The 144179-nt window shown below is 43.8% G+C and overlaps 1 protein-coding gene across 1 annotated transcript; it reads left to right on the top strand.

Annotated features, from left to right (window-relative positions):
- Positions 1-70074: 70074 nt before the first annotated feature.
- LOC126416556 (poly [ADP-ribose] polymerase tankyrase-1-like) lies at positions 70075-140809 on the top strand. The gene is made up of 4 exons (XM_050084300.1): positions 70075-70138; positions 101186-101762; positions 121144-121236; positions 140237-140809. The coding sequence occupies exons 2-4, from the start codon at positions 101197-101199 to the stop codon at positions 140715-140717; spliced, it is 1140 nt and encodes a 379-aa protein (XP_049940257.1). The 5' UTR covers positions 70075-70138; positions 101186-101196; the 3' UTR covers positions 140718-140809.
- The last annotated feature ends 3370 nt before the right edge of the window (positions 140810-144179 follow it).

Below are 144179 nucleotides of genomic sequence, written 5' to 3'. Positions count from 1 at the left end.
TTTTCTTTTTTCTTGGGGGGGGGGGGAGGGAGGGGGGGGGGAGAGGGTATGTATGTATGTTGTTGTGTCGTCTTACATTGTCAGGTTGCTAGGTTATTTTACAAACTGATTATCACTATGTTCTACATCTAATTTGTTCGCTGATACTTGCAACTCACTGGACGTTGACATGTACCTCTTGCTGCATCAAATGTCTGATATTAGATGTATGTATCAAATCTGAGTTGTGCTCCTGTTCCTGCTATAATTTCAGCTTAAGTGTTCTGTATCGTCCTTGATTGTGTGTTTATCTGTGATGCATGAGACATGAATGTACAGTGTGTAACGGTTATGTTTTGTGGTCAAAAGACTTTTTTGAAAATTTTAGTGGTGTTGTGGAATAAGGTTTCAAGGGACCAAAAAGGCACACCTTAAATGCTGTAGGCTTAGTTGTGTATCAGGGCAGGGAGGGAAGGGGGCAAACGGCCCTTGCAACAAACAAGAAGCCTGTCATTGATGGAAAGATAGTGAGGGAGATTAAAAAATCATGATTATGAAGTAATTATGAAGCACTTGTAGCGAGAAAATCAGTATCGACAAAGACGTGGGTGTGCAGAGATTAAAATAAAACTGCAAATACAGAATGCAGCTATGGGGATCCAGCCCACTATCATCAGTCATCATCTACCAACATCACAAAATGTCAGCTCAGGTTGGGAGGTTCCAGCCAGCAAAATGACAGAAATCAGCTCATGGCATACAGACAGTGCAGAGAAGAGTCCCATCCATGAAGCTGTAAGGCATCTGCTGCAACGTAACTTTCTGCCACTGGGGAACACCACTTAACCCCTCAAGTGTGTGCGATGGCATATGCCATCCACTGCTGACTGTTCGTCCAACGTGTGCGACATCATATGCCGTCCGCGCTTTTTGTATTCATTTATCCTCTCCGCCAATGCAGTTTGAATGATGGTTACTAGATGGCAGTGCCATACATTCCTTATTTTCATGTTGATGGAGTTTGGTAGTTAGCATTTATCATTCACGTGGGTTACGAATGTTTTTGTGTATGTGTGTATGACAATTCTCCGTAGCTCATGCGCAATGGCTGGGCTGACAGAAGATGAAGTTCTGCATCTTTTTTTATGGAGATTGATATTGAGGAACCACGTAACATTAATACTGATGATCTGGGCATTTCTAACATCCTCTCTGTTCTGTATTGCAAGCCACACAGATTTTCACCTTAATTTCTTCTGTGTTACTGTGTCATGACCAGCAATTACAATTTCTCCACATTTTATTCATCCTGGAGTTGACCCCATCTAGTACAGGGTCCGTTGTACTAAAGAGCTTCGAAATTTACTGTATTTAACTTTGCAGTCTGATGAGCTTCCTGTCACCCCGGCCGTCACTTACCCAGCAGAGGGAAGTTTTCTCTGCCACCTCTGTGAACAGTGTAAACTTTGATCTGCATGTGTTTTCACTGTTTGTGTATCATGTTTTGTGCAGTGGAAATCATGAACTAGCACAGCATTAGCCAAAACAAACGTACTAAACTGCCTAACAACCTCACTCAGGCATACTGGTGTGACAGCCATCGCTGGTAATCTGCACACAGAATTAATGCTCACCTCTCTGTCTGAAAAGCTATCGCGCAGCATGTTATACTATGCAAGCAGACAATTGTTTTCTGCACATATGCGATTATAACTTTTCCCAGCCAATACAATGGCTCCCTGCAGACTCTCACAGCAGACGTCAGACCCCTTGCATTATTCACTGCTGACTGTTCTGAGTTGTCAGCAGTGACTGCTGGGAATTAATGCATACTCACCCATTGCAAAGAGTTATCCTGAACTTTGAGACAAAAATAGACCACTGTACCTGCTCAAAGTCTGTAAAACATATTTTATGTTTTATATTGATTTCTACAATTATAATAAATTTTATAACCTGCCACTGATTATCGATATGCCTTTCTTTACCAGAATTATGCCCATGTCTGTTCACTTAACACAGGTTGTCATATGTCACTAGACAATTTATTTCAAACTTTTATGAAATAACAAAGTGAAAAACCATAATTAACTCCACAAAGTTACGATCCCCTCTATAAAACAAGTAATGTTATCAATCATGAAAACACACACACACACACACACACACACTTCTGGAGTCCCTTGAAAATGATAAGGACCTGAGACACTGTATGAATGACTAATAATTATCATTATGAGACTGCTACTGTTATGCATTGCTTTCATATTCTAAAAATTTTATCATTCTCCATCAGAAGATGGTTCACTTATGTCAAGGCAAAAAGAAACAAACTTTCTTCTATGAGAAGTGTTGAGTAAGTAATACAGTATTCAGTTCAAAGTGGTTCAAATGGCTCTGAGCACTGAGGTCATCAGTCCCATAGAACTTAGAACTATTTAAACCTAACTAATCTAAGGACATCACACACATCCATGCCCAAGGCAGGATTCGAACCTGCAACCATAGTGGTCGTGCAGTTCCAGACTGAAGTGCCTAGAACTGCTCGGCCACAATGGCCAGTGGTTTTATTTGGTATTCAAATACACCATATTATACCCTGCTCTTTTCACAACATAATCCTATTTTTCAATGTAATCTCCATTCAATGTGGTAGCATTAAGCCACCTTACAGGTGTGGTGGGGGGGGGGGGGGGGGGGGAGCTTATACCCACTCCTGATGGCGTCAGGGATTTTCACCTGCCTCGAGATGACTGGGTGTTTGTGTTGTCATCATTTCAGCATCATCCATGAAAGTGGCAAGATTGGACTGAGCAAAAGTTGGGAATTTGTATGGGTGCTGATAACCACACAGTTGAGTGCCCCACAAACCACTCATCATCATCATCTATGCCCACGCAATTGCACTATGCTGGTCAATGCCAAACCAAAGGCCAAACAGATGAAAGTTAGAATGTGTAAGATTTGCACTGAATGGTGAATGAGAAAAAATGGTCCAATGAAGTTCTGTCAGAACCTCTCGAGTGTGCAGACTAGTGTGAGACCTTGAGTTGTCATTGAGAAGGAGAAGTTCATTTGCATTTTTGTGGCAATGAACACGCTGCAGGAGTCACAGCTATGTGAGACTGGCTAGCATGAAGGAGATCAGACAGATTTGCATGACCATACTGAAATGATGAAAGATGTCTCATCCAATGGCTCACCGTGCTTTCGTTCAGTCAGGTCTCCGTAGACACTCTGCAAGCACCTACTAATATCTGCGATGCTCTTTTTTTCTGCCTAAAGAAACTCAATAACAGCTCTCTGCTTTGAATTCATCTATTTTAGAGACGCCATTTTGAAGTGCCGCCACCTGGCTAACTTCATGAAAGTGTATGGCCTGAGGTGGGAATATTCTGCAATGTTCCCCAACAAACTCCAGGTTTTTCCAACAGAGGCAGGCAGGGGAAGAAAATGTATTGCATTACTTATTAAATGCACCTCTTATCTTGAATGCAAACTGGTACCACCTTTAAAGGCCAATAATTTTTTGCCTTGTTATCTCACATGTGCCACTGACGATACGTGATCAGAAGCAATATACATGTAATGCAGGAATCAACTGCCTCACTGGATGTCTCAGTCACAAATTACATTCCAAATGAACAAACTCTGCATATTAATCACTCATTGCTGCTAGATATCTGCCCTAGACTACTGACAGTTTTTTTATACTGATGTCTTTCAGCTTCACCAACATCGGATTTTGGACTGACAGATGAAAGGGGCTGAATCCAAAAGAGACGTAATCCCATGATTACTGGACACGGAGAAATAAAACTGCAGCAAAATTTTTACACAATGACTGTGAACTTGTCACACACAGCAGGATGGTGGTAACTGTGACCTGTATTATGGCCCTGCAGTGTGTTCTTTTGCAAATTACAGAGACTTCACCCACAGTCTTAACAGAATCTAAAGTAGAGAGAGGGATTATCGACTGTCAGAGCAATACAGTAATACTGCGTGACTACTGGCATCTGACCTTGCAGCACCCACTGGGCATGATGTATTAAGGCAAATGTGTACACAAAGCTTGAACACAGTGACCTTTACTGTGGGATACCTTCTGTATGTGTACCTCTGACATCTTCACGGAGGAGAAGATCTAGAGTGGAGTCGTCAACATGCCTCCTGGATGTTGAATAGTGGGCCTTTGTTTTTTTCACAAATGAGTCCCAAATTGGCCTGCAGAGTGATTCTCAACAGATTCGCATCTGGAGGGAATGTGGAATACTATTTTGGGAGCCAAACATTGTGGAAAAAGACCGATATTGAGGAGGATCCCTAATGAAGTGGGTAAGGATTCATTGACACTAACATCTCATTGTGAAATTGTACCAGTGAATCGGGAAGGTTTAACTGATTGGTTGGTTGGATTGGAGAAGGGACCAAACTACACAGTCATCAGTCCCTCCAACCTTGGAATAACTAAAACCAATAAAACCACACACTATAAGAGGGAAATACAATGGCCACAGAATTACATATTATTGACAGACGAGGGAGGAAGAAGGCAGAAGAAGAGAGGAAGGAAAGAAATTGACTAATGACAGAGGCACGAAGGAAGAAGCACGGGTAGACAAGATAGACACTCAAGATAAAACAGACCTCAAAGAAAGGAGTGGGAAGGCAGAGGGCAGGGGTGAACCACCTAGCCCGGTTGAAGCCAGTCCAATCAGGGTGAAGGTGGGAGCAAAACGGCCTGCCATCCCCTCCACCCACCAATAAAGTTGAAGGACCTACCCTTAAATAAAGTGATAAAAACTCCAGCACGAAAAAAGTGTAAAACTAGATCAACCTCTGAGGCATTGTCAGCTAACGCCATGGGTAGTTAGTCAGGATAGCTAAAAGTCCATTGCAGGGTGGCTAAGTCGGGACAGTCCAGTAAAAGGTGAACCACAGTCATCATCGCACCACATAGTTTTAGAATCGTTTATCACCCTGAGCTTGTTTGGCGAAGAAAGAGTGTGCCATTCTGAATTCAAAAGTCTCAATACCTGATGACATAATGCCGAGCAAAGGTCTTCATACACTACATACACTACAACTGACAGAGGACCATTTCCAAATATTTTCAGCTTAGTGTACTTATTCGAAACTGGCATTTAAGGACAAATAGCCCTTTGGTAACCTATTTTCAGCAGAAACGATGAGCTCATGTTGTATAAATTGTGCAAAGAAATTAAATGAGAAATTAACTTTTCATTATGATGTGACTGTTTACCTCCCTGATGTCTTGGAGCAAATAAATCACATTGACACCATTCTTCCTCCCCGCACTATAACCAATGTTAGTACTAGAAAGAGTATGCACGCTACAGACTCGCTCACCATTCTGTAGTCTGTCATCAGCGAGTTTGGATTAAGTTATTCACACCAGAAAAGCAGTTGGAGATTTAAAGAGCTGATCTTTTAATTTGTCTGCTAGAATGGCTATTGCAGAAGTGTTGCTGCTGCTTGTGCTCCTGGCTGCTGACAGCAAACCATTGGGTACTTCGCTGGCCTCAATGCAGACCTTGCTCACTTAACATTTTTTTTCCCATTTCTAATTCCAATCATCAATCACCACTCCCCGTTATTCACTCCTCCTCTCACTGTGTGGCTAACACTGAAGTAAGCCACCAGAGAATGTCTTACATCTGTGACAAATTATTGTCTGCGAAGTATTAGTTCCTACATTGTTGATGTGCTCTGCAAGAAACATCAGTGCCTGGCAGAGATAGCTTTGTGCCACTGTTATGTCTCATTTCATTCATTTGAATGGAGAGGATGTCTGTTCAGCTTGGCCTCCCCCCCCCCCCCTTTCCCCCCACTGCCCCTCCCCCCTCCACCACCCCGCGCCATTCAGCAATCAGCGATACCTTGTTCTCACGGTATTGAGAGAAATGACAAAGTCAGTAGACACATTGCACAACCTCAGTCATACACTAGTTCCATAAATACAGCAAAAAGGATTTTCCAAGATCGTCGTATTTATTCCAGAAATGCTCTTTCACTTTCATCGCTCATTGCGACACACACTGATGTGTGCTGTACCAATCTGTTAACGCCCCTGAACTCCTTCACTGCCTGCTGTAAAGTGCAGCTTATGACACTTCTAGATTTAAGTTATTTTTCATATTTTTATTGACGTTTTCTTTCTTACGCATAATATATTGCTTTTAATAAAGAAGCAATGCGCCTAAGGTAATACAGTACCAGAGCAAAGGCCCAAAATGAAGTCAACCAGACACACAGTGCAAAATACATCATAAGATGCTGAAATTGTTTCCTTTGTAAAAGTATAAATGTGACAAAACAATGTACAATCATTCACTTTTCCCTTAGTGATTCCTACTGAAATTCCTGATCTTATTGGTCGTCGATGATTGACGTTAAGTGCATTCAAGTTGAACATGTAATTTCAAAGAGAAGTATTACTTACAGTCTTGTGCCTCAGTTACATATCCTGAGTATTATTCCATTTCCAAATAGACAGTAAAAGTAGCCTTCACCACAGTAATTACTGAAGCTATCACCGCAGAAACTTTTAGTCAGCTTCATGGGAATCTGCATCTTTTACAAATAACATTAAGAAGTCATAGTTTTTCTACAGGTGACAGCAATTACTCATTCCATAATTTCAAAGGAATCCCTCAAGCCAAAGTCACTCGAATTTTGGCTTGGAGTGGACCTGTTAGGCACAAAAGACAATAACTTTCATAATGCTAGTAAGAAAAGCATTTAATAGTATTCAGACTTGAGAAATATTTTTACACTTCTTCTTAAAATATACAGAGATCATTACTTACACATAAAATAGTTTTGTGCCTCACACAGGAAACTGATGTAACTAAATGAAACAGTTACGGTTTGCCACCACGTAAAATACTTATGAAGTAATACTAGTACCAAAGATTATTTTTCTTTCATTTAGTTACAAGCTGATACCCACATCGAATAAAGTAGGAGTACTCTGCAACAGGTCACACTTCTGTGGCGTCCACTGCCGATACACCGCACTTCCCCAGAACCCTTCCAACATACACGGGTCCTCCACTCACCTCGCGTATTGGTAGTTTCACAGCAGTTCCTATACTGCACACAAGTATTTTTCAACTTGAGTGGCTCGAGACATTTGCCCCAAATGTAATAATCACCTTTCTCTTACCTGTACTTGTTGTATAGACAGACTTTTAAAAAAGGAGATGCCAGTTAGCAAAACAAACAATACCACTAAGAAAATACACTTGATCCTGCCACAGTGACTTTCATCCCAAAGCACACAGGGCAGTACACTTCTTGCCCGATTTCACAAGAGTCAAATTCCGATAACTAAAACTTCCTGTCATCTTGTCCCTTTATTGAGAGTGTTATCGAGAGGTCCAATAAAAGTCAACAGACTGATGTTTTTAGATAAATCCTGGTCATCTCGGCAGAAGAGTTCAAAAGACTCATACAAATTTGTCACCCATTCATATAAAAAAAAGGTGCAATTCTTTTTACATTATGTTAGAGGTAACAAAAGTTGTTTAATATCATCCATGTACACTGAAGGAAAAAATTGCAACACCAAGAAGGAGTTGTGTGACCAACGAAAGTTGATAGGCATGTTTCTATATTTGGAAGATGATGTCTTCAAATATCACGCCAGTGGCACAAGAGCAGCATTAGTAGTGCCAGTATGAGGATTCAAATCAGGTTTGTTTTAAATACACACTGCAATGGTTGTGAGTGTTAGTTATCTTTGACATTGGATGTGGTCAGTTATGTTAGTCAAGTATGCTTTTAAGGATAGAAAGACGCCATTATCATCTTACTGAGTTCGAACGAGTCAGTGTAACAGGGCTACGAGATGCTGGAGGTTCCTTCTGTGATACTGCAAAGACTTGGCAGGAATGTAGCCACTGTGTACGATTGCTGGCAACGATGGTCATGAGAAACTACTGTCGGAAGAAGACCGGGCTCCAGACGGCCACATGGTGTTACCAAGATGGAAGACTACTGTGTTCAGTGTGTGGCTCCAGCGCATCATACTGCATCTGCATCAGCAATCTGAGCAGCAGTTGGCACCAAGATGACACAGGGAACTATTAAAAATCTGTTACTTCAAGGACAGTTCTAAGCCAGTCACCTTTTAACATGCATTCCATTGACCCCAAACCACACCATTTGCGATTTCAGTGGTGTCAAGTGAGAGCTCATTGGAGGGCAGGGTGGAGGTCTTAAGTTTTCCAATGAAAGATTGTTCTGCCTCAGTGTCAGTCACCTACACTAACCTATTCCCGAAATGTGATTACTAAACATTATTTTTGGGTGCTGCAACTTTCAGAGAACCTCTAGTGTTACTTATCATTGCCTACAGCAAATTGTAGCTTACAAGGAGGTGCTCTGTGATTGTACCATGTTGTTCTTAATTCCCTACTGTCATGTTAACTAGACAGCTGGTAGTACTTTGCAATTCAGGAGTGATTCCTCCCACTGATTTCACATTTTTTTTTTTACAATCACCCTACACAGTGCTCTAAGGTCCCTGTGTGTCAGTACATGAGGTCTGTCCGGTCTCTGTGTACCTATAGTTGTTCCTTTGTGCTTCCACTTCACTGTAACATTACCAGCAGTCAACTTTGGCAACTTTGGAAGGCCCCTGGTGGATTTGGCACTTGGATGGTTGCCAGTGACTGCCCCATGTTTGAGGCGAGCGAGCCACTGTACTGCTACTGCTTCTGTACTGACGTCACAATACTCACTGTCTCCTCCTACAGTAGCAGGTGCAGCTCTCCTGGAATAGCTGTCAGTTCCACATTACATAAGGGTGTGCAAATACTTTTTATAGTAAAGTGTACTACCAACATTGAATCTGAAGACACCGACCAGTTGATGTGTCAAATGACTGCCATTCAAAAACTCTCATTTTATTTCTTGCAGTGTCTCAGCTTTCTGAACTTCATGTAAACTGTAATGACATGCCATCAGTTTACTTGACGCCATTCCTTTTTATTTTCTGATTGTCTCTACCATTAAAGAAGAGAGCAATTTGATCAATCTAATTTTTTTTTAAATACAGAGTGAGGAAGATAACTGACTTAATGCTTCTGTGGATGCAGTTATTATTCTTGTCTTATTCTCATGATTCCTCTGTGAGCAATATGCTGGGGATTGTAACATATTCCTAGTCACCATTTAAAGCCAATTGTCGAAATTTTGTTACACTTTCTCAGGATAGTTTACATCTTTCTTCAAGAGTCTTACACTTCAGTTTCTTAAGTATTTGTGTGACACTTTCCCATGGATTAAACAAACCTGTGAGCATTCGTGCTCCCCTTCTCTGTATACTTTTAATATCCCCGTCAGTCCTATTTATCCTAAACTAACCACAACCTCGTGATGTATAATGTATCCAAGAAAACTGCCATCAAAAATCTGTGGTAGAACTAAAACTATGATTGACTTTGTTCACAGGGATTAATGCTAATCTAAACAAGCAAACTCAAGACAGTAAAAGATCAGTTTCAGCACTTAAAGCAAGTTGTAATTTCTCATTATCGCTGGTTACATAAAACTATCCTCTCCCTTGCTACAATGGTTGATGCATTACAAACCGATGTTGGCACTTGGTTGCAGATTATAGTTGATACAGGCAGATTCCAGACAGAAAAAATGAGAGATAGGAAAATAAGAGCAAAAAAGTCAGAACGATAATGGCATGGCAAAGAATTAGAAAAAATTACATTTAAACCACTTAATTGAATAAAAATTATGAACTCTTGATTAAATTTAGAAATAAAATATTTTACAATATTTGATGAGATTCGAACCTACGACCTTGAGCAAGTTTGTTTAATGAGCTAACCATTGCGCTGAAGGACAATAATAAATATGCTTCTTATATTCTTAATTGTGACCACCCAGTCACAATGATGACCTGCATCCTTCAAAAATTCTGTTTCACGCAGTGTCCTGAGAAGCTTATTTAATGTAACCCGAGCTCTGTCATTATTACAACCACGTATGTGATGCTGAATCGCCTCTTCACTACCATTTGTGTGTGTGTGTGTGTGTGTGTGTGTGTGTGTGAGAGAGAGAGAGAGAGAGAGAGAGAGAGAGAGAGAGAGAGAGAGAGAGAGAGAGATAAAATAGAACTGCCAGACCCATGATTTTGGATCCTAACATCACAAAAGAACTCCAGACAAGGAACTGAAGGTGAACAGACCAATCGTTGTGGCAGTTTGGCAATGGCGAAAGGTTCGGGCATGACACTGAGTGCCCTGATTGTAGGAAACCAGCTACAACACATGCAGTGTGTATGACGTGTAAACTGTCAAATAATTGAAGTGTCAACTGTCAAGTAATTTCAATTGGACTACAGACCATGATACTACTGGCTATTCCCCATCAGAACCAATGTCAGGAGAACCAGTAGCAGTACCTGATAGAATTGCGGCAAAACTACTGTCTCCTCCGGCCGAAGATTTCGAAGTCAAAGTGACCACTACCTCGTGTAGAAACTGTAGTCAGAAGCTGCTAAGAAAGGAATGACACTGTTGTGTCTAGACAAGACAGCCTAGACACAATTAGAGGAAGCCGAAAGGCACGCGCTTAAACTCACGCAGGCTGGCGTGAGGTCTGAAACAGGATACGTAATGAATGCTATAAAGGAAAGTACGTAGCTTCTGGAATACTTAACTTTAATCCACAATTGGTGAACGTTGGTCTTGTTGATACAGTATTATCATCTCAATATAACTTGGTGATGGTGCCTTGCTAGGTCGTAGCAATTGACTTAGCTGAAGGCTATGCTAACTATCGTCTCGGCAAATGAGAGCGTATTTGTCAGTGTGGCGTCACTAGCAAAGTTGGCTGTACAACTGGGGCGAGTGCCAGGACGTCTCTCTAGACCTGCCGTGTGGTGGCGCTCGGTCTGCGATCACTGACAGTGGCGACACGCGGATCCGACGTATACTACCGGACCGCGGCCGATTTAAAAGACTACCACCTAGCAAGTGTGGTGTCTGGCGGTGACACCACAGACACAACCACACTGCCAAGATGCCAACAATTAAGGAGGGAAACGTTCTGGTTCCCAACCATCTGTGATCAGACTTAGTAGAAAAGAAAATATCGAAGTTGTTGAATGACATTCCACTGAAAGTGAGGAAAGTATTAGGTGGTCAGGGATACACCATAGTAGCCACTGAAACTGGAGAAAAAAATATTAAAATATTGCTAACATTAAATACTATTCATTAAGTTGTTCCCTGGTTCTAGGTGTTTTTTAAATACTCTCTGCGTTTTATTAAGATTCAGAGGGAATGTATCTGCTCTGTGGTTCACGGAAATGTAACATTTTTCGTGATGGGAAATCTGTGTGTGCCATGTATAGTCTATGGTTAATGAGTATATTATTAATGTGTAACCTGTGTCATATTATTTAGTTCCATGTGTACACTGCCTGGGATCTGGTAATGTCAGTCTGGAAACTGCTATGAGAATAGGTAGAGTGTATGGTTACCGAAGAACTGAGGCCGGAATTGGGAGGAAGATGAAAGGTGATAGTAAGGGCTTGTGTTCGTGCATGGGGGGGGTCTCTAATGAGAGTGGAGACCTTTGAAAATGTCCCTCTCATGGCAGGGCTTGAATTGTGCACCAGAAGCCGCTCCACCAGCGGGTAGGTGCCCAAGGCATTTCACACAAACAAACAAAAAAGAGACACACACGCACATGCATGCATGCAGAAAGGAGACATGTTATGCTAAACAAAATTAATTTGCTATGAATAGAGATTTTTTTTATCAATGTGTACAGTAAATGACAAGTGATCACAAGAAGGATGAGACCGGGATCATTTTTAAAAATTTAGGAGGGAACTCAAGACTTAGTGGGACATTTTAACAGAGTATGCAACACAAAATTCAGCTAAGGAAGAGTCGGGAGTTGCTGCTGGTTTCCCGTCACCTAGTCATTCAGCAACTTCCGACATTCGGTGCAGGAACCATACAGAGTAGATTTCAAAGTAGCCTACTCCAGCAACATCGTATGTATAGCATCTGCGCTACTAAACTGGTAGTGGAGAAATGGGACTGCACCGGAAATGCTGAAAACAAAGCAACTGAATGCTGCAATGACATTGTCGAGCAACTATTTACTGGAAATTGCGAGGAAAGGAAAGGAAGCACAAAAAGTTTGCATTCACATATGACAACAAAGGCGTTAAGGATTCAGCAGAGCAAGTGCTCCAACTCGAGAGCTGCTATGCCAGTAGATGGGTATGGAATCCATGCAAGAGACTGCTATTTAGATTACTTCTGTACATGCACTGTCGTCTAACACCCCAATCAAGCTGTGCTTTGACCTGAAGGCCTGATGATCTCCACTTATAGCACAGCGAAGGAGGTTGTCAATAGTCAGAAAAGTCAGAGTGAGGGTCCCTTTCAGTTTCGTCAACTTACGGATTTAACCGCAGTGGCACGCCAACAACGGGGCAGGACTGACAACAGCTGTTTGCATAGCTGAGTTGCTCAGGGTCATGGACAGTACGCTTGTACACTGGAAGCTGTTCCAGCAAAGTCAGGTGTTGTGAGGCAGCGTTGTTAATGACGAAGCTTGTGGGGCAGGACTGATAGGTAACTGAGTGATCTTAACAGCCTATGAGGCTCCGTGCCATCAGGTTTAGCATAACAGAAGGTCATTCTCCATTTCAAGTACCATGTTTGCAATTCTTTTAATGGTCCTTTGGGATTTGACAGTCGTTATAGGAACTGATTGTAGGATAATAAGATTCTTTATATAAGCCATTACCTGTGGAAAATTCCTCATATGATGGAGTCTTGTCCCTGACCTGTCCTTCTGTTATCTGTAATTTCCATGCCATTTTCTTTTGAGGTAGTCGTGTAGATACATTTTCTTGATCTGTTATGTAATATACTGGGCTTTCTGTTTGTCATTTTTTCGTTATCTTTCTTTCTTCACTTTAACATTTTCACAGTTAGGAATTTGTTTTAATATGATTATGGTTGTCATTACTGCAGCTATTTTTTTGGTCATAATTTGAGATAGAGTCCATATCAACGCCTATCTACCTCCTCAGTACCCTCACTGGAGCTGTTGTAAGTACTGGTATTGTGCAGCATATCCACAAAGCATGTGGAAGCACGCCAGCAGCCACTCCAGCCCTCTGACAAAGTGCCAAAATAAAATTTAATTAATATACTATATTAATTAATATTTAATTTTTCTGGAGTGCATCCAGCCATACTGTGTGGTTAAATGATGGCATCCTCTTGGATAAAATATTCCAGCAGTAAAACAGTCCTCCATTTGGATCACTGCGAGGGGAGTAATCAACATATCACCAGCAGAAACAAAACTGACATTCTACAGATCTGAGTACGGCATGTTAGATCCGCTACTTGGGCAGCTAGGAAATAGATAGGTTACAGTTAGATATAGTGGGAATTTGTGAAGTTCTGTGACAGGAGGAACAGGACTTAACAGGTCAGTGAGTACAGTGTTAAAAGTACAAAATCAAACAGGGGTAATGGAGGAGTAGGTTTAATAAAGAAAACGAGAATTCAGTTATACTACTATGAACAAAATAGTGAACGCATTGTGATAGAAAGGGCAGACATGAAGCCCACACCCATCATGGAAGTAAAAGTTCATACGCCAACTAGTTCTGTGGACAACGAGATTGAAGAAATGTGTGAGGCAAAAAATTATTCAGATTGTTAAAGGAGATGAAAATTTAATTGTGATGGGAGATTGGAATTTGAGAGTAGCAAAAAGAGAAGGAAAACAGTAGGTGAATACGGACTGGGGGAAGTAATGAAAGAGGAAGCCACCTGGTAAAATTTTGCATAGGGCATAATTTAGTCATCGCTGTAACTTGGTTTAGAAATTGCGAAAGAAGGATGTACATGTGGAAGAAATCTGGAGGCACCGGAAGGTTTCAGACATATTTGAAATGATAAGACAGATTTCAGAACCAGATTTTAAATTGTACAATGTTTCCAGAGGCAGATGTGGACTCTGACACCAATATTTATTGGTTTTGAACTGTGGATTAAAACTGAAGAAACTGCAAAAAGGTAGAATATAAAGGAGATGGGTCCTTGGTAAGTTGAAAGAACCAGAGGTTGTTGAGAGTTTCACATGGAGTATCAGGCAATGACTGACAACAGGGGGGAGGATTGCATTAGAAGACAAATGAGTAGCTTTCAGAGATGAAATAGTCAAGGCAGTAGAGGATCAAATATGTAAAAAGACAAGGCCCAGTAGAAATCCTTTGGTATCACAGGAGACACTGCATTTCACTGATGAAAGGAGAAAATTTAAAATGTAAATAAAAATTTAGGAAGTAAATTAAGCAGGTGAAAGGGAAAACGAACGTCTAAAAATGAGATTGACATCAAGTGCAAAATAGCTAAGCAGCTATGACAAAGGTCAAAAACTGCTTACAGGAGGGGCCTTTTGTGGAAAGAGAAGCACCTGTATGAATATCAAGAGCTCAGATGAAAACCAGTCCTATGCAAAAATGGGAAAGCTGAAAGATGGAAGGGATATACAGAGGCTCTATATGAGGGAGATGTACTTGGGCAATAGAATAGAAATGGGAGAGGGCACAGATGAAAAAGAGATGGGAGATAGGGTACTGTGAGATGAATTTGACAGAGCACTGTAAGGAAGTCTAAACAAGGCCCCAGGAGTTGATGACATTCTGTCAAACTGTTGATAGCCTTGGGAGAGTCATCCTTGACAAAACTCTTCCATTTGGTGTGCAAGATGTATGAGATAAGCGAAATGCCCCCAGACTTCAAAACGAATATAATAAATTCAATTCAAAAGAAAACACGGGCTGACAGGTGTGAGTATTTCTGAACTATCAGTTTAATAAGTCACGGTTGCAAAATACTAACACAAAATTCTTTACAGAAGATTGGAAAAGCTGCTAGAAGCCAACCTTAGGAAAGATCATTTTGGATTCCAAAGAAATGTAAGGTAACACAAGGTAATACAAGTACTAACTCTGACTTCTCCCAGGGGATAGGAACAGTAAGCGTATGTTTTAAAGCATTTGTAAATGTAGAGAAATGCTTTTGACGATCCTGACTGGAATACTCATATTTACAACATGAACAGATAGCAGACAGCAGTCCTAAGAACTGAGAGGTATGAAAGGGAACGGGTGGTTTAGAAGGGAGTGAGGCAGGGCTGTAGCCTATCCCTGACATTCAATCTTTACATTGAGTGAGCAGTAACGAACCAAAGGAAAAATTTGGAGTAAGAATTGAAGTCCAGAGCAAAGAAATAAAAACTCTGCCAAAACCACAATACTATTTTAATTCAAAGGAGTTTGTTGAGAGTCTCTTGAGAGGAGTATATAAAATGAACATCAACAGAAGCAAAACAATGATAATGGAATGTACTCTAATTAAATGAGGTGATACTGAGGGAATTACATAATGAAACTGGACACAGAGTAGATGATATTTACTATTTGGGCTGTAAAACAAATGATGGCTAAAGTACAGGTCATATAATAAAATGGTTGGTTGGTTTAAAAGAGGTGGGGGGGGGGGGGGGGGTACCAAACTGTGAGGTAATTGTTCCCTTGTTCCCAGTAAAATAATTACACAAGGGAAAGAAGAAAAGAAAGGAGACATTTAGCATGATAACAGGAGAAAGGAAGAACCAGAAGAATGACAACCAACACTACTATGGACAAAACAGGAAAAGAAAACCCGAGAGGAACAAGAAACAGGCAGTTGCGGTAAAAACAAGAGAGCAGATGACTGTGGCTGGCCGACCAAGAGAATAAAAAGGAAAAGCCAGCCACTCTGTGACACATTAAAACATCTACCATAAAAGCATTAGAGTGGAGAACACAAAAAGACAAAGGACATGCACTAAAACATATATAGAATGATAAAACCCACCAACATGTATAAAACGTAAAACTAAATTATCCGATGAGGCAGCATCGGCTAAAATTAATGGCAATGAGTCCGGTGACTGAAGAGTCCATCACAGGGCAGCGAAAGAAGGACAGCTCACCAAGACATGGGCCACCATCAGCTGGGCGCCACACTGACACTGAGGTGGGTCATCATGGCGCAGGAGGTAGCCATGTGTCACCTAAGCATGGCCAATGTGGAGCCGGCAGAGAACCATAAGGTCCCTGTGAGAGGCCCACAAGGAGGACTGCCACACATTCGTAGTCTCCTAAATGGCAGGCAGTTTGTTTGCGTACTGAGATTAAACATTTCATCTCCCAAAGCCGCAAAACTTTGCGGCATAGTACTGAATGCAGGTCAGTTGCAGAGAAGCTTATCTCCATAAGCGGTTTCTGTGTAGCCTGTTTGGCCAGCCTGTTGGCAAGTTTGTTGCCTGGGATTCTGACGTGACCTGGGGTCCAGACAAACACCACTGGACTGTTCCAGCGCATAGATGGACTCCTGGACACTTGCTACCAAAGGATGGTGAGTGTAGCACTGGCCGATAGCTTGTAGGCTGCTCAAGGAGCCAGTACACACAAGAAACAACTCCCCAGGGCATGAACGGATGTGCTCAAGAGAAAGAGATATAGCCACCAGCTCGGCAGTGAAAACACTGCCGCCATTGGGCAAGGAATGCTGTTCAATATGTCCTCCATGGACATATGCGAAGCTGACATGATCATCAGCCATTGAGCCATCTGTGTAAACCACTTCGTGGCATCGGTACGTGTCAAGAATCGAGAGGAAGTGGCAGCGGAGAGCTGCGGGGTTAACTGAGTCCTTAGGGCCATGTGAAAGGTCCAGGCAATGCTGCTGCCTAGGTGTACACCATGGAGGTGTACGTGAATGTACCTCAAGTATAGGTGGTAAATGCAAGGACTCCAGTTTGGAAAGAAAGGATCGGACACGAACTGCAATTGGAAGCCCTGACATGGGCCACCGATACAGGAGATGAATCACCATGGGTGGGAAAATGAGACGGTGATTCAGAGGTACAGGAGAATTACGAATGTGTGCAATGTAACTGGTCAGCAGTTGTGCACGCCTAACCTGCAATGGAGGGACTCCGACCTCCACAAGGACGCTGCTCATCAAAGTCTTCCTAAAAGCTCCTGTTCCTAGGCGAATGCCACAGTGGTGCACTGGGTCGAGTAAACCCAACGCTGAGGCACCGCTGAGCCATAAACCAGACTCCCATAGTAAAGGTGGTATTAAGTGTGGGCTCTGTAGAGCTGCAGCAGATTACAGCGATCTGCACCCCAGTTGGTGTTGCTCAGGCAGCTGAGGGCATTGAGGTGCTGCCATCACTTCTGCTTAAGCTGATGAAGGTGAGGTTGCCAAGTCAATTGGGTGCAGAAAACCAGTCCTAAGAATCGATATGTCTCCACTACAGTGAGTCAATCATCATTAAGGCAAAGTTTTCGTTCTGGAGGAACGGTATGATGCCGACAGAAGTGCATAACACACGACTTTGTGGCCGAAAACAGAAACTGTGGGCTAGAGCCCATGACTGCGCCCTGTGGATGGCTCCCTGTAGGTGTTGCTCAGAAACATCAGTAATGGTGGAGTAGCACGAAATGCAGAAGTCGCTGCTTACAGAGAAGGCGAGACGGACAGCCCTACAGCTGCTGCTAGACTGTTAATAGACTCTAAAAATAAATATACTCTCAATACAGAGCCCTGTGGACCCAATTCTCCTGGATATGAGGGGATCTATGGGAGGAAACAACTTGGACACTGAAAGTACGAAGCGACAGGAAACTTTGGATAAAAATTGGGTGTGGGCATCAGAGAACCCACTCGTATAATGTGGCAATGATATGATGTCGCCAGGTCGTGTCATATGCTTTTCATAAATAAAAAATATGGCAACTGGGTGTTGGGGTCTGGAAAAGGCTGTTCGGATGGCAGACTCGAGGGGGACAAGATTATCAGTGGTAGAGTGACCCTGGTGGAAGTCGTCCTGACATGGAGCCAGTAGGCCACGTGACTCAAGAACTCAACTCAACCGCCAACACACCACATGTTCAATCAGCTTACAAGAAATGTTGGTAAGGCTGATGGGCCGATAGCTATCCACATAAAGTAGATTTTTACTGGGTTTGAGCATCAGAATGATGGCGCTATCCCGGCATTGCGATGGAAAGACGCCATCGCACCAGATCCAGTTGAAGATGACGAGAAGATGTCGCTTGTAGTCAGACGAGAGATGTTTAATCATCTGACTGTGGATCCAATCTGGCCCAGGAGCCTTGTTGGGGCAATGTGCAAGGGCACTGAGGAGCTCCCACTTTGTAAATGGTGTGTTATAGGATTCACTGTGTTGTGTAGTGAACAAGAGGACGTTCCCTTCAGCCACCGTTTGAGAGTGGAAAAGGGCGGGGGTGGGGATAATTCTCCGATGCAGAGGCTTGAGCATAGCACTCAGCAAAGTGCTCGGCAATCACGTTTGCGTCAGTAGATAACACGCCATCTATGATAACACCAGGAAGACCTGTTGGAGTCTGGTACCCAAAAACACGTTTCATCTTTGCCCAGTCTTGGGAAGCTGACATATGGCACACAATGGTTGAGATGTATGTCTCCCAACACTCCTTCCGTCATTTGATAAGTTAGCGAATGTGGGCATGGAGCTGGTTAAAGGCTATGAGCTGCTCCAGGGAAGTTTGCTGCTTATACCGCTGTAGAGCTCGCCAACGCTCCTTAATTGCTTCAGCGACTTCTGGCGACCACCAAAGGATTGCCTTTCCCTGGGGTCCCCTAAAGAGCAAGGGATAGTGTTTTCTACCACAGGTACGATTGTTGTAGTCACCTGCTCAACCATGACATCAATGTTGCTGTGTGTGGAACATTCAACGGTGACAGCAGGTGAAAATTTCCCGGTCCACCTTGTTTAAAGCCCATTTGGGCAGGCGTCCATGGGCCTGACGGCAGGGCAGTGACACGTCACAGGGCAGTGACAGGTCGCTACAGCACAGGTTATGTGTATCCAGTGGAGAGATGGGAGAAGTCCTGGGCTGCAAATTGATAAATCAATGGCCGAGTAACTACCTCGAGCCACACTGAAATGTGTGGGAGTCCCAGTATTTAAGAGACAGAGGTTGAACTGAGACAGTAAAGTTTCGGCATCTTCCTCTGCCAGTCAGCATGGTGCCACCCCACAAGTGGTTATGGGTGTCAAAATTCCCAAAAGTAGGAAAGGTGTAGGGACTTTATCAATCAATGCAGTTAATACATTCAGTGATACTACACCATCTGGAGGAAGATACACATTGCAGACAGTTATTTCCTGCACCATCCTTATTCTGACAGTCACAGCTTCAAGAGGGGTTTGAAAGTGCACAGTTTCACTACAGACCGCATTTAGGACATAACACAAACTCCACCTGACACTTGATTGTAGTCGCTATGGTTCCTGTAGTATCACTTATAGCCATGGAGGGCAGGGGTCGGCATTGCTGGGAACCAGGTTTCCTGGAGGGCAATGCAGAAGGCAGGTGTAAAGCTTAGCAGTTGCCATAGCTCAGCCAGATGGTGGACAAAACCACCACAATTCCACTAGAGGATGCCATCGTGAGACTGGGAAGGCATGGACCATTCAATGAGGCAGTTTACACCTCTGGCTCACCTGCTGCCACCGACATGTTGCCTGACAGTCTATATCCTTTGTGTTTGAGGGTCCAGCGAGATCTAGGTCCTCAGCAGACGCCAGAATCTCCACCTCATCTGCAGATTCAGATCTTGTAGGTAGCAGTGGTGTGGGTGCCCGTGCAATTCCCTTGGTCTTGGGGATGTTTTTGGATTTCTCTCACTGATCCTTGGGTTTCCCTGGCTGGGAGGACTTCACCGACTCAGCCTCCAGGACTGAGGATGAACGTGAAGCCCTATGACCAGCTGATTTTGGGCTCTTAGGCCACTGGCGGGTGTCATCTTTCCCACTAGCAGAAACCTGGGAAGCGAGTGACCCAAGGGACCCCTCCCTAGCGCGAGGAGCTGAAGAAGACTTACACTTCACCGGCGCAGAAGTTGGGACTGATTATCCTCGATGGTTGGAAGTGGGGGGGATGTTGCTCCCGAAGTAGGTGCTGCAGGAGCAACAGGGAGGGAAATGCCCCCCAAAATCAAGGGGGTAGGTGTAGTCCTCCAGCTCTGAGAGGTGACTACAGTTGGCGGAGCTGATGGGGCTAGAACTGTTGTAGAGGTGGCATAAGAATGTCATATGTACAGGATGTATGCGTTCAGATTTCCTCTTAGCCTCAGTGTAGATCAGTCCAGGGTCATGTACTCAGTGATTTTCCTTTCTTTCTGGAGAATCCTGCAGTCAGATTAGCAAGGCGAATGGTGCTCTCCACAGTTGACACAGATGGGAGGCGAGCCACATAAGAGTATTGGGATGTGACGGGCATCCACAATCTCAACATGTGACGCTCGAAGTACAGCGGGAAAACATATGGCCGAACTTCCAGCATTTAATGCACCACATTGGGGGAGGGATATAGGGAATTTCATCACACCGGTAGACCATCACCTTGACCTTCTGGGGCAATGTATCACCCTCAAAGGCCAAGATGAAGGCACCGGTGGCAACCTAATTATCCCTCGGACCCCAGTGGACACGCCAAACAAAATGTACACCTCGCTGCTCTAAATTAGCGTGCAGCTCATCGTCAGACTGCAAAAGAAGGTCCCTGTGAAATATGATACCCTGGACCATATTTAAGCTTTTATGGGGTGTGGCGGTTACGGAAACATCCCAGCTAGTCACAAGCAAGTAATGGCCATGACTGGGCAGAGGATGCTGTATTGATCAGGACTGACCCAGATCTCATTCTGCACAAGCCCTCCACCTCCCCGAACTTGTCCTCTAAATGCTCAACAAAAAGTAGGCTTCATCATAATGTAAGATCCCCCATCAGCTCTTCAAAATACAAGGTAGTGGGGTGAATAAAAGCCGCTGCCATCTGTAGCCTGACGTTCCTGTTCCTCCCATCGTGTGGCCAGGGAGGGGAATGATTTGGGGTTGCACTTCTGTGCATCGAATTGAGTCCGTGAACGCTTAGAAACTGCTGGTGTTTGACCACCACCAATGGATGATGTACTACGCTTCATCATGTGTAATCTGCCCTGATGCCATCCACTCAGACCAGAGTCCCCCTCCCCCCCCCCGACGGGGTGCCACCCAGCCACAGCAAAGGCCACCTGGCAGGATGGCCATTGCTGGGAGTTCCTATGTCCCAGGGTGACTAGCATCTACTCCTTGGCATATGTGAGGAGTTAACGGCGTAGGCATCAGCATAACGACCCCTGTGTGGTCAGGTGGCTAAGACCAACAGCGTACATGGCGGCCCACCACAACGGACTGGCTACTGTGCTGGATATCAGGTGCAACTACGCAAACAAGTCCATTATCGTCGTCAGTGCAGAAAACGATACTGCACAGTTGATGTAAAAATACGCACCAAGGAGGGTGACCTCTGCCAACAGTTGGAGAATGAGCAGAAGTGTAGATCCACGTCGAAGGATGCAAGAGGTCTCAGCGCATGATGGACACGATGCACCATGGAAGGCACATTTCCCCAATTGGCTTGCTCTTTGGAAAAATTTTGAAGAATGGAGGTCAAACCCTACAGGGAACCATCATATAAAGGCCGAAACGTGCGAGACTTCTTTTAGCTGCCTCTTACAACAGGCAGGAATACCTCAGGCTCATTGTAACCCCCATACCCGCAGAGGATGCCCCTCCTCTAAGTTTTTCTGTATCCGTCACTGGATGTAGTAGAACAAAGCCAACGGGGCAAAAACGTGGACAGAACAGCACGGTCTGATTGTCTGGGATGTGGAGACTCCTGTGCCAGTGCGCAGTGGCCCGTGCTCACGTATCAAAGGCATGTGTGACTGACTGCACTGATACCTATTTGTGCAATGGCTGCATGCATCTTGTGCGCACAAAGTTATGCAGAAGTGAATGCACGTACATTTGCCCATACTGAATAACTGTGAACCTTCGAAATCCTACATGCGTAAAATATGCACCACAGCAAGAATTATTGTTCTCATTTCTTTGGCTCTGTTGACACCCATACTGTCACCAGTCAACCTAACCCAGACCTCGCACTGTGGAACAGATCACTACGACAACACATCCTATTTTATAAAAAATAATATAGCAGCCATGTAAACATCGCTGTGTGCTGCTGTATCCATGATGTCACACAGCACATGATTAGGCCACAGGTCAATGTCGACGCCTGATATCAGTAGGTTCGACCTACTTCAGTTTGGATAGCTGCCTGCAATGAAAATTTGGTTATTTGCAAAACCTAAAGAATGGTGATGCTTTAAGGAAAGTAAAATACGCACCGGCAATCTGACAACACCTTTAACTGATCAATTTGTAATCTATTTATGACCAAATGGGCTACAAACGCGACTGTGAAACTTTTGCAAATCGCTTTTTTTCCTCAACAGAGGCATGGAGTTACCGGGTGGTTGTCATTAAAATGCAGCCTCTCACGGAGATCCAGTGTGGACTGTAATTATTGTATGACAGCGAAACTTGGTAGATATGCTAATGTATTAAAGCGAAACCGAATTACACTGGGAAAAAAATTAGCTCCAATTTGGTTACTAGGTGCGAATCTGTCGCTGTGCATCTCTGCGATGTCTCCGGTGCTCGTATTGAAAAAAAATTGGGCAAGTGGCGGTTGATAATGAGGTCAACATTTTGCCTCTCACTTGTTTGACGCTTCCTGTTCACATTCCGTTCCCAATACATTACATATCGAAACACTTCTATACATCTTTCTTGAAATCACTGTGCCAAATTTTCACTTCGTGACCAAAACTGGAAATAATTTTTCTCCAGTGTAAATCGGTTCCTCATTGAGGCATTAGTATGTCTCCCACGTTTCACTGTCATACGATAATTACAGCCCACACTGAGCCTCTGTGAATGGCTGAACTTCGATTATATGCACCCACGTTACTCTTCCATGCAGGATACCCTCAACCACGCGTCGGGGCAATATCTTGCCACCGTTTCCACGTGAGTCACATTTACTGCGAGACCAAGTATCGGAGACACCATACAGAGAAATTTTATGCAACTATCACAAATTTTTCTGGTGAACAGGCAACTTCAGAATTAAAACCACCCGGAATCATTTTATATACGAGATGTGTTTAGAAAGAAACTGAACTTTTGCTGTATTAGCTTCAGTGCTTATTGTACAACATTTTATGCACTTCCCCCTTCAGAATAGTCTTCTCCTACTGGCAGTACACCGTCCCCATAGTTTCTTCCAGTTTTGGAAAACCTCCTGGAACACATTTTGTGGGATGGCGCGCAGGTTTCTCATCGCATTGTCCTGTATCTCCCCCATGGTTTGGAAACCACGTCCTTTCAACGTGTTTTTCAGTTTTCAAAATAGGAAAAGTCTGCTGCGGCTAGGTCCGGACAATCCAGTGGATGGGGAACAAGGTGTATGTTCTGTTTTGCTTGATAGCTGCAGAGAAGGAGTGACCCGTGAGCTGCTGAATTGTCATGATGCAACATCCAACTCTGTTTTTCCTACAATTCAGGCATTTTCCTGTGCACAGCATCCCTCATGCGCAGTACGATTCCCTGGTACACTCCCTTGTTTACCTACCGACCATGTGGCACAAATTCATGACGGACAATGGCTTTGTACGCAAAAAACACGACCGTCAACACCTTGATCTTTGACCAACTCCTGTTTTTTTTTTTTTTTTTTTTTGTGACCCTTTGCTCACCCACTGCGATGACTGCATCTTCATTTCAGAATCATAGCTATACAGCCACGTCTCATAGCGGTTGCAAGCAGTTCCTCGCACATTTCTACACGGGTGTTTCCTATCTGTCAACAAACGCGGTACAAATTTGCACTGACACGACGCATCTCAAGTTTCTCACTCAAAATTTCATGGCATGATCCTATGCTGATGTCCACCTCCTCAGTATCCTCCCGAACAGTTAAACGACAGTTTCTACGAATCAAAGCATGAACGCTATCCATATGGCCATCATCTGTTGAAGTGGAAGGACGTCCAGACTTGGAACCGTCACAGACCGACATTCTGTCCTGTTGAAAACGTGTAAACCACTCTTAGCACTGCGTGCGACTCACAGTCCTCTCCGTATGCTTTGCTAAGCATCTGAAATGTCTGTGAAAGTTTTACCAAGTTTGTAGCAGAATCACACACATACCTCAGCAGCCGAAGCGCGCCCTTTTCCGGTTGAGGCGCTATTTCGAAAGTTCGGCTTCTTTTCGAACACGCCTCGTGCTCCTGCTACGTGAGTGATCTCACTCTTTTATTATCGGCGATCTATGTCTCTCACAGCGTGGATTCGACACATTCGTGATTAAATGGCTGCCTTTTTATGAAACTGTTTTGGCTGCAGCTACTGTTCATCTGTCAACGTCACATTTCTCTACTCTTAAGCACAACTAATCTCGCTGAACGTGAGACGTTTTGAAAAACTCTTTAATGTGGTGAATCAATTGTGTTGAATGTTTTGTGAGGGGGCGAGTATAAAAACGAAAACCACCCCACACTGTTCAATGTCTCGAAAGTGAAAGCCTTGTAGAGCACCAGTTTTGGATTAATCATCATTCACAAAATTCGTCTAAATTTTATCAAATCATCCTGTCCCTCATGTGTTTACCTGTCTGTGAAGTTAAAATTCCGAATTTTACAGTTTGCACTCTCACTTGCGTATTACGACGATGTGCAGTTTAACTGATACACGAGATTTCTAATCCCTTCCGAACGGATCAGTTTCAGTGCTCTTTGTCATGCGAAAGTATCGGTAAATGTGATGTCAGTGACTGCCCATGTTTCCAAAACAGTAACCTACCATCAATAAGGGTTAAGTCATGTAACAGTACGGGGCTAAACTCAAAATTTCATGGCATGATCGTATGCTGATGTCCACCTCCTCAGTATCCTCCCGAACAGTTAAACGACAGTTTCTACGAATCAAAGCATGAACGCTATCCATATGGCCAAGTTTGTAGCAGAATCACACACATACCTCAGCAGCCGAAGCGCGCCCTTTTCCGGTTGAAGCGCTATTTCGAAAGTTCGGCTTCTTTTCGAACACACCTCGTGCTCCTGCTACATGAGTGATCTCACTCCTTTATTATCGGCGATAAAATTTGCTATAGGTTTGTGTGAAACATAATTAGCAAACACCTCCACAAATATTTAAATTCGGACGTGATTCAGTCCTTTGATGGAAACTAATAAATCTACCGCGCTTGTCGCACTTGTTGCACTGGAAATGACAATTTAAATCTAAATTCTACCATCGTTATAGGCGGCACATAAAAATTTACACTGCACTTTATCATTTATATCGGTAATATTCCCTCTTTCGTATCAAAAGATACGACTAATGCGCAAGCACGATTACTAAAGCTTTTCTGCACATGCCGCACGAAATTCGACGCGTCTCAGATCTCTGAACCGCTGCTTTGTCAACAAACCATGCTCTCTTCTCACGCAAATGTTAACACGAGAGACCACTTCAGCATCGCAAAGTACTAAAACAAGTGTGGTGTCGGATTGCTTCACTTTCAACAACAAATCTCAAAAGGCGACGTGATGACACAGAAGGATAAAAAAGGCCGTACTTCATAAAGGACGAACATTACGATAAATTCATGAATTCGCCCACTACTTACCGAATCTTCATCTCTAACCAAGATATTGCGGAACACAACAGATCGCTCTTTCACCACAACCTTAATTCCCGAAAATTGTAAAACATTGAAATAAAACTCAATTGCTCTGTTTCATCGCCAGAAGAATGTTGGCATGTTGCTTCGCGAGTGGATTACAAGATGCGGAACGCCCATGCACAAAACATATTCCGACACCTGATTACTTATGAGTTAAACTGTGTAATATTTAACGTTAAGCATGTAAGCGAGAAAAGTTTAGGAACGGTTTAAAATTATTCTTAGCCTATTTTCGGAGTTGCCAACTGCTCTCATTATGAAACACTGGATAAATATTATCTCTGTTAACTTGCGCTCCGCTTTAAGTAAAAGCAAGTTTTCGCGCGTCTGAATGTTTGTCACGTCAGATCTCCTGACATGTGTGCCGTACAATGATATAATTTCGGCGATACTTCCAACGGTGTATGTGGATACTGTCTGCGAACTGTTATGGATAGCGTCATACTAATGGAGTAATAAATAATAAATTAAAACATCATGACTGATGGAATGAAGTTGACTGCATGAACAGCGAAAATTTGGAGCACGTGTGTGTGTGTGTGTGTGTGTGTGTGTGTGTGTGTGTGTGTGTGTGCGTGTGTGTGTGTGTGTGTGTGTGTGTGCGTGTGTGTCGGGGCGGGGTGGGGGGTAAAAAGTACCTAGACTGTGAAATGATGTGCAGAGTTTATTGCAAGTCGCTAACTGCTCTCATTTTCAAATACTGTAAGAATAATGCCCGGGTATTTCACCACAGTGAGTTATGTTCCCTCGAGACACACTAAGTTTCCAACATTTATTCTTGTCTTACTGTGTGAAACCCTTAATATAAGATTATACCTCATAAAAAGTAGCTGATGACTGCGTTTTAAATGTTCAAATTCGGTCGAATTACGCGAAATATTGAAAATTAAATTTTTGTGAGCCCTGCGAGCCGTTAGAGAAGCAAACCTGCAATCGGTCTTTGCGGGCTGGCGGTTGAGTAATACAGATAACCACGGCTGTTAGAATCAGAGGCAGAAGACGCCATGTCGCAATAAAACTCACCTGGTTTAATGTGCTGAATTTGATGGTTTTTCTAGTACCTCCCGCCGCGGAAGTCGAACACGGGGCAGAACAAATGGACGTGGTCAGCCCATAGAGGGCTCCGTGTCCACGGCAGCTATTCCGCGCAGCAGCTCTCGCGCAGCGAGGGCGCCACCACTACGCCACATGCAAACAGCGGCCAATAGCCGCTCCCTCCGGTTTCGTATATAGGGACCCGCTGTGCCCTAGTCCAACATCTCTGGCGGTACCTCGCAATGAGTAGCGCCCTTCGATTCGTGCCTGTCACTAATCGAAGTGTTAGGGTTGCAGGTGCCAGCTAGCAGCAGCGGTCCAGCCAGCAGCAGCAGCGGTCCAGCCAGTCAGCAGCAGCGGTCCAGCCAGCAGCAGCAGCGGTCCAGCCAGCAGCAGCAGCGGTCCAGCCAGCAGCAGCAGCAGTCCAGCCAGGCAGCAGCAGCGGTCCAGCCAGCAGCAGCAGCAGCAGCGGCCCCGGCCCCATCCGCGGCAGCAGCAGCTGCGGCGTTCCTGCCAGCTGTCGCCAGCGCCAGCAGCGTGGGACTCTGGTCCTCGTCTTCGTCCGTCTTTGTCCGTCCCAGGTTTTTTCCTCTCTTTTTTGTCCTGTACTGTTTTAGTTCATCCCTGTCGTCAAGTCAGCCCCCACAACCACTGCCACTACTACCACCACTGCCACAGTGTATACTTCGCTCTCCGCCGCCACCACCATTACATGGTGTTCCCAGTCGCCCCCCCCCCCCCCTCTTTCCATCCCTCCTCTTGTAACTCTCCCTTCACCCTCACTCTTTGTCGCCCCCTCCCAAGCTTCTTCCTCCTGCTCCTCTACCTCTGATCCTTTCCCCCCACTCCCACAGCCTGTCACTGCAGCTCCAGCTAGGGTGGTGGCTTGGCGGACCATTGCCCATGCACAGCTCTCCCCATCGCCTTCGCCATCACCATCATCGCCGTCGCCGTCATCTTCACCATCGCCGTCTCCGGCGCCGACTACTGCGTCCACGCTGGGACCTGCCACTTCCTGCCACCTCCCTGTAGCTCCCGTCCCTCATCTCACCACTCACCCTTCCGCTGCCCTTAAACGCCCCAGTGGCACCACCACCTCCTCCGCTCCCAAAAAGGCCCCGCCCCATCCTCCTCCCCCCCCCCCCCCCCAGGATGCCATGGATGTCTCCCCACCTGGCCCTGCTCCCTCCGCCCCCTCCTCCTCCTCCCCTCCCTCTTCCTACAAATACCTCCTCTCTCATCCCGATCCTTCCCTCCTCGAGGCCCGGAGCCTCTCACTCTTTCTCCGCCAATACTATCCTGGAGCCCCCATCTCCCTCCTCACTCCCAGAAGAGACTCAGTTCTCATCTCCTCCCCCAGTCCCACCCTCCATACTGACATCTTCTCCCGCATCCCCGTTTTGGCCCTAATGCCTCCCTCACCCCTGCTCCTTCCCCGTCCCCTACCCACCAACCCCAACCCCCACATCGCCCGCCGACCCTCACCACCATGATCACTCAGCTTAGTCCGACGATCACGGAGGAGGAGGTGTTGGCGGAGTTCAAGGCGCATCCTTCACTGGAGGTGCGGGCGGTCTGCCACATCTTTAACTCCGCCGGCCCCACCCGCCTTATGCGGGTTTTCTCAGAGGACGCCCGCTCCACTGACTGCCTTTGAAGGAGGGTGTCCTCCTCTTCCACCAGAGATACAAGGTCGACCCCTCCCGTTCCCCTCCTCAATCCCTCCGCTGCCAGAGGTGTCTGCACTACAACGCGCACACAACAGCTGAGTGCCGTGAGGCCCCCACCTGCCTGCATTGTAAGCAAGCACACTTTCTCTGGCAGTACCCTAACCTTCAGTCTCCTCCATCCTGTAATACCTGCAATCTCCCGCATCCCATCTACTCCCAAAAATGTAAGGCCCTACCCCATCCAACCACTCCTGAACTCACTGTCCCGGTCCACCCTCTGGACGCCCCCACCCCTCCTGGCAATTCCCTTTGTCCCCCTCCCACCGCTGAGGACATCATCAGGTTCCTCACCATTGTACTGCAAAATGTCCACCCTTTCCAGCGCCCTCACACCCTCCAACAGATATCCCTCGCCGCCCGTTCCGTCTTTCACCTAAAAATGTATGCCACGTACTCCCACAATCAGCCCCATTTCACCTTCTCCCGTCTCGACACCCTCATCTAAGTCCCTGTCATGGCGCGACAGCACCGTATCCTGTTCAACAACATCCGTTCCCTTCCCACCAACAAGAACCTCTCCATGTACATTCTTGCCACCCACCGTGTGGATGCCTTCCTCCTCAATGAAAACTTTCTTCAGCCCCACCACACCCTCCACACTTCGCCCTGCCTCCTTCACTGTCCGATAATCCCTTCCCGATAGCGCGTGGTGGAGTTGCCATTGGTCACCACCGCCCAATCCCAGTTCAGCTCCAACCTCTCCTTCCCGACCCCACCGAACACCTGATCCTTAGTCTCTTCCTTCCTGGCCTTACTATCCCCTGCGCCACCATCCATGTCCACCCTAACTCCCCTATTCCTTTTGACTTCCTCTCCCACATTGACCGTACCTTCTCCTCCTACGTGATCGCCGCCGGCCTCAACATCCATAGTCGCTCCGTCACCCACTTACAGCGGTGGCATCGGTTCCTCTCCTCCCTCCAAGGTGACCTCATCCCCATTCACCAGCACACCAGGTACACAGCAGGTACTACACCCAACGCTATTCAATCATCAGCAGATCTGTTACCAGTGAACGTCGAAAATATAGTTATGAAGATTTATTCGTAGTTTTGTACAGTGAATGCAGAAGTACGGTCATCAGTACAATCAATTCCAAACATATAATTCGATTCAGGTGAAACAAAGTTTGGAATGGGCAGACTGACCAACAGTTTGAGATGCAGGCATCATCTATGATGGCTGTGTCCTGAGGAGATGGGACGACATGATGGGCAGTTGTCTGCAGAGTAACAGTGCGCGGAAGTGTTGGGAGAACGTGATGCACAGAAGACACCAGAGGAAGACGGCCTGTTCACCGTGCAGCGCCTTCTCTGTCTGCTAGTGACGTACGCACCTGGGGGGCGATCATTCCCATCGATTAATAAATAAGCAGCTTAAAGCTGAAACGCTGTATGCAACGCTTACTTTAGAACTTAAAGTGAGAAGCTGTGAAAAACATAGTGAAATTCTGAACCACAACCAAGAAGTAATAAAACGTCACTGATAGGGGAAATATATATATCTAAAACAAATTACTACTACAGTAACGTACATTTCTTGCCTACTTTCAGCGCAGCCGACATCCTCAATCGCTTATCCTCAATCCTCACCGACAACAATGTCCCGCATTTACTTTCCATAAACTTGGGTGCGTTAGCAACACAGGAATTGCGGCAGACAAGAAGTGTAAACCGAGAAGTGTCTTCTTCTCTAGAAAATGTAAGGAACGAATCGGTACCGGACGCAGCAGCAGTTTCATCAAGAACCAACACTGACGCCAGGGTCGTGGCGCGACGCGGCGCTGGTCAGCGCGAAGTTTTGCGATCGCGCAGACTGGGACGCGACGGGATAGGGACGCGACTCGCGCCTGCGCCAGATCGCTCGGCGTTGCAGTTTCGGCACAGTTGCTCGCGCCGCAACGTCACGCCACTATGGGATGGCCGAGAGGCGGAGAGCGGGAGAGTATTCCTGCCATAATGTGCCCAGCTCGGCATGGCGCATGTGGCCAGCGGTAGTATTCGACATCCGAAGATATGGCATTACTGTATACTGAATTTTAGTGTCAACGAGTAGTGTTCCGTGTTTCGCCATTTAAGCGCTCTGTCTTTTTTCGTTAGTGCATTATATTTTTCTGCCATTTCCACCTGTATAGTTTTTTTCTTTTGTAAAGAACAAGGCACATTTCAATAACTGGTGAGCCATTAGCCACTGGGATTACATCTTCCAGCCGGCCGGGGTGGCCGAGCGGTTCTAGGCACTACAGTCTGGAAACGGGCGACCGCCACGGTCGCAGGTTCTAATCCTGCCTCGGGCATGGATGTTTGTGATGCCCTTAGGTTAGTTAGGTTTAAGTAGTTCTAGGGGACTGATGACCTCAGACGTTGAGTCCCATACTGCTCAGAGCCATTTGAACCATTTTTGAACCATTATATTGTGCGACGCATCAATTGTTTGCATTTTTCAGTAACAACTATTTTATTCGCGAATCACACATTGTCAGTTTGGCAAGCCTTTGGTAAGTAACCATGGTCTTGCATGCGCGTGTCACTTCACATCAAGGGTACCCTCATCATTATTTTAATATCACTTAGACGAAGAAGAGGAATAAAACCTTTTGGTAAGCTTCCATTCCACTCGTTCAGTGTTGAAATTACGATGGGTTACACGGGGATTTCAACCAAAATTGCAGCGGAATTCAAATGGCTCTGAGCACTATGGGACTTAACATCTGTGGTCATCAGTCCCCTAGAACTTAGAACTACTTAAACCTAACTAACCTAAGGACATCACACACACACCCATGCCCGAGGCAGGATTCGAACCTGCGACCGTAGCAGTCGCGCGGTTCCGGACTGAGCGCCTAGAACCGCTAGACCACCGCGGCCGGCTGCAGCGGAATTGGTGATTTATTTTTGCATGAGTTGTGAACTTTCTCTCATTCGAAGAAGCATCATCATTTACGAGAAACGTCTACGTTTGTCTTGTTGACAGGTTTAATAGAGCTTCTTTTGCCAAAATATCGTATAATTTGCACAAACGCATCTTGCAGCAGCTATTTAGACAGAATTCTGAAACATTGTGTCTCATTAAACACGCAATTGACGACCAGAGGGATCAAGAGCTTACGGAAAACCTCACTGTGTTGGTTTGCAGTAACACAAGAAGAAATTTCATGTTTATTTTCATTCTAGGAAATTCTCGTTTCTCTAGATGTCGAAGACTCTTAAAAAATTAGTGTCACTGGAACGAAAAAAATTGGGAAGTACAGCTTCTGATATATCGCAATAGATAAAGTTCTGTGTGTTTAGGGATTGACAAAATACTCTCCTCCACGTGTGCTATCGTTCGCCAAAATCTCGTTTGGATGTCTGGAGCGGTTTAAGAGATACGAGGGATGTTGTGAATAGTTCATTCTCGCGGGCTTGCGATCGGGAGTGAGCGCGCGCTGCCAAGTCTAAAGAAAAATTCAACATGTTAGCTAAATTTCATACACAGCAACATGTGATGTAATACACACCAAACGTAAAATCAAAGCGACCCCTATTTTTGTTTGCAAACATTTTGGAATTTCCGGTAGTGTCTTCTAACATTCTGCGTGGTTTCTGTTTGTTCTAAGTCGTGTCTCCCTACCACTTTCGCGCAACGACGCTCTGAGCGTGTTTTTTTTTAGGGAATTGACTAGTTTGAACCTGGGACCTGTTGCTGGTAAGGAGACGCCAGACCACACATGACATGTAGAGTTCAGAAGAGTTCAGTGAGACTAGCGGTGATATAACCAAATACTTAATGATTTCAGCGTCAGCTCCACTGCACTCCCTGTAAAACAATCTTAATACTAACTAAATTTAGTGGAAGGGGCTCACGGCTTTCCTATTTTTAATTAGCTGGTAAAATAACGTCAAAAAAGCAGTTAAGTTTACCATTGGAAATTTTATTCTACTCACAAGACATTGTTTATAAATTGCATTATTGATAAAAGGAAATGTTTTAATACAGGATGATAAAAACCAACTGCGTTCAACAAAAATGTGAACGAATATTCCCTGAATGGGTTTCCAAGTTCTACAATGGATCGAAGAATGACCTATGCCATATCACATCTATAATCTAGGTTTAAATTAAGTTTCACAAAAGAGAAAGCTATCAAAATGGTCTACAGTGACCCTCAATTATCTTTAATTACTTATCTAACTTGTCGTAAATTACAGTGGCTGATGTGGCTTCTCAATAATTATATAACAGAAAAATCATCGCGTTTCAGATTTTAACTTACGTAGCAAATGTGAATACCATGAGCTTTAATTGACGATCGGCACTAGTATTACGCAAAACGGGGATGTAACAGATGCGACTGCTGCAGTTTTGAGTGAAGCCTTATGCGCTCAAAAATGCGGCATCACGTGCGTTCATTACCTTTTCGGTGTTCGTCAGGGGGCGACGGTTGGCGCAGCTCCATACAGCTCGCCATCTCGGAAGCAACTTTCTCTTAACTTCTCCTTACTACAATTTACCGAAGTTGGTTAAAAAAAAAAACTATCTGGCTGTGTTTTCATCTTACCAATCAGGGTCTCAATGTTAACCTTAAGCTCCACCTACAAAAATTCTGTCTATCCAATGAGAAACGTTATACTTTTCGTGGTGGGGCAATGTTTTTTAAGTTTGCAACGTAACAGAGACGCGAAAAAGTCTCACGCTAAAACTTGCAGCTGGTGTGGCCCTTTTAGTGTTATCGTAAGATCTATACTGTTCTTCTGGAGGGCTCTATCTTTTAACATGGGCTGGGGGGTGTTCCTGGTGGTTAGCTGGCGACGTGGGTGTCCGTCCCTTATCGTAGAGCCTTCTAGCTTAACACCGTTCTGCTCTCGGCTTCTGTTCTCGTTTCTCCCCTTGGAACTGCGTCTGTCTCACGGTGGGAAGGTATGACATGCGTTTAGGCATACTTGTGTTAGTCTGTGGTGTTCCATTTGCTCACTCGTTACTCGTATTACTTTGGTTAATTTAATGTCACGATTTATTCGGAGCTATGTGACATACTACTGGATTTGCTTCTCATGTCAGGGTTTTCATGGAAGGTGTTGGATTTGCCTGACACCTTACAGTCTTACTTAAATGTGTGTATCACAGTACGTATGACCATTGGCGAGATGATGGGTGCTTCACTAGGGAGCTGACAGATAACGCTACAAGTAACACAACGATCAACTATTTTTTATCGAATAGTTTCTTTAAAATCGTTTGAGAAAAACAACAGGATGCGCGCTTCGATTCTGTCAGCGCAGTGCGTAGCCAATGGGACTGTTGATATTTTTAAAATGTGTCACCTCACACGTGCTGTGCGCATCTCGGTTTGCGCTTAGCCTGAAATGGAGAAACCAGAAGTTGTGCGATTACAAAATGCACTTAGAAGAGCCAATGTCGGAAGCAGTCCACTGCACAAACGTATCGCAAATGGTAACCATAAGAAAGCCCCCATCAGATCTCTGAATATTGATAAAGCGGTAAGAAACGGAAAATCATAGTAGACATTAGGTAAAATTCTAACCGCGAAATACAGAAATGCGCTTTGATAACTTATTTCTTCTGGACAGCGTACTTTTAACAAAATAAGTCGCCCAAAGGACGTGGACTTTGTTTGAAGCCCGAATTCTTGCCACTTCTCTTCGACGACATATTTTCGGAATTTAGTAAAGGGTCTCCAACGTCAGTACAAATTTAATATGCATTCCGTGGAAGCAATTAGGACCAATTTTTGGGTAGAAGGTAAAAATGAACGATTCGGTGTTCCGAATATCGACAAAGCTCGAGGCCGAAGAAAAATTACAATGCAGTAACACATATCTTAGAGTGAACGGTTTCGTTAATTTGTAAAAAAATACAGTCGAGATTAGTAATAACAAACTTAAAAATCTTTTTTGTTCCTCTGCTCCATTACAAACGTCTCGTAACGTGTTCGAGTGGTAACGTTAAGTCCTGGTTACGTCTCTCACGATGTTGACTGACTGGCTTATCCAGGTATAGGAAGCCGGAACAACAATTACTCCATTCACTTCAGACGGCGGTCAGCAAGATGAAAGGGTTTGGAAATGTCTACGGGTTTCGAGGATAAAAAAATAACGTCACTTGTTCCAGACCGAACGCCGTTGATGAAATCAAAGGAAAATGACTTTTCCAACGCCATTCATTTAACAAACTGCGGAAGAAATAATTTTTGTTATGAAACTGACGTACTTTTTAACGATGGGATGGACTACTGCAATATTCATCGACTAGGCTATCTATAGGATAATTCCAAAGAATTCGCTGGATTGAGAATTTGCCACAAATTAATTCCTGACTTTCGTGGATCAGACGTCGGTTCAACAGATGAGATTAGGTCTGCAGTTGATCACTAGCTCAGCAGCCAACAGCACAAAGTTCTTGAGGGAAACAAAAGCTGTGGGATTCGAAAGTAGTGATTTAACGCAATGATGGACGTGCGGTGTGAACAACTTAAGGAACCTATTTAACTGTTCATTTTCTCATAATGCTTTGTATAAAAACACAAACTCAGCAAAAGATAGTGAAGTGTCTCAGGGTCGGTCTTTAGTCAGAAAGGGCGGGCAGCCAGCCTAAAAAAAAAAAAAAAAAAAAAAAAATGTTCAAATGTGTGTGAAATCAGTCCCTGAGCTTACACACTACTTAAACTAAATTATCCTAAGGACAAACACACACACCCATGCCCGAGGGAGGATTCGCACCTCCGCCATTCTAACAGGCGAGGTAAAGCGGCTGCTCGTTTACATTGTGTCCAATTAGTAAATGCTTTTTCAAAACACCAACACGATGAGATGTCTTGAAAACGTGTGCTGTTGGTAAAATTTGTTGTAATAAAATGACGTGAAGCGTAATATTGGTGGTTAAAGATGTACTTTAATTGGAGACGTTTGTTTGGGAAACAAGTGGTCCAAAAGAACTAGCTCGTAAATGGTCTTTTATACACTTCATATATGGCTACATTTTATACATGGCTGAGACTAAGTTACCTTTGAATTGTGTTGCAAATGTGTCAGTGATTTCTATGCTTTTTATTTTGTATGGTAATTTGCTTTGCGTGATGATCAACGTGTGAATATGTATATGCATTTGCAAGTGTCACGCTTAATTTGTAAATTATTGACAATGGAAACTCACACCTGACTGTGTGTGTGTGTGTGTGTGTGTGTGTGTGTGTGTGTGTGTGAGAGAGAGAGAGAGAGAACTAGAATATGTACACAACATAGAATATTACAGAACATACTTATATTACTTAATAAGAAATTCGGATAATCTTTTTACCAACGTAAATACGAAAATTTTTTTTTTATGTGGCAGGACGCGACTCACACCTCCGTAGCTACCCTCTGCTCCGTTTAACTCAACGCTTATAACCGCTACATCACAATGCACTGCTGCAAGCTTAACCTTCGTACCATAGATTAAACGTAATGAAATGTTTAACAGCCGATACATTCTTATATGACGTTTAATTATAACAAATCTGAACAAAAATGATGTCTTTTTACAAATCTTCGATGTGCAGTTCCCCAGAAATGGCATTTTAGTAATATGCAATTTATGACACAAAATCCCGTATGGTATCTCGAAGTAGCCCGCATCGGACGCTAACAAGTCTAATAGCACTTCCTGTGGTCTTCGACAGCCGGCTCAGCCGCTTCTGACGTCAAAACGACGTCACGTTTGCACAAAGTCTGATGAACTGTTATAGGTTACCCCTGTGTTAACAGGGCGATGAAAACTATTATGCCCCACACCCAACAGTTAAACATTACTACTGAGCTGGAACGTGTCGCACAAATGAAAACACTTAACACTTAACTACCGGCCACTCTACGACAAGTGTGAATTTCGCTATTTTCTGCTCCCACGCACAGAAAATACTTCCGCCCCTCATTTCAACATACAGTGAGTGCTTCGTCAAGTAATGTACATCTGCAGCTCATAAGCCGCCCCGACACTCTGCCGCCCTAGGCGCCTGTCTTGTCTGCCTAGGAATAAATATGCCTCTGGTGCGTGCCGGAGAGTACTCGGCCCACCAAGGCCATTCTATGCTCCGCCGCCGCTTCAGCCTCGCTCCCGCACCCACACTACTGTTACGCCACAGTGCCAACAGTGCGTCAGCCGTTCGGGGAAGTCCCAGCGTCCGGCGAACCTGGGCTAGCTGTGGTAGACGCAGTTCTCTCCACTTCTGCCGCTGATAAAGCGCTGTTTCGCAATGACAACACACTGTATTTGCTCACAGCTTCCAGGCAAAGTGCTCACTGCTGCGTCCATCAAAGGAACTTCTGGCGGATCAGAGGCTGCAACGTGAACCCTCGATTTTTACCATCCGAGCTGTCTGTGCAAGAGTCAGAAACGCATCCTGACGTGCAATGATATAACGTGTGCTTCACAAATGTAAAGTGTCTGGAAGGTTTACAGTGGCATAAATTACACTGCAGGGTTCAAAATTCATTGTAATTTACGATGAAGTAATGTAGACTCATCAATATGGAAGATACTCAAGCGTCACACCAGATATGCTTATGACGAAATGAAAGAGTCACATTTTACGTTCAAACTACTTTTTCCGAAAAAAACTGGTAGGTGCGCGATAAATTTAGACACATACCAGTAGTAAATACGTTATTTCCGCGCCGCAGGTTCATCTTAAAGGCAGGCGGTTTTATACAGGGTGAGTCGGGGGGAAAGGCACATGCTTTGAGCGGTGATGGTATCAGTGATTCTGAAAAAAAAAAAAAAAAAAAAAAATCATATCGACATACGCTCTACTCTGAACGGTTTCCAGGATAGAACACGTTTAGGGTACGCCGTTACTTATTTCCTGTATTATTCAGTACATCGTCATTGTTTACAACGTGCACCAGCAGTGTAGAGGAATTCGAGACGAACGATTTAATATGGGACATTTATGGTCTGCGAAGTCGGGAAACTATCTGAAACTGGCGTTCGAGAACTACCTAAGCTACAGCGTATGCGCGTCGCGCGAGAATGTCAATACTACCTCACGCTCTTCGCGCAAACTACACTGAAGAGCCAAAGAAACTAATACACCTGCCTAATAATGTGTAGGACGCCCACGGCCACTCAGAACTGCCGCAACACGACGTGGAATGGACTCGACTAATGTCTCAAGTAGTGTTGGGGGGAACTTACACCATGAATCCTGAAGGACTGCCCATAAATCCGTAAGAGTACAAGGGGGTGGAGATCTCTTCTGAACAGCACGTTGCAAGGCATCCTAGATACGCTCAATAATGTTCATGTCTTGCAGTTTGGCGGCCAGCGAAGGTGTTTAAACTCAGAAGTGTGTTCCTGGAGCGACTCTGTAGCAATTCTGGATGTGTGCGCTGTCGCATTGTCGTGCTGGAATTTTCCAAGTCCATTGGAATGCACAATGAACATCAATGAATGCAGGTAGTCAGACAGGGTGCTTACGTACATGTCACCTGTCAGAGTCGTATCTAGGCGTATCAGGAGTCCCATATCACTTCAACTGCTCACTCCCCACACGATTACAGAGTCTAGTCTCTATTAGCTTGAACAGTCTCCTGCTGGCATGCAGGGTTCATGGATTCATGGATTCATGAGGTTGTCTCCATAACCGTAGACATCCATCCACTCGATACAATCTGAAACGAGACTCATCCGACAAGGCAACATGTTTCCAGTCATCAACAGTCCAATGTCGGTGTTGACGAAACCAGGCGAGGCGGAAAGCTTTGTGTCGTGCAGTCATCAAGGCTACACGCGTGGTCCTTCGGCTCCAAAAGTCCATATTGATGATGTTTCGTAGAATGGTTCGCACGCTGACAGTTGTTGATGGCTCAGCGCTGAAATCTGCAGCAATTTGCAGAAAGGTTGCACTTGTGTCACGTTGAACCACTCTGTTCAGTCGTCTCTGGTCCCGTTCTTGTAGGATCTTTTTCCGTCGGCAGCGATGTCGGAGATTTGATGTTTTACCGGATTCCTGATATTCACGGTACACTCGTGCAATGGTCGTACGGGAAAACCCCATTTCATCGTTACCTCGGAGATGCTGCGTCCGATCGCTCGTGCACCGACTGTAACACCACGTTCAAAAGTCACTTAAATCTTGATAACCTGCCATTGTAGCAGCAGTAACGGATCTAACAACTACGCCAGACACTTGTCTTATACAGGCGTTGCTGACCGCAGCGCCATATTTTGCCTATTTACATATCTCTGTATTTGAATACGCATGCCTATACCAGTTTCTTTGGCGCTTCAGTGTGTTAGACCAAGAGAAAAACGAATAGGAACTTTCTTGTAGAAAATTTGATGTAGTTTTTAGTTTTTTGCTGCGACAGGTTTCGGCTAGAGGGCATGATTTCTACTTATTCAAGAAAAAGCCATTGTGGAGGTGCTCATAATGTTCTGGCTGATCAGTGTATAGTGGTTTATCTTAGGTAATATCTTGGCTTTACAATGTGGCAAGTTTCTGCATTACAAGTACATCTGAGTCAAAGTGGACGACCTCTTGCATTTTTCAGGGTTGTTTGCTTTAAAGTTCACAGAGATGCTGATGCATTGCGACCGTGTAACGCAGTTAGTTGCTGTGAACTGCCGGTACAGAACACTGGAACTTTGCAGCAGCGTGTGTGTACCACGTGTCCACCAATTTACTCCCAGCTGCTCTCAAAACTTTTAAATTCTGCGTCGGCTCGCTTGTGGTACGACCAGAACGGCAGTTTCGTACCATGCTGAGATGTGCAGATCGGTTGATTTTTGTACCACCTGTTATTGATGGTCTTATTTTATTGTAACACAAAGTTTTAATCTTTGCCAGTAAGCTGTTGTGATTGGTTAATAGACAACAGACCGGGTAGTCAACATGTTTAGTTGCACCACTCTGAACGTTTCGTGCCGTATTTTGCGGATTTCGTATAAAAACTTAGGCGCAACGAAATATCCATCAAAAAGTCACACTTCTGCGTACCATTCCTGTAAACAAATTGCCGCAAAATGCGGTGAGGTTATATAAAAGCGTTATCCTCGAAAGTATCAGTTACTGGAGGTAAGCATCCAAGTTTAATTTCTGCAGCTGCAAACTGGCTGCAGTGCGTCTGAGACTGTCGATTGCCACAAAAGACATCGACCTGATGTCACGTGAAACACTTGTTGACACGTCGGCGAGTTATTTGGTATCGAGAATAGGTATTGCAAGTACAGGGTGCGGCTCTTAAATCCGGACAAACTTCAGTCTGCATTTCCCGACATTCGTACTTCTGCCAGAGGTTGCGATTGGTGTGCCTTACAACCACAGGCATCAAGTAAACAGTCAGAACCTCAAAATAGCCGAGATGTTACGGACAAGTGTGGAGTACAACGGAAGAGCCGCTATTATCGAAAGTCTTCGCCCACTGAAATAGTTCGATTCTTTGGTTACCGTAGGTCAACTGTTTACGATAGTATGACCAAGTATAATGGCTCGGAGAAGTCTGGGGTTCACGCCTTATGTGGTATCCAGTGATGGTGATATCATGGAGCCGTATTTATTTGAAAAGGCCCCCGGCAGACAACACGTCTTTCAGCAGGACGGTGCACCGGCTGATACGAGCCATCTAGCGCAAAACTGGCTCTCGGATAACGTTGACATGTTCCGGACAAAGGAGTTCTGGGGAAAACATGACGGACGATTCAGCATGTTATATAGGAGCTGTATCTCCCGCAGTGACGACAAGCTTGACAAGCAAGCTTGCGCAAGCATGTTTGATCAAGCACGCACAAAATCCTCGCGTCTCTACACGGTTGAAGGACGCTTGTACAAGCATCAGTTCGGATCAGAAAATGTCGAACTCACACAACGATGCGGGGGCTTTGGCAGCCTTTTGGCTCATGTTAAGAAAAAAACAAAAGAGAAAACGTGATACGTGGAGAAAAGAGTGGTTAAATAAACGGAAACATTATTCCCGTATTAACTATTCACGGTAGACACGCTGCGGAAGCTGTCTCACAGTCCTGTAGCTTTGCTTCTCTCCTCCATGAGATATTGCATTGTTTGAATCTATCTGCATTGTAGCACAGCCTTCGTGCATAATGTAATACAACAGGACCGAATAAAAGTCAAATGAAATCACTGACAAATGCTTGCACAAGCCTCCCACAGTAATTGCACTAACCATTAATTTTTATGCTAGTTATTTTTTACAATCTGTAATACGTGACTGTTATTTGTGGTGTGCACAAGCCTCCCACAGTAATTGCACTAACCATTAATTTTTATGCTAGATATTTTTTACAGTTTGTAATACGTGACTGTTATCTGTGCTGTGAGTGGCTGATGGAGAACGACCAGTCCCATTACTGCTTCTATAGTACGGAAGCTCTTGTAATGTAATTTGAGGATTTTTTAATAACATCCATGTCCAAAGAAGAAAATCTATCAAAAACTTCCACTTTTCTGTACGACTTCTTGAGACACAGTGGTGCAAAATGTGATGGCGGTATATAAAAACGTTACTTCTCTAAGCATTAGTTGCTGACAATAAGCTGGGCTGACATCACAGTAGTAGATTTCTTCACTCTTAAGCGAAATATTTAGTTTGAAGAAAAAAGAAAGGAAAACCTGAAAATTCTCTAATACAAAACTGTATGAAACTACAGAAACAGAGCAAATTCGTCACTTAACGGCTGAACTGTGTTGTTACGGTCTTAAGTCTGAAGGCTGGTTTCTTACAGCTCTTCATGCTACTCCATCTTGTGGGAGCCTCTTCATCTCAGAATAACTACTGCAACCTACATCTTTCTGAATCTGTTTACAATATTCATCATTTGGTCTCCCTCTACGATTTTTACCACCCACGTTTCCCTCCAGAACTAAACTGGTGATTGCTTGATGCTTCAAAGTGTGTCCTAACAACCGGTCCCTTCTTTTGATCAAGTTGTGCCGCAAATTCCTTGTCTCCCCAGTTTTATCCAGTGCCTCCTCGTTAGTTACGTCATCGACCCAACTAAACTTAAGCATTCTTCTGTAGCACCACATGTTGAAAGCTTCTATTCTCTTTTTATCTAAACTGTTTATCACCCGTGTTTCACCTCCGTGTATGGCTACATGCCAGATAAATACACTATGTGATCGAAAGTATCCGGACACCTGGCTGGAAATGACTTACAAGTCCGTGGCACCCTCCATCGGTAATGCTGGAATTCAATATGGTGTTGGCCCACCCTTAGCTTTGATGACAGCTTCACTCTCGCACTCGCAGGCATACGTGCAGTCAGGTGCTGGAAGTTTTCTTGGGGAATGGCAGCCCATTTTCACGGAGTGCTGCACTCTGGAGAGGTATCGATGCCGGTCGGTGAGGCCTGGCACGAAGTCGGCGATCCAAAACATCCCAAAGGTGTTCTATAGGATTCAGGTCAGGACCCTGTGCAGGCCAGTCCATTATCGGGATGTTATTGTCCTGTAACCACTGCGCCACAGACCGTGCATTATGAACAGGTGCTCGGTCGTGTTGAAAGACGCAATCGTCATCCCCGAATTGCTCTTCAACAGTGGGAATCAAGAAGGTGCTTAAAACATCAAATTAAGCCTGTGCTGTCATACTGTCACGCAAAACAACAAGGGGTACAAGCCCCCACCATGAAAAACACGACCATACCATAACACCACCGCCTCCGAATATTACTGTTAGCACTACACACGCTGGCAAGTGACGTTCATTAGCCATACCCACACCCTGCCATCGGATCGCCACGTTGTGTAACGTGATTCAACTGTCGTCGGTCTCTGTCAGTCAACAGACGAGGTCGGCCCGTACGCTTTTGTGCTGTACGTGTGCCTTCACGTTGCCACTTCACTATCACATCGGAAACAGTGGACCCAAGGATGTTCAGGAGTGTTGCATACAGGCTTATGACACTCAATCACCTGACCACGTTCGAAGTCCGTGAGTTCCTCGGAGCGCCCCATTCTGCTCTCTCACGATGTCTAATGACTACTGAGGTCGATGATATGGAGTACCTCACAGTAGGTGGCACCACAATGCATCTAATATGAATAACGTATGTTTTGGGGGTGTCCGGATACTTTTGATCACATGGTGTATCTTCGGAAAAGACATTCTAGCACTTAAACCTATATTCGACTCTAATAAATTTCTCTCCTGCAGAAATGCTTTCCTTGCCATTGCCAGTCTACGTTTTATATCCACTCCACATCGGCGATCATCATTTATTTTGCAGCCCGGATAGCAAACTGCATTTTCTATTTTAAGTGTCTCATTTTCTAATCTAATTCCCTTAGCATCACCTGATTTAATTCGACTATGTTCAATTATACTTGTTTTGCTTTTGTCGATCTTCATCTTACATCTTCCTCTCAAGACACTGTCCATTCTGTTCAGCTGCTCTTCCAAGTCCTTTGCTGTCCGTGACGGAATTACAATGTCATCGGAAAACCTCAAAGTTTGTATATCTTCTCCCTGAATTTTAATTCCTACTCGAAAGTTTTCTTTGGTTTCCCTTCCTTCTTGTTCAGTGTACACACTGAATAACATCGGCGATATGCTACAAACCTATTTCGCTCCCTCCTTAGCCACTGCTTCCCTTTCATGCCCCCTGATTCTCATCACTGCCGTCTGTTTTCTCTACACAAAAGCGTTTCGCTCCCTGTATTTACCCCAGCTATCTTCATAATTTCGAAGACAGTATTCCAGTCAACATTGTCTAAGTCCACAAATGTTATAAATGTAGGTTTGTCTTTCCTTAACGTTTCTTCTACGAACAGTCGTAGGGTTAGTATTGCCTCGCGTTTTCCTACATTTCTTCAGAATTCAAACTGATCTTCTCCGAGGTCTGCTTCTACCAATTTTTCCATTCTTCTGTAAAGAATTCGTGTTAGTATTTTGCTTAAACTGAATGTTCGCTGATTTGCTTTCTTTGGCATTGGAATTACTGCATTCTTCTTGAAAGCTGAGAGTATTTCACCTGTGTCATACATCTTGCACTCCAGATGGAAGAATTTTTGTCATGGCTGGCTCTCCAAAGGCTGTCACTAGTTCTGATGGACTACCGTCTACTCTCGGGGCCTTTAGATTTAGATCTTTCAGAGCTTTGTCAAATTCTTCTCGCAGTATAATAAGGCATATTTCATCTTCATCTAAGTCCATTTCCCTTTCTATAATCTTGCTTTCAAGTTTATCTGCCTTGTATAGACCCTCTATATACTCCTTCTACCTTTCAGGTTTCCCTTCTTTGCTTATGACTCTTGATATTCATACAGCTGCTGCTCTTTTCCCCAAAGGCCTCTTTAATTGTCCTGTAGGCGATATCAATCTGTCCCCTAGTGAAATGCTTTTAAATCCTTACATTTTTCCCCTAGCCATTACTGCTTAGCAATGTGGCACTTCCTGTCAATGTCATTTGTAAACGTTTGTATTCCCTTTCGCCTGCTTCAATTCCGGCAGTTTTAAATTTTCTCCTTTCATCAGTCAAATCCAGTATCTCTTGCGTTATTCAAAGATTCTTACTACGCCTTGTCTTTTTCTTACTTGATCCTCTGCTGCCTTCACTATTTCATCTCTCAAAGCTACACATTCTTCTTCTATTATACTCCTTTCCGCTGTTCTTGTGAGTCGTTCCATAATGCTCCCTCTGAAACCCTCTACAACCTCCGGATCTTTCAGTTTATCCAGATCCCATCTTATTAAATTCCTGCCTTTTTGAAGTTTCTTCAGTTTTAATCTGCAGTTCATAACCAATAAATTGTGGGCGGAGTCCACATCTGCCCCTGGAGATGTCTTACTGTTTAAAACCTCGTTCCTAAATCTCTGCCTTACCATTATACACTGAAGCACCAAAGAAACTGGTGTAGACGTGCGTATTCAAGTACAGAGATACGTAAACACACAGAATACGGCGCAGCGTTGGACAACGCCTACGTAAGACAAGTGTCTGGCGCAGTTGTTAGATCGGTTACTGCTGCTACAATGGCAGGATATCAAGATTTAAGTGAGTTAGAATTTGGTGCTATAGTAGGCGCACGAGCGATGGGACACAACATCTTCAAGGAAGTAGGGATTTCCCATACCACCATTTCATGACTGTATCGTGAATATCAGGAATCCGGCAAAACATCAGATCTCCAACATCGCTGCTGCCGGAAAAAGATCCTGCGAGAACGGGACCAACGACGACTGAAGAGAGTCGTTCAACGTGACAGAAGTGCAATTCTTCCACAAACTGCTGCAGATTTCAGTACTGACCCATCAACAACTATCAGCATGCGAACCATTTTACGAAACATCATCGATATGGACTTTTGGAGCCGAAGGCCAACGCGTGTACCTTCGATGACTGCACGATACAAAGCTTTACGCCTCGCCTGGGCTCGTCAACACCGACGTTGGACTGTTGATGACTGGAGACATGTTGCCTTGTCGGACGAGACACGTTTCAAATTGTATCGAGCGGATGGACGTGTACGGGTATGGAGCAACTCACGGACCCTGCGTGTCAGTAGGGGCTGTTGAAGCACGGTTGGAGGCTCTGTAATGGTGTGGGTCTTGTGCAGTTGGAGAGATATGGGACACCTGATATGTCTAGATACGACTCATGACAGGTGACGCTTACGTAAGCATCTTGTCTAATCACCAGCATCCATTAATGTCCAATGGGCATTCCGACGGACTTTAGCAATTTCAGAAGAACCATGCGACACCCTACATGTCCAGAATTGCTACAGAGAGGCTCCAGGAACACTCTTCTGAGTTTAAACACTTCCGCTGGCCATCAGACTCCCCAGACATGAACATTATTGAGCATATCTGGGATGCCTTGCAACGTGCTGTTCAGAAGAGATCGGCACCCCCTCGTACTCTTACGGATTTATGGAAAGCCCTGGAGGATTCATGGTGTCAGTTCCCTCCAGCACTACTTCAGACATTAGTCGAGTCCATGCCACGCCATGTTGCGGCACTTCTGTGTGCTCCCCGGGGCTCTACACGATGTTAGGCAGGCGTCCCAGTTTGTTTGGCTTTTCAGTGTATATTCAATCTGAAACCCTCCGGTGCCTACAGCTCTCTTTCGAGTATGCAACCTTCTTTTATGTTTCTCAAACCAAGTGCTAGCGATGATTAAATTATGTTCTGTGCAAAATTGTACCAGGTGGCTTCCTCTTTCATTCCTTTCCCCCAGTCCATATTCATATACTGGTTTGCTTTGTCTTCCTTTTCCCACTATTGAATTCCAGTTCTCCATTACAATTAAATTTTCGTCTCCCTTAACTATCTGAATAATATCATTTATCTTATCGTACATATCTGCAATCTCCTCATCATCTGCGGAGGTAGTTGGCATGTAAACTTGTAATGGTATGGTAGGTATGGGCTTCTTGTCTATCATGCCTACGATAAAGCGTTCACTATGCTGTTCGTAGTAGCTTACCCGCATTCCTATTTTCTTATTCATTATTAAACGTGCTCCTGCATAATCTCTATTTGATTTTGTATTTATAACCCTGTATTCACCTGACGAGAAGTCCTATTCCTCCTGCCACTGGACTTCACTAATTCCCACTAAATCTATTTTCAGTCTATCCATTTCCCTATTTAAATGTTCTAACTTGCCTGTTACATTAATGGATCTAACATTCCACACTTGGCGCAGTGGTTAGCACACTGGACTCGCATTCGGGAGGACGACGGTTCAATCCCGTCTCCAGCCATCCTGATTTAGGTTTTCCGTGATTTCTCTAAATCGTTTCAGGCAAATGCTGGGGTGGTTCCTTTGAAAGGGCACGGCCGATTTCCTTCCCAATCCTTCCCTAACCCGAGCTTGCGCTCCGTCTCTAATGACCTCGTTGTCGACGGGACGTTAAACACTAACCACCAGCACCAGCATTCCACACTCTGATACGTAGAATGCCAGTTTTCTTTCCCCTGATGACGACATCCTCTTGAGTAGTCCCTGCTAGGAGATCCGAATGGGGAACTATATCACCACTGGAATATTTTACCCGAGAGGACGCTATCATCCATGAACTATACAGTAGAGATGCATATACGTTTGTAGATTCCCCTTCCTTTCAGCCATTCGCAGTACCAGCACAGCAAGGCCGTTTTGGTTAATGTTACAAGGCCAGATCAGTCAATCATCCAGACTGTTGCCTCTGCGATTACTGAAAATCCCCCTGCCCCTCTTCAGGAACCACACTTTTGCCTGCCTCCTCAACAAATACTTCTACGTTGTGGTTGCCGTGCGGTATGGCTACCTGTATCGCTAAGACACACAGGCCTCCACACGAACGGAAAGGTCCATGAAAACCAACACTGGTACACACATTACATTTTTCGAGACCTATGAAGTGTTCTCTGCATATGCTGAGATGAAATTTTTTGGACGTTGGCAGAATTAGCTATCAAAATTCACATTAAATTGTCAATTGAGAAAACTATAAGAAACATCGTGAACAAAATTAGAACACTGTTTGTAATATTGCTGAGTGTCTTTCCGATATGAAATAACACAAAATGCTTGTCTTACACACCAGCATTGCATCTATTATACATTTTTGTTGTTTTCTCCTTGAAGCATTCACTTCTCTTCTGTGTTTTGCTTCGCACAATAAAGTGCATCTAGCTGTACATCTGTACCCCCGCGTCCTACCATAAGTTTGCTTCCTTGTGATCCTCTGCGTTTCGGTGTTGATACTGATTTATTTGAAAGGTACATCATCATTATGATGGTTTGGGTTAGCAATCTGGTACATGCACCATGTGTTTGCCATGCATATGTCAATCAAATGGGTGAAGAATGGCCACCACTTCTTTGATCTTATCTTCGCCCTAGAAGGTGATATCTGCTTGTCCAGTTGATCAACGACACTTATAAGGGCGTTGTATTCTTCAGTAGGATGTGGTATTGCAATAGATATTTCGTTTTTCTTTGTCCATGAGTATCTTTTAGCAGAGCTCAAGAGATAACAGAGCTGTAATTTGTGGCTACGCATACTAGTTTATTGATCCTCCATTTCACTACGACAATTTCGTTTTCTTTGTCAAACATGCAGCCACAGATTCCTCATCCCTGTTGATTACCAATTCTGAAGCACCTGCTACATCTTGTACTACACGTTCGTCGTTCAGTGCATCTCTTTAGCGTCTCCTTCATCTGATATTTCATCTGCACTGAGTTAAATAATCACCAGTTCTACGTTATCAGGTCATCTTCACTCACTTCATAGCTCTTTAGTTCTGCTAGAACCCCTTCAACTGTAAGTCCACATGGCAAGCTTATTATCCTATTGGAGTCGCAAAATGTGAAAGGGATAATTTCACTCTACCACCCAACCCTGGAGAAAATCTCATACAATGTATATAAAGCAGATATCGACATCGTAAATAGTAATTTTTGAGTATAAGACGTTGATACAGAAATAAGGCACATCAACAAAGTAGTAACAATGTAACGTTGCATTTCCCATTACTGGGACACAGAAAATAAATTGATATTGCTGTTACTTAAGTAGGTTTAAAATGCACTGAATGTTACATGGCCATCCGCAAGGTCATAACAACATACCGACACAACTAAATCAGAATTCATTGCTGTACAGAAACTACCAGAAGGTATGCATTGCAGCTAAGTGCGTAGACAAAAAATGGGCAAATTGATTCCTTTCCTGAAACAAGCCAGTTAGGCAAAAATTATTTCTTTTCAGTTTGCAGGTATTATAGCAGTCATTTCAACATTTAGATACAACAATCAAAGCCAACAGTTTCGTTGCTTATGTAGAAACGAAATTTTTGCGTTCCAAAGAAAGGGCAATGGTAAATAGTGGGTTAACGAAGTATAGATCTGGGTGACAAAGAAATGCTGATTCAACCCAAAATGAGCTTAAGGAGTGCAATGCGAGAAGCATTCGACGAATATCGCCAACCGATGTGACTAAAAATTCAAAGACTTCTTAGTGTTACCCAAAGATTCGATCGTGGAACGCAAGAAGAATGAAGAGTGTTCAGCAGAGAAAGGCATTTGGACCGGATGAGGTTGCTGTAAAATACTACGGAGATTCACCAACGGAATTTGCTCCGCTGACAGCAGGAGTTTACCGTAGGTAGCTGGACCAACGCAGATCACCAGGGAGATGGAAAAAACGTGGGGGGGATTCACATTTTCAAGACGGCACCCCACTGTCCCGCAGTCGCGTTCGGCGAGCAGAATGCGGGCTCGGCGGGACTGCTGTGCAGCCACGAGTCGGCAGCAGGTGTGGCTGGCTGGCTCTGCCCGAAGTTCTGGATGGTACGGAATCGACAGATATCAGGGTCAGTCGAGGAGCGCCCTAATGGAACCTTTGTAGGGCCGTGAGTCATCACTTCCGCGTTATACAGGTCACCGAGCTTATTTTGAAGTCGCCACAATAGAAAACTGTGATGCTGGTACCTACGACGTCGAAAAGAGTATGTGCGATTAATAGAGTAGTTTCTCTAAGGACAAACGAAGATTAAACGTGTGATACGAGAAAATAAAAAATGGAATAATTTCACCAATAAAAATATTTCAGAGCGCGACTAACCTCTAGTTGGACGTTCTTTTCGATGGTTTTACTTTGGGATACCAGGAAGCCCTTTCGAATGCCACCGCGGCGTAAGCTATTAGAATAGAGACTCACCAATACGACCAGGTGCAGTGGGAGACCTGTAAAAATATCGCGGTGGCTGTCCCTGGAACAGAAATGCAATTAGCGAAATCCGAGCTGCGAAGTTTATTGCTATCGAGTGAAATGCTCTCGCATTTGTCTGTCTGTTCCAGGATTTACGCCTAGTTCACTCCGCATGCCGAATGCAAGTAATTATAATGCCTATGAAATTAGTGTATAAAATTCGCAGTACTTTTGAACGGGACGTGTCTGTACTGGGGCCGTAACGATATTCTACGTCTGCAGAACGCTTATTGGTAATCCTGACGCCGTTACAAAGTCACGTGACTTTGGAGGCGGTGTTACGTTGCACACAAAAATTGTGTTCAGAATATACGAATGCTCGCTTCACGGATCTTTCCTCTTTCTGAGTAGACAGGATGCTCTAGAAGACAGTGGAATAACTGGATACTTATTAACTACACTACTGATTATACCGAAAGTCTTTAGCGTACTTCTTAGTCAGACATTCAGTCGTACTCACGATACATTCTCTAGTAAGGTACCAGGACACTATTGTTTGTATATACTGTTGTAATTCTGTTGAAAAAGGTGGTACGAATTTGAGACTAGCTCTAATAGTGTGGAATGTCTAAGACAACGACTGCATAGATACAGCAGCAAAAACATTACCAAAAAAAAAAACATTTTTTAGTAGTGAGACGGACTGAATTTCATATTTATACACCGATGTATACGTTTCGTCTTTTTTTAATGAAAAAGTGCAAAGCACGACCGTTGCTTAATAATGTTTAATGCACCGGCCAATAGAAACTATATATCATTTCGTTCCAAGCAAGGTGAAACACAAAGGCCCAATGGCACATTACTATCAGAACGAAGAAATCAGATACCAAGTCCGCTGTCCACCATCCAATCATAGGACAGATAGTTGACAAAGACCAGCAAAAAATAAGTGATCTCGAAAAGTAACATAGCATACCGTGAGAGACACCGCAAAACAACTGTGTGCGCTATCTCTGCACACGGATATGTGCTTTTCTCTCTGTCTCTGTCTCTTTTACACGCACACACACACACACACACGCACACACACACACACACACACACACATACACACAAATGCGGACATTCAAACACGTGCGATGTTTATGGAACTGATCAGTGTCGTCGCTCATAAACGTGTCGTGGCAGTTGGTTGTTCAGAACGCCGTGTATTAGTACGTTTAAGTGCAGGAAAAACTGGTAGCGAAGTTTTCGTCTCTTTGGAATGGTACATTTCGATTACATTTTCCGCGATTCAGTTTCTGATGGCGCTACGTATTTGTTAATCTGACCATCCCAGACCTCGCTACCACAGCGCACACGTTTGCTGGGAACAAACTTATTTTCCTTAATAGCTGATGCAGCAGTTTCTTGATTAGCGAGACTACATCACGCTGTATGTTTTTCTGAGGCGGAAGGCAGTTGGTACCGCTGTCCTTTGAGCCGTTGGCGGTACTGACGGTGTGGCAATCTCCAGACGCTTGCGCGCTGCATCGCATTTCCTGCGAGAGAGTTGCGTGCGTAGTGAGGAGGTGAACCGACAATTCCTGCTGCTGCTGCCTGCTGCGCGGATACTTTTTTTTTTGACACGCCCACATCGTTAGTAAGGTAAGGACGACTTCTTTTAATTCGTGCGCAAGTTTTCAATTTATTTTACTGCATAGCGATGGTTGTTTCACTTTCTCAGTTATTTCACCATCGAGCCTAATGTAGATAAAGATTTTCGGTTATTATGCCCTCAAACTGTTCGCGAATTTCGCATTAAAAATTAGCAAACCTATCGCTATTCCTGTAAATTCTGCCGCTTCACAGATTGTATGCACAGCTATGAAAAGTACTGCACGGCTGCGAATAAGATGCCGTAAGCGGCACATCATTTTCGTAAAACGTACGGAACGACGTAGTTATAGTACTGTACACGTAAATATGTGGTACAGAAAAAGCCTCTCATCCTTGTTACTCAGGAATAACGCTGCAAGATAAAGGAACAAAATATATATTCTGCAGTAGAACGAAACGTTTTCCTTCTATTTTCAGTAGGCGTGATGTTAAGACAGAACTTGAATACCTGCTGAACGGAATAATTCGTTCGTCAAAACTTACCACAGTCTCTTATACCTATCACACGGGATTGCACAGAATGAAACGCTTTTCTGACAAATCGTGAACGCACCATTGCGTCAGTTCGGCATATTTTAGCAGCACTCAACTTTACGAGATCCACCAGCTCCATAAAGATTCAGTCCAACACGGCGTGAGCTCAACTTGTTCCTCCTGATACTGTAAGGAGGAGGCCCCTCTTTCCCACTCGGCACTGTGGGCACGTGGCCAGGGCCCTGTGTTCGATAGGGACCCCCTACTTCCTGTCAGATCACCAAACGATACCGCCCCGGTAGCTGAGTGGTCAGCCTGACAGACTGTCAATCCTAAGGGCCCGGGTTCGATTCCCGGCTGGGTCGGAAATTTTCTCCGCTCAGGGACAGGGTGTTGTGTTGTTCTAAGCATCATCATTTCATCCCCATCGACGCGCAGGTCGCCGAAGTGGCGTCAAATCGAAAGACCTGCACCAGGCGAACGGTCTACCCGACGGGAGGCCCTAGCCACACGACATTTCCATTTACCAAACGATAACCGATATTTACTACCGAAAAAAACTTTACTTCGAAAAAATCAAACGATAATGACTGACTACAAACCTACTTGCTTATTGGCTTTGCGCAGTGCACAGTTCTGCACAGAACGAATAGCGACGTAAAATTAAACATGACTGATCGACTTAAAATAAACCGACTCCACGATCAGGAATTCCCCTGTGTCTGTGTGCGGTGGTGTGACGTTTGTTTTGTTTGTAGTTGTTACTGACTGTGCCCCGAGGTATTCTTTGATTAAATCGTCGTTTGCCTGTTTTGTTTTGTGATAGCGACTGTTTTCGGTGTAAAAATGAATACTGAATTGTAATATAAAATGTCGGAACGGTCATATTCTAGTGGATCTGCAAGAAGGAAAAAAAGCTGTACATAAGAAGGAAGTAACTGAAAAGTTACCAAAATTAACAGCGTATTTTACTATTACTAGTAGAGCAACTTTTGTAAGTAGCAGTCAAATAAATCGTCCACATGATGAGTCCTGTCGATTACAAATTGCGGGAATTTCTGGATGTTCATGTTCTACACTAATTTCAGAATTCTACCAATTTAGGAAAAGGGACTGAATCAGAAAGCTATCGTCCCTATGACAAAAGTGCAACAACTTTCGTGACTTCACAGTGTTAGTTGAACAACAATTTTCGAACCCAGAAGAAATATCACTCGACCCTGCTGATAATTTTCATGAAAATTTTACAGAAACAAATCGAGAAATTTTGATTTGTAAGGGACCTGTATATTTTCAAAATAACGATTCTGACTTTTGCGGGACATCCAGAATTTACAAAGATGGTAATAAATCAGTAACTAGGTATTTAAACAAGGCATTATTTATTCGCAAATTACAGAACAATGGAAGCGACGAAAGAAAATTGTTGTTGTGCTTGCCTTCCAAAACTCTGTATTTTGTTTTTCATGCTGCTTATTTAACCCTTCTGATGTAAATCTGTGCTCTCCGAGATGTAATGATTGGAGGCAAATTACTCACATAATTTTAACACACGAAAATAGCGCACCACATAGGCAATCTACGGTGACTTATCTGGCACAATGTAAAGCGTAGAATAGATATAGACTTATTATCTCAACATCAAAATAAGTGGATTACTGGGGAAATGTACTTAAACGTATTGTAGCAGTTGTAAAATTTTTGGCAACGAGAGGGCTTCTATTTCGCTGTGGCAATGAAATCCTTGGATCTCCCAAGAATGGAAGTTATTTGGGATGTGTGGAATTATCGAGTGAATTCGATCCATTTCTTGCAGATTGCTTACAAAGATTTGAGAATCCCGGAAAAAAATGCCGGCCAGAGTCGCCGAGCGGTTCTAGGCGCTACAGTCTGGAACTGCGCGACCGCTACGGTCGCAGGTTCGAATCCTGCCTCGGGCATGGATGTGTGTGGTGTCCTTAGGTTAGTTAGGTTTAAGTAGTTCCAGGTTCTAGGGCACTGATGACCTCAGAAGTTAAGTCCCATAGTGCTCAGAACCATTTGAGCCATTTGAACCAGAAAAAATTACACTTCTTATTTATCAGCGAATATCTGTTCAAATGTTCATCCGTGTGTGAAATCTTGTGGGACTTAACTGCTAAGGTCATCAGTCCCTAAGCTTACACACTACTTAACCTAAATTATCCTAAGGACAAACAGACACACCCATGCCCGAGGGAGGACTCAAACCTCCGCCCGGACCAGTCGCACAGTCCATGACTGTAGTGCCTAAGACCGCTCGGCTAATCCCGCGCGGCTCGAATATCTGTAATGAGTTTATTGACATAATGGGAAAACAGGTCTCAAAATTATAAATAAAGTTAAATTAGCAAAATAATTTTCCATTGGCGTTTACAGTAGGCCAGTTCTGTCTAATATTGACCAGCTAACTTTTATAATTCGATACGTGAAAGACAGTGTTACTGTTGAAAAGTTCCTGAAATTTGTACCTATTAAAGACCATAAATCTGAGTATTTACCAGAAATCATCTTGAATTTTTTAGAGAATCGCGATATTCCCTTAAAAACTGCAGAGGACTAAGCTACGACAAAGCTTTAAATACATTATGTGATCAAAAGTATCCGGACACCTGGCTGAAAATGACTTACAAGTTGTTGGCTCCGTCCATCGGTAATGCTGGAATTCAGTATGGTGTCGCCCCACCCTTAGCCTTGATGGCAGCTTTCACTCTCGCAGGCATACGGTCAAGCAGTTGCTGGAAGGTTTCTAGGGGAATGGCAGCCCATTCTTCAAGGAATGCTGAGCTGAGGAGAGGTATCGATGCCAGTAGGTGAGGCCTGGCACGAAGTCGGCGTTCCAAAACATCCCATAGGTGTTCTGCAAAAATTCAGGTCAGGACTCTGTGCAGGCCAGTCCATTAGAGGGGAAGTTATTGTCGTGTAACCACTCCGTCAAAGGCCGTGCACTATGAACAGGTGCTCGATCGTGTTGAAAGATGCAAGTGCCATCCCTGAATTGCTCTTCAACAGTGGGAAGCAAGAAGGTGCTTAAAACATCCATGTAGGCTTGTTGTGTTAGTGCCACGCTAAACAAGAAGGGGTGCAAGCCCTCTCCATGAAAAACACGAGCCGGCCGGTGTGGCTGAGCGGTTCTAGGCGCTTCAGTCCGGAACCGCGGTGCTGCTACGGTCGCAGGTTCGAATCCTGCCTCGGGCATGGATGTGTGATGTCCTTAGGTTAGTTAGGTTTAAGTAGTTATAAGTCTAGGGGACTGACGACCTCAGATGTTACGTCCGATAGTGCTTAGAGCCATTTGAACCATTTTTTGAAAAACACGACCACACCATAACATCACCACCTCCGAATTTTACTGTTGGCTCAGATGGTTCAAATGGCTCTAAGCACTATGGGACTTAACATCTGAGGTCATCAGTCCCCTAGACTTAGAACTATGTGAACATAACTAAGCTAACGGCATCACACACATCCATAACCGAGGCAGGATTCGAACCTGCGACCGTAGCAGCCGCGTGGTTCCGGACTAAAGCGCCTAGAACCGCTCAGCCACACCGGCCGGCTACTGTTGGCACTAGACAAGCTGGCACGGGGCATTCGCCTCACCCACACACTGCCATAGGACCACTTTGTGTACCGTGATTCATCACTCCACACAAAGTTTTTCCACTGTTTAATCGTCCCATGTTTCCTCACACCAAGCGAGGCGTCGTTTGGTATTTTACCGGCCTGATGTGTGGTTTATGAGCAGACGCCCGACCATGAAATGCAAGTTTTCTCGCCTCCCGCCTAACTGTCATAGTACTTGCAGTGGATCCTGATGCAGTTTGGAATTCCTGTGTGGTGGTCTGAATAAATGTCTGCCTACTTCTCATTGCGACCCACTTCAACTGTCGGCGGTCTCTGTCAGTCAACAGACGAGGTCGGCCTTTGCGCTTTTGTGCTGTATGTTTCCCTTCACGTTTCCAATTCACTATCAAATAGAAAACCTTGGACCTAGGGATGTTTAGAAGTGTGGAAATCTCGCGTACAGACGTATGCCACAAGTGACACTAGTAACCTGACTACGTTCGAAGTCCGTGAGTCCCGCGGAGCGCCCTATTCTGCCCTATTATGTCTAATGACTACTGAGGTCGCCGATATGGATTACATGGCAGTAGGTGGCAGCACAGTGCACCTAATATGAAAAACATATGTTTTTGGGGGTGTCCGGATACTTTTGATGACGTAGTGTATGTCAGGGAACTATACTGGTTTACAAGCAAGACTCAAGGAGAAATGTGAATTTGTCACCTTTGTACCACGTGCAGGACATTCGATAAATCAGTACGAAAAGAAGGGGGATACGGAAGTACTAACAAGGGAACTTCCCCATCGCACCCCCCTCAGATTTAGTTATAAGTTGGCACAGTGGATAGGCCTTGAAAAACTGAACACAGATCAATCGAGAAAACAGGAAGAAGTTGTGTGGAACTATCAAAAAAATAAGCAAAATATACAAACATGAGTAGTCCATGTGCAAGATAGGCCACATCAAGGACAAAGTAGACTCAGGTGCGCCGTGGTCCCGTGGTTAGCATGAGCAGCTCCGGGAGGAGAGGTCCTTGGTTCAAGTCTTCCCTCAAGTGAAAAGTTTAATTTTTTATCTTCAAACAATTATTATCTGTCCGTCCGTCCGTCCGATGCGAGGTAACTGCGCCGTAGTATGGGGACGGTACACCAAACAAACATCGAAACTCACGACGTCAGTGGACTACAGCGCACGGAAGAGAGAGTATTCCTGCTAACGTGGCTCCCTGGCTGGCTGTTGACTGTTCGCTACTTTGGACGAGACTGCATTAAATACGTAAGATGTATTCCGTGGGGTTTTGCGGTGCGGTCGCAAAACAGATACACTAAACTTATTACAGTGAACAGAAACGTCAATGAACGAACGGACAGATCATAACTTTGCGAAAATAAAGATAGTAAACTTTTCACTCGAGGGAAGACTTGAACCAAGGACCTCTCGTCCCGGAGCTGCTCATGCTAACCACGGGACCACGGCGCACCTGAGTCTACTTTGTCCTTGATGTGGCCTATGTTGCACATGGACTACTAATGTTTGTATATTTTGCTTATTTTTTTTTTTTATAGTTCCACACAACTTCTTCCTGTTTTCTCGATTGAGCTATGTTCAATTTTTCAAGGCCTATCCACTGTGCCAACTTATAACTAAATCTGAGGGGGGTGCGATGGGGAGGTTCCCTTGTAAGGAGTGACGAGATACGATCGTAGTTCTCTAAGGCTAGAGGTACAGCAATAAGGAATAGCTAGGTACGCAGTACAGTTGAAGAGGAATAGACATCTCTAAAAAGGGCAATCACAGAAACTGGGAAGAAGAAACATAGGAACAAAGAGAGTAACTGCGAAGAAACCATGGGTAACAGAAGAAATACTTTTGATCGACGGAAGAATAAAGTAGAAAAATATTAAGGGGAAATTCAGGAATACAGAAATACAAGCTGCTGAGGAATGAAATAAATAGGAAGTACAGGGAGCTAAGACGAAATGGCTGCATGAAAAATGTGAAGTCGAAATAGAAATGATTGTCGAACGGGCTGTTACAGCATATAGGAAAATCAAAACAACCTTCGGCGAAATTAATAGCAAGGTTGCTAACATTAAGAGTGCATCAGGAATTCCACTGTTAAATGCAGAGAAGAGAGCAGGAACGTTGAAAGCGTACACCGAAGGCCTCTATGAGGGGGAACATTTGTCTGATGTGATAGAAGAAGAAAAAGTAATCGACTTAGAAGAGATAAAAATACCGTATTAGAGTCAGAATTTGAGTAAGCTTTGGAGGACTTAAGATCAAATAAGGCAGAGGGGATAGATAACATTCCATAAGAATTTCTGAGATCACTGGGACAAGTGGCAACAAAATGACTATTCTCGTTGGTGTGTAGAATATTTGAGTCTGGCGACATACCATCTAACTTTCGGAAAAAAATCATCCACACAATTCCGAAGACTCCAAGAACTAACAAGTGCGAGAATTATGGCACAGTCATCTTAACAGCTCATGCATCCAAGTTGCTCACAAGAATAATATGCATGAGAATGGAAAAGATATGTTAGATGACAATCAGTTTGGCTTCAGGAAGGGTAAAGACACAAGAGAGGCAATTCTAACGTTGCGGTTGATAATGGAAGCAAGACTACAGAAAAATCAAGACACGTTCCTAGTATTTGTCGACAAGTAAAAAATGTTCGACAATGTAAAATCGCGCAAGATGTTCGAAATTCAGAGCAAATTGGGGTAAGCTATAAGGAAGGACGGGTAATATACAATATGTACAAGAATCAAGAGGGAATAATAAGAGTGGACGACTAAGAACAAAGCGCTCGGATTAAAAAGGTGTAAGACAGGGATATAGGCTTTCGCCCCTACTGTTCAATCTGTACATCAAAGAAGCAATGATAAATAAAAGAAAGATTCAAGAGCGGAGTCAAAATTAAAGGTGAAAGATATCAAAGATAAGGCATGCTGATGAGATTGCTATCGTGAGTGATAATGAAGAAGAATTACTTGATCTGCAAAATGGAATGAACAGTCTAATGCGTACGGAATATTTTGAGAGTAAATCGAAGAAAGACTAAAGTAATGAGAAGTAGCATAAATGAAAACAGCGAGTAAATTAACATCAGGATTGATGGTCACGAAGTAGGTGAAGTTAAGGAATTCTACTACCTAGGCAACAAAATAACCAATGACGGACGGAGCAAGGAGTACATCAAAAGCAGACAAGCACTGGCAAAAAGAGCATTCCTGGCCAAGAGAAATTTACTAGTATCAAACAATCAAACAAAGCCCATAATTTGAGAAAGAAGTTTCTGAGAATGTACGTTTGGAGCACAGCATATTATGGTAGTGAAAGTGGACTGTGGGGAAACCGGAACAAAAGAGAATCTGACCATTTGAGATGTTGTGCTACAGACGAATGTTGAAAATTTGGTGGACTAATAAGGTAAGGAATGAAGAGGCTCTGCGCAGGATCGGAGAGGAAAGGAATATGTGGAAAATACTGACAAGGAGAAGGGACAGGATGATAGGACATCTGTACAGATATCCGGGAAATGGCTTCGTTGGTAGCAGAGGGGGCTGTGGAGGATAAAAACGGTAGAGGAAGACAGAGATTGGAATACACCCAGAAAGGGCATAGGTTGCAAGAGCTACTCTGAGATGAAGAGGTTGGCACAGAAGAGAATTCGTGGCGAGCCGCGAGAAACCAGTCAGGAGACTGATGACTAAAAAATAAGTAAATGAATAAATAAATAAATAAACGGGAGACACCAGCGCTTTTTCTCGAGTCTCTCGGGACTTTGCCAGAGATTCGCAAGGTGAGAAAGGGGCCAATGCCGAACTGTGGTTCCATCCCGACCTGGCGACTTAACTTGTTTCTCAACGCTTCAAGTTCGTTCTCAACGCCAGGTACTTCTGTGTCCTCCGTAGGGGAAAGCGTGCGATGTGCAACGACGGTATGTCTGTACCAATCTCCCGCCTGAACTATTTTTTTAAACGCAATATTTAAAACTCCTTTCGCTGTCTTCTGTTGCCGTGCCAAGCTTGGTCGACGAGTGAAGGAATAGAAGTGGTAGACGCGCTTAGCAATGTTAACGTGGCAGCATAATTCTCTGGGTTTCTCCGCAGGGTCTTTCACTAACGTATGACGGATAAAGTTGTATGCTTCGCGCATCGATGATTTTATAGACACAGAAATTTCTACTCACTTTTCGCTGCTGACATTTACTGCGTTCTTTTTTGAACCGGAAGTGCAACAGTCTCTGCTTCCTTGGCATTTTTCGAAGTTTGTAAATTTGTGGGTCATTACCGTCTTTAACCCAGTACCTCGGGAATTTTCTCCAGAGCGATTTAAAATCAGTTTAAACTTTGCTGATAATTCCTCTACGTCCATCAAATTGGAGCTTTATGATACCCATTCATTGTATAACACGGTAACAACTGCTCGTGTGATCTTTACGACAAAAGAACTCTGCTAGCCTTCGTGCTAGATTTATTAACAGTAGTAGCCATCATCGCTATGATATCATGATCACTGATCCCTGTCTCTACGCTGTTACTGTCGATAAGGTCAAGCCTGTTTGTATCTGAGAGATCTAAAGTAATTGCACTGCGTGCCAGTTGTCGAACTACTTAGTCAGGACAGTTTTCCGAAAACCTATTCAGGCCTACTTCACAACACTGTCTCTGGGGCATCTGCAGTGAAACCATAGAAGTTCCAGACTATACTATGTAGGTTAAAGTCTCTACCGACTAATATCGTATTACCGAAGTATTTCCGCGCCACTGACCGTACTCTTTCTGTAAACGGTTCTATAGTTGTTACGACGGAACTAGGTGCCCGGTAAAAACTTCAGCTGCTTGATACGCACTTCCAGATAACCTCGTAGTCAGACTCAAATTCAACCTCGATAGACACAATGTTCTTGCCGACTGCAGTGAATACTCCCCTGCTATGGCGCCCATCCAGTCTTTTCGATAAACGTTACATGACTCGTCAAATATTTCGACCAGATTTCGTGAGTGGAGACTGCATCACAAGCACTAGGCAAGGCTGAGGGAGTCAGGACACAGGTAGGTATGGCCCGACCGTACGAAATACTCCCCTCTCCCAGGTGGACAAGACCGTGAACACCCCGACTACACCTGGGGAACTGTCTGCAACAATCTACTTCATCAGCAATGATGTGCGGTCTTTGGCCAGTTTTGCCGTATATTGTAGCCACATTGCTGCAGTATTGACGGCAACATTATTTCGGCGACACACTGCCGTAGAATATGCTGCCACAGTAACTCCGAGAAATAACGAGAAGTGAGTCAGTTCATTATTGAGCTACGATATGGGACTGTAAGATGCGAAAGAATTTTTAAAAAAGAATTGCCGAGTGGTTTCCTCAGGAGATTTTATAGCGCAGATCACATGCGAATCGAAGAACGGCGGTTTTTTATTTACGCAAAAACTGAACGATTTACTGAAAAACTTCCGCCGCGGCAACACCCCGCCTGGAGTGGCCCCAGGCTGAGTGAGTGTGTGCGTAGCGTGTGCGGCGTCATTCAGAGCCGTGATTCAGCCACTCCCCAGGTCGACATTTATTAACGTGCTGCTCTGTCAGGCGAAGCAGCGGGCCGTGTTATAGCGGTGTTCGTGCAACAGTATAGCGGTAGCAGTTACTTCTGTAAAATATCTCGAGGTATGCGTGCGGAACGATTTGAAGTGGAATGATCATATAAAATTAATTGTTGGTAAGGCGGGTGCCAGGTTGAGATTAATTGGGAGAGTCCTTAGAAAGTGTAGTCCATCAACAAAGGAGGTGTCAACCTATACTTGAGTATTGCTCATCAGTGTGGGATCCGTACCAGGTCGGGTTGACAGAGTAGATAGAGGAGGTCAAAAGAAGAGCGGCGCGTTTCGTCACAGGGTTATTTGGTAAGCGTGATAGCGTTACGGAGATGTTTAGCAGACTCAAGTGGCAGACTCTGCAAGAGAGGCGCTCTGCATCGCGGTGTAACTTGCTCGCCAGGTTTCGAGAGGGTGCGGTTCTGGACGAGGTATCGAATATATTGCTTCTCCCTAGTTATACCTCCGGAGGAGATCTCGAATGTAAAATTAGAGAGATTAGAGCGCGCACGGAGGCTTTCGGACAGTCGTTCTTCCCGCGAACCATACGCGACTGGAACAGAAAAGGGAGGTAATGACAGTGGCACGTAAAGTGCCCTCCGCCACACACTGTTGGGTGGCTTGCGGAGTATAAATGTAGATGCAGATGCTCATGGCAAGGAGGTCGGCAGTTCCGCGAGAGTCAGCATAGCGCCGCAGCTGGAGAGACGTGCTCGATGAAATTTTTTGGAAATCTGTGGTAAGGTCTTATTGGACCAAACTGCAGAGGTCATCGGTCCCTAAGCTTACACACTACTTAATCTAACTCAAACTAACTTACGCTATGGACAACACACACACCCATGCCCCGGGGAGGACTCGAATCTCCGACGTGGGGAGCCGCACGGACCGTGACACGACTCCCAAGACCGCGCGGCTACACCGCGCGGCCGTGCTCGATGAGCTTGTGGTGGGAGCTGAGAGGTGGGACGGGGGGGGGGGGGGGGGGGCAAGGAGGCGTGGAAGGGTACTATAAGGATGACAGTGAAGCGACTGCTCCCGCTGCGACAGCAAGTTGCGTCAGCTCTATATAAAGCTGCTACAGACGATAGTGCGCATGCGCAGGGTTTGGATCGGACGGCAAACGTACGGTACAGACTTTATCACTAATTATTAATTCTGCATCTACGTTTTTAAATGTATCTTGTCCTTCAACATAAAAACTGAAACGAAGTAACAGAAAATGTGCTGATTATATATTTCGCTAGTGTTCACATGTACCACACAGTGGAAGGATAAGGAACTTCACCAAATATCAACGCTTGGAATATATTGTCGCAGTTGATCCAGTGTCCCAACACAACAGTAAACTGTACGTAGGCACAAGCTATTTTAAAGCATTATTTATTTGAAAATTTATCTCGGTACGAATTTGCACATCTAATAGAATACTCAGTTCGTAAACCTGTATTAAATAGACAATTACAAAATGTTGAATGAGCCGGAAATGCAGATTTTCTTGTAGAAGGGTCGTAGGTCTTGTCGCTTAGGCCGCGTTCACAAAGGCACCGACAGTGGTGGTCAGACACCGTCTCCAGAGGTCGCCCGATAATATCGGCCGACAGCATGGTCATAGTGCGTCCGATCTCACTAGCCTGCGTGGTATCAGGTAACTGAAAAATAATGTGTGGTACTACCTCAACCTCTTACTCTGACTCCAAATCTGTTTTCAGTGTTTTCCTATCACGTACAGTTTCACCGCTATTTGACTTCAAAGATATATTGCAGTTTCAATAGGTTATGCGCATTGTTGGAGAGAAAATTCTCACAAGGAGAGGTCGCCAATCGGGACACACCGATTTCGCCCAAATTGCATGTGTGGAAGGAGGTGGGTCTCCACATCACGTGCCTTAAATATTTCTCCTGAGTGGGCCTTAGGAAAGGGGAAAATTCTCTCCAAAGTTTTTCTGATGGCCGTATGCACCTTATTCACCATTACCTTCGTCGTGAACGGCGTAGCGTAATGGTAAAGCGCATTGTTTACAAAACAGACGACATGGCGCCAATCCCAGGTACCTACTGATTTTTATCATGTTTATTTTACTTCGTTTCTTCCGATTGTTCAACTATTTACCGTAGAAATTAAACACATTCAAGCAGTATATTTATTTAACTAGGCGAAAGTGTTAGTGCAAATAAAGTTTCCAAAGATTCTTGTGATTACGTGCGCCACTTTTTATTCCCTATCACAGTAGAAGGTTTGCAATTCTTATGGTGACATCTATCATAGAAACATGTGAAACATATATATGTTTCACCCCAGGCACATTTTATGAAAGCATTGTTTGAACAGTTACATTTTGCCGAAACATGCGTCATTGGAAAGGACATTTCACTCAAGTTTTGAAACGACAGTTTGTCCGCTATCAATTTGGATGTAAACCAAGCGTACTGGATCATAGGGGGTGAACACAGGAGAACTGAATTGATGATGCACGATCGAATGTATTTTAATTGCATCTTCTCTTGATGATATTTCTCACTGTTGTCGGAGCAATTTAGGGGCACTTTGTAGTCTTTTAATTAGAATTTTGATTTGGCGATAGAAATATACATCACACGGTTGAACCAGCGGTGTTCATTTTGGTGGAATGACCTTCATGGTACACATTGCCTCGCCTAGCTTTTTCGTAAGTGTCTCATCATACAATGTCGAATCTGTTTGGCCGCTCCAAGAATCCACCAACAGAAGAAATCTATTGTCTGCGACGTATGGCTTCAATGTTGTTTCCAAGAATGTTGCATAAAGCTCTTTAACAGTTAGTTTCCCTGACATGGAACAAGTAACATTTTCGTACTCGTCTTCTAATTTTTTGACGGTGCCGGCAATCCGAGGACCGAAATTATTCGCAGGCTGTTGCAAACATAAAAACACAAGGGTAAAAGTTTCCCTGGAGTGGTTAAACGGTACTGTGCTGTGTAAGAGTGGGTGGTCTTCGATAGATTGAATTTCTTCACCATAACAGTCTTTGCACCTTTGACATCCAGAGACCTATTGTACGTTGACTCATACTGGCATCTGGTCTGGTCGGTGTTAATTATATAGTCGATGTTGAAATGTGGCATTAAATGTCTCATCTGCATACGAAACTTCTCTGCTGCTGCCACTGTTTCGTCCGAAGTTGCAACATCAGTTTTGCTGACGAATTTCGTTATTTTTCGCTGCCTTATCGAATATTTTTTCTTGAAGGATTTTGCCCAAATATTAGAAGCACGGAAGTGAAAACTCTCCGAAAAATACAGGAATGCAGCGGTCATTTCCCACTTCTGTAGGTTTCTAGTCGCCACCTGTTCATAGCAGCGTCGTGCATCTTGAAATTTTTCCCATGTTTCCGAGTCAATTAAGGACAACTTTTCAAGTCTAGTGCCACCTTGGTGCACTTCTTTTCTCCAAATTTTAAGATAATTCCTTTTCTTCAGGATTGGGAATCTAGACTGCAATGATGCAAATTTCCATTTCGGATGAGCGTCAGAAAATTCCAGGACCTTCTTCTTGTGAGCCATTGTTGCTGATGTACGTGAGGAACTCATGGAGAAATTTTCAGGAGTATAATCCTTATCTGTACTTGAAGAAGTCACCTGTGACAGATAAAAAGAGACTACATATTATAAACGTGTGCGTGTGTGTGTGTGTGAGAGAGAGAGAGAAAGAGAAAGAGAGAGAGAAAATAAGATGTCCCATGTACCTCTTCATAAATATTTTGTTCATCAGGCTCTGTGAATAGCATCAGATCTTCGTAGCGCTCTATGAAATGCGTATTCATAACGTCGACAATAGCCTCTGCAATTGCTTCACCTATGGATATTACTGTAGGATTGAAGGAAACAGGAGGATTGTCAGTGATCATCCCTTTTTCATCATAAATTGAAAAAGCTTTGGAAAGAGCACTGGTGAAGTTTGCTTTGAAATCTTCATCAAACGTTTGGACATTATCAGTTACTTTTTGTTGGGTTGCCATGTTTGATTTTGGCGCGACGATACTCACGGCTCCACGAATCGTTGCGAGCTGACAATAGAAGCACAGTCTAATACATACAGTCGCGACACTCACTGGTGAGAAATCCATTACCGTCTGATAGCCGACGCAACGCTTTGCGATTCCAGTGGTCAGCATGGGTAACGTCTGTTAGCGTCATATACATAATAAGAATAATACTTTTTTTTCTAACCTTTTTGTATGTCATTTACGATATGATTATTTTATGTTTGATTCGAAAGCTTCAATGTGTTTAAATTCTACTGTAAATAGTTGAACAATCTGAAGAAACAAAGTAAAATAACAATGAGAAAAACAGAAAAAAATAGGAAGCTCCGGGTATTGATCTCAGGTCGCTTGTTTCGTAAGCAATGCACTTTACCATTACGCTTTTTTTTCCACTGCACTTTTTTTTTTACATGGGAACCACTTTATTTTGCCAGGAATGAGGTTTTTTTTATTAAGGAAGGTAGGAGAAACAGAAACCTTTATTATTCACAAAATAAACATAGTACGTCCTGACACATGATAACTGTCCTGGAAGGAACCTCGCTGCCGTCTTACCATGCAGAATGAAATAACAACAAAATTAAAGTGGGGCCACCTCCGGCACCCTAAAGAAAAGTATTCATAGATATGAAAACAAAATTTGAAGTACATCCATTTGCTAACTGTGTAAGCGTTAGTTTTCCTAGGTCACATACTCGCATAGTGTCCTTAGCTGATCACTTTACTTGGTCGGTTTCACAACGACAGCACCGCTTCTAATAATTGCGCACCCGGCACACTCCAAGCATATGGCGGGTCCGCAAAAACCGTGACTAGGAAATTGGCATACCAATCCTTGTACTTGTGTAGCCGTAATAGTTTTGTGTGTCCATCTTGCAAGTATTGCCAGCAATCCAGGACGTTCAGTACGTTCTGACGTGTGTCTCTATAGATGTAATGGACCGTCATACCTGTGATCCACGCCACTGCGTTTGTCTTATGACGCCGAAAATACGTTTCCGCTGGAAAAAATACTATGTCAGGAGAGACTGCTGTATAGATAGTGCGCCGCATGAACGCTATTATCTTTCGTGCGAGAGTCCAGCCAGCCAATGCCTCTCCGCAGACCAGCCGATGGTCGTCCGTATCCAGCACGCCGCATTGCTGACACAAGGGTGAATCCGCCAAATGTATTGCGTATTTTTTATCATTCGTAGGGTATTTTCGGTTCACGACGATGTACCATGTTGATCTGACTGATGTAGGTAGGTGGGGGTGGTGGACCGCGCGCCACACCACGTGCCAATTAACAGCTAGATGTTTCCGTTCCACCCTATTCCGGGCGATCTGTCGAAGAAGCAGATGGTACACGTCCTTCGATGTCGACTGTCGGGTCGTCGGTAAACGCTCTCGAACGTAACTGTGTTCCACGATGAACGTGCGCACATACGTTAAAGGTGGCGATATATGGCCGACACTGACTGGAGGAAGATGCGATGTTGGTACGAGTTCTTCGATGATCGTCCCCGTAAGGCAGTGATTCCTGTTGCGCCACCGTTTGTGCATAGTATTAATATACATGGCACGCGCCTTCTCGTGCACGTTCACTAAACCCACGCCCACCCTCTCGCGCTGGGAGGGTAAGCGTGTTGTACTGTACCTTAAAGAGTTGTCCCAGGCACACATAGTACCCAAAAGCCGCCTGAATCCTCATAGCCATCGCGCGCGTCAAGGGGAGAAGGTGTGTCAGGTGGCACATCATGGGCGCGAGATAAATGTTGACGAGTAACACTCGCTGCAGCATATCCATTGACCGTAGGGCGTTTAGTCGTACTGCCGTGCGGACTCTGAGCAGAAGGCTTCGGTAGTTGTCCGCAGCCGTTCCCGCTGTCTCCTTATGAAAGGTGATACCCAAACAGCGGAGGGTTTGCACCGCAGGTAAGGGTCCTTCCGTTCCTGGTTTTAGTCCACGCCCCACATGCATGAATTGTGATTTTCGGTAGTTGACCACACTTCCAGCTGCTATCCCATACGTCTGTAGCCAATCCAGTGCTGTTTGAGTCTCCCCCTCATTCCGCACGAGGAACACAATGTCATCCGCGTATGCTCTGCATTTGAATGATAAATGCCGTAGGGAGATCCCGGTAAGACGGCGGCGAAGGCCTGCGAGGCACGGTTGTAAGGCGATCGCATAAAGGAGGATCGACAAGGGGCAACCCTGTCTCACTGATCTTAAGATCTTAAAATACTCTGTTCTCCCTCCGTTGACCACCATCGCTGATCTGGCACCAGGCAACAGCCGCATCACAGCAGTGGTCAATAAAGGCGAGACACCCATCCTGTTCATCACCGCCGTGAGGTACACATGATCCACGCGATCAAAAGCATGATCGAAATCTACTGCAACCATCGCACCCCGCAGGCGGCATGCAGCCGCGAGGGCGACGTGGTCACGATAGTCTCCCAAGGTGGTGTGGATATTACTGATGCCGCCAAGACAAGTCTGATCGGCATGTATTCGATTCTCCAGCGACTTTTTGATACGACTGCCCAGGATGCGCATGAAGATCTTGTAGTCACTATTAAGGAGGGTCAAGGGGCGATAATCACAAGGCCGTTTGCCACCACGGGGCTTTGGTATCGGTATCATGAGCCCTTCCGTGAATTGAATGTGAACCGGTACTTCTTGCCGCAGAAGCTTGCGAGGTGCCGGGGCTAGCAGTGTATTGAACACTAAATTCTTCTAGAATCTACATATGTAAATGATACTCTAAGCCCCCCCTATTCTAACTCCAACTTTTGCTGTTGCACAAGGATTAAAAAAAAAAAATACACGAACTGACTCTAATCAACCCTGCCAGTGGAGTAGAAGAGAGTTTGGCACCTGCAATAATTTAATTAGATAAATAAGTTAAATAAACGAAGGTTTCATTAACATAGTGAGGAATGATAGGGTTGCTCTACCGATTAACAGAATGAAAGTTCTGTCCAAAATAACAATATGATTTATTAAGACTAAACACAAAATAATAAACAAAAACTCATGAAACATCTACAATACATCAAATTGGCTCAAAATGGATACTCAAACAAACGCTGTGAATTTGAAGTTGTCCCTAAACTAGATTGTGAGGATTATGACGAAGTGGTATGTGGAGCCAATTTCTTGCAACTCAAATCTTAAGAGAAAACACATAGCCAACCCAACATTAATTGCTGCTACCCAAGACAGAACAAGGTTAGAAAAAGACGAACACGCGCGCTCTGCTGAGCTCTGATTATCACCTAGGAAAGTCCCTGTCTGCCAGTGCTGCAGGCATACCTTACCAATCTGTCTTCTTAACTGCAAGAACACGATTTGGCGTACCGGAGGCGATGGCTGGTTGCTTCGACGTCCTTGACCGAAAGGCGAGAGCCGACTACCTAGAGCACCCGTACAGGCTGAAGACACAACATTCCCACCCCCACGACAGTGGCCGTGGTTAAACGTTCCAATCAGCAACTCGAAAACCGGCGGAAAATTCCACTCTATTGCCGGAGCACTACCATTCCACCAATGGAGATTCTTGGCGCCAATTTCTGCGCTGATTTTGCTACGTCACGTAGCTATGCCCTGAGCAAGCCAATCACAGTTACTATTTTGCAGAAAGCGCGGGAATTTTCCCGCCACTACTGCCTTGGTACACAAGTCATTCCCACGCCTCGCTGGTAGCCCGCCAGAAATTGTTTTCACTAAGTTTCTGTGAAGTAACGGAACCTCTACCCCAGCCGCTACTTCAGACCCCTCCGGGCGTGTCTTTTGACAATGTCGGCGTCTGCAAAGCATTCACTCGACTTCCTCACACCCGTCGGCTTAACCCTTTCCAGATCAGGAGCGCCCGCCTGTCACCGGACCACCCGGGTGACGAGAGACGCTGCGTGGGAAGTCCGCGTGTGAAGGAATAGCGACTTTTCACTGCATGCAATTAGAGAGGAAAATCGTAAGATAGAAATATGAGAGGGGGCTCATGCCACCTCTCATAGCCCCTACGCCATTTTAGATTGTAATTGGTGAGCAGTTGGCTCACTTAGGAGCAAGGTAGTGAGTCAATCGCCCAAGAACAATCTCGCAAACTGGCTGCACATGCCGCACTCTATAAAGAAAATCACTGCAACTGAAAAATGCAGCTCATAGAGGGAGGATTATTTATGATGTAGCCAACTTCACCTTCTTAATATGGAACACTAACACTCACATCACACATCCACACCTAGGGAGCCCCTTCCAAACACCGATTCACACATTCACTCTCTAAATATGGCCCGGGCATGTGAGCCAAATATGGAGCAATTTATTCTTTACAATTAGAGTTGGAGTGCTCCGTATTTAAATGCCCAAGATGTTACAACAATTTTAATCATTAAACTAACCTGAACTCACTCACACATGATACTATTTAAGTTAACAATCCCTTTGTGAGCTTTCAGAATCTAATTACAACCTCCGATTCATTCTGTCTCCCTGCAGCAAGAATAACCTTTATAAAATGTTCCCTGAAGTGATGGTCCATTCACAATGACAGTGGTGGTATCTGCTTCAGTTTATGGGGACTTCAGACACACTGTTTGCATACACACAACAATAAATACAAAATAAAAAAAAACATGGTGTGGAGAACAATACAGTAATTTGTAATAAGAATTACAGTGTAAAACACAAACACATACAAGGTATAACATACATTACAAAAACAACACTATAGAAAGAAATTTAAGAAAAAAAAACAAGGTTCATGGGGCATCAAGTTGTGCATGCATATTGCACAAAGTTCATGACTGTGGTGAGAATGAGGCACTAAATCACATTGTTATAAATATTCAAAGCACTTCACAAATTCCACAGTACTGACTTCACAATGGGGCTAAACATTGGGTGTTGTTGCTATGTTGTTGCAACGGCAATAGGGTGTGCTGGAGCATCTGCAGTACTCTGTTGAGATTGCACCAAGACCCACGCATATGATCACGGCAGTACGGTAGGAAGACACAGTGATAGGCTCTCCTCAGGTCGATTAATTGTCTCTGAGGTCTACTTGTTGGGATACATCACTAGTCTAGGTCTCTTCTGTCTCTGGACAGTACTTTACGCTTCCCAATATTGCAGTTCGGCGAGGGATGATGGCACGTGGAGTGACTCCACAAGTGTGTGAGGTCATCCATACAGGATCGAACTAGGAGCGACGATTGCTAAAACTGCTCTCTAATAGAGAGGAGAAGTTAGAAATGAGACCATACATTTGTTAGTGTGGCACGATACTGCTTTGTGCATGCAGATAGGCCAATGCTAGTGAGTTGTAAAAACCCAAACAGGTGAGTATATAGCGTCCCTTTCTGTCCTGAGGCACATGAGGCGCAGGTTCTGACACGATATGTGATCTTCTTCGTGTAGTCACGACAACGTGGTCTGCCACAGGGAATCCCTCCAAACGGCTGCCGCGTCCGGAGAGCTAGCAGGCTGTCGCGTGTGGGTCGCGTGTCAGTGTCAACGGCCAGCCTCACTTTCGCTTGTGGCCCGGCGAGGATCCCGCCTAATCCCTCAGGTATACGGCCCGGTGACTGTCAGCTTGCAGGACTGGACGCTCGCCTTCTTGCAGGTAGCCGAAGACCTCTTGTTTTTGCGCTGGCTGGCCTCTGCATTGCCACGATACCCGTCATCTGCACAGTTCTGACAAAAATCTTATGCCTAACTTTTTCCCATGACCTTCTATGTTATAATAAATTTACATAATGACACATTGATGGTCTGTCATTTCAGACACTCTTATTTTACTTTTATAGTTATTAATCTATGGCTATCATTATAACAAAATCTTGGTGTATCAAATTTAGACATGGAAATAATTTATCTTGATATTTGTGTAGAGACCGGTCTCACTTCTGTACACGGTGTGTGATGCTACACTGGATGAACAGCTAAATGTGCGGGCCCACACTAATATTACTATTAATTATATTGATCGACAGTAGACATGCTCAAGAATTAACTACCATTTGCCAACGATCTACATTCCATGTCTTTTGAATAAATTATGTTATTATGCAGGTCGAAGTTTTACTGAGCTTATAAAGAACAAGCAACTATTCTACGTTCGCTCGCCGGTCGTCCCTCCATCTTGGGTCTGTGATTTGATGACCTGAAAAATAAATCCCAACAGGCGCGCGCCAAACACTTATGGTAGAAAACCCCCACAATATACTAATCTAGTTATTGTTAAATCCTACAGTTTAACTTATCCTAGTATATCGTACCTTTTTTTTTTTTTTACCTTATACAATACTCTTACATAATTCCTGTTACGTTGAGATGTCTCGCTGCTCGCCGCTATTGACGACAGTGATGTGCGCCGTACGACATGACCTCCGAGTTTTCATTACGCCTCACTGAAACTCCAGAGACTGGTTTAGCCATGGCTATACACGACAATAAATTTATAGTTGCAACTTCCTTTTCTATGTGATGCGGTTTTCGCGATCAAAGCACACCTTTCCAGAGGCAATGTAATATGACCAAGCCAGGACTGGTTCCTGTTGAGGATTCAGTCGCCCAACACACGCCAGCTACACAGTATGTCACGAATATCCAAGTATAAGTCCCTGGTTAATCATCTGTGACAGTCACGAGCAGCACGCTAAATCCCCAACCAGCACATTGGCATGGTAGGCTTTATGCCCGCATTTCTCTCGTCTAGGGCACCATTGGAGTCAAACGCTCACAGGTTCACCCCGACTTGCAAGACAACGATGCTGGCGCAGCTCTGCAAAAAACTATACTGCCCACATTCATCCTCGAAATCACGCAATATACCACAATCTTGCAGTGCACTGACGCGTGCCTGCAAGCATTGGTATGAACGTCTCACGAACTGGTTGTGGCCGCTATGGAGCGTATCACGACTTCTCAGAACGCTTCTAAGAGCACGTTCTTGTATGCGCCCGTTTGTGCGACATCTCGTCACTCATCTTTATCCCTTAACATGGACACCAGATAGGAAAGGACAAAAACATTGCTCATGGAAAGGTAGTGCCTCTTATCGCAACGACAGAGGAGATCCCGAACATAGACAAAAAAAAGTTAACAGCAGTAAATACTTATGGGAGAAAACGCAGCGTGTTAATACTTTAACAATCTTAATCTATTAATGCAACGATTATTGTTCCCCGAAGAAAGGTTCATATATTTGCCTATTCTACTATGTATACCACTTAAACTACTATTATTCCACGAACTTCTTTGTGTGAGAGATGTGGTGGAGTCCTATGGACTAGCGCCAATCCCTTGTCAGACTCCCCCTCCTCTGACGTGCATTAGGATTTGCAGGTCTAATTTCAATCCCCTGGTTCTCCTGTTGTCCTTGGTTTCGCTCTCTCCAATTACGGTCGCTTTGCCATTCGTTATTCCTCCTCTCCCAGATTCCTTGTCTAGCATGACCCTGTTCCCTGACGTTCTGGTTTCCGTGTCTCTGGTTTCCATAACCTTGAATAGCGTAACCTTGATTTCCGTACCCCTGGTTTCCAAACTGACGAACGCGATTATGCGATCTGTTGTCGTCTGCCCTTGCTGGCCCGTGGTATTTGTTATTTTGCGCCTTCTTCCTGTCCTTTGCGTCTTGTTTATCGAAGACTACTTCGAGTTCGCGCAATAGACTCTTGAATGCTTCTATGTCAGATCCACACTTGCCGACAAGTGTCTGTTGATACTTAACAGGCAATTTGGAAAAACAAAATTTGATGATTTCTCCCTTGCTATATGGACTATCTAAAAATTGATTCTTCTTGAGTAAATCATCAAAAAATTTGGTTGCGCTCCTTTGCTCGGACACTTCCAGTTCGGGACAAAATATTATTTCCTCTTTAATCCTGTCTTGCGTTTCCTTTGACCAGTAGATCTGCAGGAACGCATCAACAAATTCCTGATAAATGTGGCACGTCGCTGCCACACCTCGCATCTTTTCCGCGGCTTGGCCTTCGATGTGTCCACACATGAATTCTAATTTTACCAGGGTTGGCCATGATGCCGGTAATGAATTTGTAAACTGCATCACCCTACTCTTGGGATGCATCGACCCTCCATTATCTCTGAACTTTTGGAATTTTAGTATCGACAGGAAGTGATTGTGATCAAAATTCTGTCCGATCCTCGCACTGGTGCTGTCACTCGTTTCCGATACTTGCACGTCTGCTGAGTGTCCTGATCTATCTTGCTGATAACTGTGATGTGCTACATCTGTATCACAGTGGAAGTGGCACTTCGAATTCACTCTCCTAAGTGGGCTACAATTATTGGAGCTATTACTTGGTGTTTCTGCGTGTGCCTTGTTAGTTCTGCACTCTGCCACTGGGCTAGAGCACGGCGGGCTTTTCCTCGGAGACACAATTCTGTGTACTCCATCATTGGTATCCGAACGCGCAGTGCTCATGTGCCCGTTTCGCTCTAGTTTTGCTATCCGACTCTCTACTTCTTTCATTCGTTTCGTGATGTTCGTAACCGCAATATTACCTTGAGTTTTTAAGAACGCTAGGGATTTTGTGTGGGCTTGTGTCGCACGTCGCAAGCGACCTGCAAGTTGAGAAGTTACTTTTGCCATTTTCATTGCCCCTGTTGCTGCCGTTTTGGTTAGGCCTGATACTTTTTGTGCTACCATTGACGTTTGTTTTGCTTCTCCATATTCTTTCTTTATTGTAGTAATTCCCCACGAATTTTCCCTATATGCGAAATTATTTCCTCTGTGTCCTGCTTACGTTGTTTCTCATCTTCTTCCTTCTCCTTCTTACGTTGTTTCTCATCTTCTTCCTTCTCCTTCTTACGCTGTTCGTCAGCTTCTTCCTTCTCCTTCTTACGCTGTTTCTCATCTTCTTCCTTCTCCTTCTTGCGGTGTTTCTGATCTTCTTCCTTCTCCTTCTTACGCTGTTTCTCATCTTCTTCCTTCTCCTTCTTGCGTTGTTTCTCATCTTCTTCCTTCTCCTTCTTACGCTGTTCGTCAGCTTCTTCTTTCATTGACCGTAGGAAGCTCAGTATTGGGTTAATGTCATCACTTTGGTCCTCGTCACACATGGGTGATGTAACTCTGGACACCTGGGCGCTAGAGCTCTGACGTGACCGAGCTGGCCCCTGTCTGCTCTCGTTTGTTTGATTATAAACTTCTGCTGCCGTCTCGACCTGTGTGCCTGTCTCTGTTCCATCCTCTGCTTCACTATCATAATCACGGTCCCGACGTTGCTCTAAGATCGCGCCCAAATCACCTTCCTCATCAATGACCCTGTCGTCCTGTGCTGCTAAAAATGTGCCCATCTCATCTCCGAACCTATCCTCGTCAGTAACCTGCCTCTTATCCATTATGCTATCCTCTTTTGTTTTAGTTTCGCTCGATAATATTCGTGCCTTACTTCTCGTGATCATTCATGAAAAAAACAAATTTATCTAAAATTCACAATAAAAATCATCTACTCCCAATATTTTTCCACATAGACATAAAATTTCAACAACGCCGTTCCAACGCTGTAAATACAAGCACGATTTGTTGTGGTACAGAAACTGCACACAAACCCGACAAAATGTGATGAGGTACGGACACCACATCAAAGAAACACAAAAAAACAATGAACACACAAAAAATATATACACTGAAAACAAAAACTGTAATCATGCGAAGCAAATAAAACTAAACACAGAACTACCAGAAAAAAAATCTTGGGTATTAATCAATAAAAAAAATTAAGCAAAAAAAATTCTGAATGTCCCTACTACTAATAATACTTGCTTATCAGCGATTCACAGGAAAGATCCGAGGCTAAGGGTCGCCATTTTATGCGAGGTGCCGGGGCTAGCAGTGTATTGAACACTAAATTCTTCTAGAATCTACATATGTAAATGATACTCTAAGCCCCCCCTATTCTAACTCCAACTTTTGCTGTTGCACAAGGATTAAAAAAAAAAAAAAAATACACGAACTGACTCTAATCAACCCTGCCAGTGGAGTAGAAGAGAGTTTGGCACCTGCAATAATTTAATTTGATAAATAAGTTAAATAAACGAAGGTTTCATTAACATAGTGAGGAATGATAGGGTTGCTCTACCGATTAACAGAATGAAAGCTCAGTCCAAAATAACAATATGATTTATTAAGACTAAACACAAAATAATAAACAAAAACACATGAAACATTTACAATACATCAAATTGGCTCAAACTGGATACTCAAACAAACGCTGTGAATGTGAAGTTGTCCCTAAACTAGATTGTGAGAATTATGACAAAGTGGTATGTGGAGCCAATTTCTTGCAACTCAAATCTTAAGAGAAAACACATAGCCAACCCAACATTAATTGCTGCTACCTAAGACAGAACAAAGTTAGAAAATGACGAACAGGCGCGCTCTGCTGAGCTCTGATTATCACCTAGGAAAATCCCTGTTTGCCGGTGCTGCGGACATACCTTACCAATCTGTCTTCTTAACTGCAAGAACACGATTTGGCGTACCAGAGGCGATGGCTGGTTGCTTCGACATCCTTGACCGAAAGGCGAGAGCCGACTACCTAGAGCACCCGTACAGGCCGAACACACAACATTCCCACCCCCACGACAGTGGCCGTGGTTAAACGTTCCAATCAGCAACTCGAAAACCGGCGGAAAATTCCACTCTATTGCCGGAGCACTACCATTCCACCAATGGAGATTCTTGGCGCCAATTTCTGCGCTGATTTTGCTACGTCACGGAGCTATTCTCTGAGCAAGCCAATCACAGTTACTATTTTGCAGAAAGCGCGGGAATTTTCCCTCCACAACTGCCTGGGTACACAAGTCATTCCCACGCCTCACTGGTAGCCCGCCAGAAAGTGTTTTCGCTAAGTTTCTGCGAAGTAACGGAACCTCTAGCCCAGCCGCTACTTCAGACTCCTCCGGGCATGTCTTTTGACAATGTCGGCGTCTGCAAAGCATTCACTCGACTTCCTCACACCCGTCGGCTTAACCCTTTCCAGATCAGGAGTGCCCGCCTGTCACCGGACCACCCGGGTGATGAGAGACGCTGCGTGGGAAGTCCGCGTGTGTAGGAATAGCGACTTTTCACTGCATGCAATTAGAGAGGAAAATCGTAAGATAGAAATATGAGAGGGGGCTCATGCCACCTCTCAAGCTCATTAAACATGCATAGCCACATCGGTGTCATAATGGTCACAAAGGCACGGTAAAATTCCAACGGGAATCCGTCTGGACCTGGGGACTTGTTGCAGGCACCGCGTGTAATCGCTTCCTCCAGCTCTTCACACGTAATTTCAGATAACCCGTCCGCTTCCCTGTTCACACACTTCGTCGTGAACCACGAACAGGGCGCTAAAGAGGGTATATACTGTCATTGGAAAAACTTTCGACAGCATTTTCTCCTTTCCTAAGGCCCACTCAGGCGAAATATTTAAGGCACGTGATGTGGAGACCCACCTCCTTCTACACACGCAGTTTGGGCGAAATCGGCGTGTCCCGATTGGCGTCCTCCCCTTGTCAGTACTGCCCTGAATACCTTTAGGATGTTACACCTGTTGCTGCTAGTTGTTGTTGTTGTGTTACCCTGAAAGTGTTGCTTGTCTCACAGGCTTGGATTACCAGTGCTATATTGTGATTATTCTGTTTATTTCAGACAATACTAATAAAACACTTCGCCTAGTGTTGATAGTTACTACTATGTCAACACGCAAGTGTGAAGAATCTAAATTTTTTCTGTTACATTTTGAGAATTACACAGTGGCTAAACAGATCTTGTGTGAAAGGCTTATCATGTTTATTTTAAAATGAAAGTTTGCACCTGTAACTAAAAGTACCCAGCACGAACCCTTGTTGAACAAAGAAAAGTCTTGCTTCCACCTCTACAAATAAAACTGGGCTTGATGAAGTAATTTGTAAAGGCTCTACCACAGGATGGATCCTGCATCAAGTACCTTTCCAAGGAATTTCCCTTCACCATACGACACAGGTTGAAAGCTGGAATTTTTTTTTAGCCTCATATAAAGATATTGACGAAGAATGAAGATTCTCAGAAGACAAGGAAGAAAAGAGAAAAAGATGCATGACCGTCTTCGGATCAGTTGCTGAGAACTTTGTACGGTATAACAAAGATCCGTATTACACGTCCATTATCGAAGAAAGTTGTAAAATTTCAAGAAGATGGGTTTTTAAGTGAGTGTGAAACTCCGCTTTCTATACTCACAAATATCGACTACTTTCCGGAAATTTGGGACGTTCTATTGAAGAGCAGGGTGAACGTTTTCACAGAGATATTAAGAGGAGGTACCAGCGGCACTTGATAACAGCTGTGTTGGCCGACTACTTTCGGTTGTTGGGGAGGGACAGTCATCATATATAAGGATCTGCAAGGAAGTCAAACAAGAGAAAGTTTAAGAATTTATGGAACACTGCTGACTTCTTGTGTTTATACAAGGTAGTCAAGAAACAAATTAGGGGAGTTCATCTTAACATCTGAGGTCATCAGTCCCCTTAGACTTAGAACTATTTAAACGTAGCTAACCTAAGGACATCACACACATCCATGTCCGGGGCAGGATTCGAACCTGCAACCGCAGCAGCAGCGCGGTTCCGGACTAAAGCGCCTAGAACCGCTCGGCCACAGCGGCCGGCATTAGGGGAGTTCTGAGGAGTATTTTTGAAATGTATTTAATTCATTGAAACGTGTTTTCATGAAAGGTCAGATTCTGTGAAATGGTGTTAGAATATATTTGTGGGCTCAGAAGTCAAAATCGTCAAAATATTACTTCTTATTTTGTGTAAAAACCTGAAGTGATAGACAAACACGGTAGTTATTTCTAGAATCAACGTAAAAAATTGATTCAAGAACACCTACTTTTAACAAATTATCTGACAAAAGGTTTTCAAATGCAGATCAGTTGTCTCCTCCGTCAGTTTTTGGCAGGGTCAAGAGGTTAGGTTAGGTTAGAATGTATTCTATTAATGAAGCAGGTTAGATTTTAACCTACTAGTATGGTTGGATACGACTCCTCTGTGTGTGGATACGAGTGCTGCATATAGGGCTTCTGCTATTACAGAGACGCTGAATGCATGCGAATGAGCTTTCCTGTCTCGCTAAGAACGTGGCGAGTATTATACACTGTGTCCTCAGTTACCAGAATAACTAGACAAGTTTTACCAATATATGGCATGACAGAAGAAACGTTCCGTTACATACTTGAGATAATTTGTGGTGACCTTGAAAAGTGAGTTATAGACACCCAATGTGCTCAAGGACATTTGCAAACCACTACATATTAACAGTATCACTACCCTCCTCGCATAAAACACCGGTAGGCAGTAATAATAATTTGTAGATCCAGTACAGTAGCTATAAGCATATGAAATACGTCACCCTCATCACGTGAACAAATTAATTTTTGTGATTGTAATACATGCCTAAAATTTCCAGTAAAGTGTTTGCCTATTTGAGGTTTCGAATAAAGCTGCCATTTCAGTCCGTAGATTCCGGACGATATCCCGATTATGATATTTTCATCCTCAGGATGCCTTAAACTCATTCTTTCTTGGGCTAAACTTAACGAGTTTCTCACACACTGCATTTCGTGTGCGAGAACGTCAGTCGATTTGACCGAAGAAAACAAACTGATTTGAATTTCACCGATTATCGTCCGAAGTCAGTACGCTCGGGAGATAGCAACGGCTATAGTATGATCGCGCACGTAGTGGCGTACTGATTTGAAAAGATCGGCCGTCTCCGACCGGTGTCGGTTGTCGGCGGAATGCACCGGCTTTGGCTGACTGGCGCAGTTCGGTAGCTCGGCCTTTGCTGGTCACGTGACGGTCAACGGATGAAGTACGCAGCGCGGCCTGTCATGTACGAGGGCCTCGGAGTGGGAGGCTGTGGCGTCACAGGCTGTGCCTCGTGACGTCACTGATTTCGCAACGACTGCTGTGCTGCTACGTTTTCCTTCCCGATAGGCCGAGCGCCTATGTTCGCTCGGTTGCCACGACTTACCCTCCCCCCCCCTCCCCCCCCCCCCCCCCCGCACTCGCTCTGTTGCTGACAGAACTGCACTCGTTGCAACCGGCTGTTGTGACCGAGCAGTTCTAGGCGCTTCAGTCCGGAACGGCGTGGCTGCTACGGCCGCAGGTTCGAATCCTGCCTCGGGCATGGATGTGTGTGATGTCCTTAGGTTAGTTAGGTTTAAGTAGTTCTAAGTTCTAGGCGACTGATGACCTCAGAAGTCGCATAGTGCTCAGAGGCATTTGAACCATTTTGAATTTGAATGGCGTCACCGACTACCACTGGCCAATGTCTGACGCCATTTCTGCCCGTAGCATTGCCAAGAGGCTCTCGGAAAATGGCATTCGGTCGTGGTTGGTTCATATCCGTTCGTGTCCCACTGGCTGTGTCAGTCTTTCGGTCAACCACCAAACGAAGGTTTGCGTCCTTGACTGCCTCGGCGGCTGCCCGGTCAGCGCGGCAAATTCCCGATCGAAAGACCCAGGGTTCGATCCCAGGCCAGGTCGGAGACTTTCTATGCGCAGAGTTTGGGAATTGTGTTGTCTTTTCGTTTTTATTGCCGTAATTGAGATTTCCCTGTTGAAATGGCTGTCTGCGCTCGTACCGAAAGTCAATAATAATAAAATAAAAGTTTGTGTCCTTTCCACTTTACGCTAGCAGTAGTCAAGTGTTCTTTTGTTGTGTCCACAGCTCGTGGTCTAGTGGCTACCACTGCTACCTCTGAGGTTGGGGATTTTCTATGCCCGGGAACTGGGTGTTTGTGTTGTCCTTATCATTTGATCATCATCCTCATCATTCGTGACTGTGGCTACATTGGACTGTGCATAAAAAATCGGACTGTGAAACAACTGGGACTTTGTACGGGCGTCGATGACTGCGCAGTTGAGCGCCCCGCAAACCAAACATCATCACCGTCTTCTTTTGTTGTTGACATAAGTTGAGTGAGCAATGGAGTGGTTCGAACAGAATATAATGCTGATCGCAGAATAATGTAGATATAGCTTCTCGGGTCCACCAGATATTAGGCACAAATGCCGAAGAAAAAGGCTATGATTGGTAGAAAACTACGAAGCGCTCGTAGGTCCTACCGGAAATGTGAGAAAGACAGCAAATTCAGTAGATACTTGCATCAGGCCGGAACGGAACAAATAAGCATAAGCTTTGCAGTTATTTTTAGTCAAAACGAAAAGCAGAATAATTTCTTTACAAGTAAGCAAGTGCGTATCCGTATCTTTTTTGCTGATTAATATTAAAAATGTACGAAAAACATGATCATCGTCGCTGCTAACATTCGTGGCAGCTGTAATTACATACCTCACGAATCACTGTTCTGTCCGAGAATTTTGATGACTAATAAAAATGGTTTTTATGGGATCTCGCAGTCTGGCGTCTTACAAAGTGTACAGCAGGTGTTATCAAGCGGCTTATGCGACACGTCGTATGTACACCAGGTGTAGAAGTATGAAACCGGAATTACCCTATAGATGGTGCTAGCCGTCAGTGTAGGGCCCGCGAGACCGCTTCTGCAGCGCTATCTGCTTCCTGCAACGGCTGACGACGAAAGTCAAGACAGAGTAACCCAAGTTCCAAACATCGGTATCTGTTGAAAACCGGTAAAGATGTCGAGTTTTGTGCCTATTAACTACGATTTGCTGACAGCACTGGTTTTCTGTTACCATTTGAAGAAAACTGCTGCAGAATCGCATCGAATGCTTTTCGAAGCTTTCGGCGAACATACTCAACACAGTATTTCGAGTGGTTCAAACAATTTAAAAACGCTGATTTTGACGTGAGAAACGACGAGTGCGGGAAACCTCCGAAATAGTTCGAAGACAACGAATTGCAGGCCTTATCGGATGACTATGATACTCAAATTCAACAGCAACTCGCGGAACAATTGAATGAGACGCAGAAAGCCGTTTGTCTTCGGTTGAAAGCTATAGGGAAAGGTGCAGAAAGTGGGAAAATGGGTTTCGCATGAACTGAATGAAAGACAGCAAGCAAGTCGAAAGACCACTTGTGAAATGCTGCTCCGGAGATACAAAAGAAAGCCGTTTCTTCACCGAGTAGTGAGAAGTGATGAAAAGTGGATATATTTTGAGAATCCTAAGCGTCGTAAATCATGGATGAATCCAGGCAAACCACAAACATTCACTGGAATACCAAATCGCTTTGGAAAGAACACAGTGCTCTGTGTTTGATGGCATCAGAAGGGTGTCATCTATTATAAGCTGCTAAAATCAACTGAAACCGTTAACACTGATCGCTACCAACAGCAAATGATCGATTTAAATCGAGCATTACGTGAAAAGCGACCGGAATATGGAAAAAGGCAACACAGTCACATTGCTTCATGACAACGCCCCATCATACACAGCAAAACTGGTCACGGAAACGATCGAGACGTTCGGTGAGGAAATATTACGGAATGCCGCTTATTGTCCAGGCTTGGCTCCGTCCGATTATCGTCTATTTGCATCACTGGGACACGATTTCGCTGAACAACGCTTCAATTCGTATGAAAATGTACGAAAATGCCTCGCTGACTGTTTTGCTTCAAAAAACGAACTTTTTTGTCGTGGAATTCATAGCCTACCGGAGAGGTGGGAGAAATGTACAAACAGGAATGGAGATTATTTTGAATAAAATATTGTTTATCAGTTTCAAACACAGACGTGTAGTTTTTGCAACCAAATTCCGGATTTATTCTTCTACACCTGGTATTTTACGTTTCATTATCTTTTTTTTATTGAGATTCCTTTCCTTATACTTACTTAATAAAAAGCAGGAAATGCTTTGCACACGGCACTGCAGACACCGGAAAGCAAATAACAGCTACTGAATTGACAAACAGTCTCTAACGTACGCGTAACCGGTCCTAATAACCAGAGTGTCAATGCTAGCCTTTCTTCATTTTATGGTGTTCGTCTTTAATTAGTATTCTGTTTCTAAATTTCCCCCTCCATTGCAATTCGAAGCTAGGGAAAAGTGTCAACCTATATACGTGCAAAGTTTTGAACTGATGCTAACTAAAGCAGGAGTTGCAGTTCAGTGTCGATTGCAGCACCACCTCCAGGCGTTCCATGTTTACGTAACAAATGAGACACCTAAATTTTCCTTTGCTACCCACTGTGCTTACTTCGTCAAAAACAGTGCACTCGTCACGCAAAATAATCCTCTCTTCAATTTCAAACGTTTTGCGTCGTGCCTCTAACGATACAGCGTGAGGCAACTACGACACGCTACCACAAATGAAGGGCTTATTTCAATAGTGGTACAAGTCCATTTTTGTTCATTTTAAGATACAAACTCCTAAAGTTAAATGACCGCTGAAAAATCTGCAGTTTAGATACCAGAAATATTCAAGCATATGGCTTCTTGCTAGAGATGAACCTTTCTTTCTGTTTGTTTGGATCATTAATGTCAGAAGCACTATAATCAGAAAAGTGGAGGTAATGGACTTGTACCACTATTGAAATAAGGCCTTCAAATGTGTCCAGAATGATTAAATAGATAGAGCTGCGGTTTCTGCCAACCTATAACGGACGTTACGGCGAATTTCTCGACGTTCGCGAGTAATTGCCATCGTTTACAGTCGCCGAATTGCGACACCGACTTTGTTTTTATTTCCGCATTAGAAAGGAGCTTCTAAGGGAACTTTGACGACATAACATGGAATGTATGGGACTTGATCAAACAGTATCAAGATAACGTCGCGTTAAGTGTTTGCTTAAATTCGGTGCATTAGGACAGACGTTTGAGGAACCTCTTCTCCCGAAGGCGGGGACGGTGGTTTGCGGCCCTGTTGTCTTGATACTATGAGATGAAGTGCCATACATGTTATGTTGTTCAAGATCTCTCAGAAGTTTCTTTCAAATGCCAGGGAAGAAAAAAGTCGGCGTCGTAATTCGGCGACTATAAACGATAAAATTTAGTTGCGAACGTCGGGAAATTCGCTACTATTGTTCGCTATAGCTTGGCGAAAAGTACACCTCGATATGTTTAATCGTTCTGGGTATGCCTGAGCGGCCTATCTTAGATGCCTCTTTTAACCTGTATAGTGTTGTATTCCTCCTGCCAATTGTCAGCACCAAAAAGCAATAACTTAGCGTTCATAAGCAGTACTCGATATCCCGTGTTCTCTTCCGTACCGTCTACGGTAAGCGCTTGTTCACAGGTACAAGCGAATGGTAATGAACATTGGCGAATTGTCTGCGAGAGCGCGTTCGGTTGTGTTCACTTGCATTCGCTCTTGTGAGAAGGGGGCTTCAGATGTTTCGTCACCTTGCAAGGGTTCGCTAGATGGCTGAATTAGAGCAGCTGCATGTATACTACTGAGTACAGGCCTTGAATTGTATATTTGCAGTTTTACCCTCCCATGTCGGAACGTGAGTAATTCTTACGTCGCTAAGTTAGGCGCAGTTTCACAGTAAACAGTAGCTTTCACAACCAGACCAAGCAACGTTTAATGGATGGTCAGACGTGTAAGAGACAGTAGTGGCAGCCAGTCTACTTGGTAGAGGACCGCTCCGAAAACTTGTCCGTCACCAAAGTCTTGACTGCGGTAAGAGCTCTGCTGTTTGGCAATTCTTACAGCGTGAGTAAATACACACCGGATGATTGGATAAGTGGTCTCGTCTACTGACCCGTCAATGCCGTATCATATTTTGTCCAAATTTCGTCTGCGCGTTTTCTAAACAATCAAAGGAGGATGTACTAATTTCTAGCCCGCAAATTTTAATTGCGTTGTGAGGAGGAAACACTTACCTGAAGAGTGACAAAAAGTAGCGCCGACATCTACAAAAATTGTGACGAAGTTTAAAGTTATATGAATGCGCGGTGTCTGCCTAGTAAGCAGGAGATGCCGGGTTCTAATCCCGGTCCGGTGTACTTTTCCGCTCGTCGCCTCTGATTCCACGTAATGTTGCGCAGCAGCTGACGGCAGTACCCCCTTCGTTTTACATTTCAAGTTAAAAGTGCTCTACTTCAGTGAATATTTGTGGTAAAATTCTAAAACTTGGCTAGATGCTGGGCTATTTACATTGTGCACAACCTGTAAGTCTGATGTCATTTGATTTACCTCTTCTGTCCCTAACGGACTCATCATTAAATTTTACGCGACAAAATTTCCTCCACGTGTTAAGATTACATCACTCTCCTTTTTTGACATTTTTGTCTGATGGCCTGTTTATAAAACACGCTACTTTTATCAAGTTTCGGTTTTTGAAGTATACATGGGGCTTCAGGTAGCCGAAAAAATCTGCTGCAGAAAAAGTGACTTGTTTACAATATATCAAATTTCCAGAACTGTTTTTTTCCTCCATGCCGATCACCATTCCAGATCATCGCGTTCGAAGCAGTAATAAATGCACTCGCGATTTCACTACGGCCTCAATTAAAAATCATAAATGCCTATTGTCCAGTAATTTTTCAACATTTTTGAATCATCTTACACAACAAAAAACTAATAGGCTATTAGAATTTGACATCAGATTTTAACGTTGCATGCGACGTTCCAAATCGTTGTTTTTAAAATATGATGGATTCAGAAAGTTTTAGTTTTAGTTATGTGATGTACCGTAGATCATTTTCCCGTTTATTTTATCGATATGATGTGGAACAAGTCAGATTAAAAGATATATATACACAAGTGAATAGTGCTAATATTAATAGTGTGTTGCCGAAACGTACTTCTACTAGTATCGTGCTTTTGATTTCTGTTTTGTCATCAGTAATTCCAGCTACAGACAGAAAAATTTGGAGGCTTTTGTCCTGAATAAAAGGTCCAGTTATTGACCCGTCCTGAGCTGAGGTTCAGGAGTGACCCAACAAGTCGACTGCATCAAGATGCCATTTTTCTGACAAATTCTGAATCTGTGCATGGATCATGATATAATGCATTTCTTAACGAGGATTATCAAAAACGAAAAAAGTCGGAGACTGCTAGTGAATCATAGATGATCTTAGAACATGAAACTCCAAATTAGTGCTTTGGTTGTGAAATATTGGTGGATGACTCTAGTCCTCGATGACTTTAGTCCTTCTGGTGAGAGAAAACTCGTGCAAATTAGACATTCTACAGAAAAAAGATCCTTTTTCTGGCGGTGATTAATACAAAAATGGTTCAGGCGTCCTGTTTGAGATGAAAGTCAGTTACTGTTGCAGTAAATTTGTTTTCAACCAGCTTAATCCATCTCAAAAACTGTAAAGCGAAACCTGCACGCTATGTAACCGAGCTGCCAGACACCGAGGCCACACACAGCAGGAGAGCTTCCTCCAGCACCCGCCTGGCGAGACGAGACTGCCACGGCTGGAGGTGCCTCGCTGGCTGACTGGAAACCCTGTGGACCGCCTGAGGAGACATCAAAGAAAGGGGGGGGGGGGGGGGGGGGGTCAGCCGCGCCGCCCTGGCCCACTGGAGAGCGACTCCACTGCGCCCTCCAGCTCCAGTGGGGTACGTACGAAACCCCACGTCTGCAGCTGAAAAAAACCAGGTCAAGGATGGCGAACGAGCAGTGCACACTACGCAGCAACCGACAGCTTAACGATTTTCCCCAACTCTACCGATGTAGCTAGTTGTTTGTAAACATACTCCCGTAAGCTGCCGACAATGATGCGTCCTAGCTATCCTAGAGCCATCAACTACTTCCGGTGTTTGAAATTTTACTCGTTAGAGGTCATATCTCTACCCTCGACAGGGACGACTCGTTCATTGCAACTATTTTACATTTTTAATAATTCCAAATAATTACTTTTAAACTGTTATTTCAAAAACATACAGTTCTAATTCTGAAACATGTCAGAATATAATTATTTAAGCTAAAACATGGTAAGAATTTTTCGGATTCTACATTTTTATAATTATGATTCGCCCACTTTTCTCATTACGCCATTGGGCGCAAAACTTTTTAAAAATCCACTTGACTTCTATCTTTCTTTTATCAGTGTACGTTAGTTCCCTACACCATAACGTAACCTGTATATTATTTCTACATTTTAATGGTACACATATACGTATTGTCTCTCATCTCCAGCAGTAAGAAAATAAAAACATGTATATGGCGATGACATTAAGTATTAACGTTTAGTAGTTTTAGGATACACTTGATAATTACCAAGTACAAAAGCCAAAATTTTTCGTGAAGCAACTGGAGCGGCTTTCCATTAACATTAACTGTACAGCTGTGCATTGCCAGACCCCACTGTAAGTGAAACTGAAGCGGCGGGCCAGACGCCAGGGAAACCAACCCTGAGGCCGGTTGCACACACGGCGGATTTTTCCGCAGCGGTCAATTGACCGTCGCCGCCGTTCCCGCAGTGGTGCACAGCAGTAAGTCAGAGCTTGTACATTAAGCGGAAGAGAAAACGAGCGGTAAATCTGCCGTCGGCGGTAGCTGTGTGACCGCCGGCTGCCTCTAGCGCCGACGGTAATTGTACCGCCACGCCCAAAATAGTGGCGCACTTGACCAAATGCACGCTTACACACGTAGCGGTTTTTCTACCGTCGACAACTGTGTTGTTCAGTGTGAATAGAATCGAATCGTGGTGTTCACAGTTGTTAACTGGTTTCTTCTTTCAGACATGAGTAATCTAGACACAGATAACGAAATTTTAATTTCATTAATTCAAGAAAGGCCTGTTCTGTGGGACAAAACCCTCGACATACACAAAGTCCGAGATGCTACCAGAAACGCTTGGCATGAAGTTTGCAAGGGAATTCGTAGCGACTTTGATGTGTTGGACGAAAGGGAGAGGAATGATTTCGCTAAGTACATGCTTTTTCAGATATATGAACTAGAAGAAGCTCGATTTATAGAGTCTAGAAGTGATAGCGCCCACTCTTTGCAGTGGAACAGGATCTTCACTTCACGTTGCAGGCGTTTCCTGACTTAATTATTATTATTTTTTTTTTATTATCGTGACAACCATAGTGGGCTATTATTAACAAATGTTTTATTTTATAAAAACGAACATTATTGAAAAATAGTAACAATATCACATTTTTAAAAAGTATTATTATTTTTGCAACTTACTTGTAGTAATACAATAACGAAAAATAAGTCGTGTACTGGAATACTTGTGTTAAATGTGAAGGCGGCCTATTCCACAGTTATCTGTTCTCTGTGAGTGTTGAAGGAGATTTTGAAAGTAGTTCTTCAGTAAATTCGAATTCGTCCACTACAATGGACATCAATTTCTAATACTATATTGTATACTAATGTGTGTTTATTTATTTAAAGGTTTGGTAATGTAGGTATTTTATATCTTTCTTCGCAATTTTATCAATAAATACCGTTACTTTAAAACTAGCTTGAAAATGATTATCCCAAACTTACCTCAGTGCTATTGCCAGCATTTCTACAGACTGAATACAATTCCTCATTTTGGTATTTTTCCGCTGAATAGTATCTTTCAACCGCCCCTGGAGCCTGTCAAAGGCAGACACCGACATTCTGAAATAATTGAAGAATTTCGTGTCATCCTGCCTCAACTCTTCAAACAACGTGTAGAAAGCTCCAGCCCCCCTTCTTCTTTCATTAATTGGATGAACCCAAATTACACTATTATTTCTTCTCCTTTTCATTCGTCGACGTAATAACAATAAACTTATAATTCGCACTCTGTTCATTTCAGACGACACCGTGTGCTTAAAAGCAACAACTACTTCAAATAAAGTTGTAAACTTGTGTGAACTGGTTTGATCATGAACGAGCACTGCCAGTAAAAAACTGCCTGACTCGTTTAGATGCCCAAACGCACCGCAAAGCGAATAGCCTGCAACACAGTAAGCTGCTGACGACGGAGGTTTTACCGCCGTAAGTGTAAACGCTAGAGTTCTGCGAGCAGCGACGTTCAACTGACCGCGGCGGAAAAAAATCCGCCGTGTGCGCAACCGGCCTGAGCCGTTCGGAAGTGTATCCAACGGAAGCGAACACTGCTCCTACTGCTGTTCATTTACTTGCTCTTAAGCTAAAGTAGCTAAACGTCGTGTTAGACAATGCGGACCAAAGACATGGTAACGATATTACGAAGCGGGCTGAAAAGTAATGCCCCCGAATTTTTTATTCTGTTCTTAATGCTGGTTGAGGTATTACATCACGCATATCATTCGGACGACTTTTCTGCTTCGCCGACGCTAGCTGCAACCCGCTGCTGCTTGAACGCTCCGAATTGTGGCGTGCAACGAGGCGGTGTGTAACGTAACTATGTCGGTAACGTAACTATGTCGGTGCGTGAGAAACACCGTGCTGCAATCGAGATTCGAATTCGGAGAGTTCGTCCACACGCGGAGCATCCTGTCCTTCATCATGACAATGCCGGACCGCACACGATCATTGCGGCATCTGCGGCAATCAGACGCCTCGGGTTCTCTGTCCTCGGTCATCCTCCGTACAGTCCCGACTTGGCACCAACCGATTTCCATCTGTTTCTAGAAGATGAGGAACAAAATGGTTTAAATGACTCCAAGCACTATGGGAATTAACATCTGAGGTCATCAGTCCGCTAGACTTTAGAACTACTTACACCTAAGGACATCACACACATCCATGCCCGAGGCAGGATTCGAAGCTGCGACCGTAGCAACAGCGCGGTTCCGGACTGAAGCGCCAAGAACCGCTCGGCCACTCCGGCCAGTAAGATGAAGAACACCTTCTGGGACTTCAGTTTAGTACTAATGAAGCAGTGCAACCTGAGGTGAGCTTGTGGCTCCGTCTAGAAAGCTATTCTACAGTGACAAAAAAAATGGCTCTGAGCACTATGGGACTTAACATCTATGGTCATCAGTCCCCTAGAACTTAGAACTACTTAAACCTAACTAACCTAAGGACATCACACAACACCCAGCCATCACGAGGCAGAGAAAATCCCTGACGCTGCCGGGAATCTAACCCGGGAACCCGGGCGCGGGAAGCGAGAACGCTACCGCACGACCACGAGCTGCGGGCTCTACAGTGACAGTTTCAAGAAACTGGTCTCTTATTGCGAGAAATTTGTTCGTCGTCAGTATGGGTTTGTTGAGAAACAAATATGTAGTCATGAAGAATAAAAATGTAGAATGTTCATAGAGTTGTTTTATTGACAAAGCTTTAAGGGATTTCACATAAAAAAATCGGAGGTATTACTTTTCAGCACACCCTCGGGTTCCGTTACTGTTTCCTTGCGCAGTATTCGGCCGGAATGTTACCATCTCGTAATGAATCGACAGCTCTGCAGTGGATCATACGACGTAACGGCTCCCACCAAGTACACTACTGGCCATTAAAATTGCTACAGCAAGAAGAAATGCAGATGATAAACGGGTATTCATTGGACAAATATATTATACTAGAACTGACATGTGATTACATTTTCACACAATTTGCGTGCAAAGATCCCCAGAAATCAGTACCCAGAACAACCCCCACTGGCCGTAATAACGGCCTTGATACGCCCGGGCATTGAGTCAAACAGAGCTTGGATGGCGTGTACAGGTACAGCTGCCCATGCAGCTTCAACACGATGCCACAGTTCATCAAGAGTACTGACTGGCGTATTGTGACGAGCCAGTTGCTCGGCCACCATTGACCAGACGTTTTCAATTGGTGAGAGATCTGGAGAATGTGCTGACCAGGACAGCAGTCGAATATTTTCTGTCTCCATAAAGGTCCTGGTGAAATGGAGGGTTTCGCAGGGATAGAATGAAGGGTAGAGCCACGGGTCGTAACACATCTGAAATGTAACGTCCACTGTTCAAAGTGCCGTCAATGCGAACAAGAGGTGACCGAGACTTGTAACCAATGGCACGCCATACCATCACGCCGGGTGATACGCCAGTATGGCGATGACGAATACACGCTTCCAATGTGCGTTCACCGCGATGTCGCCAAACACAGATGCGACCATCATGAGGCTGTAAACAGAACCTGGATTCATCCGAAAAAATTACGTTTTGCCATTCGTGCACCCAGATTCGTCGTTGTGTACACTATCGCAGGCGCTCCTGTCTATGATGCAACGTCAAGGGTAACCGCAGCCATGGTCTCCGAGCTGATAGTCCATGCTGCTGCAAACGTCGTCGAACTCTTCGTGCAGATAGTTATTGTCTTGCAAAAGTCCTCATCTGTTGACTCAGGGATCGAGACGTGGCTGCACTATCAGTTACAGCCATGCGGATAAGATGCCTGTCATCTCGACTGCTAGTGATACGAGACCGTTGGGATTCAGCACGGCGTTCCGTATTACCCTCCTGAACCCACCGATTCCATATTCTGCTAACAGTCATTGGATCTCGACCAACGAGAGCAGCAATGTCGCGATACGATGAACCGCAATCGCGATAGGCACAATCCGACCTTTATCGAAGTCGGAAACGTGATGGTACACATTTCTCCTCCTTACACGAGGCATCACAACAACGTGTCACCAGGCAACGCCGGTCAACTGCTGTTTGTGTATGAGAAATCGGTTGGAAACTTTCCTGATGTGAGCACGTTGTAGGTGTCGCCATGGGCGCCAGCCTTGTGTGAATGCTCTGAAAAGCTAATCATTTGCATATCACTGCATCTTCTTCCTGTCGGTTAAATTTCGCGTCTGTAGCACGTCATCTTCGTGGTGTAGCAATTTTAATAGCTAGTAGTGTAGAATGTTCATAGAGTTTGTTTTATTGACAAAGCTTTAAGGGATTTCACATAAAAAATCGGAGGTATTACTTTTCGGCACACCCTCGGGTTCCGTTACTGTTTCCTTGCGCAGTATTCGGCCGGAATGTTACCATCTCGTAATGAATCGACAGCTCTGCAGTGGATCACACGGCGTAACGGCTCCCACCAAGTAAATAAATGTGTGGCGTTCCGAGACTGCTGTGTTGTCAGCAGGAAACAGGCGTCCGGACGTGACGCAGTGCGGCCTTCCTGACAGGACTTGTTGTTCTGTTTGGCAGCGAGACTGGAAAGGGGGAGGGAGCGAGGCAGGGAGTGGGCAGCGAGGCTGACGCAATGGCGAACGGATGTAGGGTGCCAGGATTTGGGCACTTACACGATAGCTTGCCAAAATTAGTATTAATAATGAAGGGACTGGCAAGGGCATCAGGTCATGACTTTATTTACGGCACTCTCGAGTAGTAAGAGTATTCCCCGCATGTCTGCATGATTAAGTTACTAACTTAAACCGCTGGTGAAAAGTGTCAAAGTTGAGAATTGTAGACTATGAAGTCTGCAGCTGGCCGTAGCTCGCCGGGCCGCCGTGGGCGGCAGGTAGCGGTCACCGGAAACGCGGGACAATACGGCGCTTTTGTGGGTAGTCCGGCCTCCGGAGCCACCTCCGCTGGGCAGCACGTGGCGAAGACGGGAATATCGTTTGCCTAGAGGCGGTATGACCGACGCGACCATTGGGTAGAATCTCAAAAATGGCGTTGGAGGGATTTCGGCGATGTTAGGGCGATCGACATTGGCCGAAAGTGAGTATTCTTCCGCCGCGTTTTCGTGCGCGTCGAAGACGGGAGAGTTTTGGTGAGAGGGGTCTTCGCCTTGAGCCATCGAGTGGTAAGGACTTGGAGACGGCGTCTTGGCCATCGTCTTCGAAGGGAGCGGACTTCGACTTGGACGTCGGCTAGGTAGAACGCATCCCGCGAGATCTGAGACGCGAATTTTTCCTCTGTGCAGAATAGTGCAGAGAGGGATTTTTCTCGTATTCGAGTTACGGGTTTTGTCAAAAGAAAGTTGGCATCTGATTTCTAACTTGCATTATTCGTGCTGTCCTGTGGGGTGGAAATTTGAGAAGCAACTTTCAATTGAGATTACCTCAGACTGGGAGTGCTGTGATTCGGAGACGGCAGAGCCATCCGAATCCTCGGTATCTTCACCGTAGGGCCAGTTAGAGTGATTGCCTTCACTATAGGTGTAGGATTTCGCATTTTTTTAGGTCTACACGACGAGGAACAGTGTGGGAGATAAGCGGTCTGTATCGCACCATTGCACCAACGCGTGTTCCATGCAGAGTTCTGCGCTTAGAGCTCTTTGTGTGCTCGGAAGCGAGATTTTGACCAGCGCTTAACCACGTCCAACAACTTATATAGTATTCTTGATCTTGTAGTTATCCTTGCGAGGTGCCGAGTATTCATCAACGTAGCTACCAGTAATTGGGGTGCGTAATTGCAAATTAGTGAATGTGCCATTCTCAGGAGTGTGTGGGTGGTCAAAGAAAATTCGGATTTTTGTAATTTCTGTCAATTGTGGGAATGTCAAAATTAAATGCCAGTATTACTATCGAATTTTCGATGTCACTGTAGCTAGCATTTAACCTGCCCCAGCAAGCTTTACATGTACCCTAGTCACTGCACTGCTTGCCCATACGGGAAGGAAAGAAGGTTTGCGATCTTCTGTGTCAGCGACGGACAGATAAGCTTACAGGGAACACTGCCTCTCGCTAGTGCGGCCGCACGAGCAGCTGCCGGCAAACCTATGTCGCGTCCTCACAGTCGGAGCATTCTCGTATAGGTGCTCCGAATACGTGCAGCTCCAGTGACGACGATTTTGCTCTTTTTCTTCGGTTGCGCCGTTGTGAAGGAAAAAAAGAGAGGAAGAGGAAACCTGACGTTTGCTGTGTGGCCTGGGTAATACTTGCTGATTCCATAATTGAGGTGCGGCACCTGACCCACGGCGCCGGTTTTCAATGACTTTCGCCCGAGAGCCTCTCCGCTCCATGGTGGAGCCGTAATAAAAGATGTATATATAAAAAGTAAAAAAAAAGCCGTCACTGCAGCTAGAATCTTCCTTCAGACGTCTGGGTGACCTCTGTAATAAAAATTACCAAAGTGTGAGAACAATAACGAACAAAACTAGGTAAGAAGTCAGCAACGCACGGCTGTGAAGTGTCGCTCGACTTCTACGTAAGCCGGTTCGAATACAGGTGGTGGATGAATTTTTCATTCCCAGAATTTGGCCGGCATGGGCAGCAGAGATGATGGCCTGAAGTAACCGACCACCAGTAGGTGTGCCAGTGTCCTGCACTGCCCAGCACGTCTCTCCGCAGTCTCTTGTGAAGTGACTGTATATGGCGCTGTTGGTGGCGAGACACGCTGGATGGTGAATTTAATCTCGGTGGCGCCGTCGGTGCTGTTCCAGAGAAGAAGGCTGTGCGGTTTGACGTGGGCTTTGCGACAGTGACTTCTGCGACTCGTAACGTCAGCGCAGCGTATGCGACCGCAAATATTTTACCCATGGCCTTTCCTGCCGTCAGAGGAAGCCGCAGCAGTGGAGGAGGCTCCGCCGACCGTTTCGTGATAACACATTTCATCTAGGCTTAGGACTGCGTATGTATTCAGTACAGGGCCACCTTTAAATGTTTTCTACTTTTATCCTTTGTTCTGCAATATTTTTGCTGCAAATGATTAAACTTCTTGCCATTCGTTATAAGTTTTAATTTCTTACTCAATTTTTTTGTAACAAAGCCAGACTTTTAAACACCTTCTTGAACCTCTCGGGCAACCTTTGGCTCGCATAAGAGCAACACGTCATGGCATGGAAGCAATGCGCCTTTGGTAGGTCGTGGGTGTAGTTGGCACCACATCTGCACACACAAGTCAGCTGATTCCTGTAAATTCCAGGGAAGGGAGGGATGAGCTATGACGCCATGTTCAGTCACATCCCGGACATGTTCGACCGGGTCCAGATGTGGCGAGACGCCTACGACCGTTTGCATGAGCAAATATCACTACAAAATTTCTGATTAGTGGTTGACTTTAAGTTGAAAGTTTGAATAACTTAACTGGAATGGTAACGGAAATAAGACGTTGCTGTGAAATAAAGAACTTTATATAACAACAACATTTTATTTAATTATGAAAATAACTGCTTGATCACTCACTATACTTAATGGTACGGTTATATGAAGTGCTGGCCCGTCATCAGTCATACCCTAAAAAAAAAACAAAAAAAACAGCAATTTTATGCAACCTGACTATATGTCCTTACTAAGATGATTATAGCAGCCATCACGCAGAGCGACTATACTCACCAGAGTCTCAGCAGGGAATGCCTAACCGCCTTCCATCGCCCGGGCTCCACACGCGGTGGCCGGAAGGGCTCAGAGAGTCTGCACCGCGGCCATTTGCCGATCTAACGGGGCCTGCTAGCGCGCGGGGAACTAACGTGTCTCTGGTCCAGTGCAGTCGCACTCTACTTGATACAATGGTTGGCTGAACTGCATCTCCACATTCAGAGAACCCACAGCAGACAGCCCACGCATACGTCAGCAGACGACCCGCATTTACATTTGCAGACTATACTAAGAGTGATAATATAACATAATTCTCACATGGACCCGTTACAATTTCAGTGGTAGTTGCCGATGTCGTGGTGTTAACATTGGCACATGCACGGGTCATAGGGTGCGGAGGCCCATCACTAGGAGTGTTCGGTGCACTGTGTGTTGAGACACACGCTTGTACTCTGCCCAGCCTTAAAGTCTGATGGAAGTTCCACCAAAGATGGCCGCCTGTCCTGCTATACCAGTCTGCCCAGCCTACGACATCCGACACTTGCAATGAAGGGTGGCCGTCCAACCCGAAAACGTGTTCACGTGGTTTCATCTCGGCTTCGCCACGTCTTGAAGACACTCACGACAGATCTCCTCGAACATCCGAGAAGTTATGCAGTTTCCGAAATGCTCGTGCGTAGCTTCTGGGACATCACAATCTGGCGTCGGTCAAACTCAGCTAGTTCGGGCGCCTTTCCCCACACACACGGACAGCAATCTCACCAACATTACATGCAGCTGCGCCGTAGGTGTGTCTGACTAGCAGTCATTCCTCGCCAGATGACGCTGCTGTCGCCTGGATGAGTTTATATCGATAGTAGGACGGTGTCCAAAATGTCCTGGCTGATCACTGTGTATTGGTATTACGGCTTTTAAACTTTTGTCCATGTCTCCGTACATTTCTTTCTTATTTGTATGGACAGGCGAATGGAACCATATTTTTAATTTCAAATATATCGTTTACCTTCCTTCAGCCTATTTATCAGAAAGTATATGGTTGTATGTTTCTCATTTAAAGACGTGCTTAGTTTCGTACGGCAGCCTTCGACAGCATCCGTGGTCCTGTTCCGGTGCTTAAAAATATTTCAATCTTCAATTCCTGCACTAAGACTTCCCCTCTATTGTTTGACAATATAGTCTGAGAACTCCGTGACCTTTTTCCACTGGTCATTTCCTCTATTATTAGCGTGCACGCATCAACAACACTGTTTGGTGGGAGATGTGGCACTGCAGCACATATGCTGCAAAACAGTCACACTCCTTCTCTAATCTGTTCTCCTCTGTTAACCCGGGTTCATGTATTTTCATCCGTAGACATTTGCTGAAGTGAAAATTACAATTGGAATGCGATGTTTCAGGGAACACTACGAAAACAACTTTAATTGTAGCCATTTCAAAATGTGTCACTCCAACCTTCCGTGACCACCCAGGCCTGTTGTATTTTCATTCCAGAGAAGAGAGTTTTGTATGTATTTTGACTTTTGTCTGGGAGCAAAGCAAATAAATCAGGAAATAGTGTCGTCTGTTCTTCTCAGCTTCCGATGTTAATGCGTGTGGCGCACAGTTCAAAACAGTTTAGTAAGTTCAAAAAACTGTTCAAATGGCTCTAAGCACTTGGGACTTAACATCTGAGGTCATCAGTCACCTAGACTTAGAACTACTTAAACCTAACTAACCTAAGGACATCACACACATCCATGCCCGAGGCAGGATTCGAACCTGCGACTGTAGCAGCCGCGCGGTTCCGGACTGAAGCGCCTAGAACCGCTCGGCCACATCGGTTGGCAGTTTAATAAGTCACGGCTGCAAGATACTGACACTAATTCCTTACAGAAAAATGGAAAAACTGGGAGAAACTAACCTGAGAGATGATCAGTTTAGATTCCGGATAAATGTAGGAACACGCGACGCAGTACTGATTCTACGACTTTTCTTAGAAGATGGGTTAAGTGAAGGCAAACGCATGCCTACCGCCATTTTAGACTTAGAGAAACCTTCTGACGATGTTGACTGGTAAACCCTTTTTGAAATTATGAAGGTAGCAAGAGTAAAATACATGGAGCGAAAGACTGTTTACAACTTGTACGGATACAAGACGGCAGTTTTAAGAGTCAAGGGCTATAAAAGAGAAGCGGCTTGAAACCCGAGAATGTTTTATCAACGGATATCGCCGCGAAAGCACGCATTAGTCCATAACAAAACATTAAAACTGCGTTATTTGTTTATATTAGTAATCTGGAAATTGACAGTTTTTATGGAAATGTCCTTGTCGATTGGTTAAAATTATAAGATTCTATCTGATATAATGTAATATTCAATGGCTGCACATTGCCCTGTTCATTTTTGTGATGTGTAAGGCAGTTTTACAGTAAAAGACTTATTATATAGATGTGATCACTTCAGATACATAACTTTCAATTAATGTCGCGACAGTGTAGCTGAAAGGCTAGTCAACTTTATAATATCTGCTTTCCTCCATCCTCAAGTATTTCACAAATTGTCTAATGATTATTATATTGTTTTATGCGTGATGGGCATAAATGTGAAAAAATAACAGAAAAAGTTGGTGCAGTGGACAGAGTTTTCGGGTAGCATGCAGGAGGTCGAGGGTGTATTTTTTTATTTGCTAATTTTATTCTGACATTTCATACTGTAATATATACCGTTTCTTAGTTCACATGTAGCGTAAATTTGCAACATTTTGTAACACTGAACATAACAAATACTTGATTCGACAAATAAGAAATAGAGAGTTGAAACAAATAACCTGTCATAGGACAGAATAACTGTATAAACAATATTAATTTCGAGATGCTGAAGATGATAGCACAGTACAATAACACAACATCTACTTGTCATTTATACTACATGTAATATGAGCGCTCAGATGTCTCACATTAGCAACCAGTGACAATAATAATGCCCATATTAATGAATGCTTGACCTTCACAATAGAATACGTTGTCAGAACAAAAAATGCTCAAAGCGACCTGCCTGCACGTCCAAACACTGAGCAACCCACGGAATCACACAGCTCTGGACCCTTCGCAGCAAAGGTGCGACCACAGTAACAAAAGCAGCATGAACACGCACTACCACTTCTTCCACATTCGTCGGCTAAGTAGAGTACGCGTGTTCCTTCAGCGGCCCCACAGGAAGAAATCCAGCGGATTTAGGTCAGGTGAACGCAGTGGCCATAGAACTGAACCTCCACGTCTGAACGATTTACCTGGAAATGTTGTGTCCAAATACTGTCGCTCATTAATTCCAGAATGTGGAGGTGCACCATCACGTTGGAACCATATCCTCTGGCCAACATGTAGTGGAACATCTTCCAGCGCATCAGGCACGTAGTTTGAGAGGATTGCGTGATACCTTCATGAACTCAACCGGCCAGGCAACATGCAGGGACCTGTTGCCCAATATTCCTGCCCAGACGTTGATACCAAAGTGAACTTGATATCCACAGTCGCGGGTGATATGCGGGTTAACCTCACACCAATCGTGGGCATTGTGCGTATTGAAAACACCCTCACGAATGAATGCTGCTTTATCCGACAATATTACACTGTTCACGAAGTCATCGTTGTCTTCCTGTTGTTGTTGGAACCATTCACTGAATTGCATCCGCTGATGGCGATCTGCAGGATACAGATTTTGCATGAAAGCATGATGACAGGTGTGCAGCTCATGCCCGTGCAGCAAGTTAACTACCATGCGTTGCGAGACACGCAGCTGCCTTGTTACAATAAGTGTACTTCGCTGAGGTTCTTGGTGTATGACCTCCAGAACAGCTTCCTCAGTAGCTGGAACATGGAGACTCCGTGGACGACCTCTGTCACGAGATGGTGGAAGGAGAGAACCTGACTCCTGAAGGCGCATCTCCGGACGACGAAAAACATTTTTATCTGGATGGCGTCGACGAGGATACCTAGCAGCATATTCATGAGCGGCAACACCAGACCGGTTATCAGATGCACCAAGGACCAGAATCATATCCACATATTCATCGTTTGTGTATGTCATACTGCCACACTGGTTTAGAGTTTTGCAGTGAGAAAATTCGGTACGTGTACGCATGTACATTGGAGTCTGTCACGGGCGTGTTACTCCAGTCGCAACTAGTCCCTGTCTGGTGGACAGCGCGTACAGTATAAATATGCCGTCAGTCCTGCATGATGTTCCACGTAACGCGCATTACCCCTCTGACAGATATTGTTCTGCATGATTCATCCCGACACCGCTAATTGTGAAATGTTCAGTTCCGAATTACAATGTTTTCCTAACGGTAATAGACGTGATGTTTCCACAATACCATCGATAGAATAATAATAATAACAATAATAATGCATTGAGATACGTACTGAACAGCATGCGGTTGCGGGACTCAATACTGAAAGGCATAATTAGTGGGATAACACATACAAATAGTAGCGGAGTTTGGACATTATTCGCAGAGCACGTTGCTAGTCAAAAATGATCAAATGTGTGTGAAAGCTTATGGGACTTAACTGCTAATGTCATCAATCCCTGAGCTTACACACTAGTTAACCTAAATTATCCTAAGGACAAATACACATACCAATGCCCGAGGGAGGACTCGAACCTCAGCCGCGACCAGCCGCACAGTCCATGACTGCAGCGCCTCAGACCGCTCGGCTCGTTGCTAGTCCTACTGGTAGTGTAAGGCCCTAACGGAATGTAATGGACCTGAACGAGGCAAGAATAATAGTTTGTAGTAATCTATGGGACCATTAGAGGAGGGTACAAACAAAATAGGTTTCGCATATAGTAGATGAATTGGTGCGAATAATTTCACGCCCACTACGTGGAAAGGGCTTCTTTCAAAGCTGAAAAATCTTCCATTTCTACGATTGTAGTATGTAAGTGCAAATGTTTTATAGAGGACCCGCTGCAACGCTGTTGACGATTAAGATGTCAGATACCGTACCACCTGGACAACATTTACCAAATAAAAAACACATTCCCCAACTGAGGAGCGAACCCTGAACGTCCTGCATGCTAACCGAAAACTGTATCCACTGCACCAAATGTGCGTCACGGTTAATAGGTGCTGACAGAGGTGGTTACCATACATGTACTTACAGTGTTGCCACATTACCACTCTTTAATGTCCTTTTTCTTCCAGATGTACTCGCCGGACGAAATTTTGTGAGAGACATTTTTTTATCGCTGGCATGTGAGGAATCGCGCTGCGAAGCCCGAGTGAGCAACTTTCGCTTCACCCTGTATAATATAGATTGTTGGTACAGTAATTACCACAGCTCCAACAGTATGTATTCACGATGTGGGAACCACATGTCAAATAATGAAAACAGTTAAATTTCTTCCCGTATTTCGTCTCGTTCGTGCAAAAGAAACTTCGGGCACACTATACGATATGGGTATGGATTAACTATAATATCTTTCAGCCTAGCAGCGCGCAACATAACATTCACAGCACATCAACGCATAAAAACTACAGGAGGGAGTAGGGTGGGGGGTGCGCGTGCTTGGTGTTCCGACTAATTGCATTAACTTACACTGTAGGAAAACGGAGCAAACCAGGGCTCCCTGAGGGGTTGCACGCAACTGCACGACGGCGAGTACCGAAATTGTGTTGCACGCTACTATGATGGGCCAACATATTTGATATTGTCCTCGTAAAGAAAGTGAAGTGGATTGGCTCCACAAATAAAATTGAATGTTGAGTTTAAAATGTGAAGTACTTGGATGAATTTGGCTTTAGTTGCCATTATTTCATTCTAAAGGACTGAAACAAATTACTTGAACAAGCACAGCCGAAGTAACACAATGGCAGGAACACACGGAATCCGTTACAACTCACAAAGATAACTCACCGAAAATTATCAAATTATTACGTAAGACGTGGCTGAGGGACATCAAAGTCATTATATGAAACTACAGGATGTTAAACAACACCTGAATTACTCTCGATTTATTTGCTACATGAACTGCTACTACACAGATGGTCAGACTCACTTGGCAAAATACTCTGACCCGTTTCTTTTTACTTTAGCATACATTTAACAAGATTAAACATCCACGGAAGTTTGAATTTCTGCTCGTTTATCCCCACTCCCAGAAATGGCTCGAACATGTGCTCATGGCCCCGTTACAAAGAAACTTGCATAAGATTCAACTTTATCCCTAAAAAACTACAGTTAAAATGCAGTAGTCTCAAACGTTCTCTCAAATGAACAACTTTCACAAAATAGATTGCAGAGGTGATGGCCAACACTCAGTCTCAATGGTCACAAGGTGAGTTTTGCCTATTACTCTGTATCATCAAAATTATGACACGTCCCTGTCCACATCGGATGTAAACGACACATTGCAGATATTTTCGCGCATGATGGAACTGATAACTTATTTTCCGCCTTAGCAGCAAGAGCTCCACAAGAGCGCCTCGTTGCTCAAAGTACTTGGAGGGGAACGTCTGCTGTCAGCTGTAGCCGCCTGACATCCTCTGCAGTCAATTATGCCTGTGTTTTACTAAGCTGTCAGGCAAACTCTTTGCTTAACTTTCTCCACAGGTTATACTTTGGCAAACCCACTACCCATCAGCAATTTTGCTTAGTCCCTCAACTTTCCATATCCCACCACATCCAAATTTCATGCAGTCAGACACAAATGGAAGGGAATAGACACAAAATGTGAAGTGTGACAATTACAATAAATCAAAGATGGGTTCATTCTCATGTGCAAAGGCCATATTTCATGAGTATTAAATAGAGAAAAATTCTATTACGCCACACAGTACCACAGCAATCAGTCTAGTGACACTCAGAGATCATTGGCACACAAAGCAGCATTCTCTCAGTACTGCTTCATAATGCCAATGAATACTGTCCACTTATCAGTATTATCTCCAGTGGTGTGGTAACGTAAGATTACATCGAAAACGGTAGCACGTATTTTAGATGAATTGATGGCATATTCTCTATTACTGGCTCAACATATCGCCCTACGCATGGTTGGACACTGTCATGTTGGCATATGCCAGGCGAGTTGAGAAGCAGTTGGAGTCCGTCTCTGACAGTTTCCCTGAAGTAAAACTTCCCAGTGAGACACCCCAGACTTTAGTAACAGGCAAGGAATTCACTGGCTGAACCGGTTCCTGCATAGCAACATACAGGACTAGCTGTTAAGAGCAGATTAATTCAGATTCAAGTCAAAAAATACAGTTGGGGAATACCCATAGGGGGAATACCCATAGAGACTAGGAGGGTAAAACGTTTAGGGAAGCACCGCTATACGTCCTTGTTACCTTGTTACCGATTTGTGCTAGATTTGTGTTTTGAAAGACCTCATGAAGAAACTGCACTGCAGCTAGGAATTAGACAAATGAAGTCTCCACCGCTTCCGTGGACATGTGCAGTATAATGGGTGTTGAGGAGATACTGCTATTGGGTTGTTGAAGATTTGCAGCTATTGACCTCCAGCACCAGTTTGACAAAGTAACGATATCATAGTGTTGTATTTGACTTGTAATGGACAATTTGTAACAACTGTTGCCCCTCACCACAGGTCTCTCTATGCCTCACACAAGTACTGAAGATGCTATCTAGGGGCAAAGGATTGCTCAGTGGCGTTATCTTTCAGAGTCATCCGCAATGGCAGCAGTTGAAGAGGTTCAGGAGACCGCAGCCGTGAGCGTGGGCGCCCTTCTTGACGCGGGGGAAGGCGCATTCGTGACGCTGGTGGCGGGCGAGACGCGGCTGGCGGCGCACCGGGCGGTCCTGGCCGCCAGGAGCCCCGTGTTCCAGGCAATGTTCCAACACGACACGCTGGAGGCCAGCAGCGGCCACGTCGTCGTCACAGACGTGGAGGCCCCGGTGATGAGGGAGCTGCTGGGCTACATGTACAGCCTCCAGGCCCCCCAGCTGCCCGACATGGCGCTTAAGCTGCTAACTGCCGCCGACAAGTATGGCGTGTCCGGGTTGAAGGCTGCCTGCGAGCAGCAAGTGATCACTCAGCTGGCCGTGGAGAACGCGGCGGCCACGGCGGTGTTTGCGGTGAGGCATTCCTGCACAAGCCTGACGGCGGCCACAGTCGCCTTCATAAGGGCCCACAACTTCCAGGTAATGGCCACGCAGGGATGGGCAGATGCGATGCGCAGCCAGCCTGAAGACTTAATCGTAGTGAGTCGGCTGCTTGCTAACCCACCTGCAGACACCAGGTAAGCACGAGACGGGGCGCTCATCTGTGTTTCCTAACACGACCGGTGTGTCTGTGCTGTGAGATGCACCTTTGTCGATGGCTTGAAAAGTAACATGCTGCTAGTTCACAAAGCTTTCATTGCCTTCTCATGACAGATTCAGTCGATCTCTAAATTGACCTGTGCTTATTACCAGACAAGTTAACTAGCAGAACTCATGGAACAGCCAAGTTTTTTGTAGCTTTACAAGTTGTTTTGACTTGAAACTTTCCATACTTATTTGCAGCAATTAGTTCTGTTATACTGCATGTGGACGACATATTGTTCCTTACATTTGGCATCAAGCTTCTGAAAAAATTAAACTGTGATACTCTACACCCAGGCGGCATTCTTGCTTTGGGAACAAAGATGTGATGCTCAGCATAGAAGCAGTGACCCTATACCTGACAGGCGGACCTCTGCACACGTCAGCAGCTTAGTAGCTGACAGTCCCAGCTTTCAAAAACAACCAATGACGTGACGACACATATGGCCGACTTGCAGTACTGAAAATATGTACACTGAAAGATATTAAAACTCAGCATCTCACAAGAATAAGCTGCCCAAGAAGGAGTGGGCACGTATCCGTCAGCGTATTCGAGAGCAGGCCATAGAAGTGGGGAAATGGAGCTCCGAGGAAAATTTTGTTGTGAAACTGGCTTCAAATTAATTATACAAATTGATCAATTAATTATCACACCCCCTAATGACGTCATGGGTTTTCCCTAGCTGGCACCTGGTTTCCTTCCCTCCACTCTCCTACCACCATCCTCTGCCCCCTACCCTTGGAAATAGCGGGAAATTGAAATTTTGGCGAGAAATTAGAACTTATTGGCAGGAACATCAAATTTTGTATGTTCACCTTGAGGTTTGGAGACCAACTGACCTAGTTCACAACACAAACAACATCCCCCCCCCCCCATCTGAAAATGAGCGATAAAAATGACTCCGTCAGTGCTAGGCTGTTATATCGGACAGACGAAAGTCTTTATTTTGTATGCAGTACAGTATATTGCTTATTTAAACAATCTGAGCTGCCACTGATCAAGCACTAGCGAGTTGCTCCAGCCAGTCTAGCCAATAACCCTGTACTGGAAGGGTGGGAGGTATTAATAGGACAGCAACCTATCACTGAAATAAACAGGAGTAGTCTCCTGTCGATCTATAAATGAATCACTGCTGGATGTGGAGAATTTATTTTCGCTTTTAGCCTAGCACTAGACAGTTCCTCCAGCCAATCTAGCCAACAGCCCTGTATGGCTAGGATCGGTTTTGATGATAATAATAGGATAGCAAGCTATCACTGAAGTGAAAGGGAGTAGCCTCCTGCCAATCTACAATGACCCACTATCCCAATGTGCCTGTAACATTCTACCGCTGAATACAAGACTCCTGTAGCAACATCATTTGGAATTAAACACACTTATACCTATTTATAAGTAGCGTCCTAGCCAACAGAAACATGAGAAATATACCTCACAATAATTTTTACGAATATAGTGCTCATTATTTTACCTGAACACGCTGTCTCAAGAGAAAAAAAAATTCACCAATCACCTCTAGTCCAGCGCCATCTACTGAAGAGCCGCCCAGCAGGGGAACTGCTACCCATTAAAGTCCAAGCTAATCCACAACTTCCTGTTGTCCAACATCCTCATGATCACTCTTGCTGCCAGTCGCCCTGATCTGAGAGTCAAGCACCAGTGGCTTGGATGTACAGCAGTTCAAACCATTTCAATGACGACATAGACTCCTCAGGTTAAAAACTCTCAGACAGGGATGTTGTTGACATACACCTCGAGTTTCTCCTTATTTGTTGTGAAAACCTTGTACAACACTATGGCAAATGCTATATTTACTCGTAAGTATTCCTCATCAGGTGGAAAAATCTGTTCTTATCTGTTATGTCATGCATCACAGGACTAGAATATTTAACTCATTTCTGGCTCATGACGGAGTGTTAAAATCACAGGATGCCTTCTCAGTTTCGAACCCTTGTAGAGTAACCGAATGCTTTGCCAGATACGAACTCTCTGAACAGCACAGAGAAGTCGTAAATATCAGGTTTACACCACGCATCACTTTATAAACTTAGAAATACATCTGATTTTTTTAAGATGGTCATCTCTTTCTGTGTAGCTGAGAGACTGAAATTTCGTTAAAAAATTTGGCCGCAACGGAAAAACTCCTGATTACCGCTCCAACTCTCAGATGATATCTGTGGTACTCTCACTCCCGATTCCACACGCATGGTGGCACGTCATTCATATCAAATTCATAGGCTAATTAATTAAACTGATCACGTGAGACCATTTACATGGTGAGTAATTTTTTCCTGCAGTCAGATTATACTCTCCTGGTAACCGTTAGAGGCGCTTCCGTGTTATCTCTGAAGTGGGTGGTAATGGTCGTCAAATAGCTGAAGATATCCTATGCGAATGGCTTTTTTTTCTCTTCATTGTGTTGTCATGCTGGTGGAAGAAAGTCACTTATAATTCTGGTATATTGCTTCCGAAATAATCCTGCCGTGGGGGCACTAGCATGTTTCACTCACTTCTCCATCTCAAAAAATGGTTCAAATGGCTCTGAGCACTATGGGACTTAACATCTGTGGTCATCAGTCCCCTAGAACTTAGAACTACTTAAACCTAACTAACCTAAGGACATCACACACATCCATGCCCGAGGCAGGATTCGAACCTGCGACCGTAGCGGTCACACGGTTCCAGACTGAAGCGCCTAGAACCGCACGGCCACACCGTCCGGCTTCTCCATCTCCATCCTTGCAACGCCTCCACCTCCAGACTGCATGGGAATAGCTGCCCCTGCTGAACCGTGTTGCAAACTTCAGCAGGCCGGAGTGGCCGAGCGGTTCTAGGCGCTACAGTATGGAACCGCGCGACCGCTACGGTCGCAGGTGCGAATCCTGCCTCGGGCATGGATGTGTGTGATGTCCTTAGATTAGTTAGGTTTAAGTAGTTCTAAGTTCTAGGGGACTGATGACCTCAGATGTTAAGTCCCATAGTGCTCAGAGCCATTTGAAACTTTTTTTTTTTTTTTTTTGCAACCCTCACCCCTCCATCAGGGCTGTACTGCTCCTGGCTGACATCCCACACCTCGCCGTGCCAGAGAGCTGTTAGTGATTCCAGAGTCCCTAAACTTGCCCTGTCTATCTCAGAATTTCCACATGATTTAAATATTGCTGGGATAAACACCAGGATGTTGAACAATATGCTTCTCCTCATCCCTCCTGCAAACCGAAATGTTCATACCTGTCAACTGACCGCCACATTCCAAATGTGTGTGCGTCTGCAGACCTAGGTTTCCCTCATTATATGGCCCTGTAGAAGTGTTCATTTTTGCTAGCGTCAAATTAGTGGGCGGATGATTCGAGAAATGTTAATCCCCAGAGGTAAGACAATGTGTTTTTGGAGAAACACTATTAAGAACCGACATTTGAAACTGACAGTCGCCAACATACATTTTGCATATGACCCATGAGGATAAGATACGAGAAACCATCGCACATGGGGAAGCATATAGGTAATCTTTTTCACTCGCTCTATTTGCGAGCGGAATAGGAAAGAGAATGACTAGTAGTGGTACAGGATAACCCTCCACCATACACCATACGATGGCTTGCGAAGTAACCACATACAGTGAGGCGGCAAAGAAACTGGTGTGGGCATGCATATTCAAATACAGAGATACGTAAACTGGCAGAATACGGCGCTGAGGTCGGCAACGCATATATAAAGACTGCCGCAGTTGTTAGATCGGTTATTGCTGCTACAATAGCAGGCTATGAAGAGTTAAGTGAGTTTGAACCTGGCGTTAAAGTCGACGCACGAGCGATGGGACACAGCATCCACGAGATAGCAATGAAGTAGGGATTTTGCCATACGACCACTTCACGAGTGTACCATGAATATCAGGAATCTGGTAAAACATAAAATCTCTGACATCGCTGTGGCCGGGAAAAGAGCCTACAAAATGGCGCCAACGACGACTGAAGAGAATCGTTCAACGTGGCAAAAGTGCAACCTTGCTACAAATTGCTGCAGATTTCAATGATGGGCCATCAACAAGTGTCAGCGTGCAAACCATTCAACGAAACATCACCGACATGGGCATTTGGAGCCAAAGGCACACTCGTGTACCCTTGATGACTCCACGACACCGACAGTGGACTGATCATGACTACAAACATGTTGCCTTGTCCCACGGGTCTCGTTTCAAATTGTATCGAGTGGATGGACGTGTATGGGTATGAAGATAACAACATGAATCCATGGGCCCTGCATGTCAACAGGGGACTGTTGAATCTGGCAGAGGCTCTGTAATGGTGTGGTGTGTATGCAGTTGGAGTGATATGGGTCCCCTGAAACGTCTAGATGTGACAACAACAGGTGACACGTACGTAAGCATCCTGTCTGATCACCTGCGTCCAGTCATGTCCATTGAGCATTGCGACGGACTTGGGCAATTCCAGCAGGATAATTGGGCACCCCACACGTCCATAGTAGGTCCAGGAACACTCTTCTGAGTTTAAAGACTTACGATGGCTACCAAAATCCCCAGACATGAACATTATTGAGCGTATCTGGGATGCCTTGAAACGTGGTGTTCAGAAGAGATATCTACCCCCTCTTACGGATTTATGGACAGCCCTGCGGGATTCATGGTGTCAATTCCCTCCAGCACTAATTCAGACATTTAGTCGAGTGCATGCCACTTCGTATTGCGGCACTTCTGCATGTTCGCAGGGAGCGCTACACGATAGTAGGCAGGTGTACCAGTTTCTTTGGCTCTTCAGTGTAGATGTAAATGTAAATTTAGTTTACCTGTTAAGATTTCGAACCATCCATGTATAGGGACACAAAAATCACGGAAGGGTGTTGACTCTTACTTATCGAGAAAACGAAAGACGGAAGTTCTGCTGCTGATTGTCTCACACTGCAGCCACCTCCCAAGACTTGTGTGAGAGGTTGTAACAGGTTTGTCCACAATCCTTAGAGGAAACGGTATAGAGCTCACATCTAAACTCCCCTTTCATCAGAGTATCGCTTATCTGCCGTATTATCAGGAATCTTAGATGTAGAGCATTTGAATCCACCTCATTTTGACGAGTAAGAGATGTCTCATGCCAAGTTACAGACCCATGCAAATTCCCTCGAAATCCCAGCACGTTCCAACAGCACTATTCTATCAGTTAGAAGGCTGACAGGTAGAGAGCTTTCATAACGAGAAAAATAGCACATTAACGTACAGGAGGAAATTCACAACCATGCAGAGTATATATGGACTGCACAAAGAAATTCTCAAGCATGACACCTAAAATTCATCGATGTCTCGTGACATTCTATAAATATCACACTGTATGTGTCCTAATCTGTTTCTTTGTCTTCCTATGAGTACCATGCTAGAAATACGACAGTGCAATGGTGACTGAGTCTTCGTTGACATAATAGTGTCTGTCTCTCTATCTAATTCTTATTTTTTGTAACATCATCTGGTAGAAATAAAACCTGGCTGTCAAGGGAAGGCAGGATTCGGTTACGATTGTGGACGGGACCGTAATCAATTACTGTCGGTTACCTTTTACAATTACACACAATTTATTTTAAATCAGTAATTGCAGACTCAACAATAAATAAAAAAATACCACATGTTATTAATGAAGGAATAAACAACAGTGTAAGCGATAGTGTTTTCAGTGAATTACAGTTTAGCAAATCACCATTAAATACAGATAACAACAGATAATGTTTGAAAAGCAAGCCACTGTGATCTGGGCTGAAGGCCTTAGACGCCAGGAATGGCAATAAATTAAGAATTGCTTAAAACTCGCTGCAACTTACAAATTACAGGTATTGAAATATTAAAGGCAAGTCGCCACAAACACAGTATACGGCATCAGACGCCAGGAATGGCAGTAAATAAGGTTTTAAAAGCTTACAGCGTAAATAAAAATATGAAATTAGAATTTTAAGGCAAGCGACCACAATCACGGCTGAAGGCCTTTCACGCCAAGAATGGCAATAAATTAAGAATTGTTTAAAACTCGCTGCAACTTACAAATTACAGGTATTGAAATATTAAAGGCAAGTTGCCACAAACACAGTAACGGCATCTGACGCCAGGAATGGCAGTAAATAAGGTTTTAAGGCTTACTGCTAAAATACAAATACCAAATTAGAATTTTAAAGCAAGTGACCACAATCATGGCTGAAGGCCTTACACGCCAGGAACCGCAATTACATTTAAAAAATTCAAACCTGCTGTGAAACAGCAAATACAATAGCAAAAGTTAATTAAAAAACAAGCAACTGATCCAGACGGTGCTTCAGGAATCGACCTCTGAGAAGGTCTGGCAACAAACACTTTCGCGAGCGATGAGATAGGCAGCCAGTAGTTGCATTCACTTCACTAGGTGGTAACTCAGACTACTGACAGTCTAACGAATGGCTAATGATAATCTTGCTGAAGCTACTTGACGTCCGATAAACAAAATGCAACGACGGAACAATACGCCAAAGCCGTAACCAGCGGTCTGCTCTACATCCAGAATACTGTGTTTAGAGCGCCAGGAACGAGAAAGGAATCATTACCACCAGAGTAGAGGAATCACCCATGCTCTTCGCCTCGGCGACACTACGAGCAGCAACACGAACGCAAGTCACTGGAGAATCGTGAGATATCATAATGGTGGAGGTTTCCCTACTGGGATTGAAATGCACTCATCTTAAAGCTTGCTGGATCCGGTTTACGATGAGGTCGTTCACCCTCGCGACCACAGCCCTTCCATCCGGCAGTTCATGCGTGCCGCCAGCGGTCCCGGCGTGTTGTGGCACTTCGCGGACCTAGCTCCTCCTCAGTCCCCAACCGAACTGCAACGCTCACACGACCCGGAAAAACAACGACGTTGCCCGAATGATAGTGCAACAGTTACTACGTATCTATAAGCGCCGCTGCTGCCACTAGGGGACAGGCAACCCTTGCGAAACCGAGTGGCACCAGTCAACACGAGAAGAAGACAAACAACCGCAACCATGCCAGCTAAACGATACCGTCTGGCCTCCAAAAGAGAGCGTAAAGCTACAAACAGCACCAATGTGAGTCGCAGCATGGCTCAAGAAGCCTCAACAAGATTTTACTGCATCTCTCTCTTACTATACATCAGGAAACAGATACCGTCTGCATGCTGACATCGACCATATGTGACAATCCCATTAAACATACATGTATTGGTCCACTGGAGCAGACGACCAGTCATCGAAGTCGCTTCCACAGACCTGTGCCGGCCGAAGTGGCCGTGCGGTTAAAGGCGCTGCAGTCTGGAACCGCAAGACCGCTACGGTCGCGGGTTCAAATCCTGCCTCGGGCATGGATGTTTGTGATGTCCTTAGGTTAGTTAGGTTTAACTAGTTCTAAGTTCTAGGGGACTAATGACCTCAGCAGTTGAGTCCCATAGTGCTCAGAGCCATTTGAACCATTTCAACAGACCTGTCTAAACTTTTGTTGCCTGTACTGGAGGAAGACTATACCGACTATGTCACAAGAGGAGGGGTCTTGTGTTGCTGTCTCATAAGCAATTTGATACATTGCTTTTTCTTTGCTGCACCACATAGAAGCAGAATATGACTACACAGCCATACATTTTGTTTTTCTACCATAACTTCGAAGTCTGTGCTAATCCGACATTAACATGTTTCGATCCATTCTCTCTCACAGAAAGCTGGAAATCACATAGTGTTAACTATGCTGCTCCCACAACATAAAGGCTGGTTGAAATAAAAGAAATAGGCGGTGTTTCTTATTGACAAAAATGTGGAAAACGTCGCAACATATGGAAATGAAGAGTTTGCAGCAGTATGAAGCTTTTCGAAACAGCTGCCCAAAGGTGATGACCTCGACATTCAATCTCATTCTCCACAGTGACAAGGTAGCAGATGTCTCGGTATTGCGTTTCAAGGAGACCAAGAGCATTCATTCCTCATTTGCAGCTATGTACGCAATCACTGTTTCGGTGCTGGCCATCCTCGGAAAATGTCGCTCCCACCAAGACTCTCTCCATCTCAAAGAAGTGATGTCAGTCAATTATTACGTGCTAACCAACAGCGATCCGCTGGGAGGATGGGGTGGAAAGACGGTTTAGATATGGGTGGATACTGTAATATGCACCAAATTTGACAGAGGGATCAATTTTAGTAATTTTACCAGTTTTTCCGTAATTTCAAGACCTACCAGTGACACGGAAGCATGCTTCCCAATTCCTGTACCGTCACTAAACCAACGGTCCACTACCTTGCGAGTACCGTATGATAGACTGCGAATGTAGATAGATTAGTGAGCAGTACGTTCATTCAAGGTTAATTCTCGGACATATACACCAAAGTACACCAGACAGGGTCCTACACTGATGCAGTTAGGTTATCTATATATATTTCTAGCACTTCGATCACAATGTGGAATTTACGATTACAGATGGCCATCCTTTGCTATGTGGATGGAAGTCACAGAGTATTCATGCATTCTGAGGATGAAGTTGGAGACTGAAAGATCTTCTCACACTGTCTTTGACCAGTCCTCCCTGTCGCCAATTTAATTTGCAACTGACCAGAAGTAGGAGGGTACTATAACCACTAGATTCGAGGTATCGTGAAGGAAGAGGGTGATTTGAGCCCATAACTGCTGTCCAGCGAAGACTGCTCCACACCACTCCTACTCATGGCACCCATCCAAGCGCACAAGACCTCTCCAGACCATGCATGTTGACGAGGTTAGCACCCCTTACCGACATACAGTATATACGAGATTGTTATGGCGATATAACAGAAGGTTATTAAGAAATGTGTGGTTTATTTGTGATGGAGCTCCAGACGGATGGAGTTTGAAGAATTTTATGTAAAAAAAAAACTGTGCTATAAAGTCTAAAATATTGTTCTAGTTTCGGGGATCGGTACTAAGAACGTATTCGCAGGAGAGAAATGATCGTAGAACATAGACAAATGCACTTCTAAGGCTACTCAGTTGTACTCTTAAACACGCTTTAATGTTAGTGGTATCTTGTATGGTCTCTCAAAGAATAGATCATTAGGTTTTATCTGTAGTGTGCATTTAAAGTCTTTAATCGTTCGCGGTTCCAACCAAAATATCTCTTTATTACTGGTACATATCTTCCACTGTTATTGTTTGACATATATGTAGGGTCCCTGTGTCTCTCTGTTTGATCTATAGCAGTTTCTATTGTAAGTATTACACTCTTGTGACTAGTTGGTGTGGAATCGAATCGTAACGATACTAGTTGCTGATTGTGATCTATGGAAAAGTTACAGATCCTACCCAAAAGTGTAAAATATCTTTGGAATCTGTTCTCAGAAGGTCAGAGATGTAAACCAGATAAAGGGACATTGGGTTGTTGTTGTTGTGGTCTTCAGTCCTGAGACTGGTTTGATGCAGCTCTCCATGCTACTCTATCCTGTGCAAGCTTCTTCATCTCCCAGTACCTACTGCAACCTACATCCTTCTGAATCTGCTTAGTGTATTCATCTCTTGGTCTCCCTCTACGATTTTTACCCTCCACACTGCCCTCCAATGCTAAATTTGTGATCCCTTGATGCCTCAAAACATGTCCTACCAACCGATCCCTTCTTCTAGTCAAGTTGTGCCACAAACTTCTCTTCTCCCCAATCCTATTCAATACCTCCTCATTAGTTACGTGATCTACCTACCTTATCTTCAGCATTCTTCTGTAGCACCACATTTCGAAAGCTTCTATTCTCTTCTTGTCCAAACTAGTTATCGTCCATGTTTCACTTCCATACATGGCTACACTCCATACAAATACTTTCAGAAACGACTTCCTGACACTTAAATCTACACTCGATGTTAACAAATTTCTCTTTTTGAGAAACGCTTTCCTTGCCATTGCCAGTCTACAATTTATATCCTCTCTACTTCGACCATCATCGGTTATTTTACTCCCTAAATAGCAAAACTCCTTTACTACTTTAAGTGTCTCATTTCCTAATCTAATTCCCTCAGCATCACCCGACTTAATTTGACTACTTTCCATTATCCTCGTTTTGCTTTTGTTGATGTTCATCTTATATCCTCCTTTCAAGACACTGTCCATTCTGTTCAACTGCTCTTCCAAGTCCTTTGCTGTCTCTGACAGAATTACAATGTCATCGGCGAACCTCAAAGTTTTTACTTCTTCTCCATGAATTTTAATACCTACTCCGAATTTTTCTTTTGTTTCCTTTACTGCTTGCTCAATATACAGATTGAATAACATCGGGGAGAGGCTACAACCCTGTCTCACTCCTTTCCCAACCACTGCTTCCCTTTCATGCCCCTCGACTCTTATAACTGCCATCTGCTTTCTGTACAAATTGTAAATAGCCTTTCGCTCCCTGTATTTTACCCCTGCCACCTTCAGAATTTGAAAGAGAGTATTCCAGTTAACATTGTCAAAAGCTTTCTCTAAGTCTACAAATGCTAGAAACGTAGGTTTGCCTTTTCTTAATCTTTCTTCTAAGATAAGTCTAAGGTCAATGTTGCCTCACGTGTTCCAACATTTCTACGGAATCCAAACTGATCTTCCCCAAGGTCGGCTACTACCAGTTTTTCCATTCGCCTGTAAAGAATATGCGTTAGTATTTTGCAGCTGTGACTTATTAAACAGATAGTTCGGTAATTTTCACATCTGTCAACACCTGCTTTCTTTGGGATTGGAATTATTATATTCTTCTTGAACTATGAGGGTATTTCGCCTGTCTCATACATCGTGCTCACCAGATGGTAGAGTTTTGTCATGACTGGCTCTCCCGAGGCCATCAGTAGTTCTAATGGAATGTTGTCTACTCCCGGGGCCTTGTTTCGACTCAGGTCTTTCAGTGCTCCGTCAGACTCTTCACGCAGTATCTTATCTCCCATTTCGTCTTCATCTACATCCACTTCCATTTGCATAATATTGTCCTCAAGTACATCGCCCTTGTATAAACCCTCTATATACTCCTTCCACCTTTCTGCTTCCCCTTCTTTGCTTAGAACTGGGTTGCCATCTGAGCTCTTGATATTCATACAAGTGGTTCTCTTCTCTCCAAAGGTCTCTTTAATTTTCCTGTAGGCAGTATCTATCTTACCCCTAGTGAGACAAGCCTCTACATCCTTACATTTGTCCTCTAGCCATCCCTGCTTAGCCATTTTGCACTTCCTGTCGATATCATTTTTGAGACGTTTGTATTCCTTTTTGCCTGCTTCATTTACTGCATTTTTATATTTTCTCCTTTCATCAATTAAATTCAATATTTCTTCTGTTACCCAAGGATTTCTATTAGACCTCGTCTTTTTACCTACTTAATCGTCTGCTGCCTTCACTACTTCATCCCTCAGAGCTACCCATTCTTCTTCTACTGTATTTCTTCCCCCCCCCCCCCCCCCCCATTCCTGTCAATTGTTCCCTTATGCTTTCCCTGAAACTCTCTACAACCTCTGGTTCTTTCAGTTTATCCAGGTCCCATCTCCTTAAATTCCCACCTTTTTGCAGTTTCTTCAGTTTCAATCTGCAGTTCATAACCAATAGATTGTGGTCAGAATCCACATCTGCCCCAGGAAATGTCTTACAATTTAAAACCTGGTTCCTAAATCTCTGTCTTACCATTATATAATCTATCTGATACCTTTTAGTACCTCCAGGATTCTTCCGTGTATACAACCTTCTTTTATGATTCTTGAACCAAGTGTTAGCTATGATTAAGTTATGCTCTGTGCAAAATTCTACAAGGCAGCTTCCTCTTTCATTCCTTCCCCCCAATCATTGGGTAACTAAGCTTATATGTGCAAATTGGAAAATTAATTAATATTTCTGTCTTTAACGATTCACTATTTTTTCCTGTAATTCGCCTCAACTTCAGTCTGGTGACCGGCAACTTCGGGAATACATGTATCAAATAACACTGATAAGCTAAAACATTATGTCCACTGCCCACCGCGACGCTGGATGGTGCCTGATGGCGTTGCGGACACGTGACGTGGTAACAAAACTATGTAAGCGGAGCAGACACAAAGGGGGGATCACCCTATTTAAGATATGAGCTACAAATTGGAAAATTCATTGAGATAAGCGACTTTGACGAAGAGCAGATTGTTATTACGCTGAGCCTGTAAATGAACATCTCGAAAATGGCGAAGCTGGTCGAATGTCCACGTACTGCTGTCGTGAGCACCTACAGAAACAGTTAGACGGACAGTGATTAGGCAGCAAATGGTTGGACGTCCACGACTCTTCACAGAAGGTAGGGTTAAGGGGCTTGTCTATTCTGTGAAGTAGGATAGATGGTGATCTGTAGCATCTCTGTTGAAAGAGCACAATTCTGGTGCAAGCAGAAATTTTTCAGAGCGCACCGTTCATCGTACATTGTTGAAAATGGAGCTCCACAGCAGGCCACTCATACTTGTCCACATATTGACCCGATGACATGGTCAGTTACGATTGCAGTGGGCACGAGACTGTCGGGATTCGACCGTCGATCAATGGAAACGTGTCGGCTCTTTGGGTGAATCAGAATTTTGCTACACCAGGTCGACGGTCGGCTCCGAAAAGGGCATCACCGAGGTGAACGGCGGCTCAAATCGTGCAGCGCACTACGGACACAGGCCGGTGGGGGCAGTATTATGCTATGAGAGACATTCTCCTGCGCTTACCTCGGACCTGTGGCAGTAATAGAACACACACTGACAGCTGTGAACCACCTGCATCCCTTCATGCTTGATGTCTTTCTCGACGGTGACGTCATCTTTTAGCAGTATAATAGTCCGCATCTCAGAGGTACAGCCGTGCTACAGTGATCTGAGGAGCATTAGTGAGCTCATGTTGAAGCTTTGGCGACCAAGTTGGCCTGATGTAAATACTATGGAACCCATAACGTCGCCATCACCGCGTACAAAAATCAGCGGCGCGTTATTTACACGAATTATATGACCTGTACGTAGACATCTAATGCCACATACCTTCATAAACCTGCCAACAGTCAGATCCCTGATACGCAGAATCAGTAATATGTTTCGTTCCAAAGACGGGAAAACAAGCTATTAAGCAGGTGGTCACAATGTTTTCGCTCGTCAATGAATAGATCATTAAAAACACGTAGTCCACCAAACATATTTCACTGCTTACATCCATAATGACATCTACTGGTACCTTTGATCTACTGTTATGTTAGTTATTATATTCGTTTCTGTATTATGCTTGTCCCGTAAATTGACTATTAGTTTGGCCTTGTCTGTTGTCCTTAATCGTGTTTGTACGATTATTGTCGCAACGCTGTGATTGCCTTTCTATTGTATCTAGCTGTTCCAAATATTTTGAAAGGATGAAAGGCTGTTAACTTTTCTCCAGTCTGTCCCTGAAAATTTATCTCGTGCTATCCATGGTAGGCTGCTTATAATAACTTCTAACAAGTGCTCCTCAGGAATTGGATTATCGAGGTATTTGGCTTCAATTAGCTGACATTCAGCGAAATGTCTGCATCCCGTCCATTCATTACTATTGTATGGTTTCGACCCTAGTGATTTGAAGCGAAGTCCTTTTTGTGCTTCCGCACTCTAGTATTTAGCACTGAATTCTCTTTCAAAATCAGTAAAAGATTTGAAATTATCTACCCTTAGCATACCCAATGTACTGCATTTCCTGGTAAATGGCTGACTACAAATCTATTTTTGTTGTGTCCAACCACGTACTGGGTAACATGCCTTAAGCAATAACAAAGGATGTATATCTCCGCCGGTGTAAATTTAGGAAATTTATAGTTGATTCCTTCACTAAATGTTGACGTAAAATCATCATACACACTACTGTGTTGATTGCTATTAATTGATCCGTCATCCCTAATAATTGTTTCTGGTTGTGGGCGTTATTGACCAGATATATCATCAGTACCGGACAATAAATGAAGGAATCTGTTCTTATTGTTACAAGTCATCGACCTTATATCTGCTTGTCTGACTACAATGTCTGAATATGGGACGTCTTGTATGTTTGAGATTTTATTCGGCTGTGAATGTAATGTGGTTTCTTAGTGCTCATTACGGCTTTCCAACTTTTGTAAACGATCGTCATTTTCATTAATTAAGAAGGATACTGTTTCTTTGTATTTATTCGTCAAGTTTTCCACATTCGTTGTAGCCTCTAGTAACCCGGTTTCCACTGTATGGAGCCGTTTAATTATCGTATCTTGGGTTGTCTGAACGAAATGTATGTGTTGTAACTGACCCTGTGCCTTGTCGCCTAATAATTCCAACTGTATGTCTATTTCTTCTAAGTGTCTGAACATTAGGTCGAGTTTAGTTTCCAGTGTATCGATTCTCCCATTGTTCTACATCGCAACATTATTGACATTTAACTCCATCTGTTGTAATCTAGTATCGATTTGCTTTAACCTTGAATGAAATTGGTAGAACTGTTATTCATTTCACCTATCAATGTTTCTGTATCGCGATGACAACGCGATTCCACCTGTGAAAATGGCGATTTAATCCGTGCAAATCCCGATTCGATCTGTGAAAACTTTTCGTTGATCTGTTGCATGAATGCATGCAGTAACGCTTCGACTGTTTGTTAATATCCTGTGAAAGCCACGGTTCTTAAACTTGCGTCCTGACTATTCTGTACATCGAGACTGCACTATACTATCGTATCAAACAAGTATGACCTTGCTCGAACAGTCTACGGGTGTACTGGCGGTCCATAGTGTCCAACGGGCACAATATTTCGGCGATCAGACACGTCGCCATCGTCAGGTGCGCTGACGAACTGAGCTCCTGAGGGTGGGCGGCCGTCCTGAACCCCCTCCCCCCGCGAGGCGACCCCTCCGCGGTCCGTGCCCGCGGCCGCGCGTCGGCGGTCGCTGAGAGGCTGGCGTCGGCGTCTGTGGTGGCGTCGGTGTAACTGCCTCGCCCGCCCTGGTCGCTCATTCGTTTTCTTTGCTGAGCGTCTTTTTAATTAGAGTCAGTGCTGGTTCCCAATGTTGATGACACGTTCGTGATATGGCCCCATGGAAGGGATAAGCTCCTAGACTTCCTTACACACCTGAACTCCATACATCCGAACATCAGATTCACCATAGAGACCGAAGCAGAAGGAAGTTTACCATTCCTGGACGTCGTGGTCAAAAGAAGAGCGGATGGCACCCTGGGCCATGGGGTATACAGGAAGAAAACGCACACCGACCTGTATTTGCATGCAAATAGCTGCCACCACCCTTCGCAGAGGAATTGGGTACTAAAAACACTGGTGCACAGGGCGCGCACCATTTAGGACGCAGAGAGTCTACCCCTTAGCTGGAACACCTCAAAACTGTAATTCGGAAAAACGGGTACTCAGAATGGCAGATCAGACGCGCTCTCAGTCGCACCTCTACAGTACAGTGTGTGGAGATGGAAGAAGTCACGGAGGAAGAGATAGCCACCGCCTATATACTGTATACTGGCGCACTATCGGAGGAAATAGGACGAATATTGAGGAAACACCGAGTAGGAACTTTTGCCCGTCCAATAAAACACGAGCATTATTGGGAAGTGTCAAAGACGATCTAGCTTTGCGGAAGGCCGGCATGTACCAGATTCCCTGTGAGTGTGCGACGACTTACATTGAACAGACAGTGCGCACCATCGAAGATCGTTGCCGAGAACATCAGAGTGACACTCGACTTATGTACCCCAACAAGTCGGCTGTCGCTGTTTGTCCGAAAATCACGAAATGAACTACCAACATACCAGAGTCTTGGCACAGACATCTAAATGCTGGGACAGCGTCGTTAGAGAGGCTATCGAAATTCGTACCAGGGATAGACTCAAGAACCGAGATTGCGGCTATAACCTCAGCAAGTCATGGGGACCAGCACTGAGTCTAATTAAAAAGACGCTCAGTGAAGAAAACGAACGGGCGACCAGGACGGGCGAGGCAGTTACACCGACGCCACCACAGACGCCGCGGCCAGCGTCTCAGCGACCGCCGACGCGCGGGCGAGGGCGCGGACCGCGGAGAAAACGCCTCGCGGGGGGAGGGGGTTTAGGAGGGCCACCCGCCCTCAGGAGCTCAGTTCGTCAGCGCACCTGACGATGGCGACATGTCTGATCGCCGAAATACTGTGCCCGTTGGACACTATGGACCGCCAGTACACCCGTGGACTGTTCGAGCAAGAAATGCGCCGGGAGAAGTTGAAGAATCACAAGTATGACCTTGACTTTAATAGAACTTTAGAGATCAGAGGTGTCACTGATTGCCAGTTATACACCGAATACGTTCAGCGCAGCATTTATAACCATACAAACAAATAAACATATCTCGTTTTGGACCTGGCCGTTAGTACTAGCTAGAGATGTGCTCCCTTAAACGACGCGCCGCGCTGCCGCGGTGTGTCGACGTGGAGGGCTGGAATGCGTGCACTCTGCCGCGTGGTCACGATGCTGCGTGCTGAAGCGGACAGCTGATGTACCCGTTCTCAGCGACTCTTCGTAGCTTTAATTCGGCATGTTGAAAACGTAATGAAGTATTGCTTGATTCATATTTAGAAATCCGTTGATGTGAACCGGTTACAACGTGTGACATTGTCGACGAATCAACTCGTTACCGGTTGTTTGTATAGGGGGAAACACGTCATTGATTCTTGTTACTGCGGTTAAATTGTTCTTGAATGTCGAGAATTATAGTTTTCACTGGTAAATATTGATATTCTGTTGTATAATGTAATAAAACACATTCAGCTGAAACCTTAGTGTGATTCTTACTGTTTCTTGTATCCTAATTGAACACACTGTATCAGCTTATCGGTGTCCGTTTTTATCAGTGCAGTTGTAATTGGAGTTTGCGGATTAGCACCAAGTATTTATACACAGGTATTTTCCGTGAATTTTACACGCAGCGGATATCGTGTGACTGATTATTCCGTCTTGTTTACTTGCATGAAACGTCGCACGTTGCGCACGTGTTTGGAATTTATATTTTTTTTCGTCTCTGTTAATGTTCGTAGGTTCACAAATCCACGACGGCCACGTGCGAGAATTTCTTCTTCTTGTCGCCATCCTTTCACTCGTTTCGGAGGGAGCCCGCCTTCCACCCCTCTTTTCTTGTGAAATGACTACTGTTACGTAGTTACAGGCGCTAGTAGGTTCGTAATCTCCCAATCACAAATCATGTCATTATGCTTGTGTGTCAATATTCGGTTCTGAGTTGGATCTCCCTAGTTACCAAGTCCGACGGTCACTGAACGTCGCCGTGGATGGAGGAGCTGCGTGGCACGCCACACTGTTGTTCAGACTCTTGCGCCCCGCCTGCTATGTATGACGTCACGAGCAGCCGTCTGGCGGTAGCGGGATGTTTCCACCATGAAGCAGCACACCGGTCCGAGCAGAACCTAATCTACTTTAAGTAATAACTATTGTTTCTTAAAACTAGTCTCTTGCAATTCGGGATGTTAAATCAACCACCTTTCAGCCGTCTAGTTTCCAAACTTATTTTATTTGGCTGCGAGTTTCGGCGATTTGCTATGCCGTCTTCGGGCCTCTACCGACGTGTAGGAAGATTCCACCTCGGTTCTGGTCAAAACAACGATTAAGAGATCAAATGGTTCAAATGGCTCTGAGCACTATGGGACTTAACATCTGAGGTCATCAGTCCCCTAGAACTTAGAACTACTTAAACCTAACTAACCTAAGGACAACACACACAGCCATGCCCGAGGAAGAATTCGAACCTGCGACCGTAGCAGTCGCGCGATTCCGGACTGGTTCGCGTAGAACCGCTCGGCCACTCCGGCTGGCGGTTAAGAGATCGCTATAGCAAGCTGAAATCTAATGATAACAGTATTTCTGGCCCCTATTTTGGTCAAAACAGCGATTAAGAGATCGCTATAGCAAGCAGAAATCTAATGATACCAGTATTTCTGGCCCCTATTTTGACCAGAACCGAGGTGAAATCTTCCTACACGTCGGTCAGGGGCCTGAAGATGGCATAGCAAATCGCCGAAACAGGTAGCCAAATAAATTGGGTTTGGAAGCTAGACGGCTAAAAGGTGGTTGCTTTGACATCCTGTGCCGAACAGCTGAGACCCGCCATCATCTCTGTAAAGATGGACGTACACAGTCTTGCATTTCAGTTCTCAGTTGTCAGCCTTGTATAGATTTCTGTAAACACAAATGCACACTGACTCGCTTTCTGAATTCAGCAGTAAAGGTGCATATCACCAACACTCTTTCACCACCATGTGGATTTGTACCCTAAGAACACACACACACACACACAGAGGGAGAGAGAGAGAGAGAGGGAGAGAGAGAGAGAGAGCGCTCACTGAATGTCGTTCGGCTGCTAAATATTAAATTCCAAATCTTTTGCCTGGCAAAAGGCACAGCCAGCTGACTCTAAGCATTTCATTAATGGAATAATAATTTCATGACTCTTTACAGAAATGCAGTTTGCCCAGTGCCCTATGCACTCTTTGTCATTATTGTAATTAACCACCACTCCTCCATTCTGCAGCTGCTATTCCATTTCTGAATCTTGCATTATAATTACACTGAATACACTAATAAAATGAAAATTTTAATTTTGCTGGAGTGTCAACCTCTCAGCAAGTGTCAGGTTTTAATATATTTACGGTGTTTCTCTACACTGATCTTCCCCACACTCTCATTCAACATTACAGCAGCAAGTTGTGTAATGTTCACCTGTTGAGCGAGAGTAGTTGTATGCGCATGTGTGTCGACACTACTTCGTAGACAAGATTTAAATATGTGTAGTAATATATATAAGGACAGTTAAATTTCCCGCAGTCTTAGCTCGATTCTTGTACGAATCATCGCCTTTCTGCAATGCTGCCTTTTCTGAATTACGTTCCCTGCTAAGTTGGAAACCTCCGACCACGCGTATTAGCTATGCACCTTATAACGAAGTTCTCAGACAAAAGCAGCAAACACTTTCAAAACCATCTGATCGAAACAGTGTATCTGAAGCTCGGAGACAGTCTGATTACTGCGCTTCTCATTTCTGTCCGGTTATTGCTATAGTGATGTATTTAAGCTGTCATGTCCAATAAATCTCCAGTGAGTCTAATAATTCTTTTATCCCTTATGCTTACCATTGTTGTACTTTGTTTTGTGCTGTCTGTCGAGTGGTACGCTAAGACACGCCTATAAGGAATGAAGGAGAAGCAGTGTAGAATCTGACAGGTTCACTGGCAAGTCATTCATGTTAATTGACGGACTGTTCTTGTCGGCAGTGTGTGTTGTGTTGCCTGTTCGTAGACAATTACGTCAGCAGTACAGTGTTCAGTGAGCAGCCCCCTTTGGTCTCTGTGTGCAGCGCGCCAGCCACCCACGCCGCTGCCGCAGCTGCGCCGCCCACGGCTGCCTCCGACACTCCTCCACTGTTCGACGCTGCCGTCTCGTACTACCGGTGAGTTGCGTCAGCAGACGTGCTCGGTTACCACATTTATACTACCACTTACATAGGCATTAACAAAGTGTTATACAAAAAAGTGAAAATCAGTATCAAATTTTATGATGAGTTAGCGGTTTTAGCTGCCAGAAAAAAGCAATTTATTTCATAAAGTTTTGGTGTGCTAAATTTTGAGGTAACAGCGGACGTGGATCCGAGTGATTTTCTACAGCCTTCCTTGCGCTAAGTCGATGATATTTTCTGTTCGGAACACAAAGGTGCTAAAAACAAAATTCTTTTCCAAGCACAGTAAATGTACTGGTCTGCTGTGTGCGATTTCTGCTTTCAGTGATGGTTTTATATCTTCCAAATTAATCGTGGAACGAACGGACGTGGAAAGTTACTGCGATGCACTGCATCTCTACCACACCAGTGTCGTGAGAATAAATGATGGTGAAATGAAGGAATTATAATTAGGATAAGACTAACTAAATAATACCCAGCAGTCGAATAAGAATATGACACGTTTTGGTGTGTGTGTGTGTGTAAATATGATGAATTTTCTAAATTTTTCTTTAAATGGCTTTTTTTGGACACTTCCACGTGTAATAACCATAGAAAATTTGCGACCAACTGTGACTCGAATGCAGATTTCCTGTTTATGAAATGCAGTTGCCTGAACATTAAGCTACTGCATTACATGTTCAGGCCTATATCAAACTCCTATTGTCGATGATATTTCCACCTTTGCGTTCTAAACATTAGGAACATACGTTCTGGCACACGGTACGTCTCAACAACATTACTGCGGAAGCAGTCGATGTAAGATATGGCTTATCTGGTGATTGTGTTCAGAAAACATTCCTGCAGTCAGGTTTTTTTCCCATCAGAAACACTGTCTTCACGAATGTATTAATGAGATCTACCATAGGAGGAAGAGCAGCGTCGGTCGTAAATTTTAATATGGATATTGCAGATCGATTTCCGCTACTGTGGAGCTATCTTCAGTGCTTTATATCAAAGTCATGACCACTCATCATAAATATAATAGCACATGACACGACTTGACATTACAGATGAAAAATATCAGTTAAACTGTCTTGGATATAGTGCACTGAGATAGGTGCACAGTAGCTGAAATCGAGCTGCAATAAACGGATTAAAATTTACGAACGGTGCTGCGCTTCCTTCTGTCGCGAATTCCTTGAATCACCGGCAGTAATGGAATATGGTGTGAGGTCTATAGGCATGCTCAGCTGGTCTAATGATTAAGACGCCCGGTCACCATAAGCCGGTAACCCTGCCAGTCCTGTTGTGGCCGTGACTGAGTGACGACATGTGCTTCGTTGCGTGCGTCACCAGTTGTAAACAACCACCTGCAGCTCGCTGCGTTTCCTTGGTGTCCTGATTACAGCTTTTAGATTCGTCACAAATCAATCCTAAACCCATTTGTCTTTTTTGGACATCAAGTTTGGGGTGGACGTCGATATTTGGCTTTGCGAATAATCTCATCAGCTGACGGTGAATTGACAAGTTCACAGCATGACTTCATTTCCAATGTAGTTCATGTTAAAGTCAGACACAGTGCACTTGTTCACAAACAATGAAATATTCCGGACTATTAAGTTGTGGCCGGATGGATAATGATTGCATCAAAATTCCGTTTAGACATGCTTCCACGCAGGGGCGTGACGTAACATGCTTTGAATACACGGGTGAAATTGGCCATTGTCGACTGCCGTCGTCCGCTGTTGCTGTCACCCCATGGTGGAAGACTGGTACACATTTTCTTCATCACCAAGATGCAGATGTCGTTCAATTTCATGCGCTCCTCCTTTCCACTGAAAGTCCTGGCGTGTTTTACAGTCTCTATGGCACCTCTGTATAGCCTTTCATGATATCTGCTTGGGGCTGCCGGGACTTGACTCCTATCAAAATGAATGTGGTGGTGTCCTGGCTGCAAAGCATGTTCCGCAGCAGCTAGTCTGTGGTCTTGGAGTATTTTTTTATCGTTCTTTTTGTAATACCTACGTACACCTCCCCACACGGAACCCTACTAATTTCTGCAGTTTCCAGCGGTTTCGAGCACCCTTGGCCAATTTTATGTGATCCAATCTTCCAGGTGGGTTTGTAGATTACCGCGATGTTCCTTTGTTTCAACATTTTTCCTATGGGGTCAGTAGCTTCCTGAACGAAAGGTACGAAAACTTTCGATTTCACAAAGGCATGTGCATTGCTATGATTTTTACATGTCTGTATAATGCTCTATCTTACCACATCGGACGAATAACCTTTCTTGAGCAACGCATTGACTAGATGGTTTAATTCCACGTCAAGCAGCTCTGGTTCGCAGATATTCCTTGCTCTATCCGCCTGCGTTTCTATGACGCCTCGCTTTTGTTCTGGACGGTAGTTCGAATCCTGGTGCAGGTAACGGTCTGTATGTGTGATATTTCTATAAACTGTGTGGCCGGAACTACCATCTTCTTTTTTGAAAAATAGCGCATCAAGAAAATTTAGTATTCCGATTGCCTCCACCTCCTTGGTAAACTGAGTCTTATGATTAATCTCGCTGACATGCTTGTGGAAACGACGTATTTCCTCTCTGCCAAAGTCTCCACAAAAGAAACGTATCGTCTACGTAGTCGAACCAGATATTCAGTTTTTTGTTGGCAGTTTCCGAGGCCTGCTCCTCGAATTTTTCCATACCGACTTTCCGTATAACTTTTCCCCATAGCCACGCCATACTTCTGTTTACAGAGCTCATCGTTCCATTTGAAATACATGGTTGTGTGGCGATATGTGAACAGCAATATCAGGAGGAAAAATCTGATTCAGCTGTTTCAACACTTCATTGAGCGGAACCATAGCAGGTAGCTGTACCATATCAAAACTAACTAATGCTCTCTGGCTGGACCACTATGACGTTTAATTTAGTGATAACTTATGCTGAATTCTTCATATAGGAGTATGATCAGCCCTCACAGGTCGTAATAATGTTGTCAAGAACTTGGCTCTAGAATAAGTGGGCAAACCACTAGGGCTAAATATAGGCCGTAGAAGAACATGTTCTTTGTGAACATTCGGCAACTAATAAAGTCGTGGTGGTAGTGCAACTAAACTGAACAGAGTTTTTTGAAAGCTCTCTTCAGCAGAGGACATTTTTATTATCCGAGTAAAGTTCTAGGAACTTCGTCAGTGGGGTCTTTACTCAGTTTGCTGTGTGCGTACCGATCTAATAAGTCGCTAATCTTACTATGATAGTCGGTCACGTTCAAAACTACCGTCGCACTTCTCTTGTCAGCGGGAAGAATGATAATGCTCTCACCCTCATTAAGGCGTTTTATAGCATTCCTCTCACACACGGTTAAGTGATTTTTTTTGGCGGCTTTGCGCGAGACAATACTCTTACAGCTTCTATACGGATTTTTTCAGCTGCAACCGAGTCCACACTACGAATATGTGCTTCTACACTGTTATTTTCTCCGTGGGCACAACTCACGAACTAGTGGCAAAATTTCCGCCCTTGGTAACCACAGGTCTCTCGTCGTCTGATACCAAACGTTCGAAAAATTGATAACCATGTGGGAAGCGTCTAAATGGTGGATTGTCTGATTAGGTTGCAAATTGTCAAATTCCTCCTTCTGTCTATTAGGCGTTGCCAATATACGCTTCCTAATAATATAGTGCAATTGTCTCTCAATTCTACCCCATTCACCACTACACAGTTTATTGCTGATAGCAATATAGAAAGACAGCGACTTATAGTCAGTACTTGAAAGGTGCCGGCGGGTCTGTTGAATACCATGATTTCGACAAGATGTGGTTCATGCAAGACAGATCTCGATTCCATCGGAGCAGGGGAGTGATGTCCTTGGAGGAGCACTTTGGGGACCGCATCCTGGCCCTGAGATACCCAGAGGCCGCTGGCATGGGCATCGATTGGCCACCATATTCTCCGGATCTGAACACATTTGACTCCTTTTTGTGGGGCTGTATTAAAGACAAGGTGTACAGTAATAACTCCAAAACCACTGCTGAGCTGAAAACAGCCATGCAGGAGGTCATCGACAGCTTCGATGTTCCGACACTTCAGCGGGTAATGCAGAATTTCTCTATTCGTGTGCGCCATATCGCCGATGATGGCAGCCATATCAAACATGTCATGACCTAAATCCAAATATCTGTAGTGACGTTTACAAATTGAATAAAGTGTGTGCACGCCTTAGTTTGTAACTAATTCACGTTTTTTTATATAGTTCAATAATTGTCACCCTGTAATTCACCCTCAGCTGCCTGACAGAGGGTTCATCGAACCGCCTTCAGACTATTTCTCTATCGTTTCACTCCCGAACAGCTCAGAAGGAAAAGGACCACTTAAAATTTCCCGTCCGAGCTCTAATCGCTCCTACCTTATTACGATGATCATTTTTCCTATCTAGGTACGGATCATCAAAATATTTTCGCGTTCAGAGCAGGAAGTTCGCGATTTAAGTTTCGTGAAAATATCTGGCCTTTGTTTCAATGATTGTCAGTCCAACTGGCATATCATATCCATGACACTGTCTTCCCTGTTTCATAATAAAAAAGACGAGCTGCCTCCTTAGGAATTTTTCGATGTCATTTGTCAGTCCTACCTGCTAAGTATCCCATACCACACAGCAGTGCTCTAGCAGGGAACGGACAATCGTAGCGTAGATTTGATCTTCTGATGATTTTACTAGACTAAATGACAGCATCATCTGCAAACAATCAAAGAGGATTTCGCATATGATGTCTTAAATCGTTTATATACATCAGTCGTTCCAAACTACGGCCCGCGGGCCAACACCGGCTCGCGAGCACCATCAATCCGGCCAGCGATAACGGGTCAGACATGCATGCCATTCGGCCCGCCGCAGTTTATTTCTATAACAGTCGATCCCTGCTTATCGTGCTCCTCCCATTACCAGTAATTCGCATAACGAGTAGAAGAAAAATGTAAGAAATTTACTCACCTAACGAACGGTGTTTCTCATAAAGCGTCTGTTTAGCATTATTTTTTTCAGTCCTCAACCATTTCAAGAACCATCTCCTGGCCTGAATCGGTCCCTTTGGCCACTATAAGTGAACACTTAAGTCGCACGTCCTCCTGTACACTACCGCACCGTAAAGCAAAGCTCTATCTATTCAGTCAGCAGTGCTGATTGCAATGGGCCTCACGCCATAATTTCTGTCACCTGTACTTCTGCTTGGGCTTCCGCGACGAGAATTCAAGTTCTCTGCAACGGTACTGCAAGATCTTTTCTCCGCCGGCGCATCGTAACCCTTTCCCTTACAGTATCCGTTTATGATTTCGAATTTCGACCTGTCCTCGTTAACTAACACGAATTGATTAAAAATGCCCATAAGGCAGTAGTTATGCGTGACACTTCATTAACAATAGTTCTATGGCCCTCTTTTTCGACAAACTTTGAAGCATAGGCATAAAAAATCTTTAGACAGCTTTCTTGTACAACAGGATGTACTGTACTATAAATAAAAAAATTACAATAGGGCCTACTGTATTGTAAACACGCTTTGAGTTCGAAATGGAACGTATTGACTATTATTCACGGATTTCTGTGATAAAAAGTGTTTCGCGTAACGAGTGTTAATTGTGAGTAAGATTCAGGAACGAATCGTGATCACTGAGCGAAATGAGACTCTATAGATTAAAATTCACAATGCAAATAAATTATACAAAATACATAAAATTGTTACTTGTTTTTAATGTATGACTAATGAGATACACATCATGTTTCCTGAAAATTTACCATACCTAAGAGACATTCATAGGCAATTTTCATAATGAAATTAAGCACTGTAATTATGGTTAATGAGATTTAGGTAGCTGCAATTTCCAAACAGTTGTTTGCAGGTGTAGATCAAGTTAATAGTGGAAAAAATCTGCAGCGACTTCAAATGATCATCAGTTAGTTTAGATCTCTAACTATTTTTTGTCTAGTATACTGTAGAGAATTTTTGTCATGGATATAAGTAGTACCAAAAGTGGCAAAAGAGCTACGAACAACTGATCAGGACTCTTATAAAATTTCAGCAATTATGAATTAAATATGGTTATTTATAAAAATCGTTATATTGCAAATGAAATATTTCCATTTGGAGTCTGGGGTAAGACATTTTATACCGGCGCTAACAGGATTCTGAAAAATCTTGATATAGTTTGCAATTGTATGAAAATCTGAAAAACTACACAAATTTTATTCTTAAAAGTAGTCAATGTTTCAGATGCGAAATCTACCAGTAATAGAGTCTCTGATTGCTGACTGGAAGTTCGGCATGTATTAAAACGCCTGAAGCATGTTTTCTACAATTGAGACTGAAGCAAAACTTTTTTTTATCGAAAGGACTTAATGTGAGCATACAAATCAGGCATTAACTAGTCTTCTACTTGTGATTTTAAATTAAAGTTGTTCAAATGTTTATTTAAATCCGCATGAAATAAAAACCTCCGTCCGGAACCGCGCTGCTGCTACGGTCGCAGGTTCGAGTTCTGCCTCGGGCAAGGATGTGTGTTGATGTCCTTAGCTTAGTTAGGTTTAAATAGTTCTATGTCTAGGGGACCGATGACCTCAGATGTTAAGTTCCTTAGTGCTTAGAGCCATTTGCACCATTTGAAAGCCGTTAGGAGTGGCCGAGAGGTTCTAGGCGCTACAGTGTGGAACCGCGCGACCGCTACGGTCGCAGGTTCGAATCCTACCTCGAGCATGGATGTGTGTGATGTCATTAGGTTCGTTAGGTTTAAGTAGTTCCAAGTTCTAGGGGACTGATGACCTCAGAAGTTAAGTCCCATAGTGCTCAGAGCCATTTGAACCAACCATTTGAAAATTTCCGTGACCACCCACTGCTTTGTAACTCAGCCAGAAGATGATTCCTTTCATTCAACAAAATTTAAATTGTTATTCGTAGCTCAAAAAATCGCGTCACACCTTTTCCACAGCTAAACCTTCCTACTGCTGTATAATATTTCAAGACATTTTCTTCCATCTCTTCCAAAAATCAGCGGCATTGACGACGGTTGAGAGTGTGTGATCGTAGATAGTTAACAGCTGGCATGACTGGTTTTAAAACTTCTGACGTATCCAAGCATTTTCCGCACAAATATTGTTGATGAATGATGTAATCTATGAATGATGATGTCTATCCCCCATCGTTTTCTACCTCCTCTGAGACGAGTCTCATGACATCTTTACTTTTTCACAAGTGTTTTTTGCCACCATCAACTGTGGTACATCATAAGGTTTTTCACTGAAGACTGTTTTTCTGAACAGCACTTTCTAGTCTTGTAAAAATTTCTTCTCAAGTGGCCTCACCATGAATGCTATGAAGCTCTTCATACACTTCACAATTTTTCTTGATCTCTCGAATACAGATTAACCACTTTGTAGTATCTGAAACATCTGTTGACTCATCCAGAGCCGAACAGAACCACTCTGCATTGAGTTTTCTCAAACAATTGACTTATTATATTTTCAGCAATATCATTTACTCCATTAACTCTTCGAGCCACAGTGTTTACTGACTGATTGATATTTTTAAATACATTAGCTTTTTTGTGCGCATTTGTTCAGCTGCTGAAATTCGCTGTCAGTAACTGGTTTTCCACGTTTTGCCTCAGAGTGAGCCACGCGGAAGTTAGAACTAGTTTCTGTTTCTTCTTCAGAAGTTCCTTGCTGAGATTTCAAACCACATTCGAACGACACATATATTACCTCGGATGTGATTTGCGGATGTCTATGACCTGTGAACCCATTGTACTTTTAGAACCCTGATGCATTGTAGGTGTCCAACAGAAACTCAAGCACCTTGAAGAATAACCATAGGGGACATAGAACAGGAATGGAATCCAACAGAAATTTGCCAGCTGTGGTGCATATAAATTACAAGGACCATATGACACAACGAGAGGTACAAGCAAACAATTAAAGAGAATCAAATATCAGGAAGAACACAAGAACACACTAAGGATCAGTCTACAATAAAGAGAAACTTTTCAGTGTAAGATGACACAGTGACATTTACACCCCGAAACAGAAACTTTAGTGTTAAAGGAAGTGTAAGTACAGTCCAGCATAAGCCTTGTAATTATGTAGCAGATACTAAAATCGAAATTAATATAGCCTCAGTAGAGAAAAGAACAGAAGACAGGGAAAGAAACAAGAGGACTGGAATGAGAAAAGATTCCGATTTAAAAACGGAAGAACTTCACAGTATGAAAATAACAAAATAAAGAGTGACGAAAACTCGTAAGAAAACCGTGACAGGTTCTCGAAAAGCAAAAAAACCTTTATGGAGATGGTCAGAGGAGGAAATAAGAGTAAGATCAGAAAATAAAACGAACCTAGATAATTGTTAACAAAGGATAGCGAAAAGTTTGTTGGTGAAGAGAGAGAGAGAGAGAGAGAAAAAAAACGAAGTTTGATATCAGACATTGTGTTGAAAAATGATTCAAATGGCCCTGAGCACTATGGGACTTCACATCTGTGGTCATCAGTCCCCTAGAACTTAGAACTACTTAAACCTAACTAACCTAAGGACATCACACACATCCGTGCTCGAGGTAGGATTCGAACCTGCGACCGTAGCGGTCACGCGGTTCCAGACGGAAGCACCTAGAACCGCACGGCCACACCGGCCGGCCATTGTGTTGAGATAGTATAACTAAACACGTTGTTAGTTAGAGGCAAGAATAACGATATGCAGGAGGAAATATGTGAAGACTTTCCTCTCATTTTATCAGTGGTTATTAAAGTAGACAAGTAAGATATATTAAGTAAAAGGTCAGAAGCTATGGAAGATTATACAATATGTACTATAGATATGAAGTGCATATAATCATAGATATACGAATCCTGAAAGAGTGTCATTTCGCTTCAGAATTTGATACAATTTTCTTAGAAGAAGTAAAAACAAATAAATGAAACTAAATACTCAATGATACACAGTGTGCAATGTAGGTGGAATAGCTGTTTTATTTAGAGAACGAGTTAACAGTAAAACATGTAAGTTACAAAATGTGAAAAAGGAGTATGGCACGCTTGCGAGATCTGTAATTAATGAATATTTTTGCACCCTCCAGGATGGAAAACTGAGAAAGGGGCAACCATTTCTTTAGACAATATACAATTAATTTGTCTGCTCCAGTCCTCTTGTTGGGGTGATTGGCAGAGAGGGACAAATATCTAAGTTAAAATTTTGTATAGAGGTAAAAAATGTAATTGATGGATTGGACGTGCAAGGTACTTGCAGCTCATTACAGAGTCCCGTAAGACGTAACCCGCTTTATTCTGCAGGCGATTGCACGTATCGGGTTGCGGTTTTCGGTGATTCATAGCGGACTATGGGGCACATACTTTGGTACATGCAAAATAATCACAACGTTTATATTGACCGAGATAATGAGGCAAGTACATGTTTTTTAATGGGACGCTATACTTTTTTTTTACCATGATTCTAACGCTCTGTAAAAGACGCGTATAGTGATGTAACGCATGTTGCTATTGTGATTCAAACTTCTCTTGAAAGACGCTGGGAAACATTGTACGATTGAAGGTCGAGGCGGTCGGAAGCGGCTGCAGACTGTAAACACGCCTCGCGCGACCCGCGGGCCGAGTTGCCGTGCTCTATGCAGCACGCACGGCCTACGCTACGTAGGTAAGTCCGCATCCGCCCTCTTTTAAGCAAAGTTTGAATCACAATAGCAACATGCGTTACATCACTACACGCGTATATTCCAGAGCGTTCAAATGATGGTAAAAAAAAGTATAGCGTCCCATTTAAAAAACATGTACTTGCCTGATTAACTCGGTCAATATAAACGTTGTGATTATTGTGCATGTACCAAGTATGTGCCCCATAGTCCGCTATGATTCGCCGGAAACCGCATGCCGATACGTGCAATCGCCTCCAGAATAAAGGGGGTGTTACGTCTTACATGACTCACCCGGTATATGAGAGAGAGAGAGTCCCCTACCTAAGAGTCAGACAAATTATCTGGTGTTTCGGCAGATTTTTGCAATTTAGTTTTTGCGTTGTGTAACTGGGATCAGACCAAACATGGCTCATCACATCTTACACGTGACACGCATGTCGATGGGAAGCATCAGTTTGTATCCTGTCACAAATAAAATTATTTTTAAATCGGAATTACATATGCCGATCCGGTAGAGTGGACGCCATTAGGCCTACTGCAGTACCTGTTTTATCGGTACCTGTGAGCAGGGACAGTAAAGCGCGAAGAGTGGCGAGTGCTCCAGCAGCGACTGGGGGGCGTCGCTGCACGCCGGCAGCTGTCAGCGCAGGCCAGGGGAGACCTGACACCGCTGCAGTGCTGGTTGTGCTTCGTGTTTCACTGTCCCTGTTAATACGTACCGATAACATGAATGTCGCACAAAACCAATCTGTGAGAGCTGTGCAGAATGGGCACATAACATTCTGCATTTAAAATCATATTCTGTCGGCACTGGGGGTGACACGAAAAAGGTGGTGAACCGTATTTGTATAGGATAACTCTAATTTCATAATGCAAAAGGACTGCAGAAACACTAGGGGAAATCCCCCTGACAACACTTCGGATGAAATTCTATACAGATCTCTGGCTTATCAAAGTTGAATCGGCCTCAACTACAAAAAATATGAAAATATAGTTTTTTGAGGATTCAGCAAACAGAAGTGACAGTAACAAATGTAAGGCAACAACTTTTTACAATAAAGACCGATATGAGCGTGAAATTGTTACAGTGAAGAGTAAACTTTGGTTTCCCACACTACACAAGAAAATAAAAGGACAAAGCGTTCATCAACGGGACAGTTAACGGATGAATGCAGCGAAGGACGCGGGAACCAACTATCCAACACATTTTTAGGCGGTTTACCACACCTTCCACAGATGGCTAGAGCAGTTGCACTCTGTCGCTACAGGCGTAATAACCGCGAAAGCTGACAGCGGACTACTTTCTTTAATCAAACAAGAATTCTGAGTGATAATGATCTCATATTTTTTTTAAAAAAAGAGGCAACATTGTTGGAGTACATTTGCAATTATATGAGAAGCTATAGTGAGTAACTGGCACCTATGTCACATGTTTGTCTCATGAACTTTTAGCTAAACTGATGTGTCTTAGACACTTTACTAGGGGGCTGATGGAGTCAAGCATAAATAACTAAAGAAACCTGTATGAGAAGCTATGGTGAGTAACTGACACCTATGTCACATGTTTGTCTCATGAACTTTTAGCTAAAGTGATGTGTCTTAGACACTTTACTAAGGGGCTGATGGAGTCAAGCATAAATAACTAAAGAAACCTGCCAATCGATTACATAACTCAGAGAGGTTATAAAAGTTTAGCAAGGCGACTTACAACACCATAATCAATAAAATGCGTATTTCAACAGGAATGCCTTCAGGCAGCAACAATATATGCAACTGACATGGAACCACCCATTGAAATGCCCAAGGTTATCAACTGCAAGATGATGGTTCTGGTGATAAACAAGGTGGTTGAGTTAGAGGGAGCCAAACAAAGATTAAGAACGTATGTCCAAATGACAGGAGTGAAAAGGAGGTGTAGCAGTTCCTAGCTCTCAGAACTAGATGTGTCGACCAATAACCTGACATAACCTGTATTCACGTAACTGAAGAGAGATGTAACTGGGATATAATATCGTACCTGACGCGAAATGTGTAGTTTAATTAAGAGCATAAACTTAATGAAATTCGGGCACCAATAAAGGAGCATGGCATGAAAACTAGGATATGCTCCAAAATATATCATCAAAAAAATTATTTAGAAGCAGTTCTTCTAATACCTACCACATTTGTTAAAAGAACAGAGACTCAAAGTTATGTTAGAATATAGAGAGTGCCAACATCCTCAACACTATCTTCTCAGCCTGAGCACTGCAGCACGCTCATGTATAACGGGTGGTACTCAATCAATAGCACTGAACATCAGAAGAAGCAAGGAAACAATTCAAAACAAACACTACCGTATATTCAAATATCTTATGACACTGTGGCCCCTGAGAAAGATATCCCAATGAACAGAGGACAGATAAATCCACAACTAGGTTTATTCACCAGTAACACATGGAAACCAGTTACTTCCAAGAAAAAATTAATATTTCCTTACAGACTGCATTAATCAAAGTCAGCAGGTACGAGGTAATACTCCCCTGCCAGAGGGAAGCTATACAGGATTCTATTAAGCGCAGGTTCACAATTCCTGTAATGCCATCTAGTCTACAGAATGCCATATGAAACTGGATGACGATGAAAATAACTTCAATCAGCATAGTAAACGACAAGCACATTGAACAGCAAGACAACTTTCCACCAAACTGGACTGATCACCATTAAAGTAGGCATGTCATGCTGACATAGTTGCAAGAACAACTTGTACTTGACGCTACAAACAACAGAGACCCATCCATACGTACCTGGAGGTAATTACCAAATTAAAGCAAATCCCGACACCACATTGAGATGAACAAAGGAAAAAAAACTTAGTGTTAAGGGCTTAGCGAAATCTGCAAGGTGAACATCACTGATATGGAAAATACATTACACAGAAATACGAAAAGTATCGTATATAAGCCACTTTAAATCCATTATTAGGTATGGTTTTCTTTTTTTCGGTAATTTGGCGAACATAGTGCAAAAACTTACGTTTCTAGCATTTGTAGACTTAGAGAAAGCTTTTGACAATGTTGATTGGAATACTCTCTTTCAAATTCTAAAGGTGGCAGGGGTAAAATACAGGGAGCGAAAGGCTATTTACAATTTGTACAGAAACCAGATGGCAGTTATAAGAGTCGAGGGACATGAAAGGGAAGCAGTGGTTGGGAAGGGAGTAAGACAGGGTTGTAGCCTCTCCCCGGTGTTATTCAATCTGTATATTGAGCAAGCAGTAAAGGAAACAAAAGAAAAATTCGGAGTAGGTATTAAAATCCATGGAGAAGAAATAAAAACTTTGAGGTTCGCCGATGACATTGTAATTCTGTCAGAGACAGCAAAGGACTTGGAAGAGCAGTTGAACGGAATGGACAGTGTCTTGAAGGGAGGATATAAGATGAACATCAACAAAAGCAGAGAAGAGAAGCTTGTGGCACATCTTGATCAGTAGAAGGGATCGGTTGGTAGGACATGTTCTGAGGCATCAAGGGATCACCAATTTAGTATTGGAGGGCAGTGTGGAGGGTAAAAATCGTAGGGGGAGACCAAGAGATGAATACACTAAGCAGATTCAGAAGGATGTAGGTTGCAGTAGGTACTGGGAGATGAAGAAGCTTGCACAGGATAGAGTAGCATGGAGAGCTGCAGCAAACCAGTCTCAGGACTGAAGACCACAACAACAACAACAACAGTGCAAAAACTAAAAATACAGAAAGAACTTTTTGAAATATATTTCACTGTAAATCATTAACAACCATGTCATAAGTTATTTATATTATTTACATTAACAGTGCCATCCCTCTATATTTATGAGATTATTGTCTTTTTGTGTGACACATGAATTATTCGGAGGAAAATATTTTGGTCATTTGCTTGACGAAAGAAACAACGAAAATTTTACACCTCCCACCCACCGTTTCAAACTGTACACTTAAGGACCTCAATAAATTTATAATAAATTACAAGGGAACAAATTAATGCTGGTGAATGTAGGTCCACTTAACAGGAAGTTACGAGGCTGACAGTGAACTATTATTACTCGGACGTACGTATGAATTCGTGTCACGACAAACTGGAAATTTGAGCTGGATGCAATGTGTTCCATATCTCAAAGCATATCATTTTAGTGGGTTGGCTGGCTGGTTGATTTGAGGGAGGGGGCCAAACAGCGAGGTCATCCGTCCCATCAGATTAGGGAAGGATGTGGAAGAAAGTCGGTTGTACCCTTTCAGAGGAACCAACCCAGCATTTGCCTGAAACGATTAAGGGAAATCACGGAAAAGCTAAATCAGGATGGGCGGACGCAGATTTGAACCATCGTCCTCGTGAATACGAGTCCAGTGTGTACATTATTTTAGTGTTATACATACATCAAAAAAGTTTTGGATCACCCCGATTCCCAGAATTCCTGAAGATAGACGTTGACTGCTGATATTGTATCACAGACACAGTCCCTTTGACTATTCAGAGATGTCACTAAACCCTCCCAAAGATGTAAACAACCATGCACGAGCAGCGCCTGTTAGGCAGAGGGGGTCCGACAGCTACCAGTTCCAGTCATTCCACCAGGAAGGAGGTACACGGCTCGTGTTGTCTGTAGTTCAACCATGCCTAGACGGTCAATACCGCGATTCGATCGCATCTGCATTGGTACTTTGTGTCAGGAAGGGCTCTCAGCAAGGGAAGTGTCCAGGCGTCTCGGAGTGAACCAAAGCGATGTTTTTCGGAGATGGAGGAGATACAGAGAGACAGGAACTGTCGATGACACGCCTCGTTCAGGCCGCCCAAGGACTACTACTGCAGTGGATGACCGCTACCTCTAGATTATGGCTCGGAGAAACCCTGACATCAACGCCACCATGTTGAATAATGCTTTTCGTGCAGCCACAGGACGTCATGTTACGACACAAACTGTGCGCAATATGCTGCGTGATGCGCAACTTCACTCCCGACGTCCATGGCGAGGTCCACGTTTGCAGCCACGACACCATGCAGCGCGGTACAGATGGGCCCAACAACATGCCGAATGGACCGCTCAGTAATGGCATCAGGTTCTCTTCACCGATGAATGTCGCTTATGCCTTCAACCAGAAAATCGTTGGAGACGTTTTTGGATGGCAACCCGGTCAGGCTGAACGCCTTATATGCATTTTCCGGCGAGGTGGAGGTTCCTGCTGTTTTGGAGTGGCATTATGTGGGTCCTACGTACGCCGCTGGTGGTCATGGAAGGCACCGTAATGGCTGTACGATAAGTGAATGCCGTCCTCCGACCGATAGTGCAACCATATAGGCAGCACGTTGGCGAGGCATTCGTCTTCAAAAAATGGTTCAAATGGCTCTGAGCACTATGGGACTTAACATCCGTGGTCATCAGTCCCCTAGAACTTAGAACTACTTAAACCTAACTAACCTAAGGACATCACACACATCCATGCCCGAGGCAGGATTCGAACCTGCGACCGTAACAGTCGCGCGGTTCCGGACTGAGCGCCTAGAACCGCTTGGCCGGCCATTCGTCTTCGTGGACGACAATTCACACCCGTATCGTGCACATCTTGTGAATAACCTTCAGGATAACGACATCGCTCGACTATAGTGGCCATCATGTTCTGCAGACATGAACCCTATCGAACATGCCTGGGTTAAATTGAAAAGGGCTGCTTATGGACGACGTGACCCACCAACTGCTCAGACGGATCAACGCCGAATCGCCGTTGAGGAGTGAGACAACCTGGACCAAAAGTGCCTTGATAAACTTGTGGATGGTATGCCACGACGAATATAGGCATGCATCAATGCAAGAGGACGTGCTACTGGGTATTCGAGGTACCAGTGTGTACAGAAATCTGGTCCACTATATCTGAAGGTGTCGCTGTATGGTGGTACAACATGTAATGTGTGGTTTTCATGAGCAATAAAATGGCGGAAATGATGTTTTTGTCGGTCTCTATTCCAATTTTCTATACAGGTTCCGGAACTCTCGGACCCTAGGTGATGCAAAACATTTTTTGATGTGTGTATTGTTATTTATTAGAGTAAAAAGTGCTTTTACGGTACTGTAAATGTTTGACGTGTCTCCCATACCCAAACCAAATGGATTACATATATATGCAACTCAGCCTTCCAGTACATGTAGGACTGGAGCAGGTGGTTTTTTGCAGTGGACGTGATCATGGGACAACCAGCTGCTAATTAGTACTGGTCTAAGAAAATACACAATGATAATGAGACCATGTGACAGGCTAAATGACGAAATGACGTACAACATTAGTGATTCAAATTAGTTTACTGCTGATTACTATTACAACAACAACAACTGTGGTAGACACCATGTACACGAACCACCTTGGTTGCTCCATACCAGAGTGGCTGATCACGCATTTCAGGATTTGACCCTCATTTGCACATCTGACTTTCACCTCTACCAGAGCTCTAAGCTTTAAAAGGATATAGGACCATTGCTAGTATTCCATGTTAAACTGTGAGTCCAAGTGAACTGTCGCATATACCAGGGGCTTGCAAATGTGCTCTAATTCCACCATGGGCACACCTAGAAAAGCAATATCGGGATCAAAATTACTTTCAGACTGTTGGCCACTGTACAGTCATTCGAAATTCTAATTTTCTATCTCAGTATTCAAGGGAAAGATCATGAAGCTGCGTGTATAATTGTCACAAGAGTAACAACTATTTTTAATTCACAAAATATATGAGATCTTAGTAATTTTGTTTGTTTGTACAGAATCATTTTCAGTACAAATCAGAGTCATGTGCATAAAATATTTGTAGAAAATGTAGCTGGACACTGGATTTATCAACTGTAATATCTCCCTTGGCAGAATAAGAAAATGACTTTGTTCTTAAGGGGGAAACCACATTAGGAGGCTGTTTGACACTGAGTTTTTGGGATTTTTTTCTTTTTTTGGTTAGGAAGAATTAATTAGAATTTAATCAAATTCTGACATCGTTTCATTCGTATTTCGAACAGTTTTTGGAAACTTCTTGAATAATTTCAGCCAAAAATAACAAATTACGCTGTGATGTTCGCTGAAGGTTGTGAGTATAGTTGTCCAATTGCATGCTATCCCAATTTTCATCTAAAATCAAAAAGGTTTTGGTTTTGCATTAATAATTTATTTTCTAAGAATATGAACCTCAGTGCAGGTGAAAATAATGAAAATTAATAAAATCGTCGTATCATCTCGCAAGTTAATTCATATAATTCTTAATTTTATAAAGAATCATACTATTAATTTTCATAGTGATCGGTTTTACATTTTTTTAATTGGACTGCATGCAAATGTGAAAAGTCATTTCGAGATAAACGCGTTTCAAAAATAAATTCTCGGAAACTAGAAATTCTAGGAAGTTAACAATAACGCAAACTGCTTACCGATTAATCTGCGATTCCAGCACCAAATGGTAATCCTTCTTCTTCTTCTTCATAGGCTTCGTTTTGCGCTTGCAGCAGTGCTTTCCGAGCTTCTTTCGATTCCAATGAACTACGTCGATTCTGCCGGCTCACGACCTGGTTATCCATTTATTCGGCATAACTGAAGCTTTGCGTGCCAACTACAATTCCTGCCTCGTTTATGACAATCAGAAGGGACTAATTTCCTTCATTCAATAAGCCCGCTGCTAAATACGATGCCAATTCAACGGCTTTTATTCCGGAGTGCAAGTGATTAGAAGCTAATCGCTAAATAGTGGAATTAAAACTTTCATTATTATTTTGTGTGTGGGCACCTAAACATCTCTCCAGTAATTCATCCCTTGATAACTCTTCATATATTGGAATAATGTGCACTCGGTTCTATGCTCATAAAATCTAAAATAATGCGAATTTCGCTTTGAAATTTCGACAGCTTGTTCTTGAATAGTTAAGCCAAAGATTTATGTAATTAAAAAATCGGATTTTTTGAACCTCATAACGTGGTTTCTCCCCTTAACTGCCTTTCGACTGTAAAGCATTTGATTCATTTTAGTCAACACAACATTAAACTTGCAGTTTGAGATGTGAGAGTGAAGGTATCGCCTACTAGGACCGTAGTAATGCTGTCATGTGCCAGTGACGACGTGTTGTACCTTAGTATATGTGTAAGCAGTTGGAGGTATACAGTGTGTCCAGGAATCGAAAATTTACTCGCTGTAGTTCGAATGATATTCTAGACAAGTGTCTGAAAATCCAATTTATCATCACAGTCTACGAGTTTTCCTCTTGCCTTGAGACACATGGCCACCACAAGAACTTAGTCAGAAAGGGTGTCTGTGTGTGTGGGAGGAGGGGAGGGGGGAGACACGTGTGCTCATTATCACGCAGATACATTGATCTGTGGAGTCTACATCCGCCAACAAGTGCTTCATGTATAGGGGGCAGGAGAAAAATTAGGTCATAGTTACATCAGAAATATTTGGACCAAATAGCTTCTTTGAAAACACTAATTTTCCATGTTCAAAAAGAGTATTTCATGAAATTTACGAATGACTAGACCGAAATTTTTTGCTCCCACTTTAGAAAAATATCTTCAGCAACAAAATGATCACTAAAAGGAGATTGTTTATTAATGCGAAAAATATGTGTCATGGAATGGACTATTGCCAGACTTATTGCTTGGAGTAAACAACGTGCAAATTTCCATGAAAATCAAGCTGACATTTGGTGCAGCCGTAAATGGCTTATACTAAGCTGACGAGTTCGACTGTTTCGACTGACAAACTACATTGTCGTTAGCCGCACTGGCTGTACTAGACATATTTACGTGCCTTCTCTTATCTTCTGGACCATTAATATTAATCACAGGGGCTAACAGTTGAGTGTAGAGTGCTTCCCATAATATCACAGGTGTGGCTGTTTAGACAAAGATGTTGTGCCCATAATATTATGGACATGGCACTCTTAGGTGTTAAATATCTCAAGACATGATTTGATTTGCGTGTTACATTAGCAAGTGTCAGAAGGGATAGCTGCACACAGATGACTGGTATAATCACTGTTGAGAATTCCTGTCAGTGGGGGGCAATGAGAGTTCAACAGTAATATCCCGTGCTTAAAGTTAGTCACTGTGATAAATGGATTATGAATTTTTGATGAAAGCTGTATGAGGACTTTGATGAGAGGATACTACTATACATCTGTACCTTATACGCTGACTTATGGACTATTCTTTATCATAGAAACGAGATTTCTAGATTGTCACTGGACAGATGAATATTCAGAATGGCTCACAGTTTAGTTCGTATGATAGTTTTCTTCATTTTGTGTGCATGTGTATAACAAAGTGTAATAATCTTTGTTTTTTACAGGAGCCTTCCGGAAGAGGAGAGAGCCAGAAGGTTGAGACAGGCTGCTACGGATGGGGCAGTGGAGGAACTGCGGGCACTCCTCGCGGCAGGTGTGGATGTTGGGGCTGGCGACGAGAAGCTACTGACTGCCCTGCACTGTGCAGCGAGGGAGGGGCATGTGCAGGCGGTGAGGTGTCTGCTGGATGGTGGCGCCCAGGCAGACACCAGGAGCAACGCGCAGAACACGCCTCTACACCTGGCTGCGTGGAAAGGCCACGCGGCTGTGGTGCGGCTCCTGCTGGCCTCCTCCGCTGACCCCAACGCGAGGAACAGATTTGGGAAGACGCCGCTGCACAGGGCGGCACTCGACGGTCATGCAGAGGCGGCAGCTGCGCTGTTGGACGCAGGGGCTGACAGGAGTGCCAGGGATAGCGATGGGGAAAGCCCCCTGGACCGTGCCAGGCAGAACGACCACCACGAGCTGATAGAGATGCTGACGTAACATTTACAGTCCAATGACTATACTTTGGGAAAAGGAATAATATTCACTGCATAGCTTCCCGTTATTTATAATAAAAAAATACAAAAAATTAATTACATCACTCATTTGTAATCATCATTGTGTAGTAGATATAACTCTTCTAGTAACATTTCAACAAGCGTGACAACGACAGTACTTTGCATGCTATCTTTCTTTTGAGTAAATAGAAACATTTCTCAAGAAATCTCTACAAAACTGAACAACATTTGGAAAATATTTGCTTTGATACTTTAAACAACAGATTAGTCTGAAACTTGAGATAGCCAGGGATTCTTCCAGCACATAAAATGTTCAAAAAAATTACAGGATTGTAGTCAGATGAAGTCTTCGACAACCGCCAATACTTCGATTGTGAACACTTAACCATTTTAAAGTCACAAATGACGAAATATCAGCGATTGTCGAAGATGTGGCACTGTTGCACGCTCATAAGTTGATTGAACTCATCCTCTGCGTTATTTGATTACTGAAAAGTCATGTGCCATCTTAAAATAGTGTGCATTACGCTATACCCAGATCACTACCATATAACCTGTATCGTTATAATACAACTTCAGTCCCAATCTCACGCTGAATCTCCTTGTCTGACTGTAGTACGGATTGTGTAATAGTTTGTTTGTTTAACTACATTATAACATTAGTCCATTACGTGGTGGGAAGATGATTACCTTTCATCTGCAACCACATTTGATGCACACGGTTCAAAAATCCTCCTTATCCAGTTTTGCAATTTTTTTCAGGAAACGAAAAATAGTTTCTTGCTCGCCTTCAGTAAAGCAAATGTGTTTATTGATGTTTATTATATCGAGGTACTTACATATATTGATATATCTGATTGTTGCTTATAATTCGTCACACGTAAGGAAGATGTTTACAAATTGAGATTGGATAAGTCGTGTTTTGGAACTCAACATTGGATAAGGAGTTTGGAACTGTCATCATGGATAAGGGCGGGTTTTGCAAATGTAGCTAAAACTTAAAATTTGGTAATTTTCGTCATTAATTAAAATTATTATCGACATTTTTGTATCATTCATGTCATTTGAAATCACAAAATATTTCAGTCATAGTACATAAAATATGAAATGCTAGTAATTAAACTCAATATGAATCATAATGTAACAAAATTTTCCAAGAATGATAAGTAAATGTTGCAGGATACACATTACTATCCTACATATTTTTAAAAGTGTAATAATGTGTATCCAGAATACAATTTGAGCGCTGATTTAAAAGAAAATCATTCATATTCTGAAATCAGTGTCTTCTTCATCACCTCATCCATTTTCCCCTTCGTATAGCTGTTCAGCGAAATGTTCACTCTCGCCATATTTCTTTTTCATGAGGCTGCAATACGAGATGAGGTGCTCATTACTTTTCCAAGCTTTACCAAACCGTTGTGGGAGCAGTTTATTGATATCCTTCAGGTTTTACGGTTTTAGTGGCACACCTGTCGGTAGAGTACTTAAGCTAATATTGTTAATTTTCTGATGTTCCCTCAAGGGAGAACGGATAACACCAATCTCACATCTATAACTGCGCTCACCTCTAACCAAAACTGCAGACGTGCCTTTCTTGAAGTCAATTCTTTTACACTGGTGAAGTCGGAAATGCAATCCACTTGGAGGTTTATTTATTTGAGATACATCATGTTTCCAGTTTTGTACTGGGAGATAACTTCCGAGCTTTAGAACAGTACCTCCTTCCTCAAACAGTTCAATGTATTCTGCAGGATCCACAATGACATTTGTTATCGCATCTTCTTCTCCGTTCTTCCAAATACATGGTCTGGAGGCAGGAAACAGTGCCCAACAACACGAAACGTTAGATGTACTTCCTGAACGTTACTGGGAGATTCAAGCGTCAACCAATAACATAACAGTCCAACCATTACAAAATTCTTATTTTGGCCAGGGCATCCGTCTGCATACAGTTCAACATTTGTAACCTTCCGTGGGTTAGAATAGCTCAGCTGCTAGTGCAAAGTGGATACAATTTCATTGCACCCTTTGGGGCTTTCATGGTTGAGCCAGTTATAGATCGTAACCGTTTCTTTGTTTTGAGGAGATTTTGACCTACATCTGCTGATTGTAAGATTATAAGAATGTAACTGCCTGGAGCAATATGCTGCTTGATCTTATATCTTCGACAAGACCGTATTATTCTGACAGTCGAAAGAAAATTTGATCACCGTTGACTCTTCTTTCTGTAACAGAGCTTTCAAAGCAGCCCATTTGAGCTAACGCACAGGAAATTTTGTAATTGGAAATAACTTTTCTTTCGGTGATGGGTAGGCTGACTTCATTTGCAGAGCGAGGAACTGACATTCAGAACATACATCAGTAGCTGGCGTCTTGAAACTAACATTATAATCAGTCACAAAAATGGTTCTGAGATAATCGTACATCACTTCCATTTCCAGGAGGGCTCCTGAATTATAACTTCGCCATAATTTGCGAATACTTAGTTCCGTAGGCGAGTACAATCTCGTAGATTTGTGTCTATAGTAGTGAGAATCGACTGGCTGTAGTTTTTCAATGAAGACTTTAATCTCTTCTCGTGTTTTGAGATACCTGGGAGAGATCGTTTCACCCCATCTATTCTCCTCTGCTGACAGACCTGTGGTGAATGATTTCTTACACACATCTTTCACTCTGTTCTTGCCTATGCCCAGTATTGATAAGGTCTTCTGACAAATCTGTGCTAATGTGAGTCCACTGCTTGCGTTGACTCTGATGAGATACTTGACAGACATGCATTTCCTGGGACTGTTCGGCTTCATAGTTCTCTCTCCTTGGCCACATCTTGAGTTGTGTATCTCAGATTAAATTCATCTTTTCTCACCTTGTCACTAAGCTCGTAATACGCTTGATGAAATCGCCTTACATCTTGAATTTTAAGTTCATTGCACTTGAAGACAGTTTTCGCGTGTTTGCAAGTGAGTATTGTTGGCAGGCGTTTTGAAACATACCTGAAACGAAGGATTAAGAGTACGGCGGTGATATGGCTTACAAAATAAATCTAACCAACTTCATTTATTTTTTATAAGGAAAGACTGAGACAGACAAAAGGTTATGTTGAAGCAAAATATAGGTAAGCTTGTTTACCTGTTCCGTTTAGCAGAATTCTGTTTCCATCTTGAAGGGCCTTTTGTCTTCTTCCTGCTATATACATGGCTGATCTCCAATGCACTTCCGTTTTCCGTCACTACAAAAAATGAGGTACACTGTTTTATTGAAACTCGAAACACCACTGGTATGTCTTACAAACACATGAGTGTGAGAAACTGGCGCGAAATAATCGGAAACAGTATTTCCAACTGTTTCAAAGAATACACAGTGAACTCGGCACTTCATTAACATCGCACTAACGTTTACTTCATCCAGTATTATTTGAGATACGTTCCAGCTGCGGTACCACATG

Source organism: Schistocerca serialis, chromosome 8 (genome assembly GCF_023864345.2).
Source record: "Schistocerca serialis cubense isolate TAMUIC-IGC-003099 chromosome 8, iqSchSeri2.2, whole genome shotgun sequence".
NCBI classification, from domain to species: Eukaryota; Metazoa; Arthropoda; class Insecta; order Orthoptera; family Acrididae; genus Schistocerca; species Schistocerca serialis.
This window is presented reverse-complemented; position numbering and strand designations above follow the sequence as displayed.

Excerpts from the sequence above, each read along its gene's own strand:
- LOC126416556 (XM_050084300.1), top strand. The coding sequence starts at position 101,197 with ATGGCAGCAGTTGAAGAGGTTCAGGAGACCGCAGCCGTGAGCGTGGGC. Across the intron at positions 101,763-121,143 it reads AACCCACCTGCAGACACCAG|CGCGCCAGCCACCCACGCCG; the intron begins GTAAGCACGAGA and ends CTCTGTGTGCAG. Across the intron at positions 121,237-140,236 it reads GCTGCCGTCTCGTACTACCG|GAGCCTTCCGGAAGAGGAGA; the intron begins GTGAGTTGCGTC and ends TGTTTTTTACAG.